This window comes from Pseudorca crassidens, chromosome 2 (genome assembly GCF_039906515.1).
Source record: "Pseudorca crassidens isolate mPseCra1 chromosome 2, mPseCra1.hap1, whole genome shotgun sequence".
NCBI classification, from domain to species: domain Eukaryota; kingdom Metazoa; phylum Chordata; class Mammalia; order Artiodactyla; family Delphinidae; genus Pseudorca; species Pseudorca crassidens.
This window is the reverse complement of record NC_090297.1, coordinates 25,058,178-25,202,356: the sequence shown is the minus strand read 5'-3', so window position 1 is coordinate 25,202,356 and position 144,179 is coordinate 25,058,178. Positions and strand designations below refer to the sequence as shown.

At 42.9% G+C, this 144,179-nt stretch overlaps 1 protein-coding gene and 2 long non-coding RNA genes across 5 annotated transcripts; all 3 read left to right on the top strand.

Annotated features, from left to right (window-relative positions):
• Positions 1-45,224: 45,224 nt before the first annotated feature.
• On the top strand, positions 45,225-50,411 carry LOC137218432 (uncharacterized). Its single transcript, XR_010940697.1, has 3 exons — positions 45,225-45,411; positions 46,386-46,457; positions 50,070-50,411. It is a non-coding gene; the product is annotated as an uncharacterized lncRNA (long non-coding RNA).
• A 5,119-nt stretch (positions 50,412-55,530) lies between these two features.
• Positions 55,531-82,721, top strand: PTP4A2 (protein tyrosine phosphatase 4A2). Its single transcript, XM_067725248.1, has 6 exons — positions 55,531-55,681; positions 71,105-71,798; positions 73,880-73,972; positions 77,425-77,555; positions 78,841-78,915; positions 80,159-82,721. Exons 2-6 carry the CDS (start codon positions 71,703-71,705, stop codon positions 80,265-80,267), a joined length of 504 nt encoding a protein of 167 aa, XP_067581349.1. The 5' UTR covers positions 55,531-55,681; positions 71,105-71,702; the 3' UTR covers positions 80,268-82,721.
• A 1,719-nt stretch (positions 82,722-84,440) lies between these two features.
• On the top strand, positions 84,441-107,547 carry LOC137218433 (uncharacterized). Of its 3 annotated transcripts, XR_010940700.1 has the most exons (4): positions 87,797-87,992; positions 99,466-99,553; positions 99,811-100,001; positions 106,499-107,547. It is a non-coding gene; the product is annotated as an uncharacterized lncRNA (long non-coding RNA). The 3 variants fall into 3 exon arrangements; XR_010940699.1 differs by lacking the exons at positions 87,797-87,992; positions 106,499-107,547 and adding an exon at positions 84,441-87,780 and having other exon boundaries at positions 99,811-100,689; XR_010940698.1 differs by lacking the exon at positions 106,499-107,547 and having other exon boundaries at positions 99,811-100,689.
• Positions 107,548-144,179: the final 36,632 nt, after the last annotated feature.

Genomic DNA, 144,179 nt, shown 5'->3' with positions numbered 1-144,179 from the left:
GAGTACCTTATTGCATACTTTCACTTTCATGTGAGTCCCTAACTGAGGGGCTGGAGGATTTTTTTTTTTTTTGCCTGTAGCTGATTGACCTGTGCTTGACCCACCAATGGAGGATCTGTAGCCCCATCCGCCTCCCCTGCTTCACAGACGGTTTCCAAGAGAAGAAGGGCTCCAGCCCTGGGCAGTTTCTCTTCTCGGAAGGAAGTGCCAAATATGTGGAGGGTGTGGAAGGAGAAAGCAAGACTGAGAATATTTAATTTTTTTTCTAAGATTTTTTTATTATAAAAATGTATGCTCTGAGTATTTGACATCTCTGTGCTTCATTTCTTCTTCTATAAAATAGGGCTAAACTACTACCTGGGAATCCCCTGGTGGTCCAGTGGTTAGGACTCTGCACTTCCACTGCAGGGTGCACGGATTCGATCCCTGGTCGGGGAACTAAGATCTCGCATGCCGCATGTTGCGGCCAGAAACAGAAAATAAACAAACAAAAAACTACTACCTACTTCATAGGGCTCTTATGAGGGCTTAAAGAGTGCATTTATATAAAGTAATTAGAGTAATGCCCAGCAGACTATAAATATCAAATATTACATTTTATTATAAAAGATACATGCTTCTAGTTTTAAGAAAAATCTAACTATAAAAAAGGCATAAAGTGAAAAGTAAAATTCCCCTTAAATCCTGACCCATTCACTTGACTGTCCTTCTCTAAAGACACTATTCAGTGTTTGCTTGTGTAGCCTTCCAGACATTTTTGTTGCATCTATTGTATATGTAAGTCTATCTTTTTTTTTTTTTTTTTGTGGTATGCGGGCCTCTCACTGCGCTCTAGAGCCCGTGCTCCGCAACAAGAGAAGCCACTGCAATGAGAAGCCCGCGCACGGAAACGAAGAGTAGCCCCCGCTCACTGCAACTAGAGAAAGCCCCGGCGCAACAACGAAGACCCAACGCAGCCAAAAATAAATAAAAATTAAAACAATAAGTCAAATAGAGACATGGAAAATATATTTTTTAATTAATTTATTTATGCGTTGGGTTCTTGGCGCGCGGGCTTCAGTAGTTGTGGCACGTGGGCTCAGTAGTTATGGCTCGCAGGCTCTAGAGCGCAGGCTCAGTAGTTGAGGTGCATGGGCTTAGTTGCTCCACGGCATGTGGGCTCTTCCCTGACCAGGGCTTGAACCTGTGTCCACTGCATTGGCAGGGGGATCCTTAACCACTGCCCCACCAGAGAAGTCCCCTCTACTTCATTTTTCATGGTAGCATATTATTCCACCAAGTACTTCTCAATCCGTTCCCTTCTGATAGAAATATAGGTTGATTCCAGCTTTTCAGTATTGCAAATGATGCTGCAATGAGCCTCACCATCTTTGTGCATTAATATCAATATATCTATGGGATAAATTCCTAGAAATGACACAGAAAGACTGTGCCAAACAGCAGGATAAGCAGCATCCTCTTCTTGTACCTCCTCAATCAATTCTGGGTACTCTCTTCCCATAGTTTTATTTTTTTTTAACCTGATTTTATTTTATTTTTTCATGGAAAGGCATTTTATTTTAAATACAGCAGTGTGTGCATTGTCAATCCCAAGCTCCCAGTCTATCCCTCCCCCACCCCGGTAACTGGTAACCATAAGTTTGTTCTCTAAGTCTGTGAGTCTGTTTCTGTTTTGTAAATACGTTCATTTGTATCATTCCATTGTGTACGTGTACCACATCTTCTTTATTCCCTGCCCATAGTTTTAGTCTTTGCCAATGTGGTAGATGAAAATGGCATGAGGGTCAACACTGAGTAAGAGAGTTCATGCCCTCAAGGAGCTCACTGTAGAGTGAAGGGAACAAATATATAAATCAAGAGTTAGTAGTGTGAAAAGTGTTATCACAGAGGACTGTACAAAGAGCTGAAGGAATGCACCGGAAGGAGTGACTGGTCAACTGCCAACGTAAATGAGGAAAGTTGGATTTGGGGGGAAGATGCCAGGTGGAGTGGGGGCAGGGCATTTAAGTGTTGGCACTTCAGCAGAGCTTGGTCCCGTGACTGTTCTCCCTCCTCCATGATCTGGAATGTAGATCTCTAACCCAAACTTCTGAGTTCCAAATCCAGGTAGCCAATTGCAGCCCTGTTACATCCCCATTTCAATTTCTCAGAGAGCCATCAAACTCAACATGTCCCCAGTAGAACTCAAACTTCTGCCATGAGCAGTGCTGCTTCAGGGCTCAGATGACTTGAGAAATTAAATCCTTCAGTAAGACCCAGTCCTGCTCCAGCACCTCAGACCATCAGGGCCAGCAACACTTAAGGAGGCATCCACTTTCAGGGCCATCTCCTTGCTTGCCTCACTCTAGTCCAGGGGTGTTCTTAGCGTTCCCACAGAAGGCACCCTTGGTAGGGGCAGTGGGCAGGGACAAAGGGGGTCAGAGCAGGGCTGATGTGCCCAATGACTTGACCCCACTGCTTAGTCACACAGTCATGTGTGAAAAGTCCCTAGAAATGTCCCAGAAATACTTGAAGGGAACTTTGCAGGGGCAACAACGGGAACTTGGGATGATTAGTGCTCATGTAGCTTTGTTTGAGTCCACAGGGTTATGAGGCCTGCATGATATTTGGATTATAATAACTTTTTTTTCTGCCTGACCTGCCATCCAGAGCAGCTTGTGTGCCGGAACCACTTCTGTCTTTATATAGACAGAGGCTGGCACAAAGCAGGCCTTTGATAAATGTGTGTTGACCAAGTAAATACCTGCTAAATAATTAAACTCTCATTCTCCTCGTTGCCTTCACCTAACCTGCTTCTCCTCCACTGTTCCCTGTTTTAGGGAACAACACCCCCAACTTACCACACAGCCAGAAATCTGGGAGTCGTCCTTAACCTCTTTCTGCTGCCTCACCGCTCTATGCCTACCCTACACAATCCATGCCTGAATCCTATTGTTGTTTACTTCATAAATGGTGCCCGTCGGTGTTTCTCTGTCTCCACTACCTGTGCCTCCATCTGAGGTTTCATAGTGCCTCACCTGAACTTCTGCAACCTCTGAACTGGTCCCCAACTTCTTCTCCTGCTCCTGCCCCTCTTCTCTACTCTCCACCCAGAAGCCAGCATAATGTTTTCAAAGTGCAAATCTGATCATATTTGTGTGTGTGTCTCTCTCTCTCTCACACACACACACACATACCCTTAAACCTCTTCAGTGGCTTCATATTGCCCTTAGGATAAAAACCAAAACCTTTACAATGTCTGACCCAGCCCTGCCCGCATGGAGAGCGCTGCCTGGCTTTCCTGCCTCATCTCATGCCATTCTCCTCAGTTCCTTTGCTTGGCAACCCTGGCCTTTCTCAGTTCCTCAAACAAGCGAGACTCCTGCCTCCTCCGGACTGTCTGGTTTCTTTTCCAAAAACTCCAATCACACCTCCCCTCCCCCCACTCCAGTCCCTCCCTGCTCCACCTCTTTTCCTTAGATACTGTAATTCCTACACATCCTTCAGACTTCTAAAAATGTCATTTCTTCAGGGAAGCCTTCCCAGATCCCCAGGGCAAGTCAGCTTAGCTCTCGTTGTTATATGTTCTCAGGGCTCATTCCTAACACTTACCACATTTGAAGTTTACTTCTTCATGTGATTATTTGAGTAACATCTACCTCTGCCACTTGAATGTAAGCCCCATGGGGGCAGGAACTTTGCCTGCGGTGCTAATGGTTATGTCCCCAGCAACCAGCACATATTGGATTGGCTGGATTGGCTGATCAACAAAGAGTTGTTGGCTCAGTGACTAGAAATAGGAACAGCACATGCAGAGACATGAAAGCATTACAAAGCTTGGCATGGCGCCCTGGAATGGCAAGTCACATGGTATGATCTAGACTGGGGGTGGAGGGAGGTGCATGGAAAATGGCAGGAGAGTTTTCAGGCCCCAGAGGTAGTCCATGTCTTGATGTTCAAGTAAGGAGATAGAATGCCCAGGGGGAGCATCAAGATCACATGGTCAGAGATGTACAGCAGAGAAGGAAACGAGTGGCTCACAGCCCATATCTGGCCTGTGCATATGTTTTAATTGGCTTGCCTAATTAAAAAAAAAAATTGAAAGAGTTGTCAGTACTTATACATTGGGAGATTTCACATATTTTTTTTAATTCTGCATTTCTAGTTTTTCTCAAAACATCAGCTGTTCTAGAACACTGGGTTTGTACTCCTGCAAACAATAATTAGCTTCCACCTTTAGAAGGCACTGCCTCTAACTTCCCAGGCATTTTTTTTTCTACCAGTCTGACTCTCTAAGCATTTGAGTTAGTGACCCAGCTCTAGAGGGATCATTCTGGTGGGCAGAATGGAAGAAGAGACTGGAGAGGGTTGAGCGGGTGGGGGAAGGGCAATGGCAGCGGGAGGAACTCAGAGAACAAAGGGAGTTCATATTCAACTTGGAGACACCTAGGCCCAAGGGACCCTACATCTGGACTCAGTCAGCTGAGCTCAGGCTTGGGGTGGGGAAGGGGAATAATCTTCAGATCCTAGGACCCTTCTTCCACCATCAGAAGCTTTGTTTGGACCAAAGAGAAGATAAAAACAAAACAGGAAATCCACTGTGATCCTGGCTGGTCTGAGAGTAAATGAATGGAAACTTTAGAGGTTTAGCAAGATAAAAGCTACCTTCTTCTGGGCCCGCCCTTGTCCTCTCCAAGTCTCAGAGAGATATAAGATAGATAAGACCATGGTCCTTAGTACAGAGGAAATTGACAGTCTTGTTGTGGAGGAAGACATTTAAATAACTAAATAGTGCTATATAATAGAATAGGAAGCATTCATTCATTCCACAAATATATTTTGAGCCCCTACCATGTGCCAGATACTGTGTTAGGTGCTGGGAGTATAGTCATGAAGAAAACAGACATGGCCTCTGCCCTCATACAGTTTACACCTAGGTGGTTTGGGAGATCAGTGGATGATGGAATTAATTCTGAAGGATGGGAGCTCTTGAAGGGAAGCATTTGGGCTGGGCCTGGAAGGAATAATAAAATTTTACTAGGACTTGGGTTGGAGCATAGAAAGTCCATTCTAGTCAGAAGGAGGAACAGGAAGAACTGGTGAGAATGCATGAGATGTGTGAGGAATAGAGAAGTGTTGGGTTGGAATAATTTTTATAGAAGAGAAGAAAGCAAACTGTTTAGACCCCCAAGTTGTTTTTTAATCTAAATACCATTGGGTTGTTGTCTAGAAATTGAATTCTTTAAAATGGAACTATTTCAAAATAACTAAAACAAGAAACAAATCCAGAGGTGAAAACACCATTGTCCCACTGTATGAGGTTTCACCGTAAAATAAGGTAATCATTTAAAATTAGCATAACACTCCAGAAATTACATGTTGAAATCAGAGGTTTTGAGTTCCTCTTTTCAAATTGCCTTCAGAGCCTAAAGCTCATTCTTCTGACTATTATCAAAGCTGACAATTTGTTGTTGTTGTGTTCATGAATTTATAGTTGACTCTTTGAATTAACACATATGCAATTTATGCAGTAGCATGAATAGCATTTAACATTAAAGCTGACAAATTTTTATTCTTTTTTTTTTGAACTTTAAAAAAATTTATTTATTTATTTGGCTGTGTCGGGTCTTAGCTGCATCATGAGGGATCTTCACTGCAGCATGTGGGATCTTTCATTGCGGTGTGTGGGCTCTTCGTTGCGGCATGTGGGCTTCTCTCTAGTGGCGCGCAGGCTCCAGAGTGTGCGAGCTCAGTAGTTGTGGCGCATAGGCTTAGTTGCCTTGCAGCATGCAGGATCTTACTTCCTCGACCAGGGATCGAAACCGCGTCCCCTGCATTGGAAGGCAGATTCTTACTCACTGGACCACCAGGGAAGTCCCCAAATTTTTATTCTTGAGGGTGAATTTAATTTGGGGAAACAGGTAATTCAGAGCCAAAGTTAGTAAATAAGGTAGTAATCAAATTGGGAGAAAAATTTCAAGTAAAGAATTGAGTGTGACTATAGAGTAGTGAATCTGATTTATTTGTGTAAGTTTTAAAGTGATCCTCAAATACTTTTGACAGATGATGGCACTGTCAGAACACACCCACCCAAAGTGTCTACTTCAAGAACAGCACTTGTTTTATTCACGCATGCATGCATTCATTCAATAAGTATTCATTAAGTACCTACCTAACAGATGCCAAGTGTTGTTCTGAGTGTCGAGGTAAGTGGTGAGCAAGATAGACAGGGTCCCCGCTTTTGTGCCACTTTCGAAATAAGGGAGATGAGTAATCACCAAGCAAACTAACAGGGTTGAAAGAAGTTTCAGAAAGACAGTAAAGCAAGATACTGTGATAGAGTGACTGGGGGTTGTATACTTTAGGTGGAATAGTCCCGGAAGGTCTCTCTGAGGGGGTCCTGATGAGGGAGAAGGAGCCAGTCATGGCCCGTGCTGAAGGAACCTTGCTCTGGAAAGAAGGAACAGCAAGTGCAGGGGCCCTGAGGCAGGAACTGGCTGAGTGAATTCTAGGGCCAAATGGCTGGAGAATAAGTGAGCACAGGGGATAGATATAGGAGTGAAGTGGGTGAGGTAGGGAGGATCAGAATCCAGTATGGCCATGTAGGTTGCAGTAAGGAGTTTTCTCTAGCTTCTGTTCTCTGGAAGAACAGAAGCACAAAGACCAATGAAAAGGCTATTACAGTAAATACTCAACAAATATTTGTTTATTTAGTACAGAAATTAACCTGTGTTTTATTGTTGTTATTTTTTCTTCCAGTTTTATTGAGACAAAATTGACATATGGCACTGTATAAGTTTAAGGTATATAGCATAATGATTTGACTTATATACATCAGGAAGTGATTATCACAGAAGTTTAGTGAATGTCATCTCATATAGATACAAAATTAAAGAAATAGAAAAAAATTTTTCCTTGTGATGAGAACATTACATCCCTAGTACTTCTTTATCTTATAATTGGAAGTTTGTACCTTTTGACTGCCATCATTCAATTCCCTCTGCCCTCACTCCCCGCCTCTGGTAACCACAAATCTGATCTCTTTTTCCATGAGTTTGTTTGTTTGTTTGCTTGCTTTTGAAGTATAATTGACCTACAACAGTATGTCAGTTCCTGTTACACAACAGGATGATTGAGTTTTTCTTTTTTTAAAAAATAAATTTATTTATTTAATTTTTGGCTGCATTGGGTCTTCGCTGCTGCACGCGGGCTTTCTCTAGTTGCAGTGAGCAGGGGCTACTCTTTGTTGCGGGGTGCAGGCTTCTCATTGTGGTGGCTTCTCTTGTTGCAGAGCACAGGCTCTAGGCACGTGGGCTTCAGTAGTTGTGGCACACGGGCTTCAGTAGTTGTGGCTCATGGGCTCTAGAACGCAGGCTCAGTAGTTGTGGCGCACGGGCTTAGTTGCTCTGCAGCATGTGGTAACTTCCCGGAGCAGGGCTCGAACCCGTGTCCCCTGCATTGGCAGGCAGATTCTTAACCACTGCGCCACCAGGGAAGCCTTGAGTTTTTCTTTTTGGCTGCACCACGTGGCTTGCAGGATCCTAGTTCCCCAACCAGGCATTGAACCCAGGCCATGGCAGTGAACGTGCCGAGTCCTAACCACTGGACTGCCAGGGAACTGCCCTGATATTTCTATATACTTCAAAATGATCACCGTATGTCTAGTTATGATATGTCACCATGTAAAGATATTACATAGTTATTGACTATATTCCCCACACTATACATTTCATAACCATGACTCATTTATTTTGCAACTGGAAGTTTGTACTTCTTAATCTCCCTCACCTATGTCTTTCCTCCCTCTATCCCCCTTCCCCTCTGGCAACCACCCATTTGTACTCTGTGTCTCTTACTCTGTTTCTGTTTTGTTATGTTTGTTCATTTGTTTTGTTTTTTAGATTCCACATATATGTGAAAACATACAGTATTTGTCTTTCTCTGCCTGACTTATTTCACTTAGCATAATATCCTCTAGGTCCCTCCATGTTGTTGAAGTGGCAAGATTTCATTCTTTTTTTAAGGCTGAGTAATATTCCATTATATATATATATATATATATATATATATATATATATATATATGACACATCTTCTTTATCATTTCATTTATCCATTCACCTATTGATGGGCACCTAGGCTGCTTCCATATCTTGACTATTGTAAAGAATGCTGCAATGAACGTAGGGGTGCATATTTCTCTTTTAATTAGTGTTTTTGTATTCATCAGATAAATACCCAGTAGTGCAATTGCTGGATTATATGGTAGTTCTATTTTTAATATTTTGAGGAATCTCCAAACTGTTTCCATAGTGGCTGCACCAATTTACATTCCTACCAACAATGCATGAGGGTTCCCTTTCTTTCACATCCTCGCCAACACTTATTATGTGTTGTCTTTTTTTCTTTTTGGCTGCGCTGTGAGGATTGCTGGATCTTAGTTCCCCGACCAGCGATTGAACCTGGGCCCTGGCAGTGAAAGTGCCGAGTCCTAACCACTGGACAGCCAGGGAATTCCCTATATGTTGTCTTTTGGATAATAGCCATTGTGACAGGTGTGAGGTGATATCTCATTACGGTTTTGACTTGTATTTCCCTGATGATAAGTGATGTTGAGCATCTTTTCATATGCTTGTTGATCATCTGTATGTTTTCTTTGAAAACAGGTCTATTCAGATCCTCTGCCCATTTTTAAATTAGGTTATTTGTTTCTTTGATGTTGAGTTGTATGAATTATTTGTATATTTTGGATATTAACCCCTTATCAGATACATCATTTGCAAATATCTTTTACCATTCAGGAGGTGGCCTTGTCATTTTTTTTTTTTTTTTTTTTTTTGCGTTACGTGGGCCTCTCACTGTTGTGGCCTCTCCCGTTGCGGAGCACAGGCTCCAGACACGCAGGCTCGGTGGCCATGGCTCACGGGCCTAGCCGCTCCACGGCATGTGGGATCTTCCCGGACTGGGACACGAACCCGTGTCCCCTGCATCGGCAGACGGACTCTCAACCACTGCGCCACCAGGGAAGCCTGGCCTTTTCATTTTGTTGATAGTTTCCTTTGCTGTGCAAAAGCCTTTCAGTTTGATGTAGTCCCATTTGTTTATTTTTGCTGTTGTTTTCCTTGCCTGAGGAGATATATCCAAAAAAATATTACTAAGACTGATGTCAAACAACTTACTGCCTATGTTCTCTTCCAGAAGTTTTATGGTTTCATGTCTTACATTTAAGTCTTTAATCCATTTTGAATTTATTTTTGTGCATGGTATGAGACCACTTTGATTCTTTTGCATATAGCTGTCCAGTTTTCCCAACATCATTTATTGAAGAGGCTGTCTTTTCCCCATTGTATATTCTTGCTTCCTTTCTCATAAATTAATTGCCCATATAAGTGTGGGTTCATTTCTTGACTCTCTATTCTGTTCCACTGATCTATGTGTCTGTTTTTGTGCCAGTACCATACTGTTTTGATTACTGTAGCTTTGTAGTATAGTTTGAAGTCAGGGTCAATGAATAATTCTTGACCATCTCCTGTGTGCCAGGGACTGTGCATGTGACTAGGGATATAATAGTGAATAAGATGTGGGTTCCTGTTCTTGGGTTGCTGACAACAGTGGGAGATACAGACAAGTAAACTGGCAGTTGCTTATTGGTATAGTAAATGCTAGAATAGGAGTAAGGTACAAGGTGCTGTGAAAGTACAGAGGAGGGTCACCAATCTGAGGGCTTAAGGAATGCTTCCTGGAGGAGGTGCCATTTAAGCTGAACTTGAAGGGCCTCAGGAATTGGTCATGGGAAGGGCTGGAGAAGAGCATCCCAGGCCTTAAGGGGGTGTAGAGAGGAGCAAGAACTTGGTGAAATTGAGGACCCACAAAGAGTTCAGCATGGCTGGGTCTTAGAGGTATACATCCTGTAAAAAAAGAAATCAGCCTTAAGTTTTGTGTTTTTTAAATGTAAACCTTTTGAGTTTGCATAGGAAAGACTTTCAAAAGTTTTTCAGCAGCAGAAGGACATGGTTCAGGGGACTGCCCAACCCTCAATTGCTTCCCTTCCTGATATCGTCAGTCATAATAATAACGTGTTGAGCTGTAACTTTGAACCTGATACACTCAGTGTTGAAAAACACAAAGCATTCTTGTTGAACACCTCTGGTTATCCCTAACTAGATGAAAAGGAACAGAGGAGGGAAAAATCATTATTCTCTGAGTAATGGAAAAGACCTAGCCAGGAAACTGCCTGAGACCACTTAAATCCTATCATCTGTGAGGCCATAGCCTGGGGGTGTGCAGTGTGGCAAAGAGACTTAGGGCCTGCTTAAAGCTTTTTTAAGGACACTTGACAAATCCAGCTTATCAAAGGATGGGACCAGTCAGTGGATTCTGTGCTCCAATAAACTGACTCATTAGGTTTGTCCCTAACCTCTAGGGTAGTTGTGCATAAAATGATTCCTTATTGGCACAGTTGGTCTGTATTTCTTGGGATAACGGTTCACTGCCTGTATAATCAGACTTTTTTTCTGAGACAAGCTCACTAGGGCACTTTCAGATACCTTTTTTGATAGAATGGGCTGTTCTTTACTAGGACCTAGGAACTTGGAATCACAGAAATAATAATAGCCAACATCTACATGTGTTCAGTTTATTTCTCACAATAGTCCTATGACGCTGGTACTGTCATTCCTATTTTGTTGTTGAAAGAATAAAAGTGCAGGGAAGTTAAGTCACTTGCTCAAGGTCACCAGGGATTTGAACCCGGCAGTCTGACTCAAGAGCCCAAATTCTTTTAAAATGAATTAATCTGGGCTTCCTTGGTGGCGCAGTGGTTGAGAATCTGCCTGCCAATGCAGGAGACACGGGTTCGCGGTCCAGGAGGATCTCACATGCCGCGAAGCAACTAAGCCCATGCGCCACAACTACTGAGCCTGCACTCTAGAGACCATGAGTCACAACTACTGAGCCCACACACCACAACTACTGAAGCCCGCGGGCCTAGAGCCCGTGCTCTGCAACAAGAGAAGCAACTGCTCTGAGAAGCCTGTGCACTGCAACAAAGAGTAGCCCCTGCTCACCACAACTAGAGAAAGCCCATGCGCAGCAACAAAGACCCAACGCAACCAAAGATAAATAAATAAATTTATTTATTTTAAAAAATATATAAATAAATTTATTTTTAAAAAGAATTAAAAAATAAAATTAATCTATTTTTTATTGAAGTATAGTTGCTGTATAATATTATATGTTACAAGTGTACAATATAGTGATTCACAATTTTTATTATTTATTTATTTATTTTGGCCATGCCGTACGGCTTGTGGGATCTTAGTTCTCTGACCAGGAATTGAAGCCATGCCCTTGGCAGTGAAAGTGTGGAGTCCTAACCACTGGACCACCAGGGAATTCCCTACAATTTTTCTTTTTCTTTTGTTTTCTTTTTGGCCGCACAGAGCAGCTTGGACAATTTTTAAATGTTATACTCCATTTATAGTTATTATAAAATGTTGGCTAAGTTCCTTGTGTTGTACAATATATCCTCGTAGCTTATATTTTCTCTTTTTTAACATCTTTATTGGAGTATAATTGCTTTACAATGTTGTGTTAGTTTCTGCTGTATAACAAAGTGAATCAGCTATATGTATACATATATCCCCATATCACTTACCTCTTGCGTCTCCCTCCCACCCTCCCTATCCCACTCCTCTAGGTGGTCACAAAGCCCTGAGCTGATCTCCCTGTGCTATGCAGCTGCTTCCCACTAGCTATCTATTTTACATTTGGTAGTGTATATATGTCAGTGCTACTTTCTCACTTCGTCCCAACTCACCCTTCCCCTCCCTATATCCTCAAGTCCATTCTCTTATCCTTGTAGCTTATTTATTTTATACATAATAGTTTGTACCTCTTAATCCCCTACCCCTATCTTGCCCCTCCTCCTTTCCCTCTTCCCACTGGTAACCACTAGTTTATTCTCTACATCTGTGAGTCTGTTTCTGTTTTGTTATATTCATTTGTTTATTTTAAAATCCACATATGAGTGAAATATACAGTATTTGTCTTTCCCTGTCTGACTTATTTTACTAAGTATACTACCCTCAAGGTCCACCCATGTGGTTGAAAATGGCAAGATTTTACTTTTTTAAGGCAGAGTAATATTCCGTTTTGTATATCTATATATCTTCTTTATCCATTCATCTGTTGATGGACACTTAGATTACTTCCATATCTTGGCAATCGTAAATAATGCTGCTATGAACAGTGGGGTACATATATCTTTTTGAGTTAGTGTTTTTGTTTTTTACAGATATATACCCAGGAGTGGAATTCCTGAGTCATATGGTAGTTCTATTTTTAGTTTTTTGAGAAACCTCCATACTGTTTTCCACAGTGGCTACACCAATTTACATTCCTACCAACAGTGTGTGAGGGTTCCCTTTCTCCACACCCTCACCAACATTTTGTTATTTGTAGGCTTTTTGATGATAGGCCATTCTGACAGGTGTGAGATGACATGTCATTGTGGTTTTGATTTGCTTTTCCTTGATGATTAGCCATGTTAAGCATTTTTTCATGTGCCTGTTGGCCATCTGTATTACATCTTTGAAATAATGTCTACTCAGGTCTTCTGCCTATTTTTTAATCAGGTTGTTTTTTTTTTTTGATGTTGAGTTATGTGAGCTGTTTATATATGTTGGATATTAACCACTTATCAGTCATATCATTTGCAAATATTTTCTCCCATTTAGTAGGTTGTCTTTTTGTTTTGTTGATGGTTTCCTTTGCTATGCAAAAGCTTTTCACTTTAATTAGGTCCTATTTGTTTATTTTTGCTTCTATTTCCTTTGCTTTTAGGAGATAGATCAAAAAAATATTGCTATGATTTATGTCAAAGAGAGTTCTGCCTATGTTTTCCTCTAGGAGTTTTATGGTTTCCAGTCTTATATTTAGGTCTTTAATCCATTTTGAGTTTATTTTTGTATATGGTGTTAGAGAATGTTCTAATTTCATTCTTTTCATGTAGCTCTCCAGTTTTCCCAGCACCATTTATTGAAGAGACTGTCTTTTCTCCATTGTATATTCTTGCCTCCTTTGTCATAGATTAATTGACCATAAGTGCGTGGGTTTATTTCTGGGCTCTTTATTCTGTTCCACTGATCTATGTGTCTGTTTTTGTGCCAGTACCATACTGTTTTGATTACTGTAGATTTGTAGTATACGCTCAAGCTAGGGAGTGTGATTCCTCTAATTCTATTCTTCTGAGAGCCGAAATTTTTAAGCACTACACCATAGATGTGACCAATTTAGGAATTTAAAGAAAATGATACAACTATAAACTCCTAAAATTATGTAAATTGGTAAATTTTGGCCTCTAGTTCTATAAAACTAGGTGTAATTATACTGAATTTGGTGATTCTACAATGGCGTCAATACAATGCCTACGAAAAAACATTTACAACACATAAAAACAGAATTTCTTTGTACCATTAAGTTGACCTAAACGAATTAATTTGTTCTCAAACTATTATAATATTAAGTTGCTATAATAAAGCTCATGTTAAACAATTGCGTTTTCTTTCTTAAAGTTTTAAAAATATTTATTTATCTATCTATCTATTTTGGCTGCGCTGGGTCTTAGTTGTGGCACGTAGATCTTCCTTGCAGCATGCGAACTCTTAGTTGTGGCATGCATGTGGGATCTAGCTCCCCGACCAGGGATTGAACCTGGGTCCCCTGCATTGGGAGCACAGAGTCTTACCCACTGGACCACCAGGGAAGTCCCTAAGTCATTCTTTACTAAACATTTATTGAGTACTTACTATGTGCAAATTAGGTGTTGGGAATGTAAAAAAATTTTTTTTAATAAATAAATAAATTTATTTATTTATTTTTGGCTGTGTTGGGTCTTCATTGCTGCGTGTTGGCTTTCTCAGTTGCAGTGAGCGGGGGCTACTCTTTGTTGCGGTGCACGGGCTTCTCATCGCGGTGGCTTCTCTTGCTGTGGAGCACCAGCTCTAGGCGTGTGGGCTCAGTAGCTGTGGCACTCAGGCTCAGTAGTTGTGGCACACGGGCTTAGTTGCACCACGGCATGTGGGATCTCCCTGGACCAGGGCTCGAACCTGTGTCCCCTGCATTGGCAGGCGGATTCTTAACCACTCTACCACCAGGGACGTCCAGGGAATATCAAAATTAATGTCAGTTGCTGCTCTAGTATACAAGCTAGCTGGGAGGCAGAGGTGTTCACAAACTGCAGTGTGATAGGTACTCTCTAAGAGAGGTGTCAAAGTGCTATGGAACAGATTTGAAGTTTACTCATTTATTTCACAACTTGGATTTATTTTAATCCCCCTCCCCCGACCTAGAAAATGGCCATTTGGGGGCATGTAAAATCTCAGAGAAATACAATTAGTTTTTAAATTTTATTTTGTATTCTGTCATAGTATAGGGTATCAATTCCCAGTACAACAGAAAAACATCTGGAGGGATACCCACCAATTTCCAATTGTTACCTTTGAGAAGTGGAACAAAGAGAAAAAAATTTCATCATCACTTTACACCTTTCTATATCGTTTTCAGGTTTTTATTTTTTTTCTGGTCACGCCGCGTGGCTTGCGGGATCTTTGTTCCGTGACCATGGATTAAGCCTGGGTCATGGCAGTGAAAGCGCCGAGTCCTAACCACTGGACTGCCAGGGAACTCCAGTTTTTTCAATTTTTAATTAAAAAATTGGTTAAAACTCTATGCAGTTAAATAAGTAGTATAAGTGAAAGAAAGAAAGGAAATAATGTTTATGGCCTATCTCAGCAAGGAGGATATTGATTTGGGCTTAAAGAATGAGTAGGAGGGGGCTTCCCTGGTGGCGCAGTGGTTGAGAGTCCGCCTGCCGATGCAGGGGACACGGGTTCGTGCCCCGGGCCGGGAGGATCCCACATAACGCAGAGCAGCTAGGCCCATGGGCCATGGCCGCTGAGCCTGCGCGTCCGGAGCCTGTGCTCCGCAACGGGAGAGGCCACAGCAGTGAGAGGCCCGCGTACCGCAAAAAAAAAAAAAAAAAGAATGAGTAGGAGGAATTCATGGAGTAGAGAACAGGGAGAGAATAAAATATAATCACAGAATACCTGATCCTTTTTTCAGATTGGCGTAGTACCTCCTTCACACCTGCCCCTGTAAATTAATTTGTTGATAGCATCTTGTCAGAAAACAAATATATATTGAGTTCCTGCTCTATGCCAGGGTAATAGGTACCAAGGCAGTATAAGTCAGAGTTCCTGCTCTCAAAGCATTTACAGTCCCACTGGGGAATTAAGACAATCTCAGAACAATTAGGGACAGCCCATGGTTAAGTGCCAACGGGTTTGGCCCATGAAAGAGTAGGAAAAGCTGAGTACACTGCCAAGGTTTGAACCTGGGAGCATTGGAACAGTGGTGCCATTTATAAAAATGGAAAGTTGGAAAAGAGAGCTGTTTTGAAAGCAGATATACCTATAGTAAAATATCACAGTCTATGTAAATTACTATTTGACTATGCAAACGAGCAGGGATGCATAACTAATGCTTAAGCTGAAGGGTGCCAGGAAATATAATAATCTCTACCTTTTATTGAATTAGACTGGGTGCCAGGCACTGTGCAGGGTTGTTTGCATACATTATCATTTAATCTTCACAACAAATCTATGAGGTCATTATGACTGCTGTTTTTCAGATGAGGAAGTGAGACTGGGAGAGGTTGGTCTTGCAACCAGTGGGAAAGTGATGTGTTAGGATTTGAACACGCCTGTCCAACTCCAAATCGCTATGACACTATGCTGTGCCATCCAGGAGGATGTTCGAGATACCAACTCTGCCCTCCAGTGTAAGTTGAAGGCATAGACAGGTGTCTCAGTAGGCATCGACCAACTCCTCAGACAGGTAGCTCTCCATCACCACCACCACACCATCAGAGGAAACTCTGAGAAAATGATAACTGTGGAGAATGTGGAGACGAAAGGTCAGAAGAATAAGGAGTAAGCCAAGGAGGTTGAAGAGCTGGGAAGAAGGAGAGAGAGAGAGAGAGAGAGAGAGAGAGATCAGGGGATCAGAGTCAAGAAAACCATGGGGGACAGGGAGGCGGTCTCAAAAAATTCAGAAGTGATCACCAGGGTCAAATAGTATAGAGATGGCTAGAAGAATTAACAGGGAATTTCCCTGGTGGCGCAGTGCTTGGGAATCCACCTGACAATGCAGGGAACATGGGTTCGATCCCTGGTCCGGGAAGATCCCACATGCCATGGAGCAACTAAGCCTGTGCGCCACAACTACTGAGCCTGCGCTCTAGAGCCCACGTCCCACAACTACTGAAACCTGAGTGCCTAGAGCCCGTGCTCTACAATAAGAGAAGCCACCGCAACGAGAACCCCGTGCACCGCAATGAAGAGTAGCCTCTGCTTGCCGCCAACTAGAGAAAGCCCACACAGAGCAACGAAGACCTAACACAGGCAAAAAAAAAAAAAAAAAAAAAAAAAGAATCAACAGGAAAGAGACCACTGGCTTTGATAAAATCAATATGCTGCCACAAAGTAAGTCACTTTGAGCAGGCTTTTTTCTCTCAGTAAAAACTACTGAACAGACTATGTGGAGGATGCTGGAAAGAGGGTGATGATTCTGTACCCATGCAGCTAACATTCCCTAAGCACCTTCTAGGTGCTCAGGCTCAGTTGACGGCTGGGATCTATCCATCCCATTGACAAGGTCGGTATTATTAATGTTTTCTTGGAGAGGGAGACTGAAGTTCAAAGAAGTGAATTAACTCTCCCAAGGCCACACAATAGAAGTAATGGAACTAGGATCTCAAACCAGGTCTGCGTGGTCCTAAAGGCCTCCCCACTTTCCACCTCACCAATGTCTGTGCTGGAGTGTGCACTGATGGCTCCATGACAATAAGATGAACATCTACCATTTAGTGAGCACTTTTTGGGCGCTAAATAGTGTGCTAGATAGTTTATGTATATTATTTTGTGACACCCTTTGAAGTAGGTGTTATTAATTCTATTTTACAGGTGGGGAAATTGAAACTCAGAGAGGTTAAGTGGCATGACCAAAGTCACACAGCTAGAAAGCGGTTGAAGTGGCCTATATATGAAGCTGTGGGCTTCTATTGCCTCTCAAGAATTTCTTAAAGGAAATTTCTACTCGGGACCCAATAGGTGACCAGCTAGTTCGCTTAAGTTTTATGTCATTAATTGTATCACACACTCCCTGGGTGATTTTCAGTGGCTCGAATGCTGAACTTCTGGTGGCAGTTTCCCTGTATAGCATCCGTATAACTTCAAGACGGCTCTACTGAGTTGCAGTGCTTTCTCTTTATCACGTTCCTTGCTTCACCCCAGGGCTTGAGGACTGTGTGTGGCTTTTAAATTTGCTTTTCATCAGGGATGGAGAAAGCCTTGAGAGTTCATCCTTTGCTTTAATTGTTAGAAGTGTTCCAGCAGAATCAGGCATTTGTGGCTGGCCAGTGCCACTCCCTGGCTGTTGCATCAGCCGGCATCACTTTTCCTGTCTGAACTTGGTGGGAAGAGGCTGGCTGGGTCGATAGAGACGTCCACTCGGCAGTCAGGGCCTGTGAGACAGCTAATTCTCTCCCAGAACCTTCGCCCTGGCCTGGGCAAAACCTAGTGAAGGCACCATCTTAGTGACAGCAGCCTGCGGGGCGAGGAGGCAGACACGGAGATTTCCCTGTGGGGTTCTGGGCAGAAAGAAAGCTGGAGATGGGCTGACATGTGATTGGTGGGCCCGAGCAAGGAGGAAGCAGTAGGCCCAGTACATCTCTTCCCCTTAGTTGTTAGTGAGGGCCTCAGGGAAAATGTCAGCCTTCCTGATCTGATATCATCTCTAGCCCCTGCTGCATAACTTGAGCGATTCTCTCTCTGCACATGGTCAGCAGCAGATTTTTCTCAAGGTGAAAGCAATTAGGCCTTCGTCTCCTCCTCCCCCTGCTGCTGGAAAGGAAAGGAAGATGCAAGGGAAGCCGTCTCTGCCCCTGCCGAGGTCAGCCAGGCTGCCCCGGCTCGTTCTGGTAATTGGCTCCCGCAGTTGCTCACACCTCTCACAGGTTGTCCTGGTCTCAGGCATTTCGGTGTCCCTCAGGGCTGACACACTGAAGAGGGCAGAGCTGCTGCCTTTACGCTTCTCTCCAGAACAAGAAAGAGGGCAGCTCACCCCACCCAGGGCAGAGAATTAGCTGGAACACAGTGAGCCGGGCCTGAGCAGCACACACAGGTGGGGCTGCCTCTCTCTGGAAGATTCAAAGCCAGGCAGGAGAAAACTCTTTGGAAGGTGGAAGAATTTATTCATTTGGTTAACAGCTATGCCAAGCACTCTGCTAGGAGTTCCTCGTCCCTGTCATCTTGGAGCTGCGGAGAGCACAGTGGGTACAGGAGGTAGAGGGGTGGGAGAGGTAGGGAGCAGGAATTACAAAGGTCTGAATGTCACAACAGAGGAGGGCAGGATACCACGGGGACCTGATCTACTGTAGACATCAGGGAGGGCTGCTTGGAGGAAGAGACTTTTGAAAAAGGGATAAAATCTCATGATAAAATATTTAAAGGTAAAAAGGGGAAAAATTGAAAATAGAAGCTTCTGATTGTCCGTCCCTCCCCCCCTAGTAGTAACAGCTGTTAATACGGTACTTTTTCAGGAATCTTGCTTATGTAGCCAGGTATAAATACATATATATGGCACTCCTTTTAAAAAATGGGATTCTATTAAGCACCTACTCTGCTGGTTACTTTTCCTCACTTCACAATGTATCCTGTGCCTTTTTCCACGTCAGGACAAGCTTTTGCCTCATTCCTTTTGAAGGCTGTGTGTGGTATGGGGAAGTGATTTTTGAAAAGGCAAAACCTGAAGAACGAGTGATGTTAGGAAGGCAAAGGGGTGGTGCTCTAAGGAACAGAATGTCGGAAAACAAAAACAACATAGATCTCCCGAACCATACCTCCTAACATCTCCCCTCCTCAGGTTTTCAGACCTCCCTCCCTCTCCCTAGGGCCACATTTCCCCACTCTAATTTGCAAAGCTATTCAGCTCCTTTTGTCTTGCCTAGCCCTGGGGAGCTTCATTCTTCAAGCCAAAGCAACTTATTAAGTATTTTCCTAAACAAAGATCCCTATACCCAGAGAAAAATTATGCCACTCCCCTAACAGACAAAAGTAGCTGCAGGCAGTTGTGGTTTTAAATAGCAATTAAGGGGAAAAAATCTGTTACATAAAGCACCTGGCAGGTTTTAAATGGCGGCTGTTGGTTGCTATTATTATTTTACATGTGCTGATGGATGAATTCGCTGCTGCAAGAACCCTTCCTTCATCCTGGAGCACCCACCTCTTGGTTGGCAGCTTTTAAGGGCAGGGATGGTGTTTTATTTGTCTTCATACTCCTAGCTCTCAGCACAGGGCCTGGCACAGAGCAGACATGCCAGAAATAAGTGCTGAGTTGAACACTCAGAGGCTGGAGTGTGCTGCTCTGGGCAGACGCTGAGTCCTGGGTGCTGTGGGCCTGATGAGATCTGAACCCCAATATAGATGCTTTGGAACAATAGAGATCAGAATCCAAAAATGACTTCTGGCCCTGGGGGACTTCACTATCAAGCTGCGTCTGGGGAACTGTCATCTCATATCACAAACTGTAAAATATTGATAGTCCCTGGGTCAGTGCTATCATAATTTCTTTTGTCTTTTGGAGGAGGGACTAAGCTTCACTCCTGGCTTTTTAGGTATAAAATAGATACAGTAATGTGCACAATCTTTTTTTAACTCTTCTAAATACTTTATTTTTATTGAACTATAGTTGCTGTACAATATTCTATAAGTTACAAGTGTACAATATAGTGATTCACCATTTTTATAGGTTATACTCCATTTATAGTTATCATAGAATATTGGCTATATTCCCCGTGTTGTACAAATGCACAAATCTTAAATGAACAGCTGGATAAATTTTTATACTGTAAGCACCTTTATAATCACCATCCAGATCAAGATAGAAAACATTTTCAGCACCCCAGCAAGCCTCCTGTGGCTCCCTTTCAGGTGCATCTCCTCCCACAATAGAAACTACTGTTTCTGACCTCTATCACCATCAACTAGTTATACCTGTTTTTGAGCTTTTTATAAATGAAATCACCGTCTGGCTTCCTTCATTCAACATTGTAACTGTTAAGATTCATCCATGTCAGTACTTAGTTCCTTTTTATGTGTATGGTGTAGTATTGTATTGAATGAACATATAACAAAGGACATTTGGTTTGTTTGCAGCTTTTGGCTCTTTTTTTTGCGGTACGCGGGCCTCTCATTGTTGTGGCCTCTCCAGTTGCAGAGCACAGGCTCCGGACGCGCAGGCTCAGTGGCCATGGCTCACGGGCCCAGCCGCCCCGCGGTATGTGGGATCTTCCTAAACCGGGGCACGAACCCGTGTCCCCTGCATCGGCAGGCAGACTCTCAACCACTGTGCCACCAGGGAAGTCATGGCTCTTCTTTTTGTTTTTTTTAAATAAATTTATTTATTTTATTTATTTTTGGCTGCATTGGGTCTTTGTTGCTGCGCATGGGCTTTCTCTAGTTTCAGCGAGCAGGGGCTACTCTTCGTTGCAGTGCGTGGGCTTCTCATTGTGGTGGCTTCTCTTGTTGTGGAGCACAGGCTCTGGGTGCACGGGCTTCAGTAGCTGTGGCATGCAGGCTCAGTAGTTGTGGCTCATGGGCTCTAGAGTGCAGGCTCAGTAGTTGTGGTGCACAGGCTTAGTTGCTCCGTGGCATGTGGGATCTTCCCGGACCAGGGCTCGAACCTGTGTCCCCCGCATTGGCAGGCGGTTTCTCAATCACTGCACCACCAGGGAAGCCCCTTGGCTCTTCTGAATAATGCTGTTATGAACATTCTTTTACGCATCTTTTGGCGGACTTAAGCACTTATTTCTCTTGGCTATGTATATATGTGAGTAGAATTGCTAGGTCATAGTGGATACATATGTTTTGCTTTAATAAATACCGCCAGTTTTCCAAAGTGGTTATGCCAATTTACACTCCTATTAGTAGTGTATGGTAGTTCTGTTTGTTCGGCATCCTTGCTAATAACCGATATTTTCATTCCTTTTAATTTCAGCCATTCTGGTAGATGTGTAGTGGTATCTCATTGTTTTCATGTGTTTTCGCTCATGAGTAATGATGTTGTTTTCATATGCTTATTATTGGCCATTTGGTTGTTCTTTTCAGAGAACATTTGAACATTTGGTTGTTCTTTCCCCAAAGTCTGATCAGCCTTGATCCTCTCACCCAGAAGTGTCTCACCCACACTTCAATGACCATCCTTGTGCTGCTTCCAGAGGTTCTGCTCCTAAACTCTCCACCCACATATCCAGATGGCTCTTTGATATCTCTAACAGGATGACCCTCATGCTCCTCAAAAACACCCCAAATTGAAATTTTTTTTTTTACATATATCCACTCTTTGTTTTTAGATTCTTTTCCCATATAGGCCATTACAGAGTATTAAGTAGAATTCCCTGTGCTTATCAGTTATCCATTTTATATATAGTAGTGTGTATATGTCAATCCCAATCTCCCAGTTTATCCCTCCCACCCCATCCCCTGGTAACCATAAGTTTGTCTTCTACATCCGCAACTCTACCTCCAAACTGAAATCTTCATCTCCTCTTAACCCCAAATCCGTTTTCCTTCCTTTTTGCTCAGGCCCAGTTCATAATCTGGCCCATCGTCTTCATTCTCACTGTTCCTCTTAACGTTCAGGCCACGATCTCACATATCTCAAGAAACTTGCAAGACCTGTTTTCTCCTTTCCCCTGTCATGCCCCTCCTTGTCCTGAGACCTCCTCAAGTCTCAGTTTACAGTCACTTCCTCTGGGTTAGGTGCTGCCTATGCGCTCCCTTAGCCACTTCCTTCCCACCATGTCATTTATCACACTGTGTTGTAATGACCAGAATCATTGCCTGAATCCTTGGATCAACCGTCTGTTGTTTTTGCCTACTCAGCATTCATTCCCCTCTTCTTAGTTTGTACTGCAATTTTCCCTGGGAACAATCCCTCCACCCTCAATCTGTGTGGTCTAGGTAGAGCTGCACAGGAGGGTGTGCCTATCACTCAGGCCTGGTTAGTCAGCATATTCCATCCTTAAGCCCTACAACTGGGTCAGTGTTAAGCGTGGAATCAAGGTAATTGATCAGAGCCAATCTTAGGATTTTTACTGGAACAACTGGGAAAGAAACAATCTTTTTCAGGGGCGGGGGTGGAGGGATGGTACTGACAGGCTAAGAAGAAAACCTGGAGCGAGGGGCAGCCATCATGCCACCACAAGGAGAAAAGCTGCCTGAGAATGGAGGAAACCCAGAGGAGAGCAGAGTCAAGGTAGGAAGAGACTGACTCCCACTGACATTTTTGAGCCCCTGGATCAACCAGCCTGAAGCCCATCCTACCAACTGACTTTTCAATTAAGTGAGCCAATAAATTCCCCTTTGTTGAATCCAATTTGAATTGGTTCCTGTCACTTGCAACAGAAAATGTGCTAATATGTTCCCCCACTAGACTGTAAACTCCGTGAAGGCTGCAGTGCCTGGCATAGGATAGGAATTCAGCAAACAGGGGTTTAAGGAAGGAAAAGAAGGGGTCCTCTTCTTCACTTTGCTAGGTCCTTCCTCCCAACTTCCCCTGCCAGCTGATGCTCCAAGCACCATCCTCAAGTTTACCTTTGCTGGTCTGAGGGTTGCTCACTCATTCTCGGCCATGGATCTCTGTTCCCTGATTCCTCTTTTAGCTTACCTGCCTGTCCCACTAGACACTCGGATGGCTGTTCCTCAGCTCTCTGTTCTCCAGATTTTCTTTGCTGGTCATTCCAACCAGCCACACATTCTAGGTGGGAGATCTCTCCTCTGCATTACTGGAGCACATGGATTCTACAGAAAAAGCCTCCTCCAGAGCATGTTTTTCATTTTTAGTGCTTTGATGGGTCTTCTAATAATCTCACTTAGCTTTATTGTTAAACTACGGAGTAGCAGTTGTTAAATGCATAAGTTCAGGAGGCTGACTCAAAGGGTCAAATCCCAGCACTGTCACTTACCATCTGTGTGACTTTGAGGAAGTTACTTAACCTCTCTGTGCCTCAGATGCCTCATCTATATAAAATGGAGATGATAACAGTGCTTACTTTATAGTGTTTTTGTGAGAATTAAATGAACTGATTACTGTAAAAAGACTTGTTTACACTGCGGGAAAAATACCACATGAAACATTTCACAAAGGAAGTGAAAACAAGGCCAATTTTCCAAGTGGCTAAAGACAGTTTGTTGGCAGTGGAAAATGGGGCAGGGTGAGCGTCTTACCAGTAACTCCTAGTCGGTTCCTTTGCTTTCTCTATTCTGTCCTTAAATATGTTCTGACATCACTAATGAAATTTTCTTCAAGTGTTTGGCATCTCATTAGGGTTTGAGAGCCAGAGTGGTGACCAAGTGGATTTAACCACAAAGGGACGATCGTGGTGTCTGCTGCAAAAACTTGGGAGATAGCGTTACTTACAGTGTACAGAGTATGTGCATAACAAGTTAGGTTCCTCGACTGTGATGCCAGCACATGTATATACATGTTAGAGAGAAGATTCAGGAACTCCTCCAGCCGCTACCTAACTCTGGGACTGCACATAGCTGGGCTGTAATAAAACATTTCGGTTTTAGGAGCTTGGGCTTCATAGCTGGTCATTCCTCCTGTTGCTTGCTTGTGTGAATTTAAACTAGTAATTTAATCCTCTCTGAGCCTCAGTTTTCTCCTCTGTAGATACGGATAAAGTAACTGCTTCTAAGGTGCCAATCTGAAGGGTGCCAATGACAACATATTCTATATATGGATAGCACCTACTTTACAAGGTGGTCATGAGGATTAAATGAGATGGTTTCTACAAGGCAATTAGCTCAGTGGCGTGCGCATAGAAAGCACTCGGTAAATAGGAGTTGCTATCGTTAGTTATTTTACATGCAGAAGTACTTCAGGTAATAATCACCATAATAACAGGAGAGTGTAGGTCAGGCAAGTTAATGAGGAAGGTTTCTGAGGAGATCCTAAGGCTTAAACTGGATTTGAAAGGTAGGGAGGAAACTATTTTGGCAAAAAAAGAGTAGGGTGAGTTGTTTTGTAAAAGAAGAAGAGGGAACAGGTGTCTGTGTGGCCAAAATGAGATACTTGGATGCCGCTCAGCCCTGTCCTTAGGGCCCTGTTGGGCCGCTGCCAGTAGTGGGGAATCCCAGAAGCTTCTCTGGCTTGGCTGCAGAAGGAAAGAGACATCTCCTATGGAGAGAAAGGGAAGTCACAGAGCTGCTGCCTCGTGGTGCCCGAGACTGGGGCCAAACCGGCCAGCGGACAGATTTCCATGGAGGCAAGGGAGCTGGCAGGGTGAGGGCACTACCCGCAGGCTCCTTTGCCTTCTGGCTTCTTGCTGGGCATGTTCAATGGGGAGTCTGTGGATGAGAGGCAAGAGGAGAGAGAGGTATTAGTGCCCCCGGCTCCCTCCACGGCCGGCGGTGTGCTGTGATTGACAGTCACTGCTCTTCTTAAGGAGGTCTCTTCTCCCAAACTCCCTCCCTCTGGGTTCAGGTGACTATCTCTCCTCTGTCCCTTCAGGCCTAGGGGTGGTGACAACTCCTCAGCTGTTACTAGCCCTAGGTTACCACACTACCCCTTGTGGTTCTCCTACACCGTCTGTACCCTAGTAAATAAACCCTCTTCAAATAATTCTAATTTCAATGTGCCATCTGCTTCCAGTTGGGACCCTGACTGATGCCTTTGCCAAGTAAGGATTCTTTTGGTTGTCTTAAGGGAGAAAGAGAGAATGTGAATTCTTGTCTTGTTATTGCCTCACGTACCTGGAGCTCGAGGTACAGACTTTAGACGTATCTGCTCAAGTGTTTAGGCAAGAGCTCCAAGTCTGCAGGCTCGAGTCTTTTTCCATCCTTCAGCTCTATTTCCTTTGGATTTGCTTGGCACTCAGGCAACCCCCAGCGAATCCAAGCTTATCTCCTCCCAATGTCAAGTCCACAACCAGGTTCGTCTCTTTCCCAATGGATTCAACAAAGGTCCAGCATGCTCATTGACTCCGCATGGGTCACAAGTCCACTCTCAGATCAATTGCTGTGACCAGGGAGACGGGATAAGCAATTGGCCAGACGTGGGTCACATGCTCTCCCCTGGAGCTTGAAACAGAGGTGTCAACTCCACCCAAATCACAAGGCCTAAGAGTGGGGGAGGGTGGCTCCCCAAAGAGAGTGACGGTACTTTAACCAAAAGAGGAGTGTGCATGCTGAGCAGGGCAAAACCACGAGTCTATTCTACCTGGCTGTGTGAATTCAGATAAGTAACCTAACCTCTGGAACTTTTATGTCCTCTTCTGCAAGAGTACTAAGAATAGCTAGTGATTATTGAGCAGTTCATGTGCGCCAGGCCCTACACTAAGGGTTTTAGATGAATCTTTGTTTAGTAAGGACCATTTTTCCTCCTCTCTACAGAAAGGTAAAACAGCTTTCCCAGGGTCACAAAAGCCTAGATGTGGCAGAGATGGAATTTGAGCCCAGGTTTGTCTGACACAACAGCATATACCACTATACCAAACTGCCTGTTAGTTTAGAGCCCAGCTTGTAGGGTTGTTGTGAGGATTAAAAGAGATAAAAATACAGCCAACGTTTATTGTGCTCTTACTATGTGCCAGGCCCTGGACCCAATGCTCTAACATGGATTCATATTGAATTCTTGGAACAACTCTCTCAGTCCTGAAAACACCTAGCACAGCCCCGGGCCCAGTAGGAATTCAATGATACCTTCCCTCCCCTTATGCTCCTGATTTTCCCCTTCGTGTTGGTTCTAGCATCTATCTCCCCTGTGTTCTAGGTTCTTCAAAGTTGCACAGGGTCTCTGAGCTATTTACCCTCCTGCCTAGAAGCTGAGAAAAACCAGGCTCAGGACCCACAGAAGTTTGGAGAAGTCCTCATGGGGAGACAGGGCTCAATCAGAAGAGAGCAGGTGGGAAAATAGGCATGAGGGAAGTGATGTGACTAGCGTCACAGCATCTGTGTTTTTCCCCGGAGCAACTTTGGTCACTTTTAAACATCTTGCGGGATTGGGGTTTACCCATTAGGGAAGTGAGAGAAGTAGATGTGAGGACCAGATATAAGTTCTGGTTTTCCCTCCAATCCCCCGGACTGCTTTCATTCTGAGGCTACTTGTCCATTATCTTTGACTCTTCCTTTCTTCTCTTTTTCCTGTTAGGTGCCAGGACCCGATGATTCTCCCAAATGATTGTTGTTACCTGAAAGATTGTTTGTTGAAAGCTTTGACCAAGTTTTCTCCATTGGGATTGAGGGCAGGGACTGTATCTTTCATTGTTTGTGCTTCCAGCAACTAGATGCATGTTTAATTGAACTTCATATTAGTGATAATTTATTCAGAGCCTCCTGTGAGCCAGGTATTTTACTGATTATCACATTTTATCCTCACAACAACCTTGTGTTATAGCTACTGTTTTTATCCCTATTTTACAGAAGAGGAAAATGTAGCTCTGAGAAGATAGGTGACTTGTCTAAGATCATGAGGCTAGCAAATGGCTAAACGGTAAGCCAATGAGTAGCTTGGACCTCTCTTTTGAACTCCAGACTCGCATGTCCAACTGCTTATTTAACGTAACTTCTTGAGTGTCCAATGGGATCTGAAAATTAACATGTCCAGGATTGAGTTCCTGGTGTCCACTCTCCCCAGCCCCCAATCAGTTAATTGCAACTGCATCTTTTAGTTGCTCAGGACAGAAACCTTGAGTTATCCTTAACTTTTCTCTCTCATACACACTAGCTCCAGGCTATCAGCACACTTGGTCAGCTCTGCCTTCAAAATACCTCCAGATTTGACCCTTTCTCACTCTCTCTACTGCTCCCTTTCTTTCTTTTCTTTTCTTTTTTTTTTTTTTGGCGCCACAGGGATCAGGATCAAACCTGGGACCCTGCAGTGGAAGCGTGGAGTCCTAACCACTGGACCACCAGGGAATTCCCCTCTACTGCTCTCTTTCTGGTCTAAGCCATCATCATCAGTCACCTGGATTATTGTAATAGCCTCCTCGCTGGTTTTCTTGCTTCTGGCTTTGCCCTCTTTAATCTATTCTCAACAGATTCAGATGTCACCCCTCTGCTCGAAAGCTTCAACGGGTAAACTGATGAGTAAAAGCTAAAGTCCTTACTCTAAGCTACAAGGCATTATCTGAGCTGGCTTCCTGAGACTTCTCTGACCTCATGTTCTAGTTTCCTCCTCCCTATCACTTCAGAGCCTTTGCATATGCTGTTTACTCTGCCTGGAAATCTCTTCCCCCAGATACACACATGACTTGCTTCTGGATCTCTTTCAGGTCTTTGTTCCAATGTCATCTTCTCGTGAGGCTTTTCCTGGACATTCTACCCCAAATTTGACACCCTCCACTGATATTTCCTATTCTCCTTCCCTGTGCGATTTTTTTCTCCTTAGGACTTAGCTCCATCTAAGATAATATATACTCTGGTTTATTACCAGTCTTCTCACTAAAATGTACGCTCCTTTATAGCAGGGGTTTGGTCAGTTTTCTTCAAAGCTGACTCTCCAACTCCTTTAGCAATGCCTGACACATACTAGATGCTTGCTAAATATTTGTTGAATAAACTTATGAATGAATGAATTTAGGAGACATGAGGTCTGTTGAGTCATCCCATTGCTTCATGCTACCTCTCCAAACTCAATGTCTCTGTGATACACAAGTAGCTATTTGATGGTGCTCACACCAGGCCCGCAGTGCTGCTGGGGTTCTTGGGGATTAGTCAGTAAATAGCACCCTCCCTGCTTGAAAAAGTTCTGAATGATTTGATAAATAAGATGAAGAAATAAGATATATGGAGACTAAAATAGCAGCCTTATTATTGATAAAACTGATGTTGGAGGTAGTGGCTTATGTCTGTGGCTAGGTGTGCTTCCTAATATTGACCCCAGAATTAGACCAGCTAACCACCCTTCACTGGCAGTGCCTGCTGCTGTAGGGAAATAGACATAGAGAAATAGGCAGAACACCTGATGCTGTAGAGAAACAGACATAGAGAAATAGGCAGAACGCCACCTCCAGGAGGAAACGAGTGTGCAGAACTGCACATACCAGTCCTTTATCCCAAACTCAGATAGATTAAGTCACTTCTCTCCTTTAGGAGAGGAATGAGTTGGAGGCAGAGAGAAGCCAGGATTATTACGTCAATGGATGCTTTTCCCATGGAAGGGAAAGATCAGGAAGAAATTATGAGTGTTTCCCATTTAACGATCACCAACTCTTTTTTTTTTTAAGCAATAGCTTTTTTGACATATAATTCACATACAATAAAACTCACTTTTCAGTACAAAACTTAGTGATTTTTAGTATATTTACAGAGTCGTGCAATCATCACCACACTCTAATTCCAGAAGATTTTCATTGCTCCAATGTCCTTTGAAGCACAAAAGAGTTTTAATGTTTACAAAGCCCAGTTTATCTATTTTTTCCTTTTGTTGCTTGTCCTTTTGGTGTCATATCTAAGAAACTATTGCGTAATCCAATGTCATAAAGATTTGCTCCTATGTCTTCTTCTAAGAGTTTTGTGGTTTTAGCTTTTACATTTAGGTCTATGATATTTTGAATTAAATTGTTTATATGGTGTGAGTAGGGATCCAACTTTTTTCTCTTGCCTGTGGATATCCAGTTGTTTCCTTTGCACTCTTGTCTAAAATTAATTGAACAGGGACTTGCCTGGTGGTCCAGTGGTAAAGAATCTGCCTTCCAATGCAGGGGACACCGGTTCGATCCCTGGTCAGGGCACTAAGATCTCACATGCCCGCGGGGCAACTAAACCCATGCGCCACAACTACTGAGCTCGCACGCCTCAACTAGAGCCCGCGTGCTGCAAACTATAGAGTCTATGTGCTCTGGAACCCGTGCTCCACGCTACAGAGAGAAAACCCGCATGCCATAACTATAGAGAAGCCCGCGCCGCAACAAAAGAGCCCACGTGGCGCAACTAAGACCCGACGCAGCCAAAAATAAATAAATGGTAAATAAATCTTTAAAAAATAAAATAAAATTAATTGAACATAAATGTAAAGGTTTACTTCTAGACTCTCATTTCTATTTCATTAACCGTATTTTTATTCATATGCTGGTAGCACACACTGATTATTTTAGCTATGTAAGAATCTTGAAATCCCTCCCTGCCACACTTGTTTTGGCTATTCTGTGTCATTTGCACTTCCATATAAATTTTAGGATCAGCTTGTCAATTTCTGCACAAAAGCCAGCTGAGATTTTTTTTTTTTTTTTTTGCTGTACGCGGGCCTCTCACTGTTGGGGCCTCTCCCGTTGCAGAGCACAGGCTCCGGATGCTCAGGCTCAGCGGCCATGGCTCACGGGCCCAGTCGCTCCGCAGCATGTGGGATCTTCCCAGACCGGGGCACGAACCCGTGTCCTCTGCATTGGCAGGCGGACTCTCAACCACTGCGCCACCAGGGAAGCCCCCAGCTGAGATTTTGATAGGCATTGCATTGAAACTGTAGATCAGTTTGGGGACCATTGCCATCTTACTCCCCAGAATGCCATCTGTTCATTCCAATCCATGAATAAATTTCTTTCCATTTAGGTCTTAGATATGTTTTGGGTCTTCTTTTAATTTCTTCTTTAATTTTTTCAACAGCGTTTTATAGTTTTCAGTGCATGTCTTATACTCCTTTTGTTAAATTTGTCCCTAAGTGTACTATTCTTCTTGATGCCATTGCAAAGAAAATTATTTTCTCAATTTCGTTTTCAGATTGTTCATTGCTAGTTATTATGAACTGAATGTTTGTTTGTGTCCCCACAAAGTTCATTCATTGAAATCCTAATCTCCAATGTGATGGTATTAGGAGGTGGGGCCTTTGGGAAATGATACGGTCATGAGGGTGAGCCCAGTGAATGGGATTAGAGCCCTTATAAAAGGGACTCCAGAGAAAACAGCTGTCTGCAACCCGGAAGAGGGTCCTCACCAGAACCTGACCATGCTGACACCCTGGTCTCAGACTTCCAGCTTCCAGAACTGTGAAAAATAGATTTCTGTTTTTGTTTTTGTTTTTGCGGTATGCGGGCCTCTCACTGTTGTGGCCTCTCCCGTTGCAGAGCACAGGCTCCGGACGCGCAGGCTCAGCGGCCATGTCTCACGGGCCCAGCCGCTCCGCAGCGTGTGGGATTTTTCCCGCACCGGGGCACGAACCCGTGTCCCCTGCATCGGCAGGCGGACTCTCAACCACTGCGCTACCAGGGAAGCCCTCTGTTGTTTTAAAGTCACCCAATTTGTGGTATCCTATGATAGCAGCCTGAATGGACTAAGACACTAGTGTATAGAAATTCAACTGATTTTTGTGTATTGATCTTATATCCTGCAACCTCGCCGAACTCTACCAGTTCTAATAGTCCTTTTTTTGTGTGTGGATTCCTTAGGATGTCCTATATCATGTCATCTGCAAATAGAAATAGACTTCTTACTTTCCAATCTAGATGCCACAATCTCCAACTCTTACCCTGTCTTTCATTCTTCTCACACATAGCCTTTAGGCCAATCTGCCTAGTGTTTTGCTTTCAACTTAAAGTAGGAGTTGGAGACCCATGTTCCAAGCCAAGTTTTGCTGCTGATCTATTTCTGTTTCTTCAGGTACAAAATACTTTTGAAAAAATGACAAATTATAATGAGAAAATATATATGAAAATTGTAAATGTTTTTCCCTGCATCTATTTATGTACCAGGCCCTGTATTCAACAGGACCATCACAATGTTCATCCCCAGAGGGTGCCAATAATATAGAAAACAATGTAAATAATGCCATCTGGTAGTGTGCAATAAGATTTTCCCGATTCCAAATGCTTATCTTCAATCCTAACAATAATGTGATGAGATTGATGTTACTAGTTCCCTTTTAGAAATGAGAAAATCAGGGTTCAGAGTAGTTAAGTGACTTACTTAAGGTCATACAATTGGTTAAGTCTCCGAGTCTGGATTTGAACCCAAGTCTTTCTGATTCTATTATATGAAACTGTCTTTTGAAAAATATTATTTAAAAAATTTAAACAAATTTTATCTTAAAAAGTAATACCTACACATGGTAAATAACTTAACAGTACAAAAGGATATACAGTGAGAGTAGGTCTCTTTCTTATTGCTATCTCCAGAGACAGTCATTATTATTAATTTCTGGTATTTCCTTCCAATGTATTCTATACATATCTAAATAGAAATGTATACAGTTATACAGATCCTTATTTAAGACACACACGCTCACATTTATTGATGGTTACATATCTTGCTTTTTTTTTTAACTTAACAATGAATCTGGGAGATCATTCCACAGCAGCACATGAAGATCTACCTCATTCTTTTAAACAGCTGCATACTATTCCATTTTGTCCAAATGCTCCCATACTGAGGGATATTTAGATTATTTTCAGTTTTTTGCTGTTACCAACAATTCTTCAGCAATCATCCTTGTATGAATTTATTTGTACATGTCAAGCTGCCTTGGCAAATACTTGAAAACTAATTAGAACCATACAAGAACAAGAGCTTTTATAATTAGGATGATTGCATTTATCTTCTTGCAACCCTGTCTTCTACTTTCTCAAACCTCAAGTCCAGACCATCAGTGCTCTCTAGTGGGCAGGAAAGGTCTCCATCACTGGCTCAGCACCCCACCCTCAAACAGGCCATGACCTGGGCTTAGCCAGGCTGAGTCTAATGACTGCAAACCCATCTGGACAGTGCTGTCCATACCAAGCCAGAGACTCCCAGGAAACATTCTATTCCAACTGCTAGAGCAAGTGGTGGTGTGCAGCACACTGATGACTGCAGGGATAGCCAGAAGTCACGGCTCTGGGATGACCTTGGCCAGTCAGGATGCACTTGGTGTGCTGTTTAGCTAGATAAGGCTCTGACCTGTTCTGACCAGGAGAGGGAAGTAGTGAGCTGCCTAGCGTTTCTGCCAGACTCATGGAAGGCTATTCTCCCTGAACAAGGAGCTTCTGTCTGGAGCAGCTCCACAGAACAGGGCAGCCAGGTAAATCTCCCTGTGCTTGAAGAAGGAAGGTATGTTAGAGGTAACCTGGTAGAACGTGCGTTGAGGACAATATAGGAGAAAATAAAATCAAGGTAGCTCCCTCCCCTTATGAAAATAGTTTTTATTTTTTCTCATAAATATAATGTACACGCATTATACAAATTTCAAACAATACGTGAAAGTACAAAGAAGGAAAAAAAACGCCTGAAATCCCATGGCCTGAGATAACCATTGTTCACACTTTTGGCAATATTTTTGTAACCTGCTTTTTTTTTAAACTCGAAAAATGTTGTGAACACCCATCCTTGTCAATATCTTTAATGTCAGAGGCCTCAGGACTTGTACTTACATAAATGCTTCTTCAATTTTTCCATCCAAGTTACCCCAAAGGCAGAGAAGATGAATGCATGGCTGGGTGAGTGCTGGGTGAGACAGTGTGTGTGGTGCTGGAATGTAAGGGAGTAGGAGAAACTTCTTTGAAATATCGAGCTTTTACCTTAAAATTTCAGACAAATTTTGCATTATACTCTATAATATTTTGCATGCTACTCCATGTTTATTTTTATTTGAAAATATTGTGTCTTTTGTCCTCCTAATCTTTATAATACTCTGTTGTATGTTGGTACTATCATCTATTAACCAAAACAGTGTTGAACATTTCAGTCATTTCCAATTTTTTTCCAATGTAAACACTACTGCAATGAGCATTCTTATGCATATGTATTTTCTCTTGTCTGATTATATCATTAGAATAGAGTTCCAGAATGGGGATTTTTAAAAATAAAGATATTCTTTCCCTCCTCAATGCTTTTGAAAATTTGGTACAAATGATGAAAAGGGTGCTGATGGGGAGAGGGATTATCCCTTTAGCTTCCTTTTGTAGTCCTGGCTGGCACCTACTAGTGGCCTGGCTCTAGGTTTGGACCCAACCCCTCTTCTGCATTCAGCACAAAATGATTACGTGGCTTCTTGGTGTCCAGCACTGTGCTAAGCTCTTCTTTCCACCTTATCTCTTTCAGTCTTAACAACAACCTGGTAGGGTAAGCATTATTATTCTTATTTTACAGAGGAAGAAGCCAGTTCAGTGAATCCATGTGTTTTGGCCAAGGTTACACAGCTAATAATTGAATGTGTGTGTGTCTTGATTAGGAAGCCAGGGTCTTTGTCAGCCTAATAAACAGCCTTGGCTGTAGACTTGTTCCTAGGATGGTTGTCTAAAAATATTTTAGTCACAAGAAAAAACAAAACAAAACCCCCCAAAACACTAAAGCTATTGTAAATTTTAGAAAAGGCAGGGAGGGTAATGGTGGAGGAGACAATTATATGAACACAGAGAAATCTCTTGGAACCCAAAAGGAGAAGTAATTAGTCTCATGAGAGATCAGGGAGCATCTCTCTTTTCCGGTCTCTCTCTTCTGTTCTCTCTCTCTCTCTCCCTGAGAGGTCACAGCCTCTGCTTCCATGTGTGAGTCAACCTAATTCTTCTTCAGCAGATCAGTTTCTCTGCTTCCCCATGAATGTGACCTTCTCCCAGCTGCCAATTTACATCCCCTCAGTTTAAGCATGCAGCTCAGACTGGACTAGGATCTCTCGGTCCTAAACCCAAATCCCCAGGAGAGAGAATCTGATCTGATTATGCTGCAATACACGTCTACTTCTGGTCCAACCAGTTGTGTAGTTGGGGGGCAGGGTTCAGTACTAACATAGCTGTTAGTCTAGTCTGTCAGTAGGGGCCAGTTCGTAGAGAGAGGAGATCACTGTGGGATGGGCAGATTCCTATAAAGGTGTATGTTTATGTCTGCTATGATTCCCTAGCTATAGAATCCAAATATTAATCTGCTCTCTTTTGGATATGTGACAGGAACTCAACTCAAGATGACTTAAGCAAAAAAAGAGAATTTACTGTCTCTAAGAGAACAGTCAAGGGCTTGGATTTAGGCACAGCTAGATCTACTTGCTCAAAAGATGCCATTAAGAACCTACCTCTTTTGGAGATTGGTTCAAGATGGCGGAGTAGAAGGACGTGCGCTCACTCCCTCTTGCGAGAGCACCAGAATCACAACTAACTGCTGAACAATCATTGACAGGAAGACACTGGAACTCACCAAAAAAGATACCCCACATCTAAACACAAAGGAGAAGCTGCAATGAGATGGTAGGAGGGGTGCAATCACAATAAAATCAAATCCCATAACTGCTGGGTGGGTGATTCACAAACTGGAGAACACTTATACCACAGAAGTTCACCCACTGGAGTGAAGGTTCTGAGCCCCACGTCAGGCTTTCCAACCTGGGGGTCCAGCAACGAGAGGAGGAATTCCTAGAGAATCAGGCTTTGAAGGCTAGCGGGATTGACTGCAGGAGTTCAACAGGACTGGGGGAAACAGAGACTCCACTCCTGGAGGGCACACACAAAGTAGTGTGCACATCAGGACCCAGGGGGAGGGAGCAGTGACCCCATAGGAGACTGAACCAGACCTACCTGCTAGTGTTGAACGGTCTCCTGCAGAGGCTGGGGGTGGCTGTGGCTTACCACAGGGACAAGAACACTGGCAACAGAAGTTCTGGGAAGTACTCCTTGGCTTGAGCCCTCCCAGAGTCTGCCATTAGCCCAACCAAAGAGCCGGGTAGGCTCCAGTGCTCAGTTGCCTCAGGCCAAACAACCAACAGGGAGGGAACCCAGCCTGACCCATCAGCACACAAACGGATTAAAGTTTTATTGAGCCCTGCCCACCAGAGCAACACCCAGCTCTACCCACCACTAGTCCCTCCCATCAGGAAGCTTGCAAAAGCCTCACAGATAGCCTCAGCCACCAGAGGGCAGACAGCAGAAGCAAGAAGAACTACAATTCTGCAGCCTGTGGAAGGAAAACCACATTCACAGAAAGATAGACAAAATGAAAAGGCAGAGGACTTTGTACCAGATGAAGGAATGAGATAAACCCCCAGAGAAACAACTAAATGAGGTGGAGACAGGCAACCTTCCAGAAAAAGAATTCAGAATAATGATAGTGAAGATGATCCAGGACCTCGGAAAAAGAATGGAGGCAAAGATCGAGAAGATGCAAGAAATGTTTAACAAAGACCTAGAAGAATTAAAGAACAAACACCTAGAATAATGAAAGAACAAACAAACAGAAATGAACAATACAATAACTGAAATGAAAAATACACTAGAAGGAATCAGTAGCAGAATAACTGAGGCAGAAGAATGGATAAGTGATCTGGAAGACAGAATGGTGGAATTCACTGCCGCAGAACAGGATAAAGAAAAAAGAATGAAAAGAAATGAAGACAGCCTAAGAGACCTCTGGGACAACATTAAACGCAACAACATTCGCATTATAGGGGTCCCAGAAGGAGAAGAGAGAGAGAAAGTACCCGAAAAAGTATTTGAAGCGACTATAGTTGAAAACTTCCCTAACATGGGAAAGGAAATAGCCACCCAAGTCCAGGAGTGCAGAGAGTCCCAGGCAGGATAGACCCAAGGAGAAACATGCCAAGACATATAGTAATCAAATTGACAAAAATTAAAGACAAAGAAAAATTATTGAAAGCAACAAGGGAAAAACGACAAATAATATACAAGGGAACTCCCATAAGATTAACAGCTGATTTCTCAGCAGAAACTCTACAAGGCAGAAAGGATTGGCATGATATATTTAAAGTGATGAAAGGGAAGAACCTACAACCAAGATTACTCTACCTGGCAAGGGTCTTATTCAGATTCAACGGAGAAATCAAAAGCTTTACAGACAAGCAAAAGTTAAGAGAATTCAGCACCACCAAACCAGTTCTACAACAAATGCTAAAGGAACTTCTCTAAGTGGGAAACACAAGAGAAGAAAAGGACCTACACAAACAAACCCAAAACAATTAAGAAAATCGTAATAGGAACATACATATCGATAATTACCTTAAACGTGAGTGGATTAAATGCTCCAACAAAAAGACACAGGCTCGCTGAATGGATACAAAAACAATACCTATATATATGCTGTCTACAAGAGACCCACTTCAGACCTAGGGACACATACAGACTGAACGTGAGGGGATGAAAAAAGATATTCCAGACAAATGGAAATCAAAAGAAAGCTGGACGGCTTCCCTGGTGGCGCAGTGGTTGAGAGTCCGCCTGCCAATGCAGGGGACATGGGTTCAAGCCCTGGTCCGGGAGGATCCCACATGCCATGGAGCAACTAAGCCCGTGAGCCACAACTACTGAGCCCACATGCCACAACTACTGAAGCCCGCAAGCCACAACTACTGAAGCCCACGTGCCTAGAGCCTGTGTTCCGCAACAAGAGAGGCCACTGCAATGAGAAGCCTGCACACCACAACGAAGAGCAGCCTCTGCTCACTGCAATTAGAGAGGGCCCGTGTGCAGCAATAAAGACCCAACGCAGACAAAAATAAATACATAAAATAAACATTAAAAAAAAAAGAAAGCTGGAGTAGAAATACTCATATCAGATAAAATAGACTTTAAAATAAAGAATGTTACAAGAGACAAGGAAGGACACCACATAATGATCAAGGGATCAATCCAAGAAGATATGACAATTATAAATATATTTGCACCCAACATAGAAGCACCTCAATATATGAGGCAACTGCTAACAGCTATAAAAGAGGAAATCGACAGTAACACAATAATAGTGGGGGACTTTAACATCTCACTTACACCAATGGACAGATCATCCAGACAGAAAATTAATAAGGAAACACAAGCTTTCAATGACACATAGACCAGATACATTTAATTGATATTTATAGGACATTCCAATCAAAAACAGCAGATTACACTTTCTTCTCAAGTGCACACAGAACATTCTCCAAGATAGATCACATCTTGGGTCACAAATCAAGCCTCAGTAAATTTAAGAAAATTGAAATCATATCAAACATCTTTTCTGACCACAACACTATGAGATTAGAAATCAATTACAGGGAAAAAAACGTAAAAAACACAAACATGTGAGGCTAAACAATACTAAATAACCAAGAGATCATTGAAGAAATCAAAGAGGAAATCAAAAAATACCTAGAGACAAATTACAACGAAAACACAATGATCCAAAACCTATGAGATGCAGCAAAAGCAGTTCTAAGAGGGAAGTTTATAGCAATACAAGCCTACTTCAAGAAATAAGAAAAATCTCAAATAAACAATCTAACCTTACACCTAAAGGGACTAGAGAAAGAAGAACAAACAAAACCCAAATTTAGTAGAAGGAAAGAACTCATAAGGATCAGAGCAGAAATAAATGAAATAGAAACAAAACAATTGCAAAGATCAATAAAACTAGGAGCTGGTTCTTTGAGAAGATAAACAAAATTGATAAATCTTTAGCCAGACTCATCAAGAAAAAGAGGAAGAGGACTCAAATCAATAAAATTAGAAATGAAAAAGGAGAAGTTACAGCAGACACCTCAGAAATACAAAGCATCATAAGAGACTACTACAAGCAACTCTAAGCCAATAAAATGGACAAATTCTTAGAAAGGTATAACCTTCCAAGACTGAACCAGGAAGAAATAGAAAAAATGAACAGACCAATCACAAGTAATGAAATTGAAACTGTGATTAAAAATCTTCCAACAAATGAAAGTTCAGGACCAGATGGCTTCACAGGTCAATTCTAACAAATATTTAGAGAAGAGCTAACACCCATCCTTCTCAAACTCTTCCAAAAAATTGCAGAGGAAGGAACACTCCCAAACTCATTCTATGAGGTCACCATCACCCTGATACCAAAACCAGACAAAGATACTACAAAAAAAGAAAATTACAGACCAATATCACTGATGAATACAGATGCAAAAATCCTCAACAAAATACTAGCAAACTGAAACCAACAACATATTAAAAGGATCATACACCATGATCAAGTGGGATTTATCCCAGGGATGCAAGGATTCTTCAATATACACAAATCAATCAATGTGATACACCATATTAACAAATTGAAGAAGAAAAACCATATGATCATCTCAAAAGATGCAGAAAAAACTTTTTTTTTTTTTTGCAGTACACAGGCCTCTCACTGTTGTGGCCTCTCCCGTTGCGGAGCACAGGCTCTGGATGCGCAGGCTCAGCGGCCATGGCTCACGGGCCCAGCCGCTCCGCGGCATGTGGGATCTTCTTAAACCGGGGCACGAACCCGTGTCCCCTGCATCGGCAGGCGGACTCTCAACCACTGCGCCACCAGGGAAGGCCCAGAAAAAACTTTTGACAAAATTCAACACCCATTTATGATAAAAACTCTCCAGAAAGCGGGCATAGAGGGAACCTACCTCAACGTAATAAAGGCCATATATGACAAATCCACAGCAAACATCATTCTCAATGGTGAAAAACTGAAAGCATTTCCTCTAAGAACAGGAACAAGACAAGGATGTCCACTCTCACCACTATTATTCAACATAGTTTTGGAAGTCCTAGCTATGGAAATCAAAGAAGAAATAGAAATAAAAGGAATACAAATTGGAAAAGAAGAAGTAAAATTGTCACTGTTTGCAGATGACATGATACTGTACATAGAGAATCCTAAAGATGCTACCAGAAAACTACTAGAGCTAGTCAATGAATCTGGTAAAGTTACAGGATACAAAATTAATGCACAGAAATCTCTTGCATTCCTATACACTAACAACAAAAGAACAGAAAGAGAAATTAAGGAAACAATCCCATTTACCATTGCAACAAAAAGAATAAAATGCCTAAGAATAAACCTACCTAAGGAGGTAGAAACCTGTACTCAGAAAACTGTAAGACACTGATGAAAGAAATTAAAGATGATACAAACAGATGGAGAGATATACCATGTCCTTGGATTGGAAGAAGCAACATTGTGAAAATGACTATACTACCCAAAGCAATCTACAGATTCAATGCAATCCCTATCAAATTACCAGTGGCATTTTGTACAGAACTAGAACAAAAAATCTTAAAATTTGTATGGAGACACAAAAGACCCCAAATAGCCAAAGCAGTCTTGAGGGAAAAAAACGGAGCTGGAGGAATCAGACTCCCTGACTTCAGACTATACTGCAAAGCTACAGTAATCAAGACAATATGGTACTGGTACAAGAACAGAAATATAGATCAATGGAACAGGATAGAAAGCCCAGAGATAAAGCCACGCACCTATGGTCAACTAATCTATGACAAAGGAGACAAGGATATACAATGGAGAAAAGACAGTCTCTGCAATAAGTGGTGCTGGGAAAACTGGACAGCTACATGTAAAAGAATGAAATTAGAACACTCCCTAACACCGTATACAAAAATAAACTCAAAATGGATTAGAGACCTAAATGTAAGACTGGACATTATAAAACTCTTAGAGGAAAACATAGGAAGAACACTCTTTGCCATAAATCACAGCAAGATCTTTTTTTTTTTTTTTTTGGCTGTGTTGGGTCTTCGTTTCTGTGCGAGGGCTTTCTCTAGTTGCTGCGAGCAGGTGCCACTCTTCATCGCGATGCGCGGGCCTCTCACTGTCGCGGCCTCTCTTGTTGCGGAGCACAGGCTCCAGACGCGCGGGCTCAGTAGTTGTGGCTCACGGGCCTAGTAGCTCCGCGGCATGTGGGATCTTCCCAGACTAGGGCTCGAACCCGTGTCCCCTGCATTAGCAGGCAGATTCTCAACCACTGCGCCACCAGGGAAGCCCAGCAAGATCTTTTTTGATCCACCTCCTAGAGTAATGGAATTAAAAACAAAAATAAATAAATGGGACCAATGAAACTTAAAAGCTTTTGCATAGCAAAGGAAACTACAAACGAAACGAAAAGACAACCCTCAGAATGGGAGAAAATATTTGCAAATGAATCAATGGACAAAGGATTAATCTCCAAAATATATAAACAGCTCATGCAGCTCAATATTAAAAAAACAAACAACCCAATGAAAAAATGGGCAGAAGACCTAAATAGACATTTCTCCAAGGAAGACATACAGATGGTTAAGAAGCACGTGAAATGCTGCTCAACACCACTAATTATTAGAGAAATGCAAATCAAAACTACAATGAGGAATCACCTCACACCAGTTGGAATGGGTATCATCAGAAAATCTATAAACAACAAATGTTGGAGAGGGTGTGGAGAAAAGGGAACCCTCTTGCACTGTTGGTGGGAATGTAAACTGATACAGCCACTATGGAGAACAGTATGGAGGTTCCTTGAAAAACTCAAAATAGAATTACCATATGACCCAGCAATCCCACTACTGGGCATTTACCCAGAGAAAACCATAATTCATAAAGACACATGCACCCCAATGTTCATTACAGCATTATTTACAATAGCGAGGTCATGGAAGCAACCTAAATGCCCATTTACAGACGAATGGATAAAGAAGTTGTGGTACATATATACAATGGAGTATTACTCAACCATAAAAAGGAATGAAATTGGGTCATTTGTAGAGGTGTGGATGGATCTAGAGACTGTTGTACAGAGTGAAGTAAGTCAGAAAGAGAAAACCAAATATCGTATATTAATGCATATATGTGGAACCTAGAAAAATGGTACAGATGAACCGGTTTGCAGGGTAGAAATAGAGACACCTGTAGAGAACAAATGTATGGACCACAAGGGGGGAAAGTGGGCGGGAGTGGCGGTGGGATGAACTGGAAGATTGGGATTGACATGTATACACTAATATGTATAAAATAGATAACTAATAAGAACCTGCTGTATAAAAAATAAAATAAAATTTAAATGATTAAAAAAAAAGAAAAAAAAGAACCTATCTCTTTCAATTTCTCAGACCTTTTTCTGTGTTTGCTTCCTTCCTAGGTAAGCTTTCTCCTCTTGGTAGCAATATGGCCACTAGCAGCTCTATACTGCAAATACCCCGCCTGTATTCTCATGACTTAGCTTCCTCTGAGAAAAGCAGATTTCTCCTTTCCAATCCTTTCAACTCTTATTGGCTTTGATTGAGTTATAAGCCCATCTTGAACCAATCACTGTGGCCAGGGGTTAGTTTCCTCTAATTGGCTAGCCCTGGGTCACATGACCATTCCTAGCGCTCAGGTGGGGCAGCCACATTGAGTGGGGGAAGGACAGTTTCCCAAAGGAAAAATGGGGAGCTCTTAACAGAGATTCCAGAACCTACTCTTTTAAAACAGTGAATTGGATTTGCACCAATAACCTCCGACATATGTTAAAGAATCCTGGTGGAGGGACATCCTGGTGGTTAAGAATCTGCCTGCCAGTGCAGGGGACATGGGTTTGAGCCCTGGTCTGGGAAGATCCTACATGCCGCGGAGTAACTAAGCGCATAAGCCACAGCTACTGAGCCTGTGCTCTAGAGCCTGCGAACCACAACTACTGAGCCCGTGTGCCACTACTGAAGCCCGCGTGCCTACAGCCCGTGCTCTGTAACAAGAGAAGCCACCGCAGTGAGATGCCCGCACAGCACAACGAAAACTAGTCCCTGCTCGCTGCAACTAGGGAAAGCCTGCGTACAGGAACGAAGACCCAATACAGCCAAAATAAATAAATAAAATAAATTTATATATTAAAACAAGAATCCTGGTGGAGGATGAGGAGATGCCATTCATTTTTTTATTCAGTATATGTTTATTGAGGGTTCTATATGTGTGCAACAGTGTACTAGGCTCAGGGGATAAAATAGTGAATGAGATGGACAAGTCCTTGCTGTCATGGAGCTTAAATTCCAGTAGTGTACCAACAAATAAATGTTACTTGAGCACTTACTATGTACAAAACACTGTGTTCCAACTCTACTTCCTTTCCCCTCTCTTCCATATAAAGAGAGAGAAAATGTGGCCTTTCCCTCTAGCAGTCTACAATATACCAAGTCAGATAAAATAGTGATAAATAATAAGAACAAATGGTAAGTGCCCAGAGTTATACAAACAAGAAAATGCTCTGAGACGGGGCTGTGCTGAGGAGGAATACTACTGCTACTAATGGCAATAATAATAATAATGGCTAACACTCATTCAGTGCTTACTGGGTACCAGGCACTGTGCTAAGAGCTTTCTGACCAATATCTCCTTTAACGCCAATAACAACCCTATGAAGAAAGTACCCCATTTTACAGAGGAACGAACCAGGGCTCAGAAAGGTGAAGTCAACTGCCCGAGAGCACACAGCCAGGCGTCAGAGTCAGCGCTTGAACCCAGGTCTCTTTGACTTCAGAGTCCATAACTTTAACTCTCACATAGTTCTGGGCCTGGAGAGACGGGCAGGAGGTTTGGGGCCAGGACAGGTGGGCCTATAGTGTACCTGGCGTGGGGATGGGGGCGCAGAGGGCAAGGAGCCGGGAGGAACAGGCTTTGTTCTTCTGTCTACACAGAGGGCTTTCTCTGCTTCTCCATACACATGGCAGAAAGTGGCCGTCCCCAGCTTTGGGTCCAGTTCCTAACCCTCACTCCCTGGTGCCAGTTACAAACTGGCAGCCCTGTAGGTCAAATATGATGCACAAGATATTCTTAGCGTGTGGCATTAAAAAAAAGAATTAGAGCCCAATATTTGAAAATTGGGAAATTTCACATAAAAATATGGAAAATCAGAATATCTGACAAGCTTGGGCCTATATCCCCATGGCAACCATCTGCCAGAGCAGAGTAGCAGCTGCTGTCATGAGACAAGGGCCGAACTCTCCATTTGCCACCATCGCCTGCTCCCCATTGTCTCTCCTTGGGCTTTTCCGCTAATTGTCATTACTGATGTGACCCTGGGGGGCATTTGGACTACAGTCACTACGTCCCAATTTCAAAGTCCCAGAATACAGAGTTCAGCTCAGCTTGGGTCAAATGTACACCTCTGGTTCAAACACTGTGATGATCACAAGGCAGGCTTTGGTGAGGTCGACATGAGTCTAAGGGCACCTCTTCAGTGAGGTCTGTAGGCAACAGTGGGTCTCAGGAAAAGGGCTGCAGTTGGATAGACACTCCCAGACAAGTCTAGCACAAAGGGGGAAGAAATTAAGGCTGAGAGCCTACTTACAAGACATGTAATAATCTAGGCTTCAGGTCATGATGAAGGTCTGAACTGAACCAGAAACAGTGGGAATGGAGGAGAAAGGAGGAGATTTATAAGATGCCAAGAGCATGGTGATTTGTGGACAGGGCCGAGAGATGGCAAAGAAGACATCTGAGCCTCTGGGTAACAGGGTAAAATGTGGTGTCATTCATCAAGATGGGGAACCCAGGAGGAGGGGCAGGTTTGGGAGGAAGTAAAGAGTTGGGTTTGGGGCATGTTGAGCTGGCTGTGCCTGGGGGTCATGCAAATAGAGCTGCTTAGTGGCATTTGGGGGAAGATCTGTGCTGGAGATATGGTCTGGAAAGTGACCAGCAAAGAGGTGGAAGTTAAAGACCTGGGCACAGATTAAACCTGGGAAGGGGCAAGAAGATAGGAAGGGGAGAGAGCTAAGAGCAGAACCACGAGGAACAACGCTGAGCAGGGAGAGCAGCCAGCAACCAGTGCTGGTCACAGAGGGAGGAGGAGAACCAGGGGGCTGTGGCCTCACAGAAGGCCGGGAGGGAGAGTTTCAAGAAGGGAGTGGTCAGAGTGTTTAGAGAGGGCAAGAAGCAAAGGTCCAGAGACAGTATTTTGGATTTGGCAACTAAGAGGCCATTGATGAGTGTGATGGGAGTGGAGTGGCTGGGCGGAAGGCAAGGCACAGGGGCTGAGAAATGATTGGGCAGGGAGGATGGGAGGCAGGGTGTCAACTCTGCCTAGGACCGGGGTGCAGCGGGAAGGAGTTTGTCCACGGGCAAAGAGTTTGTGTCAGACAAGATTCCATGGGAAGGCCTGGCTACAGGCTAGAGACCCAGGTGTAGCTGATGTCTTATTCTGGGTACAGGAGGGCCTGGGAAGGACTCAGGTGCCGGGTGCTGTCGTGTTTGTGGAGCCTGAATGAAAGCGCACCCTAGGAGCCAGGAGAGAGAAATTGCCCTGAGAGTAGGCCCGGGCTTTGTGGCTGGGTTTTGCTGGGTTTTCCCCTCTGCATCTAGTTTCCTTGATCCACTGATTATCTCAGGCTGGCTTTGCTGAATGACTCAGGAGCTGAAGCAAGCTCTGCTTACTTGGTTTCACAGTTCTGGGGGAGGGGCAGTCGGATGCTTTCCTGATAACTGGGAAACAGTCATTAGATACTGAAAGAAGGACAATTAGGCCTCAGCTTCAGGAAAATAAGAGAGAGACAGGGGAGGGAGGGAGAGAGGGAGAGGGAGAGGGAAAAGAAGAAAGGAAAAAAAAAAAAAAAGAAGGCTCTCTAAGCAGGAAAGAATTTTAGTGCCTGGATCTGGAAGCAAACAGCTGATGCTGGGATCCTTTGCCTCTCTGCCTCCTGCTGTATCTTAATAAAAATAACAATATGTAGCAGTTACTGAGTGCTTTCACCCTAGCCAGGCACTGTTCTAAGGGCCTACAGGCTTTATCTCTGAAGTCTACTACTTTGACTATCCGGTTTGACATGAGGAAGTTGAGAGTTAAGAGAGGTGAAGTCACTTGCCTGGGGCATCCAGCCAGTAACGGGAAGTTCTGAGAAGTGATTGCCAGAAGCCTGTGTTCTTTGCCCTGTGCAGCTCTGCACTTCTGAGGATGTCTCTAGGTGACACAGCAAGGCTGTGGGATTGGCGAGGGGCCTCCCAAATGAAGATCCTCAGCAAATACCTGGAAAACAAGCTTCTCTCCAGCTTGGATTTCTACTGAGAAGGAAGGGACAGGATCCTCTCAGCTTGTTCTGAGGCTCCTTGTCACCTGAGACCCTCTTCCAGGGCTCCCTCCCCCGAGCTTCTAAGCTCAGGGATAAAGGGCCTATTCATCAGGCCTCCCAGAGCTGGTCTGGAAGTGGTCTGGCAGCAGCCAGTGGTTAGTCCCCCCTCCTCGAGCCTGTCTTCCCTGCCCCTCCCTCTGGACTTGACACCTGGTATCTCTTTCTCGTGTCCATGAGCCCAGGGCGCGTGAGGCCCAGGCGGGCATGGTATCTCTTTCTCCCTAAACTGTCCCCAAAGCAGGCACAATTTTGTGTGCTGCCCGCCCCCATTGTCAGTGCACTCTTCCAAGGGTTCCTGTGGAATCCAGGCTCCAGTAAACACCCAAAGAGGAGGAAGTGGGCCAAGCAATGAGCCTGCGATTGCATCAGGGCTGACGCACTCCCTGCCTTTTCCCCCACCTCAGTCTCCAGAGGAGCTCCTTGGCGCCAGGCCCAGCCCAGGAGAGAGGCTCAGGCCAAGGTGAAGAAGGGGATGCTGGGGAGGGATGCAGATTAAATTGCACTCTCCTTGGCTTGAGAAAGAAACAGCCAACAGATTTGAAAGCTGGAGATGATGCAAAGGTGAGTCATTGGAGGAGAGGGTCCGAAGAGGCTGGGAAAGTAACATTTACAGAGTGCCTACCAGGTGCCATGTGACAATAATAACAATACCATCTGACTTAGGGACACATCAGGCACTAGATCAGGAGATTCTGTAATAAGAAGTAACTAGCACTTTATTGTGTGCTGGTGCTATGTGGTTCACCTGTGTTAGCCCATCTAATTCTAGCAACACTTATGAGTTGCATGATTATGATGATTCTTTTACAGGTGAGGAAAGTGAGACTCAGAGGGGTTAAAGGCCAGAATTATCTCTCAGTTGATCATTGAAGAGTCAGGGTTTGGATCCAAGTCTATCTGTTCTTTGATTCATCATTCTATATTAATGAATGTAATTTTTCTCAACAGGAGTAGGGTAGTTATTATTAGCTTTGGTTTATAGATGGGGAAACTGAGGCTCAGGAAAGTGAGTTGACATGCCTGAGGTCACAGTGCAAATCTCAACTCTTGTCACCCTTAATTTGAGGCTCTCATGCTGAATTCTTTGGGCTCAAGAGGAAGGAACTCTTGCTAGAGTGCTGCTAAGAGTCCTTTTCAATGCAGTGTGAGTCACATATTGTTTCTCCCCTCCCTGCAAGGTCACCTCTCTGGGCAGTGATAGAATCGACACCTGCCTCTGTGAAGTCACTTGTCACACTGGCTTGTGGCTGCTGACCCAGCTTTCCCTCTGGACTGCCAGCTCTCTGACGGCCAACCCTGGCTATTCAGTCATCTCTCTGTACTGCTAGTGCCTGGCCCAGAGGAGGGCTTGTTGGAATGAATAAATGGATTGAGTTGAGGAGCTGGGATTTGAACCTAGGCCTTTTGGGCTCCCTCACCCTGATGCAGGCCCCTCTCACCAGTGAGGCCTAGTTACACAAGCTGCAAAGCAAATAGCCAAGGCAGGAGGTCAGCTGATTTGAATCCTTTCCCTCTCCTCCCCTTTCCTTTTCTAGAAGCCAAGGAGAAACATGAAAACTCAAATATGCCCTGAACCAGTCTCAACCCCCAAGTCAAGGAATGTAAAGGTGAGGAGTTGCCATGGTAACAGCAGAGCCAGGTGTGCTGGCGAATACTCAGTTTCTGCAGGGAGGTACTGCCTGGTGCCTGTCTGAGGGTTTACTGCTTCTGGCTACAGGGGAGCTGCATTTCATTTGTTCCTCTTGATGTAACCTTACAGGAGACTTTTGCTTTTCATTGCTTCCATTTTCTTCTAAGTGAAAGGGGAGGAAAAAAAATCCCTTCCCCACCTGCTCAGAGAAACGCTAGAAAAACACCAGCAGTCCCATCAGAGGCTCTGCTGCTGCTGGTCATGAAACCCCATCATCACTTAAATTGCTCTATTTTAAAGGTTTGTGAAAACTGCACCAAATTGATTTTTCCCATATCACTTCTATCTGTTACTTCTGTGGTTTCTCTTCTTCAGTGCTGCATTTTCTGGGAGCAAGAGAGCAAGTCTATATGGAAACTTGAGGTACTCTGATGTGGTTTGGGAACCAAAAAATAAAAGTGTTTAAGAGAGTACCAATTTTTTTTCTTTCTTTTACTTACTCACATACTTATGTTTTTTTTTTTTTTTTTTACCCTGGGTCTGTTGAAAAAGATTTGGCTCACAGAGTAAAAACTTAATTTAGCTTCAGGTCATGATCACTGTTGAGCAGAGAATCTTATAATCACAAGGATGGAAAGAGCCTTAGAAGTCACCTGGCTCAGAGGTCCCAGAAGTTTAAAAAGTAAGGAGGAAAATCCAGACATGGTTGCTAGCTTTTAGTTTGGCCAAACAAAAACATTAAAGAAAAACAACTATCATTTACTACAACCACTGCTTCATGAAAGGAAGGACATTTTAATACCAAAAAAGATAGGAAGGGTATACTTTCAGAATGAAAACCTGTCCCTTAAACTGAATAGATTTAGCATAGGAAATTTACCTTTTTATCCTTAATTTTCTGCTATCCCCATCCACTAGCACCAGTCTGAGTGTGGACATTTGAGAAACCACTGATTTAGTTTACTGTTCCTACCAGTAGTTCTTGGAGATGGTGTCTTGGCCTCTGCTCAGATACCTCTGACGGCTGGGGCGCTCATTACCTTCCCTCTTTGGATAATTCAAGCTGTCACTTCTTTTTGATCTCCCCTCTCTTGCCTGCCCTTCTTCAGGTTGGTTATTGTCCCTCATGTATGCTCCCTTATCTCCCCTACAGTTACCACTTTTGCAGCATTTATCTCACAGTGTTGTAATCACTGGTTGATACATCCATCAACAACTAGACTGTCACCTTCCTGAGGGCAGGGTCTACATCTGTTTACTGCTGGACCCTCTGGCCCATCACCCGGCAGAAGCTCATCAATAATTGTTAACTGAAGGAATGAACTTCTACCCACCAGACTAATGATATCATGAAATAATAGTAATATAATCATGAAAATAACACATTATTTAATGTGTACTATAGCCTGAGCACTTTGTGTGATTTTGATCAGGGTCAGGCTTTTATGTCAGGGCATTTGGAATAAGATGAAAATGATAATCTATGAGGCATGTTGCTTTAAAAGGAACAGTTTCTCTGGGAATTTATCCTACAGAATTCCTCTAAAAGGGCTAAAAAATGTATGTGCAGAAATGTCGATTGTAGTACTGCTTGTATTAGCAAAAAAAGGAAACAATCCAAGTATCTATCATTAGGGAATCTGTTAAATAAATTACAGATCAGCCATACTATGTACACAGCCTTTAAAAGAATGAGGTAGATCTAAATGTATTGACATGGAAAACCGTCCAAGACATATTGTTAAGAGAAACAATCCCAACCCTATTATAAACACGCACACATGTATATGCATATATGAATACACAGAAAAAATATGAATGTACAGAGAAAAATTGGGAGGAACAATATAATACAAATTGTTAATAGTGGTTCTTTCTTTGGGTATGATTATGGGGGACTTTTACTTTATTAAGCATTCATCTCTGTAATTAAAAATTTTTTTTATAGGAAGCATGTCTTAGTTTTTAACAGCGTTATTATTATTATTATTTTTGGCCACACCACGTGGCCTGTGGGATCTTAGTTCCCTGACTAGGGATCGAACCCGGGCCCCGGCAGTGAAAGCACTGACTCCTAAACGCTGGACCGCCAGGGAATTCCCTTAACAGTCTTATTAAAGTATAATTTATATACTATAAAATGCACATATAATTTTTAAGGCTGGGGCTGAGGGTTAGAACACAACTAGAAGGAAAAGCTGCTGACATTGAGGCTAACCTAATCTTTTGTCCTTTTGCCTGCCCTTCTGTTCCCTTCCCCACAATGGGTCCTCCCACCCTCCTCAGGCCCTCAATATCTCTGAGTGGCCTGGGAAACTCCTTTTCTTTATCTGGGCCTATGAAAGGAGAGGCTACACTAGATGACTTCCGAAGTTCTTTCACACATTAATTCCGGTGAATTTGTAGTCCTTCTGCTCTCTCCTACTGAAATTCATTTTTAGAGAGGAGTTGATAAATCTCATTCTCATTACATGAAAATGGCTGGAAAGGCCCAGCTTTTCACTCTTGTGATGTTTGCATTTTAACAAATGAAGAACTGTCATTTTGGCTTTAAGCCAAGAAAGAAACCTTCAATTGTGCAGTTTATGTGTACACAAGTTGAGGATAGGGTAGGGGATATGTTGAGGGTAGCAGGGCAGGGAGCCACTGTGCGGGGGGAAAAGTCAGGATTCTGGCCATAGCACCTGACAGAATTAAGACAACTGTGCACCATCAGCGAAGGAATCCTCTCAATTTCACAATGTGACCTTGATTGCCCCATTTAACCTGGTGCTTTGAAGTCTCAGTGTGTAGAAACATTATCACGGTCAGAGAGCATATATTAAACATTTATACACAAGCAGATAATCTATGTCACTCCAAAAGAAGTTGCCATAATGAAAAGAGCTTACACGGTTAAACCAACACCTGTAAGGTAGGTAGATCGTAACCACATTCTCATTCGGGAAGCAGACTGCATAGAGGTTGAGGGTGTGAGGCTCAGGACAAATACTCTCTGGGTTCAAATCCTGCCTCTATCACATACTAGCTGGGTGACCTTGGTCAAGTGGCTTCTCTGTTATTCACCTCAGTTTCCCCGTATGTAAAATGGGTATAATAATTTCCGCCTCCTAGGATTGTTGTGAAATTAAACTCGTTAATAGCTATAAAGGGCTTACAACAACAGTGCCTAGCACATAGTAAGTGCTCAATAAGTGTTAGCTCTGAGCATCATTACCTCCTAATCACTTTGTTCATTGTGTAGGGAAGTTCGCTGCTTCACTTCCAACAGCGCTTGTTTCACTTATTAATAAATTCTTTGGTATTTTCCAACTGTCAAACGGGGAAACTAAGTCTCGAGGTGTCAGGGAAAGCTGTGAACTGAAAGGAGTAGTCAGGGCAGCGCCAGAGGTTAAAGTACTGGCCTGGAGTCCGCTGCTGTTTCTCAGCACCGCCTTGAGCTGATCCCCGCCCTCTGGGGGCCTCAGTTGCCCCATCTTTAGTAAGATAAAATAAGGAGTTGCACCATGTTTCTAAACTTTCGCTCGCTCGCTCGCTCTTTGTCAGTTCCTTAAGTCGTTTTCCTTTTGCCTCTCTGGCTGAAATCCAGTAACACCTGACAGCGGTGGAGAGGGGTATCCTAATAGCTGATTGGCCGAGGGAAGGATCCAGAAGGAGGCCGCGGCCTTCCAGTGCACCCAGGCCCAGGCTTGATTCAGCAGCAGTTTTCCAGCTCCTACCGGCACCAGAGGAGGGAACTCCTGACCCGCGGACCCACCCGCGAAGCAAGCCTTGACGTCTCCCGGAATTTACAGCTCCTCTCCCTCCCCGCTGGGCTTCCCCAGGCAGCACGCACCCAGGCTCTTCTTTTGCAGGCTGCCGCCTAGGGCAAACTACAGGGGTCTGCACAACTCCCCGGGGCTTCCCGCAGAAGCTGATTGACAAGCACGGGGGCGGGGGTGGGGGGTGGGGGGTGGAAGGTTCCTGCAGCCCTTAATGACCGGCGCCCTGCCCCCTCGGCCTCCGCCCCTGTAAAGAGGGCTGTAAAATTCCGGAAGAGAGATTAGAGGCAGGGGATGGGTGGGGCGGTGAATCAGTACATTCCTTCCTCCCCCTGCCTCCCCCTCCCCGGTTATCACTTTGGGGGGGTTGAGTCCTCTCTTGGCCTTCTCCTGACCGGTCCACTGCCAGGGTCCAGACAAGCTAAGCAGTGCTGGGCGGGAACCTCCCAGGGTCAGCTGAACTTTCTGGAGCCCAGATCGCTCATTTTGCAGCTCATGACCCCGTTTGGTTTCGGGTTGGGGAATTTTGGTCGTTGCTGCCAACTGGGTCCTTTGCATATAGAGTAGTTCACAGGCCTGCCTGTGCATTTGTCAGTAGCTCCCATTTATTGGGCAAGCCCTGGCTCTGTCTTTTCTTCCTAAAACTTTGCAGCGTAGGCATACCTTATCTCGCGTTAGCTAGGAAATCGGAAAGCTCAGAGAGGTTAGGTAACTTGCCCAAGGTCAAACAGTGGCAGAGCCAGGAATAATCCCAGCTCTATCAGTTCCATAGATTTCCCATCACACCCTGCAGCTTCCTTTACTTTAGGACTCTGAAAGGCAACACTTATTAGGGGGTACGGAAGTAACATGTATGGACTACCTCCTACCGTGCTGCGTAGTTTAAATATATTGTCTTTTATGATTTATTTTTTCACAACAACCCCCTGAGATAGATGTGATCATCACCGCCATATTACACACTAGGCAACTTTAATAAATTTATTTATTTGGCTGCGTTGGGTCTTTGTTGATGCGCGCGGGCTTTTCTCTAGTTGCGGCAAGTGTCGTTAAGGTACAGGGTCTTCTTATTTGCAGTGGCTTCTCTTGTTGTGGAGCATGGGCTGTAGGCACGTGGGCTTCAGTAGTTGTGGCATGCGGTCTCAGTAGTTGTGGCTCGTGGGCTCTAGAGCGCAGGCTCAGTAGTTGTGGTGCACGGGCTTAGTGGCTCCGCGGCATGTGGGATCTTCCCGGCCCAGGGCTCGAACCCGTGTCCCCTGCATTGGCAGGCAGACTCTTAACCACTGTGCCACCAGGGAAGTCCCACCAGGCAACTTTAGAAGTTGGGAATTTGAGGGGCAGAGCTGGGGTTCCTGTAGAGTCATAGTACAAAACCACAGTTAATGTCCGTGTAGTGCTTGACAGTTTACAAAATACGTTCAAGATCTTCATTTCAGGAACTTCCCTGGTGGCGCAGTGGTTAAGAATCCGCCTGCCAATGCAGGGGACACAGGTTCGAGCCCTGGTCCGGGAAGATCCCACATGCCACGGAGAAACTAAGCCGGTGCACCACAACTACTGAGCCTGTGCTCTAGAGCCTGCAAGCCACAACTACTGAGCCTGAGTGCTGCAACTACTGAAGCCCGTGTGCCTAGAGCCCATGCTCCACAAGAGAAGCCACTACAATGAGAATCCACAGCAAGAGAAGCCACCGCAATGAGAAGCCCGCGCACTGCAACGAAAAGTAGCCCGCGCTCTCTGCAACTAGAGAAAGCCCACGCACAGCAACGAAGACCCAACGCAGCCAAAAATAAATAAGATTTAATAAATAAATAAATAAATAAATCCTTTTTTTTTTTTATTTAAAAATCTTCATTTCAGAGCTACCCCATTTCACAGATGAGGATAGAGGTTCAGTCCTGAAGTTAAGCCGTCTGTCCAAGGTCACAAAGCTAACAGTGATAACAAGAGCCTGCAGTTTTGAAATAAACTCTGTAGAGCCAGTAGTAGCAAAGCTCATTCCATTTACTCATTCCACAGTGCCAAGTACTGTTCTAATAATTGTAATAATAGCTAACATTTATTGAACACTTACTATGTGTCCTGTATGGTGCTACCTGAGTTATGTACACTAACTCCTGTAATGCTCAAAACCATGTCATGAGGTAAGTACTGTTTCCTTTTCCATCTTACGGATAGAAAAATTAATACTAGATGAAATAACTTCCCGAAGTTACACAACAATATAATGGCAATGCAAGGATGCCTGATGAAACAGTCTAGGGTCCCAGGGTAGCAACAAGGCACCTTGGTTGTGTCCCCACTTCTGTCTAAAACCATTTCCCTGAGGGTCTCGGTTTCTTTGCCACACCACCGTTACTTCTTTCTCTAACCCCTGTGTGTGGCAGGCCCACACAGCTCCCGCTCTCAAGGAGCTAATGCTCCATAAAACCAGTCAAGAAGGCCGCCAGCTTTGCCTCACAGGGGCGCTGGAAGGATTAATAAGCTAATGGCACTTGGAATGCTTCAGCAAAGGCGCTGGATAAACTCAGGGCACTTATGTGTAAAACTCACTGCCAAGGGTGGTTCACGCTGTAATAAGGTGCCTGCGGCCCAGTTCCTGATCTGTTTGAGGTGTGCAGTTTTCCTTGGGAAACCATTTGGATGAGGTCATTCACGTCAGGGGTTAGAGCATTTCCCTGCTGTCCTGGGAGTGCGGGGAGTTAGTGGTGCCATGGTCTCAGGGCTTTTGCTCCCAGAGGGGGGCGTTTCCAATATCTCAGAAGGGATTCCAGCTTACTATGATGTACACCAGTTATTGATTGGAGTCAGAGACTAACCTCATGCTTATGTGGGCTTCAGAGGCAGACACCTGGGCTGAATCCTGCTTCTGTCACTTCGTCTCTCTGAGCCTCCAGTCCCTTTTATTTTAATGTTTTTGGCCGCACCATGCAGCTTGCAGGATCTTAGTTCCTGACCAGGGATTGAACCCAGGCCCTTGGCAGTGAAGGCACAGAGTCCTAACCACTGGACTGCCAGGGAGTTCCCTCCAACCCTCTTAAAATGAGGATGGTAACAACTTCCTCACAGGGTTATTTTGAAGCATAAACTTGATAATATATTTAAAAACATCTGCCCAGGGCTTAGAATAGATGCTTAATAAATGGTACCTGTTATGATAGCTATTTTTGTTATCCTTACGTTGTGTGTGTGTGTGTGTGTGTGTGTGTGCGCGTGTGTTTTCAGCCATGCCGCAGGGCATGTGGGATCTTAGTTCCCCAACCAGGGATCGAATCCGTGGCCCCTGCAGTGAAAGCACGGACTCCTATCCACTGGACTGCCAGTGAAGTCCCATGTTGTTATTATACTATTTACTGACATTTTAGGGCTGGGCTAAATCCATTTCTCAACAATCTACTACACTGCCCCAAGTAAGACAGTCTAAATAGGGGAGAACGTGAAATAGGCATTTATAATACACGTGATACATGCTATGATAGGGGATTGCATAAGGTGTTTTGAAACTTTAGCAGACGAATCAATAACCAGGAGACTCAACCAAAGTTTTGCAGAGCAGGTAGTTCTCTGTCTCAAGCCTGTGCTTCGAGGAAGTGGAAAACGCTGCCTGCTGGAGGCAGGTAGAACGTAAGAGCAGCAGCTGAGCCTGTGCTCCTCACCCAAAGGGCCTTGATTCTGATCTGCAGCCCCTCTTGCTTCAAGGCCTCTCAGCTCCTACACAGCTCTGCCACCCAGCCTTGCCCTGGAATAACTACCCCCTCCCGGGCCACCTGCTAGAGGTGAACATCCTGGGTTCTGTGCTGTGGCGTGATGTGGCTGAGTCATAAGACCTTTCTTTTCACCGCTAAGCTCTAATGGAGGCCTTCTGGTCAGGAGCAAAGCTCCAGGTCTACCTTGTGGGGAAGGCTTAATGATGACTACTGACCATTGCTTCTCCCCACAGGGCCAAGCGAACATGTGTGTGGTGGTGCTGGGGGGCAGGTGAAAGGCAGCCCAAGGGGCAGGAGTCCCTTCTAGATAGGTGCCAAATCTGAGCAGGTGAGGCTTCCCAGAGTGGCGAGGGAGGACAGAGCCCCTGCCCCCCTCCTCCAACTCTCATGGGTAAGCCTCCCTCCTTCCTCTCAAGCCAGCCCCTAGTGTCTTTCCTGCTGCCATCTGGCAGTGGCCCAGACCAATCTCCCAACTCACCTGTGACCACATTTTCCAAACCAAAACTCAGAACGCATGGTCTGACAAAGAAAGAATTTCTGGCCACCTTCTAAATACAAGAGAGAACACTGAGATCTCTTGGATAATCCCTGTCGTTAAATTCAGGGTCTCCTTTTTATCAGGAATTTTTCATACGTAATGAAAACAGCCCCATGAGGTAGCGGATAACTATTTCCATTTAATAGTTGAAAATACGCAGAGAGAGGAAATAACTTGCCCAAGATACTACATCCCGGAAGTTTGAATTTTGATCTGCTGCTCGCTGTTCCTAGGTCTGGGTGTGTGTGTGTGTGTGTGGCGCGCGGTCGGGGAGTAAGGGTAGGGGGACACAGAAATATCCTTCGCTATTGCAGACGCACACGCCATTTATCTGGGGCCTCGGGAAAGGGCAGCCAAGAACTGAGCTGCCCGGGTTCTCACTTCTGGGCTGGAAATCCCCGAGCAAAGGGCTCGGTCGCCGCCTTGTCCCATCAGGATCTGGCCTCAGGCCTCACGGCCCGGCCGCGGGAAAAGGCCCTTCGACCTTGACGGTCACCCCACGGCCTCGGGCTCTGGCCCAGTCCAGGTGCGGATGGGCGGGCCGCGGCGTGGGTGAAGGACACCCAGGCCAGGTTCTGCCCCCCCCCTCCCTGGTCACATGGACGCGCCTTCCGCAGCCAGGAGTGCTGAGCGGAACGAACCACGAGGAGGAGCGGGGGAGGCGCCGAGGGCAGTGGGTCAGCGCCCCGCGGGGCAGGTGGGCGGGCCCCACCGCCCCGAGCCGGCCCGCCAGCCAGTCAGCGGGCGCGGGGGGCGGGCCGGAGGGCGCGCGCGCCGCGCCCCGCAGCGCCCCCTGAGGGGCGGCGGCGGGAGCTGGTTCCGGCTGCGCGCGCAGCGGTGGTGGCGGCGGCGCGATCGGCCGGGCTGTAACCGTCGTCCGTCCGGTAGCGGCTGGAGCGGCAGCGGCGGCCGGGCACGGCGCGAGGCGACGCCACAGGGCAGCGGCGGCAGCGGGGACAGCGGCGGCAGCCGGAGACGCAGCGGCGGCCGCAGCAGCAGCAGCAGCAGCAAGACGGACTCGTGGACACGCGCCGCCGCCGCCGGGCCGGGCCGGGTGTCGCGCGCCGAGGCTGGGGGGGAGCCGTCGCCGCCACCGCTACCGCCGCCGCCGCCGCCGCCGAGGTGACTGAGGAGAGAGGCGCCTCCTCGCTCCCGCCGCCGCCGGACTTCAATGCCCAGTCCCCAGCTCGCCAGCGTGAGTGCGCTGCTCCCGGGCGGCCCCCGCTCTGGCTCCCGGGGCCTCGGGGCAGGGGAGGGCGGGAGGCGCCGCAGCCATTAGTGCAGGCCCGAGACACGTCCCCGGAAGGAGGGCCGGGCCGGGGCCGGGGGCGGGGGGAGCGCCGCCGGGAAGCGTGGAGAGCGAGGGTGGGTGAGCAGGGTGGGGGGATCGCGCGTGTGGGAGGGGGAGGGACTAGTGTTGTGTGCAAGAATGTTGAGTGGGGGGGGGCGATGTGCGTGCGTGAGGGCGAGAGTGTGAGTTGGGGACAGGGCTAGTGTGCATGTGGGGGGAGAGAGAGCATGGGGGGAGAAAGTGTGGATGGGGGAGTTGGGGGCAGTCTGTGTGTGTGTGTGTGTGTGTGTGTGTAGAGGAGAGTGAGGGGGAGTGAGAGTGGGGGGCGGTAGGGGGGACAGTGTCAGGAGGGTGGGAGGAGAGCGAGTGTGGCCGAGTGTAGGGGAGAGTGAGGGGGAGCGTGTGGGAACGAGTGAGTGTGGGGAGTAGGAGTGTGCATGGGAGAGTGGGGTAAATGGGGAGTGTAAGTGGGGGAGGGAGAGTTTCTCGTGCCCGAGGTAGAGTGGTGGGGGGGAGAACCTGAGTGCAGAGTGAGAGAGGTTGGGGAGAAGGTGAACGGCAGATGAGGGAGTGTGGAAGTGTGTGTGCCTGCGACTGTTCAGTCTGTGAGCCGGCTTCCTGGAGGCTCTCCCTGATTGTTCTCTACGGCCATAGTGAACCCGGGTGTCCTGGGTTAGGGAGTTCTTTCCTGGAGCATCTTGTCCCTGGGTCCTTGGGTTCAAGTATGAGGAGAGGGTACAGAAGTCTGTTCCAGTGGCACTACCATCTTCTGGCTCTGTGACCCCCCCCCATTATTTCATGACATGGACATGCATTTCCAAATTTTTCAAGCATATGATTGGCATTCCACCCTAGTCTGGGGTTCTGAGAGCTAACTAAAACAAATTTGTGTATTGCACAGACTCTTGTAAAGTATTGCTAGTTTTTCAGGTGAGAGGTATTCTATTGTTAGGTAAATTTAAGAAATGTTTTTTAGGTTTTAGCTCTTTCCTACCCTTCTGGAGAGAAGATTTTAAGAAGTAGTAATAATGATAATAATAATGGTGTAATATGTTGATGATAAAGAAGAACCATAGGCTAGCTTATTATTTTCTGGAATTTTTCAAGAAATGTATAAAGTATCTAGCAGTTCTAGCATCATTGTAGGCATTCAGCAAATGCTTGTCTTTATGGAGTCACCAAACTGTAGCCATTGCTGGATTAAATATGGTGGTTACTGGCTCCCTTCCTCTGTATTACAGAGTAGTTTCAGACAGGAAGTGAGTGAAATTATGCCTTATTCAAGGTGCAAAAGGAAATTAAGGCTTCAGAATGACACATTATTTTTTTTAATACATTTATTTATTTTTGGCTGCATTCTTCGTTGCTGCACGCGGGCTTTTCTCTAGTTGCGGGGTGTGGGCTACTCTTTGTTGCGGTGCGTGGGCTTCTCATTGCAGTGGTTTCTCTTGTTGTGGAGCATGGGCTCTAGGTGCGTGGGCTTCAGTAGTTGCAGCACGCGGGCTCAGTAGTTGTGGCTCGTGGTCTCTAGAGCGCAGGCTCAGTAGTTGTGGCGCATGGACTTAGTTGCTCTGAGGCGTGTGGAATCTTCCTAGACCAGGGCTCGAACTTATGGTCCCTGCATTGGGAGGCGGATTCTTAACCACTGCGCCACCAGGGAAGCCCAAAGTAGAGGTTCTTGATGAAGAGTACCTTGATACGGATTTTATACTGTAATGGTGGGAAGTCTCTTAGAAGTTGGGAGTCTTTTCAATACAAGCAAAGAGTAGCGTGGTCCTTTTGGTACTAGACGCGATAGAATTACAAGCAAAAACATTGGTGTGTAATTAGAAGTCAGAAATTATATTTTTCTTACAGTGTCCTTTTCTGCATCACTAGCATGCTCTCTGCTTTCAGAAACAGTAAATAGTATTGATACTGTTTGGTGGGGGACCAGATTAATTAGTATTAAGTTCCTCCTATGTACCAGGTGTTTTTATACTCTCATTCAGTTCTCACAGCTACTATTAAAAGGTGGTAGGTGTCCTCATTTGCATTCATTTGGCACACGTTGAGTGGTTTCTATTTGCCAGACGTTAGGGATACAGTGATGAGCCCTCATTGACTTACAGTGATGAGATGAGAAGATATAGAGACTCAAAGAGGTGAAGTAACTTGTCCCAGCTGGATTAAAAACCCAGGTCAGTCTGACTCCAAAGTCTTTGATTTTTCCACTATACCGTCAACTACCCTCGCTAGGTTGTCTCTCTTTGAGGTTTCTCATCCACACAGTGACCTAGCAGCTTGTACAGATGAGAGATGTTGAAGGTAATTCAGAAGACTGAATGGCTGGAGGCAAGGAGATCATTTAGGAGATGCTGACTTGAGGCTCTTTGGGGCCTAAGTTAGGCTAGGCTTTTATGTGGGTGGAGATTCTGCCTTGGAACTCTCTTGGGGCCTTAGGGTGCTTTGAGACAAGAGTCTTATGAGGCACCTGGGATATGTCTGGGAGAGGAAAGTCTGATTAAAGAAACCCAGCAGCCTTTTAAATGTTTTTTTTTTTTTATTTTGGGGGAAAGAAGAAGAGTGTATTAATGGGGATAAGAGTCAACCAGAAGTTGTCATTTCTTTGTGAAAGTCTTTCTCTTCAGCTTTGTGGGATTTTTACCTCAGGAGATTTTGAAGATCAAGTGAGAAAATATATATGAAAGCACTTTGTTAATTATAAATTGAACTACAGACTCAAAGTATTATTATCACTAAGACTTCTACTAATGCAACAGTTTCTTATATTTAGTAGCTGGAAAAGGCTACTAGCATTTTAGACCACCTATATAAATGAAAAATTTTTTAGAACTGCTGAACCTGGTATATTCTGACTCAGAACAGCAAAAGTCAGACCACTCCCTCCATGAGTCAGGCAAGTGATATTTAATTTGAACGAACCAAATTTATAGGCAGAAACCATTTACAACATCATTGAACTTTGGTGGCGCTAGGGAAGAGTAAATGTTTGAATGTTTTTGCACGTAGTTTCTTAAAAAGTCTGAAAGCCCCATATTTATGTTTTACTTGAAAAGACATTTGTGTGAACAAGGAAAAACATTTATTTTTCTTAAGATGCAACTTTTTATTCACTTTGTCTTTTAAAGATGACATTTCTATATGAGGTAGTTACTGAACACTTTATGGTTTTGAGACCTGAAGTTGAAATTGAATGGAGATTTATTTTATAGGGTTTGACTGTACTGTTCCTTTTTTGTTGGAATGTCGGATTGGTAATCAGTGAAGCCTCTAGAAAAAGCATTTACAAATAAGATGCAGATGAGCAGTACATAAATTTTTAGCTGTTGCTCTTGGAAGAGTGAAACAAGTTAGAGGGAAGCCTAAGTTAGGTTGATTTCTTTAAGTGATATCTCATTAGCTATACTACTTGTAGAAGTTGGTGATCTTTACAAATTTTGAGCAACTGGAAATCAGGACCCATAGTTTTAACATAGAAGACTTAGTTATGTTTATTGAATTAGGGTAGTAGTTAGAGATTTTGAGGTCTTGGAGTACTTATGAAGTCCAACATTATGCTTTAGGATTCAACATTACCATCTTAAGAATCTTCTGTGTGCTAAATCACGAATCATATCATTTTAAATTCATAATAACCCTGGGAGTGAGTAAGTGGCATTCTTCCAATTTTACAGATAAGAAAATTGGTTTAGGGATCAGTTGCTGAATCCTAGTTAAAGAGTATCAGTAAATAGATGGCAGTGGATTAAAAAAATTTTTTCCCTTTGGGGCTTAAAGTACTTAAGTCTCTAGCCATTTTTTTTTTTCCTCCCCAGTTAACTGTAGTCATTTTACAGGGGATTATGTAGGAATTAGTAGATGTTAAAGAAATCGCCTTTTTTTTGCTTGAAATTTAGTTTTTAGTTAGTTTTCTTTTTTTTTTTTTAAAGGATACCTCAGTTACTTTTTTTGCTCTTTGGGGGATGTTGCTGCTTTGAGATTTTTTTCAAGATACTAGTTGGGTTAGATAGAAACTGATGATTATTCTCGAAGTTTGTAAAGCAAGAGTCCTTGATGTTACAGTTTCAATAATTTTGTATCTTGCGTTTGTTAAATGAACAGTGGATGCCACCGATTAAAATTACTTGGGAAATGGTGATTTGAATCTGCTAATCTGGAGTATTAGAAGAGTCTTCTATCCATTTTCAACTTCAGAACTAGTGTATATATACAGAGGTGTCTGATAGCTTTCTCTGGTTATTCTTCATTGTACTGACTGAACCACATTCTCTAGCTCCTTTGACTTCCTGGCCACTCTGTTGAGACTTGAAACCTTACAGGATTGCTTGGCGTAGAGCTCAAGTGGATATTGTATCTGAATCTTTTGCTCCATGGAGTTGTAGGGGTCTAGGCTAAACCAGAAACTGTCACTACTCTGACACCTCCATGAGAGAAGCTGCACAGTACTGCAGGCTCTGTCCACTTTCCACAGTTACCCTGTGGAGTTACTAGGACCCAGATGAGAAAATAACCTTTCTCCTGCACGTGTTGAGGTGGTTTTCCCCGATCAATCAGTATAGACTTACAGGGCATAAACTCTGCCAGAAAAATGGCTACAAGGGGTTGACAGATTATACCAACAGTTTTTATGTGATTTGAATACAAATGTTTTTTGTTTGCCTACACTGATTTCTTACCTGCGGATTCTGTAACACAGCATCCACTCCATTTTAAGTGATCTAGAAACTAAATTTCATCATTTAAATATAAATTTACATTTTACAACATTCTTTTTTAAACTGTAGAGAATTTTTAGATTAAGCTTTTCTGTGACCCTTTCTTTGCTAGTTGAGCCTGTTTTGAAAAAATATTTTGACCGTTAGAACCCTCTTTCCTTTTAGAGAATTTAATTCCTTTCATGTATTTTTGGGTTGAAATTTCATTCTTCTCAGAAAATGTTAATTCTTTTGGCATAAAATGCGCACATGATATATTTGCTTTAGCAGATCAGATAAATTACTTTATATTTTTATTTCCCCAGTGGTCAAAAATGTTGGCTCTTAACTAATGTATTGTTTGACAAGAATTCAAATTCACAATCAAGTCTGCCTTTTTCTAGTCTTTTCGTTTTGAGATTCACTAGGTTGTACCACCACAGTCTTTGTAGATTGGATTTATATACATATGTTGATATTTACTATTTTTAATAGCAAAACAAATTGGTGTGTTTCCTTCTTTCCATTATTGGTGAAAAGCCTGTCATGAGGGAACAGAGTGACTGGTTAGTACAGAAGGATATGAGTCATCAGCAGGATTTGTCAGCAAATTGAGAAGGATATGATGGAGAAACAATAGATTGTAGTGACATTCTTCATTCTGCATGTGTGGTTACAAACAAGTTTCCTTTTGGTGATTGGTTTAAATTATTCAAATAATTTAGATCTTTCTGGATGAAGAGCACATCAAATTTAAGTCATAGCCTAAACTCTGAATTGTTTTTCAGGTGAGATGAGATATTCATTTGGAGGTCATCACCAAGCAGAATTTAGTTAAACTTGTATCTATTTACTAGGAAAAAGAATTCAGCAATCAGGTAGGTTTTAGTAAGCTGAGAGGCTATTTTTGTGAAGCTTGCTGGTAATTATGGAGCAGCTCAGTAGATCAGAAGATGCTCACCAATATGGCAATACTTGTTTTCTCTCAGTGAGCAAAGAGTTACTACTACTCTACTTTTAAAATTCCTAAGAGCTTTTATTGCATTTGAATTGGTCTAAAATTCTCAGCATGGTCAAGGCCTCCTCAGAGCTATCTAACCGAAGACTTAGCTCCTTTCTCGAGTCATGCTACCATGGCCTGTCTCTATTTCTATTAGTCTTGTCATAAAAATTTTACCTTTCCTCAGAAGTCTTAATTAATCCTACTCCATTCTACTCATGCTTATTTTGTGTCTTCAAAGTATGTAGCATTAATAATGAAATTTTAATGCTCATCATCAAATATTTTTCACCCATATTGATTCTTTTAGGTTCTTGATCCTGGATGGTGATTATATGGTATGCAAAGAGAGCTCCACAAATGCTTGTTTTAAGATTAGATGGGCTGAGTTTTAGTATCATTCAGAGCTGGTATATTGTCCTGCATCTCAGTAAGCATTTTGAGGAAGAGGACATGAAAGATTAAAGTTTGTATTCTTTTTTCCCCCACTTATTTATTTATTTATTGCTGTGTTGGGTCTTCGTTTCTGTGCGAGGGCTTTCTCTGGTTGCGGCAAGCGGGGGCCAGTCTTCATCGCGGTGCGCGGGCCTCTCACTATGGCGGCATCTCTTGTTGCGGAGCACAGGCTCCAGACGTGCAGGCTCAGTAGTTGTGGCTCACGGACCTAGTTGCTCCGCGGCATGTGGGATCTTTCCAGACCAGGGCTCGAACCCTTGTCCCCTGCGTTGGCAGGCAGATTCTCAACCACTGCGCCACCAGGGAAGCCCCTAAATTTTGCATTCTTTAAGTGAGAAGAGAAGGAAAGTGAATCCATGTTGAACTAAGCTGGTGACCAAAGAATAATCACCCCTTGACATGGAATTATAGAGGTATTTCACCATTTTTACTTCACATTCATATGTAATGTGAAACAACTGCTTTCACTGTATGGTTTCTAAAGACTTTTGAATGTTGTATTTTATGAGAATAAACATCAAGTCATTACTGGGCAATTCAGTTAGTGGGTAGACAGCATATTTTAAAAGGCCACCAGCCTCTCCAAATTGAATTATTTGGGTTCTTGTCTGTTTATCTTGTACTAATACTCAGTGCACAGAGAGATGGCTGTGAAGTATAATGTGATTTTTAAGAAACAAGTTTAGGAGAGGAAGTGAAGTGTAACTTACTTAGGGGAAACTTGGACCAAAATGCCCTAACAGCAGAAAAATTTCTGGGGCTCAAACAAAAGAATTTATGCTGACAAGGTGTAATTTGGAATGTTTTTATTCCATATCCTGTACATAGAGAGCTTCCTTCCCCTCTTTTGGTGGTGGATACTTGAACAGGACCTTTAAATATGCTCAATATGTTAGACAAAATGGGGAAATGAAAGAGTTAAGCTGACCCATAAACTGCTAAGTTCTGAAACATACATTTTAAATAATGCTAACAATAGCTTGGAAGTTTTTGCTTTGCATGCTGCTCCTGTGCTGTAGGTTATTTTGAAAGGTGATTCAAATAACCTTTTCCCAAGTATCTATTTTGCAACCTCAGGGAACTTGCAGCTGTTACAGTCATTCTAACTGTCCTGATATAGCTCACAAAACATTTCAAAGTGGTTTTGACAGGGTGAATTCGGGTGTCCTTTTGGATTTTTACTACTGAGTTTGCTTTATTACAATTGAAATTCAGAATCTCAAATACATTTCCTTATTAATGAAATAATTCAGTGGTTCTTGAGTTAGTGTACGTATAGTGATGTTGGAAACTAAAGTAAAATGATTGAGACTGAAATTGTTCTCCAGGAAAATTATTTATCCTTTTGAGATTAAAGAAAGAAGGATGGAGGGAAAGAAGAAAACAAATATTAGGATTTAATTTTATGGGAATGCAGCTGAATTTGAGATAGTTCTCTATAGTATGAAGGAGGTTACCACAGTTTTTTAGGAAAAGAAGGTGCTTAAACTTTATAATAAAGAGGCTTGGGAGTCTTGAAATGTACATAAACTGAAGTCTTTAAACAAAAAGCACGTGGAGAGGGTAGTCCTGATGATACCTTTCCTTGGAAATGGAAATATGAATGAATAGAATCAATTTAATAGAGCTATTTAACTTAATTTTTAAAAGATTCACTGAAAACAATAATATAATGTTCCATACTAGAATGGTGTTAGGATTTTTAATGTTTTTACTGGTATTGAAATAATTTTTTAGAAAAAGTGAAAATTGGCCATAGTGCTGTTATCTTCATTTAAATTTTATTTCTGAAAGGAAAAATAACATTTGGACAAAGAGTTTCAGCTGGAGAGTTGCTAATCTTTAGAGGAACAATGGAGTACAAAATTGAAAAGTAAATATTTTGAAGTATGGCGTGAAAATATTTAATGCAATTTTTGTCTTACAGTTATTTGAAGAGGTAGGAATTACCAGAAAATGACAACTACTTCTAATTGCCAGGGTACATACAAATTTGAAAACCACTCCCTTTTCATTTGAGTGGGAACAGAGCCCACGGGACTTCAGAAAATAACTGTCACTGTTCTCAGAAGCAGGTGTGATCTGTTGGTTAATTGCTTTCCTTTCCTTTCTGAGTGGCAGGCCATGTATGTCCTGTTGGTTCTGAAGTGTTCAGATATTTTCCCACTATCAAGGTCATGCTTTCTTTTTATAGAACTGATTATTGATTTGTGTACTGGAACTTGATTCTCAAGTTCCCTCCTTAAATGAGGAAGTAGAAAAGTGGGAATAACCAAGGGAGTAACTCTGAAACTTTTTTTAGCAGTAAGAAGTGTGTTGCTATTTTTAGCTTGTTTACAGATATTTTGGATCATAATTTCTGTAGAATTTAATGTTACCTCTTTCCTTATCAATTCCCCGGGACTGTAGTCAGTAGGGGACGGGAACTAACATTAATTTGAATGGTCTAAGTTCAAGGAGCCAGGTGTATTCACTTTTAGTTTGATAAATGCAACAATAGAGAGGATGAACAAAGATAAGTAGTACAGAGAGTAGAGCTCTTATTTCGACAGGGCTCTGATGAGTTGGGAGTAGGTATGAAAGTGAAAATTTCCAATTTAAGATCAGTTAACCAGGAGATGAGGTTTTTTTTTTTAATTGAAATTTAGTTGGTGCAATATGTTAGTTTCAGGTGTACAACATAGTGATTAGGCATTTAAGTACATTGTGAAATGATCATGTCTATAAGTCTAGTAACCATCTGTCACCGTAAAAACTTATTACAATATTATCAACTATATACCTTATGCTGTATATTACATCCCTATGACTTATTTTATAATGGGAAGTTTGTACCTTTCAATCCCCTTCACCTGCTTCGCCCAGTCCCTCACCCAGAAGATGAATGGCTTTTTGTTTTTTTAAAAATAAATTTATTTATTTATTTATTTATGGCTGCCTTGGGTCTTCGTTGCTGCCTGTCGATATTCTCTAGTTGTGGCGAGCGGAGGCTACTCTTCGTTGTGGTGCGGGGGCTTCTCATTGCGGTGGCTTCTCGTTGTGGAGCAGGGCCTCTAGGCGCGCGGGCTTCAGCAGTTGTGGCACATTGGCTCAGTAGTTGTGGCTCACGGGCTCTAGAGCGCAGGCTCAGCAGTTGTGGTGCACGGGCTTAGTTGCTCCGCGGCATGTGGGATCTTCCCGGCTTGAACCCGTGTCCCCTGCACTGGCAGGCGGACTCTTTTTTTTTTTCTTTTTTTAAAAAATAAATTTATTTATTTATTTATTTTTGGCTGTGTTGGGTCTTCGTTTCTGTGCGAGGGCTTTCTCTAGTTGTGGCAAGCGGGGGCCAGTCTTCATCGCGGTGCGCGGGCCTCTATCGCGGCCTCTGTTGTTGAGGAGCACAGGCTCCAGACGCGCAGGCTCAGTAGTTGTGGCTCACGGGCCTAGTTGCTCCGTGGCATGTGGGATCTTCCCAGACCAAGGCTCGAACCCATGTCCCCAGCATTAGCAGGCAGATTCTCAACCACTGCGCCACCAGGGAAGCCCCAGCAGGCGGACTCTTAACCACTGTGCCACCATAGAAGCCCCAGAAGATGAGTGTTTAATTAGCAATGTTGAGTTTTCTTTAGTTTACAAGTCTTAATCTCAAATGGTCAAAATGCAGTAGATACAGTAGTACTTTAAAGAGGAATTTCCTTGCTTTTCTTTCTTGATGGTTGTGAAGATTTTATGGTCTGTTGTCTGAATAGTCTGTGAATATTCGGTCAGCCTTCTGTGAGTTATTAACAGTTACTCAGGGCCTTGAGTTTTTTTCCCCCACAGACCCCATATCCAGTCTGTGGACAAATCTTTTTGGGTTCCACCTCAAGGTACATCTTGAAACTGATTCATATCCTCTCTACTGCTACTGCTTTGGCCCAAGCTACCATTATCTGTCTCCTAGATTATAGTATCAAGTTCCTACCGGATTTCCCTGCTTCCACCCTTACTACTCATAATCTGTCTCCATATAGCATCTAGAGTGATCCTTTTAAACATTGGTTGTCACTCTTGCTTGAAACCTCTTATTTTTCTCTGAGTAAAAGCCAAATACTTCTGTTGGCCTGTAAGCCTCTCTTTTTATTTCTCTGACCCTATTCATTCCCTTGCCTTATCTGCTCCAGTAGCACTGGCCCCCTTGCTGTTCCTAGAACACTCCAAGCATGGCCCCACCTCATAACCTTTGCAAGAGCTAATCCCTCTGCCTAGAATGCTTCCTCAAATATCTATTTGGCTCAAAACCCCAGGACTAGGATAAAAGGTCACTTTTTTCATTGAGGCGTTTCCTGCTAGCCTTATTTAAAAGTGGAATCCCCTCTCCCTTCTGACACTGCAGATTCCCCTGCTTTGCATTTTTCTCCATAGCAGTTGCATGTTTTATTTGTCTTTTTCTTCCTGCTAAAATATAAGATCCATCCTGACAGGAATTTTTGTTTGTTTACTGCTCTTGCTGCCCATATAAGAATATATGGTATATATTATGTATCCAATAAATATTTGCATTTATACATTCTTAACTGGCCAAATTGCAGTGTCTAGTCCTTCATGAGAATGAATTCTTTACTGTTGACAGATTATTCATACTTAAGGGAAATGCAGGTGTCTTCAATGAGGTGAAATTAATTTGTCTTAGGAAAAAATTGTTGCAAGGTGTTAGTCTTGTATACCATATTATGCTTTCATGTTGTCTGCTTGTAGAAACCACGCTGACTCAAATTTGCATGACTTCCTGTAGAATTTCTGGCAAGAAAAGTAAACAGTAAATGTATACTTACTTGTTCCTCAGACCTTTGCTTTTAGATTTTATTTTCTAAGATCTAGAGTTCTTTTGTACATTTACTTATAATGTACTGTTTTTAATTTGGTGAATACTGGCATAACCTATCAAATTAGAGGGTTTTTGCATCATCACTTTAATTTGTAAATAGAAGTGATTTCAGTGGAAAGCTTGTTGTGAGTGGCTTGACAGGATTTTTAAAAGGATGCCCAGTAAGTGTGGGTTACATTAAATGGGGCTGATTTTGTAAAGTTCGTTCATGCCCTTGAATTCTCTATATTTATATTTGAACTTAGAATTACAGTTGCCAAAGCAGGATCTGAATTTTACTCCATAATTTAGTATCTTTAACAAAGAAGAAAGCTGTCTTTCTGGAAATGTGTAGGTACAGGCTTGCCAGGGACAGAAGGACTAGCCCTTTTGAGGCTCTTTGTAATCCAGTGGTTATAGCACTGTTAAGGATGTAATTAAATTGTAAATCATTGTAGGTTCTTTATCACCCTAGAATTAAAAATTAAGGGGACTTCTCTGGCTGTCCAGTGGTTAAGACTCTGCATTTCCAATGCCGGGGGTGTGGGTTCGATCCCTGGTTGGGGAACTAAGATCCTGCATGCCACATGGTGCAGCCAAAAAAAAAAAAAAAAAGATTAAAAAAAATTAAAGAAATTAAGGTAATAAGTGTACATGGGAAAAAAACAGTAACTGTTTAGAAGGTATATATTGTAAATCATGCTCCTGGCCTGAGTGAAAACATACTAAGTACTCACAAATATTTCTATATATACTGTTTATATTATCATGTACCTTGCTTTTTTCACTTATTAGTATCTCTTAGCCATCTTCCTGTATCAGTTTATATAGGTGTTTTATTCTTTTTAACCTCTCCATGGTTTTCCGTTTTAACATTGTGCCATGATTAAGTGATGGGTATTGTATTATTACATGCATTTTGGCTTTTGGTTCTCATCTAGGTAGATGTTAGCAGTTGAGCATTGACAGTGGATATTTAAACTTGTAACATACCCCTCTTCAGAGTTTTAAGTAGTCTCTGTTGTGTTATTGACTTAGTCTTACTGGCAGTGAGTGCACTGTCTTAGCTTGGTAGACCTCTGCTTGCTTGTTCTTCTTCCAGCCCCCTTTCTTTATTCTTCTTTATCTTTTCCTCTTCCCTCTTTAATTTAAAAGGATTTCTCTGTCACAGACCATCGTTTTCTAATTCTTCAGTGAAGTCATATTCTTTTGTTAAAAATGGAAATGTTGCCTAGGAAATGGAAATTCCCCAATTCAACATTTTAAAAGTTAGATTCTATAAAAGATAAAGGGTGGAGAGAATATTTGGATGCGTATTTGAATTTGATCACTGTTATGTGTCAAGTACCAGCCTCTTCCATCATCTGGTAAATTAAAGTAAAAATCAATTTTTACTTGAGTAGGTAGAGCAGAATCAATGCCAGAGAGAAAACTTCAGAAAAAAGTTTTCCAGTAAGGTATACAGGTGCTGAGTTTATGCTAAAATGTATGGCTCTGTAACTGTTGAGTACTTTCCAGCTGTGGTAGGTTGTTTATGATTTTTTTATACAGACTGTTTGCTTTGCATTCTTATGGGTGTCACAGAAACTAACATTAGTTTATCTGAATTGACAGGTGCAAGAACATTTAACTGTTAATGTGTAGTTGAACTCCTGGGGGAGGGGGAAGGAACAGAAGCTTGCTTTTATCATGCATCTGTTAACACTGATAGAACATAGTGTTTCATTTGGCAGAAATTCCTTTGCTGGAGATCTCAGTATGGTATTAAGAATTGAAAATCTGGGAATTCCCTGGTGGTCCAGTGGTTAGGACTCTGTGCTTTCACTGCCGGGGTCTGTGTTCGATCCGTGGTCAGGGAACTAAGATACTGTAAGCTGTGCAGCCAAAAAAAAAAAAAGGAATTGAAAATTTAATAATAAGTTATCCTTCTCCCTGGTAGTGGTCCTTCCAAACTGAGCTTGGAGGAATAAGATGGGATAAAGGTTGTTCTGTTTTCTGAGAAGACAAACACTGATGACTGGGTAGAAAACTTAATGCTAGAGCTGTAACCTTTTAAGCCTGGCTGTCACTACAATGCTGGTCTTTCAGTGCCTTTCTCAGCTGACACACATATTAGCTGCCATAACAGCATTAAACCGAAGGGATTCAAACAGGTTAGAATTTCCTTGTGTTTTGCTCTGCATTGCACGCAAACCATTGTTCTTTGAGTAGTTATTTTAATAGTCTTTTCTCCCCTTATTATAAGGTCACAGAGTTGCAAATGAACATCCAACCAAATATTTGAAGAAAAGTTACACTGTCATGAATAAGATTATGACTTGAAAAATATGTGGATACCTCCATTAGTCAAAATTGGAGGGAAAATAAGACCTGGGTTCTTGTCCTTGATCTGCTGCTAATTAGCAGTGTGGTCTTAAGTTTTTGTAATCTCTCTGGATCCCAAACAGCAACTTTTTTTTTTAAAGGTCAGTGTATTTGATCTCTTAAGTTTCTGCCAGCTTTAAAATTCCTTGACTGTACAAGGAGTACTCTGTGAAATGTGTGATCTAAAGTGGCTGCGTTTTAGGGTTACAGTTAGAATTATGAGTTAGATTATGAGTTAGGAAGGGTGATGGTGTGTATTATGTTTTTGTTAGTTTGAATGTAGAAGTTTTGTGTGTTTACTGTAGTGGATAACTCATTATGCTGAGGTATTGGAGTTCTTACAATGCCATTTTGAATTTCTTGTGTCTCATATTTTAGGAATGTTTTAGTTTTGAGCTTGTGTCTATGGTAATATAATCAGAAGTATATAATTTACAAAATAAAATGCCATTAAGAATATCATAAAAAGAAGACTTGAAGATAGAAGATTAGGCTTGAAAGTTTGAGGCTTAGGTTTGTTCTTACCTCTTGCAGTTTCTTCCTGCAGGTGCCTCTGCAGTCATTATCTTTCATTTGTCTGGTTACAGTCATCTTTTTTAGAGTTCTAAATAAGCATTTATTGGTGGCTTAGGGAAGAGGCAAGTAGAAGAACTTAGACCTCGTCCCTATTTCCAGAGGAACTTATGATTATGTTGACACTCTGACTGAGCCAGCTATACAGATTACTGTGTTTCAAAAATTCTGCCACTTCTCTTCTTGCCTTGTTTTGGTAGGAATAATATTTGCGCAGGAGACTGCTGTGTGAATCATTAACCTTTGGATGCTTTTGTACTCTTGAGGTAGTGATGTGAGAAATAATAAAAAGATAAATTGGACTAGAAATGAGAGAATGGGATTTATATATTAGCTGAGTCAGCTGGAATTGTGGTACCTTGGGGAAAAATACAGGACTTTTCAGAAGAGTCTGAATTTGGGCCTAGCTAATTCATTCACCTTAGACAAGTCACTTTTCTGATCCTCTTTCCTCATTCATCATAGGTAGTTAAAAACTACTTAGAGTTGTGAGGAAAAGAAGATAACTGGTATCATATGAACTTTATGAACTGATATCATAAATGGGGCCAATGCATATATTTTGGATTGAAAGAATTAAATCCTCAAAGTGGAATTTTGGTAAATAGCCTTCATTTACAGATATAATTTTAACCAAAGATAGTTAACATCAAAGCAGACAAATAAGGAGATCATTTGATGTGAACTTTATAAAAGAGTCCATGGAGTGAAGTTTTAAGTATCTTTTAATCATTTAAAAATGATTTAAAATGATTTTAAAAATTCATTTTAAAATGACGAGTTAGAAATAATCTTATTAGTATAGAACTTTATTGAGCCTCGTTTTGAAAAAAGGAAGACATATTTAACTCTTTTTTTTGGCTGCACCATGCGGCATGTGGGATCTTAATTTCCTTACCAGGGATCAAACCTGCCCCCCCGGCAGTGGGAGCACGGTGTCTTTTATTTATTTTTTTTAGTATTTATTTTATTTTATTTATTTATTGGGTTGCGCTGGGTCTTAGTTGTGGCAGGCAGTCTCCTTTGTTGCGGCACATGGGCTCCTTCGTTGCGGCAGGCAGGCTCCTTAGCTGTGGCTTGAGGGCTCCTTAGTCGTGGCATGTACACTCTTAGTTGCAGCATGCTTGTGGGATCTAGTTCCCTGACCAGGGATGGAACCCAGGCCCCCTGCATTGAGAGCTCGGAGTCGTAACCACTGGATAGCCAGGGAAGTCCCAAGACATACTTAACTTAAATCTCTGACTTTTAATACTCTTGGTATGTACTTCTGTCCTATTCTTGGTAGATGGCAGTAGTTTAGAAGTGGCGCCATTTCAGATGTCTTTGGGCTCATAAAGAATGTATTCTTGACTTTTGGGCATTGTGTTTGCTGTCAACCTCCAGTTCATTTTCTTTATGATTGTCTCCTCCAGGTTTTTCGTTGGAATATACGTTGCACATTTATGGCGATTCTGAGCGTGAGGGCAGACTTCTGCCAGGCTCAGCACAGCGTTTCCGCTGACAAGTGAGCTTGGAGGTTCTATGTGCCATAATTAACATTGCCTTGAAGACTCTGGACACCGAGACTGGCCTCAGAAATAGTTGGCTTTTTTTTTTTTTTTATTGCAAGCATATATCTTTTAATGACTCCAGTAAAATTAAGCATCAAGTAAACAAAAGTGAAAAGCGACCTACTCTTTTAACTTGTCTCACTAGTGCCTAAATGTAGTAAAGGCTGCTTAAGTTTCGTATGTAGTTGGATTTTTTTGGAGTCCGAAGGTATCCATCAGCAGACATTGAGGCCCAAATTGAATTTGGATTCAAGTGGATTCTAAATACTTCTGCTTATCTTGAAGGGAGAAGCTTCTTAAAGAATAAACAAGTTGAATAGAGAAAACACTGATCGATAATAGGCATTTTAGTGGTCTTTTTAATGTTTTCTGCTGTGAAACATTTCAAGATTTATTGATTTTTTTTTTCATTTTCCCCATCACACTCACACACGCACGCTCACACTTTTTATTTGCCATAATGAACCGTCCAGCCCCTGTGGAGATCTCCTATGAGAACATGCGTTTTCTGATAACCCACAACCCTACCAACGCTACCCTCAACAAGTTCACAGAGGTAAGATTGTAGCATGGTCTACGTTTTGGATTGATTTATAGGTAAAATCCTGTTAAAAATTAACACCACTCTAAAGAAATCTTATACCACAAAGCCATTTATTTCTGTGATTGGAGTATGGATGATACTGATCCTGTGGATCTTACCAGTCTTTGTTTGAATTAGTTAAAACAGATTTTTAAAAGAACATTTATGGAATTTGAGGAGATCTTAGAGATTGTCTAGTACTGTGTTTTTTCCTTTGAACATTATTAGCAGTTCTTTTGTTACAGTTTCAATAATAAAGCTAATTAACATTTATTGAATACTTAGTACGTACCCAGCATTACAATAAGCAGTTTTATGCATTATATCATTTACTCCTCACAATAACCCTATGAGGTATAGGTACCATTATTTCCCTTACAGATGAGGAAACTGAGGTTCAGAGTGGTTTAGTAATTTGCCTGAAGGCAAATTACACAGTATGTGGTAGAACTATCTCTGACACTAAAACCCATTTCTTCCTAAAATGCCCTAACCACTTTTGATGAAAAGCTACCCTAGAACTACTTAGCAGTAGGAACCACATTATTCAAGGGTCCAGAAATTTAGGGGAAGGAAAGGTATTATAGGTAGCATTTTTATGTCAAATCCTGCATTTTTTCTATTGGTAGTAGTAGAGAAACATTTTGTACTTTATTCAACAGGCATTTGAATGTAAGCTTTTTAATCATTCTCAGATTGTTCAGTCTCAATGATTTCTGTTGATGTATTTGTGGAGTAGACTTAGAGAGCTAGATGAACTCCTAGGGATTCTAAATCTACCTCTCTCACTTTACAAATGGCAAAACTGAGTTCAGAAGAGGTTTTGACTTGCTGAAGGTCACAAATATTTACCATAAAAAATTTCTACTGGAAACTTTCAATGAACAGCTACTGTGGAGTTCACTTTAATGGGATTTTATTTGTATTTTGAAATTTTTAAAAATTTCTGACTCATTATATAACATTAGCAACTCTCCTGAGTCTGTTTTATGAGAAGGCGTTTCTGTGAATAATAAAGTCCTTTAGCAATTAAAATAACTTTCTCTTTAGATAACCAGATGATGGACACTTCTTGTAGGATATCACTGTTCTGCTTATTTATATTTTTAATTCTCTGAGCTTCTTAACTTTGTGTACACAGTGTACAAGTTAATTCCAGGCCGGTATGCCCTCAGGTTGTTCAGTCACCTTTAAGCCTGGCTGAATTACATGATACTATTTTCAGCCTGTGGATTCCTTGGTCATAGACTCCTGCAGCTATAAAAAGATGTCGGTGGCCTCTTGAAGTTAGTTAGTGACTGGATTAGGCATTACTGTAGGAAAACTTCTAAAGGAGCAAGACTTCTGGCTGTAATTGTGTGTTACTTGACTTTGTAATATAATACCACTATTTAATCTGAATTTCAAAATTGCTTTTGTTTCTTTAAATTATAAAAAGCAATATGTACTTAATACATAAAAATGAGAAGTTACAGATAAGCAAAAGACAATTTAAAAATACTGTTAATACCTGGTGTCTAGATGTTTTTTCTGTATTTATGTATATATTTATAAATATACATATAGATAGGATCACACTGTGTATTTTAGAAAAATTTCCCCCAACCTCCTTAGTATTATTTTTATAGCTGTCATAGTATTCTGTATGGATGTGCTATACTTTTTTAACCATTCACCTGTTTTTGGACCATTAATGTTTCTGTCTTTATACCATCCCAAACAACCTGTGCTAAACATGCTGGTACCTAAATCTTTGTGTATATCTTTAATTATTTCTTTAGTATAAATTCCCAGAAGTAGAATTTCTAGGTCAAATTGTGTGTGTGTTTTTAAAGTTTTTGCATTAATGCTACCAAATTGCCCCTTACAAAGGTGGGCCTTATTGATGCTTCCACTTTGAATGCAAGAATGTCTGTTGTATATGTTGTTACAACGAGAATGATTTTGATCTTTGTCTGAGAATGAGGTCTCGTTTCAGTTTATAAGAGTATATTTTTAAAGCTTTCATTGCAGATTCTAAAAACAAGTTTCCTTATATTTGTTTTTCTTTAAAGGAACTTAAGAAGTATGGAGTGACAACTTTGGTTCGAGTTTGTGATGCTACATATGATAAAGCACCAGTTGAAAAAGAAGGAATCCACGTTCTAGTGAGTGTGTAGTATTTTAATTTTTCACTACAAACAACTTGTACCTTTCAAACATAGATATTTTTAAAACTTGGCACTCATAGTTTGCTTTTTAAACTTACAGGAGATACAGTAATCATAGCAATCTGTTAAAATTTCTTTGGATTGGCAGTTTTGTTCATTTATGCCCTTGAAGTCCACAGATGCAGAGTATTTTCAACAAAAAAGGCAAAATTTAGTGCACACTTATTTCAAGAAAATGGAAATTTCATTTTTTTTCTCTAGGAAATTACTGTGACATTTAGCTTTTGTTTCAAGGCTACTGGTTTGAATCTAACTGAAAGTAGTTTCCATCAGACATTCTTTTTTTTTTTTTTTTCGTGGTACGTGGGCCTCTCACTGTTGTGGCCTCTCCCATTGCGGAGCACAGGCTCCGGACGCGCAGGCTCAGCAGCCATGGCTCACGGGCCCAGCCGCTCCACGGCATGTGGGATCTTCCTGGACTGGGGCACGAACCCGTGTCCCCTGCATTGGCAGGCGGACTGTCAACCACTGCGCCACCAGGGAAGCCCCTATGTGCCTATTTTTTATTGAGAGTTAGTTCTGTAGTCTTTACTGCATTGGTTGGTAGTTGAGAAGGCAGTTGATGCAAAGAAAATAAATGTCCTGTTGGTAAGGCAGTTGTCTCACATCTGATACATAAAGTTTCCTCACTTCCACATTGGTGAAAACACAAAAATCAAATAGCCAAACATTATGTTTTTTAAAATGTATTTTAATAGTATGGCATGGTAATAATACTTTGCTTGCATTCCTATTTCTAAATGACTTTAACATCCCCTGGCTGGAAATCACTGGGGATAAGTATAAACGTGTATAAAATGTAGCCCTGTGTTTAAAAAAATAAAAACAGAATTTTAAGTTCTGAAATTAAACCAAATACAAGTTCCTTTTCCTGTATTGTATGTTCTTTAGAGAGTAGATGAGAAATCAGTTTGTCTTGACAGTTGGCAGGGTGAGAAAATGAACTGCAGATTGACCGTAGTCTGTTTGAATCAGTAATGTTGGTAAACACCTTTATGAAATAGAAATGAACTAAAGAACTTGAAGTAGTTTGTAGAAGATAGTGGTAGATCTGGGATTTATTCCAGGCCTTTAAATCTAGGCTTTTGTTTTGTTTTAAAGAGCTGTGATCAGATAAAATTAAAGGTCTAACTAAAGCTGGAAAAAAACCAAGGATATTTAGAATTAAGCTTGGAATTTCTTTTTTTTCCTAGGCAGAATTTTTTTTTAAATTTTTTAAATAAACTTTATTTTTTAGAGCAATTTTAGGTTCACAGCACAACTGAACAGAAGGTACAGAGATTTCCCATATATGCCCTGATCCTACCCATGCATAGCTTCCCCCATAATCAACATCCCCCGCCAGAGTGGTACACTTGTTACAACTGATGAACCTACACTGATACATCATCATCACCCAAAGTCTATAATTTACATTAGAGTTTGCTCTTGTATGTTCTAGGGGTTTTGACTAATACATAATGACATGTATCCAGCACTATAGTATCATACAGAGTCGTTTCATGACCCTAGAAATCTTCTGTGCTCCACCTATTCATCCCTCCCTTCTCCCTAATGCCTAGGCAGAAATTTTAGTTTAAGTTGGATTGCTAATTTACTTTTGCTAGGTGAAGAGGGTTTGGAACACCTTATAAGAGGATATTCCCAAAGTGAGACCTTTCAACCCTTTGACCAATGTTCTTGTAAATCAGAAGCACATTGGAAAAGACTAATGGTGGTTTCAGCCATGTCAGTTTGAAGTTCAGATGCTTCTAAATTACTGCTTTAGTGATTTTTTTGGATAGAAACTGCTTGTATGAGTAAGTAAAGCATGTTTCATATTATTGTTTCTTAACTAGATGCATTTTAGGGAGTCTTAGAGGAAGTAAGCTCTTGACTAAGGTACTTACTAGTTTTACTGCTATTTACAGTTAAACTTTGTAGTGACATTTATAATGATAACATTGACAGCCCTTTAATTATGGGGCGTAGTTGACAAACATAATGTGCTGTCATGGCTAATGGGCTCCATGAAGTGTTCTAGTGGTGCCAGTAATGAGTGCACAATCAATTTAGTGCTCTGTCACTTTTCCCTTTTTCCTTCTCTAATATTTTAAAGTGTCCTTATCCAGTCTCATTAGAATAGTATTGTTAAAAAAAAAATTCCCAGTGTCTTTGCATTTCTGTCCTTGAAGTTAGATGGGACAGAGGGTATGATGCAATATGTGAATGTCCCTTCCCCCCTTTCTTCAAAATGACTTGTGTTGGTTTCTCAGGACCTTGTGCGAGGTAACAAGGAAGATAAATCCCTGCCTGTATTGTGAATGCACATGGGGTTGGTCTTAATTGAAAAACAACCCAAATCAATGAATATAAAAAGAGAAGGGAATACTTGAGAAAATGGTTTTCATTTCCTCAGGATCATATCCTGTGGCACTATACTTGTAAAATGGGGTGTGTATAATTTAGGCTGAGCTTTAAAAATATTTGCTGCTTGACTTTAAAAAAAATACGTATGTAAGCACAAAGATAGTAGTATGTTTCTATTATGATCTGTTGGAAATTACTTATCAGAGTCTTTAAAGAAAAGACATCATAACTTAGAGCTATTTGGGGATAATCCTCAAAAATATTTATATTCGTAGAGACCAATGAGATACCAGTTGGTATACTTTGCCAAAATGGACTTCTAAATCTTATTGACAGGTGGTGTGTCCTCTCTTACTTTGTCTTGGTTTTAATTTTAGTTTTCTCTATTATGTCTAATTACTGTTCTATTCAGATAAAATATTTGAAGAATGCTAACCTCTTATCACTCTCGTGATAAGACATATTTCCAAAGAAAAAGTTTGATGCTTATGTTGCTGGTTATGTATGCTTCATTGAGAAGGCTAAGTTGGCACACTTGAATTTTGATCTTGGATCATTTTTCAGAAGTGATCAGAATTGTGTGGTTAAGTATAGGTACATGGGGCTTCCCTGGTGGTACAGTGGTTGAGAATCTGCCTGCCAGTGCAGGGGACACAGATTCGAGCCCTGGTCTGGGAAGATCCCACATGCCGTGGAGCAACTAAGCCCGTGTGCCACAACTACTGAGCCTGCGCACCACAGCTACTTAAGCCCGTGAGCCTAGAGCCCATGCACTGCAACGGGGGAGGCCACGGCAACGAGAAGCCCACGCACTGCAACAAAGAGTAGCTCCCCCTTGCCGCACCTAGAGAGAGCCCGTGCGCAGCAACAAAGACCCAATGCAGCAATACATACATACATACATACATTTATTAAAAAAAAATCGGTACATGTAGAACGGTTAGTGCAATTAAGCCTGCCCTGTGTATGCAGCTGTTGTGCATTAGGATGTTAATTCTGGAGAAAATATCAATTTAATGTAAAAGACCTTTTCCTCCCAGGATTGGCCTTTTGACGATGGAGCGCCACCCCCTAATCAGATAGTTGACGATTGGCTAAACCTACTAAAAACCAAATTTCGTGAAGAGCCAGGTTGCTGTGTTGCAGTGCATTGTGTTGCAGGACTGGGAAGGTAAGTTCTTCCCCTTTTGTCTGTGAATTCATTATCAAAAATTTCACTTTGATAGAAACTGCATTTATTACGCTAAATATTAAGTTGCCTGAAAGGAAAGGAAACGAGAGCAAAAGCTGGTGTAATGATTTCTCAGAATAACTTTTTATGTTTCATTGTCTGAGTCTGGGTTTAGTGGGTGGTGGTTCATAAGTTGTTTTGGAACTGGTTTAATGTAATTATCTTTGAGCCAAAAATACAGTCTTAATTCAGTTTCTCCATTTCCAGTAATCAAAGTTTTAGGTGTTTGAAATGGGCAACAAAGTTAAAATAATTTTAGATTTGAAGAATCTGTACATGATTAATTTTAGATTGAGATGAATGGAAGTTAATAGATGAAGAGCAGATGGTTGAACCTTAAATTCTTGAAAGGAAATGTATGGAGAATGAAAGTTGACTTTGATTTTAAAATCTTTTTCCTTGAGCACTGCATGGAATGGTGTTGCAACACTCATCAACAGTAGATTAAATGTCAATTTATAATGTGCACTTTGACTCCAAACATTAATGCAAGCTGCTGTTGCCTCAAGGTGGTGGTGACTCAGGCTGTTACCTCTGCTCAACCCTTTCGTTCGCTATTTTCCTTTTTTGCAGTTTAGTGTTGTACAGTTCTTCAGGGTCAGACGTCTCTAGTCCTTATCCTGATTTGGGGCAGTTTTTTAAACTAATAGCTATCCTAGTTAGGTAGTCAGTCCAAAGTTAGTGCCTTATAATGGGCTTATTAAAAACATCATTTCCTTTGTTATATTAATATATATATAGAAAGCAACTCCTAATTACGAATTCTCTGCCACTCTCCCAGCTCATGGAAAGGATTTTGTTGAGGAAGTCTAGCACCTCTTTAGTACTTGATGAAGAGATGATATTAAAATTGATTTGTAACAAAAATTTTGAGACACTCAAGATAATCCATTTGGTCATTTACTATGATAATGGTTAAAGATCAGTGGATTTTTGGTGACATAAAATGATGTGAAAATTTGAGATATAATGTGATGATGTTTTAAAGAGTAAAGATCTTGTAATAAAGGTTTAGAATTTTGTACTTTACTAAAAATAGAAAATACCATAGAAGCTGTAATGATTTAGATATTTTTACTATGTAGAAAAATATCAGATATTTTAGTGTACAGGAACAATGAAAGCTCAAGCTTTACATAATTTTGGTAATAAGTAATCCTGGGTTTTAAAAAATCCTTTAATTCCAAAGACCTGTGGTTATTTACAAATGAGTTTATCTCTGCAGGGCACCTGTGCTGGTCGCACTTGCTTTGATTGAATGTGGAATGAAGTACGAAGATGCAGTTCAGTTTATAAGACAGTGAGTATGAAGTTTTATGTTCAGAAACACATAAAGCAGGACTTCCCTGGTGGTCCAGTGGCTAAGACTCTGAGCTCCCAATGCAGGGGGCCCGGGTTTGATCCCTGGTCAGGGAACTAGATCCCACATTGCCATAACTAAGAGTTCTCATGCCTCAACTAAAGATCCTGCATGCCTCAGCAAAGATCCTGCGTGCCACAACTAAGACCCGGCACAGCCAAATAAATAACTAATTAATTTTAAAAAAACACACAAAGCAAAATCATACAAGAGAAAGAAATTATAAAAAGTACCCATTCATAGTACAGGGTAATTTGCTGTCTTTGGCTTAAAATATTATTTGAAGATATCAAAAATGGCAAGTGATAAAGAGACTCACAATAACACTACTGGCTCCCAGATTTAAAGATTTTCTAATTTAGGTGGCAAATTTGGGCATTGTAGAATATGTCCAGTATATGACTTGAACATCTAGGAGTCTTTAAAATGAATAGCTAGGTAGCTGAGTCTCAGTGATGTGGTGCCTCTTTTAATGGCTGTCCAAAATGCCTTCCAAATGTAACTCTCTGTGACAAAGAGGAAAGGAAGAAACTATAGAGGAGCAGTTAATCACCTAGGATTCTTAAGTGACCTGTTCAGTCACAGAATCAGGATGGTAGTGCCCAGACAGAATCTTGACAGCAGTCTGGAATAACAGGCCATGCTATTTTTTTTGTCCAGAATTCTTTGGCAGTTATTGTCTTGCCCTTTCCCTTTCTAACCTTTTCTTAAAAAGAAAAGAGAAAGAAAGAAATAAAAAAATGACTTTGTGACAAAGGGCATGAAATGTATGGTAGCTCTAGGAAGATAACATGTTTCAAGGAATGCCATCTGTGTCTGCTGCTTCCAATAAATACTTCCTCATTTATCCTAAATACTTGCTGCCATTTCTAATATGAAGAATATATTAATTGGGAAGAGTATAGTCAGATGTCTCTGGATTAACCATTCTGATCTTTATTAAACGATTAATAGACTCTAATGAGAGTTAGCAAAGAAAATTTGTCTATTTCTTCTTTTAGGAAGGCACACAGAAAGTTCATGTTTCAGTTCAGCCCTTTCACTTAAGAAGTGATGTTGTATGGGAAATATGCTGGTTTTCAGCTGTGTAGAGTTAGAAAGGCCATAGGCCATAAATACACTTTTCAGTGAATCAGGCAGCTCTTTTTTTACATGATAAAGTGTGCCATTCTTGTATTTTCAGAAAAAGAAGGGGAGCATTCAATTCCAAACAGCTGCTTTACCTGGAGAAATACCGACCTAAGATGCGATTACGCTTCAGAGATACCAATGGGCATTGCTGCGTTCAGTAGAAAGAAATGTATACGAAGGCTGACTTGATCGTGGCATTTAGAGGGAACTCTTGGTACCTGGAAATGTGAATCTGGAATCTTAACTGTGTCATCAAAGTAGTGATGGATTCAGTACTCCTCAACCACTCTCCTAATGATTGGAAAAAAACAAACAAACAAGAATATATCCCTCTATAACGTGAATAAAATGTTTAAGAAAAGAAAAAGAGAAAGAAAAAAAAGGATTAATTTAGTGAAGGATGATTTTGCTCCTAGTGTTGGAGTTTGAATTTCTGCCAGGATTGAATTATTTCAAAATCTCCTGTCTTTTTAAACTTTCTCAAAATAGGTCTCTAAGGAAAACCAGCAGAACATTAGCCTCTGCAGAACCATCTGTTTGGGGAGCACACTCTTCCATTATGCTTGGCACATAGATCTCCCTTTTGTGGATTTCTTTCTTTCTTGGGGGGGGGGGGGAGGCACGGTGTATTTTTCCCTTCTTCTCACTTTCGTCTATCCCTCTTTTTTCCCCTGATACAAGTTGTAGGTGAAATAGGAGAAGCCCATGTTGCTGTAGATGTGCGTGCAGTCTGGCAGCCTTAAGCCCACCTGGGCACTTTTAGGAAAAAAAACAAAACAAAAAAACACCAAAAAAAAGAAAAAACAAAAAAAGGCAGTGGCGTATATAGTATATGATCCAGGTGTTTTTTAGTCTTTACTGATGATGGGGTATTCATGTTAGTTTCTTTTCTTGAAAACCCTATTCAACATTAGGCAAAGTAGCCAGGAGCCTTTTTTGTTTTGATAAATTTGTGGGGAAATGGCATTTTAAGAGGAGTCTCTCAAAGAACTTAGCTGAGAGTCGAATTCATCTCTTTTCCAACCAATGAAGCTAAGTGGATGTCCCAGAGATTGTTGTTTTCGGAAGGGGAGTACTCCAGGCCGTCACTAAAGATATGTCCAGGCAGAGCATTAGCACACTTTCTACACCTTGTAGAATTGTGGGCTGTAGCATTACTCTGATTTTCTGTCTAATGATGTCAGAGAATGCTGTTAGTGTAAAGTTTTTATTTTAGGACTTATTTGTACTCTGAATTTTCAGGAACAGTCAAAGGAGTAGCAGCAAAGACACAATATTTTAGACTTGAGAAATGCCTGTAATGGGTATTTCCCAAACTGCCCCCTATATGTACAGTTAAGTTTAACCACTGATTGCCTTGTTATTTTCTTACTAGGTTCTTTGTGAGATTAAAAAAAATTTTTTTTGCTGGTTCAAAACCAACAATGCCTAGTGAGTATGTGTCCACAGGCCATAATAGGGTAGAAGAGAGACATAGAGCAGCTCATTGTGTAGCAAAGGGACTGTGTGGCTAGTGCAGTGGTGTAGTATCATTTCTGCAGATTCTTTGCTGGGTTCAATGTACTGATCTAGAAAAGCTATTTTGCTGCTCCTTTGCAGTTGTGACCAGGCTGCATTGACAAAGCAAGTTGGAGGATACCATCAGGGGCTCTTGTACTCTCCAGCTGAATATTACATAATTAATAGTGCTCTGCTTCTAAGGATTTGAATAAAGTCTTACGGTCATCTTGTCCTGTTGGAATTTGCTGTGCAGAGCCATAAACTTCCCATTTTGTTAGGATCAGCTAGGCCAGTAGGAATGGACCAGGACCTTGTTTCACACTGATGATACCTCAGATGTTGGCTGGCTATGTGAACTGCCTATTTCCTATGCCGAGTTGTTTTGATTTTTAAATAAATAAAAATCTGTAGATTCTCTTCTCCCCCATCCCAGAAAACAAAACAAAATAATGCTTTTTGAAATTGTTTCTAGGATTTTAAAGTGAAAAATGATGGTACTATCCAAAATTCTTTATTTCAGAACCTGACAGTAGATTCCTTTAACATAGGCTCAAGATCAAAACAGCATACCCTCTAAGCTCAGATAGACAGTTGACTCCAAGGGTTTTGATCAATACCAGAACAAACCTTTTTCCTTTGACATGCTCTGAGTTTTGTTGTTTGGAGGGAGGGAAGGAGGGAGGGGGAGAGAGAGAGAAAGGGAGAGTGAGCGTGTGAGAGTGTGTGTGTGTGTGTGTGTGTGAGAGAGAGAGAGAGAGAGAGAGAGAGCGCGCGAGAGAGCGAGAGAGAGAGAGAGAGCAGTATCCACCAGTAACAGTGCCTGCCTGAGTTGGGAAAATTACATTCCTGGTTCTGTATGAGGAGAAGGGTTTATAAAACAACATGAAACATTAGCCCTCATTTTGTTTTAAATTACAGACTAATGTTAATTGTTCTCAGAACTGGATTTTCTTCAAAATTAAACATTTTTTTCTTTTGGATTTAATGAAGTATTGCTAGCTGAAGCCAGTTTGACATTGGTGAGGGAGATGTCAGACTGATGAAAGGTGTGCAGCCTGATTTAAAACCAAACCCTGAGCCCTTTTAAAGAACAATAAAACATATTTTACATGCTCTTTGTCTGTGCATTTGTTCTCCACCCTCAGGTTGAGTTGTCTCCTTAGAAAACTTGGTATTCTCAAGGCCTGTTTTGGATCCCGCTAATAATTACTTCGGAGGTGAAATAATTAGAGGTTGGGAAGTTCGAAGATTTCATGCCTCCCAGGTGTTCAGTAAGGGCAGACTTAACAGTAGTTGGGATACATCTGGTTCATTTTCTGGTTCAGTTCTTGGACACAACACTGCAGGAATTCAGCATCTTGTCTCTTTTCAAAGGTTGTGTTTATACCATAGGGTTTTTTTTTTTTAAATTATTTTATTTTTGGCTGCGTTGGGTCTTCGTTGCTGCGCGCGGGCTTTCTCTAGTTGTGTCGAGCAGGTTCTGCTCTTCGTTGCGGTGCGTGGGCTTCTCATTGCAGTGTCTTCTCTTGTTGCAGAGCACGGGCTCTAGGTGTGCAGGCTTTGGTAGTTGTGGCATGCGGGCTCTAGAGTGCAGGCTCAGTAGATGTGGCACATGGTCTTAGTTGCTCTGCAGCACATGGGATCTTCCCAGAACAGCGCTCGAACCCGTGTCGCCTGCATTGGCAGGCGGATTCTTAACCACTGTGCCACCACGGAAGTCCTATACCATAGGGTTATTTATTTATTTATTTACAGCTGTGTTGGGTCTTCGTTGCTGTGCATGGGCTTTCTCTAGTTGCGGCGAGCGGGGGCTACTCTTCATTGCGGTGCGGGGGCTTCTCGTTGCAGTGGCTTCTCATTGTGGAGCAGGGGTTCTAGGCATGTGGGCTTCAGTAGTTGCGGTGGGCGGGCTTAGTAGTTGCGGCTCGTGGGTTCTAGAGCGCAGGATCAGTAGTTGTGGCTCGTGGGTTCTAGAGCACAGGCTCAGTAGTTGTGGCACACAGGCTTAGTTGCTCCGCGGCATGTGGGATCTTCTCGGACCAGGGCTCAAACCCGTGTCCCCTGCATTGGCAGTTGGATTCTTAACCACTGTGCCACCAGGAAAGTCCTACCGTAGGTTTTTTGTTTTTTTTTTTGCGGTACGTGGGCCTCTCACTGTTGTGGCCTTTCCTGTCGCGGAGCGCAGGCTCAGCAGCCATGGCTCACAGGCCCAGCCGCTCTGCGGCACGTGGGATTTTCCCGGGCCAGGGCACGAACCCGTGTCCCCTGCATCGGCATGCGGACTCCCAACCACTGCGCCACCAGGGAAGCCCACCATAGGGTTTTGATGAAGCACTGAAACTTTACTTGAACACTTTGAAGAACAGTGAGAAAGGAGGAAGTTTATATATCGGATTTGGGGGTGGGAAATTTCCCTTTAAGCCATGGGTAAAACATCATCCAGATAACACATTCATGTGGTGAGGTACGAAGAATGAAAAGGTAAGACACAGATCCCACTTTGGAGGAAGGACCTCAGTCCAGAAGAGGAGCCAGATATGTAGACTTAAACAGAGTGAGTGGTTACAGAACTATGTGACTTATAATTCACTGATACTCTCACCTCATGTCCTTCATTATGCAGCTTAGATTCTGTGGTCCAGTGTTAGAGTTACTATTGGCTACATAGTAAATTGCTTTGCCCCAACTGTTGCTTCATTATACTTGTCTGGTTGAACTCCATTTTAGGTTAAGTTCAGTATGCCGCCTTCTCTGCACTTACGCAACTGAACTTGCTGGAACAGTTTCTGTGTTTTTTTTTTTTTTTTTTTTTTTTTGCGGTACGTGGGCCTCTCACTGTTGTGGCCTCTCCCGTTGCGGCTCCGGACGCGCAGGCTCAGCGGCCATGGCTCATGGGCCTAGCCGCTACGGGGCATGTGGGATCTTCCCGGACTGGGGCACGAACCCGTGTCCCCTGCATCGGCAGGCGGACTCTCAACCACTGCGCTAGCAGGGAAGCCCAGTTTCTGTGTTTAAAGTCATGATCTCAAGTAGACCTTAGTACCATCTGACAATCCTACTGTGTTTCTCTATCCCATTTACTCTTTTTGTCCCCTTGAAAACCCTTACATTTTAACATCTTTCTCATCCTCACTCTCCGCTTAAGACTTTAAAAAAAAAACCTTAGAAAATAGAAACAAGGAAATTCCACAGGCTTCTACCATCACATCTTTGTTAGAAGTACTTTGAGTCACTTTTTAAAATTTATTTTTGGCTGAGTTGGGTCTTCATTGCTGCTCGCTGGCGTTCTCTAGTTGAGGGGAACGGGGGCTACTCTTTGTTGTGGTGTGCAGGCTTCTCATTGGATGGCTTCTCGTTGCGGAGCACGGGCTCTAGGCACGTGGGCTTCAGTAGTTGTGGCACACGGGCTCAGTAGTTGTGGCACATGGGCTTGGTTGCTCTGTGGCATGTGGGATCTTCCCAGACCAGGGCTCGAATCTATGTCCCCTGCATTGGCAGGTGGATTCTTAACCACTGCGCCACCAGGGAAGTCCCTGAATCAGTTTCTTAATAACCAGTAGGGCCTTGACTAGAAGGGATTATACAAATATCATGTTAAGTGCTGTGATTATAGCACCTATAGGAGGAGTGATGACTTACTTGGTATTTGAGCACCTGCCACATACTACACACTGTTCTAAGCACTTAGGATATGGTGGCAAATAAGACAGATGTTGCCCTTACAGGGTTTAAATTCTAGTGGAGAAGATAGAGAATAAATAGGTACACATAAGTAATACACTTTCAGATAGTGGTTCGTACTGTGAAGCTAGGAAGAAAGTAAAATAGGTAAGGGGCTAGTGACTGGGGTTATGTGTGGAGTTAGGTGGGATGGTCAGGGAAGATCTCTGAGGAAGGTGAAGGAGGCTACTATGTGCAAATGCTATGTGAAGGCAGTGGAAGTACTTTCCAAGCAGTGTAGGTGAAATCTATATTTTGGCTGAGCCGCGCAGCATGCGGGATCTTAGTTCTACTAGGGAGCGAACCCTCTCCCCCTGCAGTGGAAGCGTGGAGTTTTAACCACTGGACCGCCAGGGAGGTCCCATGAAGGTGAAATTCAGGCAGAGACCAAATTGTGTGGACTTTGGGAGGCTGGGAAGATGGGAGTCATATCGTAGAGGGTATTGCATATCATAACAAGAAATTTGAAAGTTTATTTACTGTTTTTAATCAGGAGGAAACATCAGACTCAACTATGTGGTTTATTCAAAGTGTCCATGTCCAGGCATCACTAAGGTCATTCTGAATCAGTCTTGAGTTGGGAATCTATTCTGGGCAATGGGGAGCCTCTGGAGGTTGGTAAACAAAGAATTGCATGGTCAGATCTATACTTAAAAAGCTTATTCAAGAAATCCTTAAATTAGAGACCATACCTTTTACGTAAACTCAGTGGCTGATTTATACTATGCATGCAATAAATAACAGTTGAATGAATGAGAATGTATTGAAGAGAGTAGAAGCTGAGAGACCATTTATGTGTAGTAGGTTGATGGCTTGCAATAGGCCAGGAGAGGTGTTTTTAGTGTTGGGGCATCCGTCTCCTTTGCTAATTTGGTGTTGGGGCAGTCAGGAAGTTGGAGGCACAAGGAGATATTACTAGCCAATTTCTGCTGAGTATGACTGGACTCAGAATTTCACTTGCATTATCTCATTTAATCTTCATAGGCTTCTGCTCTTTGCTAACTGCTTGACTGTACTGCTAGAGTAGAACGGCGAGATGTTTATGTTCAGCATGTTGCTGTGGGTTTTTGTACTCAGTACCTATTAATTGAGCTGCATCTTTATGTTAAATGTTGGGGGCGGGGGAGAGAGGAGCACATGTGTCTGTGTACAGCAGTTCTGTCTAGCCACTGGCTTCAACTTGTGCAAACTGTGTGTAATGGGCCCCACCACTAACAAACCAGGACATTTGAGCAGAGTGGTTTATAGTTTATAATTGGCTTCCTATTACTGTTGGCTGATTCTCCTGCACAGAGAGTATTACTCCAGGATTGGTATTTGATTTAAGAAATTTTCAAATTGATTTTATCTTCAGTGCATTAATGCGTGGCCTAAATTCTTGCAGAGCCATTAGATAACCAGCCTGGACATGCTTTAGCAATTATAACTGGATCTGAGCTGGCAGTGCTACAGCTTTTATTCAGCATAGATAAATCACTTTTCTGAAAACTCTTTTCTGCTTAAGCCCTGTGACTTATTTTTTAGGACACCTCAAGTTTAGGCCCCTTGAAATTGGAATATATTCCCCAAATCATGCTAAGACACACAAACAGGAATTTGTTAACACAAGTAGAGTTAATCTCTATCTTCCTGTCAGAACAGAACACAAATATTCAAGGAATGGTGTGGAAATCAGCGTAATTTTCAAGCGTGCACAATAGTAATGCCTTTTAAAATCTGGAAATATGAAATGTGACTCCAGTAATGAAAATGCTATAAACGTAACTGAGTACATGGAAAACTGGAGGATGTTCTGCAATTTCATGAGGATTAGCATAGGTAAATGTTTTTCGTGAAACATTTTTTTTCAGCTCTAGAAGTGCAGAATAGATCACAGCTGCATGAAAATACCAATCATCTTCTAATGCTTTTATGCAAATGATTATATTTGACTTTCACTTAGAGTTGCCATTAACACCTGGAACCCTAAGATTGATAACAGGTAAAATTTTAATGAATACATAAATTAGAGATTTGAATCATGTTTAGATTAATTTATAGCACCTTTATTCATTACTGCAAATCCTCTTGAAATCTAAAAATCACAGGATGAGACAGAAAATAGAGAAGAGGAGACAGCCTTTGAACTTATCAATTTTTTTTAGTGGTGAAAAAGGATGACTTGGAAATACTAAACCCTGCAAGTGTTTTGTTCTGCCCTTTGCAATAATTTGCCCAGATGCTAGGCCTGCGTATCCTGCAGAAGACTTTTATTTTCTCATGCCCTGAGATAACACTGGTCTTCTTTTTTTTTTTTTAATGATTTTTCTTCCTATGCACACTCCTTGCTTTAAAAAATATTAAAAAAAAAATGAAAGTCAAAATTGTCTTGTTTTAGACGTTTTGGGAAATACAGAGGATGTGAAGAAAAAAAACCTCATTGTCCTGACATCCAGGGACAACCATTATTATATGGTATGTCTTTTCCCCTCCTTACCCCCATGTATAATTGTATTTATATAATTATGTATCTTCCTTTTCCACTTACAAAGCCAAAATAGTATTTACATTTATTGAAAGTTTACCATGTGCCAGGCACTGTGCTTAGTGTTTTAAGTGTATTATCTATTGAGTGGTAGATAATATTACCTTCATTTTACAGGTTAGGACATGGAAGCTCAGAAAGGGTAAGTACCTTGCCCAGTATCACACATTTAGTAAGTGGCAGAGCTAGAATTCTAACCTGAAATGTCTAACTCAGAAACCCTGATTGTATCACTGCGCTATACTCCCCTTGCATTCAGTAAGTGGAAGCTGTTACTATTAACTGAAACCAAGTTGTCCCCTGAGGGCACTGTTTTCTCTGCAACTTCAAGGAACAAAAACTGCTCATTCTCCCATGACCCATGTACTACAAAGGCCAGTGGGAGATGAGGGGTCGGCTCTCTGTGGCCACGTCCAGACCATTGTTCTTCTGCCCTTGGGTAATACCAGCTTGAGACAGTTATCTTCAAGCTGTTACAACCACTACCCCTCATTGTTGCTCTCCTCTGCTGCTCTCCCCATCACTCAATGCATGGAGTTCCTTGGACCTTGAAGGCCCACCCTTGTCATTCTCTCGTCCTTGGCAGATTCAGTGCCTCCTCCAGCCGCTCGGCATCGAAGGCCTTTACTGCCTTAAATCCAATGGCCCATTCCCATAGGAGTGAGACTGTTGCCTCTGATGTAGTCAGGAGGTTAAACAATGTCTGGGGGGAAATCAATTGTGTGTACATGTGTGTATATCTACACATGTACATATATACATATACACATATGTTTACTATACATTTTACTGTATAAAGGATGTGTAACGTACAATTTTAAAGTAATAAAATATGCATTACTCTTTATTGTAAATTCCATATAGCCAAGTAATTCTCACAGAATGCTTTTGTTGATTTTTGCCAAACTGTTATATCCTAGCCAAACTATGGTTGCAATTGACAAACCCACCATAAATGATGGTCGATATTTTCCCTTTTGTTAAAGACACAAAAGTAGAACAGTGAAGACTTATGTTAGAACTTCACTCATTCATCAATGATGTGACTTCTTTGTGGAATTGGAAAATAGTTTCTGAATGCTGGAGGACTATTTCTTCAATTTTTTTGGTGCTGCTTACAATGTAATGGCTACAGACAGGATGCACTTTTAAGTTTAATATGCATTCCTAACATTTTCTCCATTAATTTCTTTTTTAAAAATTTATTTACTTATTTATTTTTATTTTTGGTTGCATTGGGTCTTCATTGCTGTGCACGGGCTTTCTCTAGTTGCCGCGAGAGGGGGCCGTTCTTCCTTGCGGTGCGTAGGTTTCTCATTGTGGTGGCCTCTCCTGTTGCAGAGCACGGGCTCTAGGCGCGTGGGCTTCAGCAGTTGTGGCACGTGGGCTCAGTAGTTGCAGCTTGCAGGCTCTAGAGCGCAGGCTCAGTAGTTGTTGTGCACAGGCTTAGTTGCTCCACGGCATGTGGGATCTTCCCGGACCAGGGCGTGAACCTGTGTCCCCTGCATTTGCAGGCAGATTCTTAACCACTGTGCCACCAGTGAAGCCCTCCATTAATTTCTTTTTTTTTTTTTTTTCTACGGTACGCGAGCCTCTCCCTGCTGTGGTCTCTCCCGTTGCGGAGCACAGGCTCCGGCCGCACAGGCCCAGCGGCCATGGCTCACGGGCCCAGCCGCTCCGTGGCACGTGGGATCCTCCCGGACGGGGGCATGAACCCGTGTCCCCTGCATCGGCAGGCGGACTCTCAACCACTGCACCACCAGGGAAGCCCTAGGGGACTGCTCTTCGTTGTGGTGCATGGGCTTCTCATTGCAGTGGCTTCTCTTGTGGAGCATGGGCTCTAGGCGCACAGGCTTCAGTAGTTGTGGCACGCGGGCTCAGTAGTTGCGGCTCGCGGGCTTTACAGCACAGGCTCAGTAGTTGTGGCGCATGGGCTTAGTTGCTCTGTGGCATTTAGGATCTTCCCGGGCCAGAGCTCAAACCCGTGTCCCCTGCATTGGCAGGCAGATTCTTAACTACTGCGCCACCAGGGAAGCCCTATATATATTCTTAGGATTACAATTTCCTACCCATAAAAAAAAAAGAAATAAAAGAAAGTAATGCACAATAAAATGTATTTAAAATTTTTAAACACTTAGGCGTGATTACCCTAGAAGTGACTGCAATAGATGTTTGCATCTACACGTAGAATCACCCTGGAGGCCACGGCTATAAATGTAGACTGATGGCTATGTGTTGCACTTCAAAAACTATGAGCATTGCTATTGGTGACAAGCTCTTTCAAAAGCAATTCTCTATACAGATCAAATCCCTTGATTTTCATTTGAGTTGCACTCCTGGGAAGTATTTTTAAAAACCATGCTTGTATGTAAAATGGATATAGATTCTAGGCTCAGATATTTTTATAGGTTTTTCATCTTTATAAATGTGCAGTGGGGCATTTGAAAGTGGATCACGGGACCATTCTGTATTATGTGGGATATCCTAAATTTTCCAGATGTCTAGAACCCCTGGCCCCTTCCTCTAAACGTCATCATTCTGTAATGGGTATTTCCTCACTGAGAACCACTGAAGCTATTCCAACCATCTCCTTTTCCAGACCAGTTTACTGGGGCTTAGAGAGGGAATTTAAAATAGACATGTATTACTTTGACTGCTTGTTCACCCCATCCACACCTTCAGCCATGTGATCACGGTGGGAGGTGTCTTGCCTAGTAAGCAGGATTCCACCTCGGCCACGTTTATCCACTTTATTCTTTTCTTTGCCTATACACCATCTTTTTTCCCTAACCTTCTCCCTCCTTCCCTAACACCCAACCCGTTAGCAAGTCCTGCTGGTGTGCCTTCAATATGTGCCTTCTACTGGTGCCCTGCTACAACCTATTCTCATAGCAGCCAAAGGAGCTTTTGAACAAAACTCACATCAAGCCAGTCCTCTGCTTCAACTGCCCCAGAGGCTTCCCAAGACACTGGGAATAAAATGTAACTTCCTCTCCCTGCCCTGCAAGGCCCTACATGGTCTGGCCTCATCTCCTTCCATTATCCTGACTATGCTCCAGCCACCTGGCCTCACAGACCTGCCCCAGGGTCTTTACACATACTGTTCCCTCTAACTTCTCTTCTGCCAGATCTTTGGAGAGCTGACCCCTTATCCTTCATGTCTATTCAAATATCACCACCTTAGAAACCATCCTTGGCCACCTTATCTAAGATAACCCCATGCCCCATCACTCCCTATCCCCTTTCTCTCAGTTTTGCTCTTTGAAGCACTTACCACGATTTGAAGTGGGAGTGTTTATTTGTTGGCTCGTTTATTGCCTGCCTCCTCACTAGATTGTAAGCTCCACTGGGGCAGAGACTTCATTAGTCTCATTCTCTGAGGGATCCTGGGGCCTAGCACAGTGTCTGCAAGTGCTGATCAATATTTTTTTTTTTTTTTTTTGCGGTACGCGGGCCTCTCACTGTTGTGGCCTCTCCCGTTGTGGAGCACAGGCTCCGGACATGCAGGCTCAGCGGCCATGGCTCACAGGCCCAGCCGCTCCGCGGCATGTGGGATCTTCCCGTACCAGGGCACGAACCGGTGTCTCCCGCATCGGCAGGCGGACTCTCAACCACTGCGCCACCAGGGAAGCCCTGATCAGTAATTTTTGAATAAGTGAACAAAGGCCTAACACACAACTCAGAACGGACCAATCAGAATCCTTCTCCATGAATTTTGCAACTTGACTCAGAGAGAAGTTCCTTTTTGTTTGTTTTTTTTGATACCTGGGCCTTAGAATATAAAGCTCAGAGAGTACTGGCTGCTGAATGTTCTGCCTTTCAGGCCAAAGAACTGGAGAGAGAGAAGAATGATGTAGGCATATGGAGAGCCAGAGAAAAGAGAGAGAGAAAGATGAAGAGAGTATATTTGCAGCAGTGGCTGGTGGGCATCAGATGTCCCTGGGGTCCAGTTGCTAACCTGGTCTCTGTGTGTTTGTGGATGTGCCCACGTGTATGTCCTGTTTGTAAAAATCAATTTCATTGAGGCGTAATTTACATGCAGCAAAAATCACTGATTTTAAGTATGCAATTTGATGAACTTTAATGCTGTGTACAGTCGTGTAATTACCACCACAATCAAGATATAGAACATTTCCTTCAACCCAAAAAGCATAACCTCGAACTTGAGTTCCACATGATACTCCATGATTCTTTTTGTAAAAAACAGTTTTGTTGAGGTTTTATATACAATAAGCTGCACATATTTAAAGTGTGTAATTTGATAAGTTTTGACATATGTATACACCCGTGAAACCATCAGTATAATCAAGATAGTGAACATCTCCATCACCCCTGAAAGTTTCCTCCTGCTTCTTTGTAATCCTTCCCTCTCATCCCCCTTTACCCCAACCCGAGCAACCACTAATCTGCTTTGTGTCACTATAGATCAGCCTGCATTTTCTAGAGATTTTTATAAATGAAATCATGCACTCCTTTTTGGTCTGGCTTTTTTCATTCAGCAATTTGTTTTTTAGATTCATCCATGTTGTTGCAAGTATCAGTAGTTAATTCATTTTTATTGCTGAGTAGTATTCCGTTGGATTGATATGCCACAATTTGTTGGATATTTGGGTTGTTGCCAGTTTGGGATTATTACAAATAAAGTTGCTATGAACATTCCTGTACAGGTCTTCATATGGACATAATATTTCTTTTTCTCTTGGACAAATACCTAGGAGTGGAATGGCTGGATCCTGTTACCCTTACGTTATTCTTTTTTTTTTTCTTAAACTTGGATGCATTTGCGAAGTGTCCATTAACAGCATTTTAATTTTTTTAAATTTTTTAATTTTTAATTTTATTTTTTGGCCACGCGTCTTGCGGATCTTAGCTCCCCAACCAGGGATCGAACCCGGGCCCCCAGCAGTGGAAGCGCAGAGTGCTAACCAATGGACCGCCAGGGAATTCCCTCCCTTGTGTTATTCTTAATAATATGTTTCACTTTTTGGCTGAAACTAATCAATTTAGGATTGGTCAAGGCCCCTCATCAGGATGGGGACTCAGTTCCCTCCCTCTCAAGGGTCTCAAGGCTGCCTCTGGTCCTATGTGAGCCGTGGTGCAGTGGCAGGCTGAGGGGCACCTTATCTTCCTGAGCACGTCTCGATGGAGAAGCGATGCTGGCTTACATAAGCACACTGACCTCTTGCCTCTTGCCAGAATCTAAAATCATGAAATCTTTTGCAAGTGTGCTGCCTCCGGACTGGAATGTTAAGTGCCAGTGGAGTTGTCTGGCTTAACAGTCTGGTCAAAATATGTCTGCGGATGGACAAGGTCAGTGATTGACTCCGTGGAAGGAGAGCCTTAGATGAAAAGACAGTCTGAAGAACAGGGAGCCATAGAGATGAGCTGAGAATGAGGCTTATGCATGTAGAGCAACTTAGAGACGGCGTCACGCGGGCAGCATGCTTTCACATTTGAGTTTATTTCTGAAAAAGGAATGCATTCAGATGGTTTAAAATTCAAGAGCTAGGGTAGGTACACAGCACTGTGAAAAGTCTTTCTCTTACCCATATCTCCACTTCCTCTTCCTGGAGGCAACCACAACTCCTCCCACCCCAGTTCCTTGTTTTTCCTTCCAGAGATTTGCATACACTAAAATTTGCATATACCAGTACATATGTGTATATCTTGTGTGTGTAGCACTTTTATACAGTGCTAGCAGGCTAAGCACATCGTTGTACCTTTGATTTTTTTCACTTTACACATCTTAGAGCTTGTCTGCAATATAGTGGAAAGAGCCTGCTCATTTTTTAAAAAATATATTTACGTAGAATACCATTATGCTGATTTAACCCGTTGAGGCAGCATTTGACCACTGATGTTGGTATGACAACGGATGACAGGGTGAATAATTTTAGTTTGCACAGTAAATAATGTCAAAGTTACAGGCGGGTTCTCTTGGCCTGCTGGACTGTGATATCATCTCAGTGAAAGCAGACTGAGGGGAAAGTAACATTTCTAAGCACTTGATATGCCAAAGGGTTCATAAAGCAGTGGTTCTTTAACTTTGGTGTCTTGGAGAATTACCAGGGGAGCTAATTAAAAGTGAGGCTAAGCTGGCTTCTCCCTCCTCCACTGCCCCAGAAATTCTGATTCATTGGAACCAGTGGAGGGGGCGGGGGGAGCACAGGTTCCCATAAAGGTGGTCCTCAGACTCAGCTTTGAGGAGAACCGAGTTCTGCGGAGGGAAAAGAGCTTTCCACTGAAGGAGTCACTAAAGAGTTCATTAATTCAAATTATTAAAATAATTTCATTCCCATATTTTTAAGCCTGAGAAGAATTCATGAACAAGAAAATGATTTTTTCAAACATTTCAGAAGGCTATGCAGTCTCCCCACCCCTGCCTCCCTGTTCTGTCTTCTTAGAGACAACAGTTTCTTGCCAGTCATTATTTTGCAGGGACATAAAGTCCCTACCACACTGCAGGGAGCACCATTGTGACTGAGGAATTACGCCTTGCTCCTAGTTAGAGGCAGTGCAATGGGCTGAGAAGAGCAACAAACTTGGATTTGGGAGTCCTGGGTCAAATGTCTTAAGTATCAGCGACTTGGGCTTCCCTGGTGGCGCAGTGGTTAAGAATCAGCCTGCCAATGCAGGGGACACAGGTTCAAGCCCTGGTCCAGGAAGATCCCACATGCCGCGAAGCAACTAAGCCCGTGCACCACAACTACTGAACCTACGCTCTAGAGCCTGTGAGCCACAACTACTGAGCCCAAGTGCCGCAACTACTGAAGCCTGCGTGCCTAGAGCCCATACTCTGCAACAAGAGAAGCCACTGCAATGAGAAGCCCGCGCACCACAACGAAGAGTAGTCCCCACTCACCGCAACTAGAGAAAGCCCACGCGCAGCAACGAAAACCCAACACAATTAAAAAAAAAAAAACAGCAGCTCCCTGTGGACCAGGCACCGAGCTCAGGATTTTACATGCATTATCTCAGTTAATCTTACAATGACCCATTTTACAGAGAGCAAAACTGAAGCCGAGAGGTTTCATTATTGCCTGGGGTGGGAGTGGGGGTCTCACAGAGCTAAGGTAATGAAACCAGAAGTTTGAATTCAGGTCTAAAACCCTTGCTCTGAAACACTCTGTCTGGAGGACCAACCTCTTGGTCACTGGGCATTTGGGGAAAAGCTCTTCGCCACCCTCACTTATCCAGCCTCCATAACGCTTGATGGAAACCACAGATTCATTGTCTTTCCCACCTTGGGAGCTCTGTGAGGACGTGTCTGCATCTTGTTTTTCACTGTAGACGCAACACCTGCCATCTGGGCAGACAGCAGGCACCCAAAAAAGGACTGCTGTGATGGGGTTTGGGTAGAAAATCCAGGAAGGGTGAATTCCCATAACTGTTGCAATTCTTCAGCCCACTAATTTGTTTTAGAATTGTTTTAATTTTCAATAAGTGTTTCCCAATTATAGACTGATATGTGCTCAATACAGATCAGAAAATAATTTTTAAAAATCTAAATATACATAATTACACCACTAGGAAAAAACCCTTTTTTTTATACAGCAGGTTCTTATTAGTCATCAATTTTATACACATCAGTGTATACATGTCAATCCCAATCTCCCAATTCATCACACCACCACCACCCCCCCACCCCCCAGCGGCTTTCCCCCTTTGGTGTCCATACGTTTGTTCTCTACATCTGTGTCTCAATTTCTGCCCTGCAAACCAGTTCATCTGTACCATTTTTCTAGGTTCCACATATATGCATTAATATATGTGTTTTTCTCTCTCTGATTTACTTCACTCTGTATGAGTCTCTAGATCCATCCATGTCTCAAAAAATGACCCAATTTCGTTCCTTTTTATGGCTGAGTAATATTCCATTGTATGTATGTACCACATCTTCTTTATCCATTCATCTGTCGATGGGCATTTAGGTTGCTTCCATGACCTGGCTATTGTAAATAGTGCTGTAATGAACATTGGGGTGCATGTGTCTTTTTGAATTATGGTTTTCTCTGGGTACATGCCCAGTAGTGGGATTGCTGGATCATATGGTAATTCTATTTCTAGTTTTTTAAGGAACCTCTGTACTGTTCTCTATAGTGGCTGTATCAATTTACATTCCCACCAACAGTGCAAGAGGGTTCCCTTTTCTCCACACCCTCTCCAGCATTTGTTGTTTGTAGATTTTCTGATGATGCCCATTGTAACTGGTGTGAGGTGATACCTCATTGTAGTTTTGATTTGCATTTCTCTAATAATTAGTGATGTTGACCAGCTTTTCATGTGCTTCTTGGCCATCTGTATGTCTTCTTTGGAGAAATGTCTACTTAGGTCTTCTGCCCATTTTTGGATTTTTTTCTGCCCATTTTTGACCTTTCTCTCATCTTGTCTGCCTACTATACACACACACACACATATATAATATATTATGTATAACATATATATATTATGTATATATATAAAATGTAGGCAGGCAAGATCATTACATATAATATATGATATAATGTACCCATATAAAATGTGTGTATTGATGTATATATATCCCTGTCCATCTCGCTCCCATTTCCCCCTGTTAAACAGGCTGAATAATCTCCACTTACAGGGCTCCAAGGAGGTCCTTGGGGAATTTTTGCTAGCACAGTGCCAGGCACACACTGACTGACTTTTTCTACATGAAAGTAAAAAGATGGCAGTATTTCAGGGAATTAGGGGGGCTGGACCTGTCTTGTGTTTTACCACAGGAGCCTCCAGCCCTACCTGTTACTCTGCAGTGCTGACTGCAGGGTCACCAACAGCCTCCTGGTTACAGCAGGATCCTCAGGAGCCCTCACTCCGGGAAAGACACTGTTTCCAAAGGACCCACGTGTCCGATCCCTGCGGCCTTTGCAATTCTCACTGTAGACAAACGTCTTGACCTCCTGTTTGTCTATAGTCTCCCTTGCGTTTGGTTGATGTGGGTCAGTCCTCTGGAGATAGAACACTTCTGGGGCGCGGATTTACTGTCATTTCTCTCAGCTCCAGGAGCATCCCCAGCTGTGGAGCTGCAGTAGATTACATTTCTGTTTAAACCATTCACTGTCCATCCTGGGGGAGGGTTATACTACATCTCTGCCCTATTGAATTCAGGAGTGGCCATAAGATTTGATTTGGTCAATAAAACGTGGGTGTCAATGGCCGTGTCACTTCTAAGCAGATGTTTTCAGCTAGCTTGTGGTCTGCTATCTTTTTCTTTTCTCTCTACCATGAATCCAGCAATGTCCCTGAGAGGGGCTGTTCCTTCAGCCTGGAGTGACAATAATACAGAGTAGGGACAAGCTGACCTATGATGACATGTAACATGAGTGAGAAATAATTATTTGTCAGAGAAAAAACCACCTGTCTCTGAGATCTTGAGATCATTTGCTACTATAGCATAATCTAGCCCATCCTGCATCTCTGTTACAGTGGCCTTGGGCATCTTACTTGACTTCTTAGAGCTTGAGTAGCCTCATCTGTAAAATTGGGATAATTGTGCTTACTTCACTTACAGGGTTTTTTTGGGGGGATTTTCATAAACAATGGATTAAAAGCGCTTAGCCTAGTTCCTGGATCTCAGTAGCTGCCTGTGGAATGCTAGGTGAATCTCAACCTGATTGGCAGTTGGAGAGAGGCCAGACACAGACGACTGACGAAGGGAGGCCTTCCATTAAAAAGCCGGATAAACACTGATGTCCACAGTAGCACTATTCACAATCTCCAAAAGGTGAAAACAAGCCAAATGTCCATCAGTGGATGAATGGATAAACAAAATGTGGTGTAGACATACAATAGAATATTATCTGGCCCGAAAAAAGAAGGACATTCTGACACATGCCGCAACATGGATGAACCTTGAAGACATTATTCTAAGTGAAGTAAGCCAGACACAAAAGGACAAATAATATAGGATTCTCCTCATATGAGGTGCCTCGAGTAGTCAAATTCATAGAGACGGAAAGTAAAGTGGAGGTTGCCAAGGGTTGGTTGGAGTGGGGATGGGCAGATTTAATGGGTATAGAGTTTGAGTTTGGGAAGATGGAAGTTCTGGAGATGGAAGGTGGTGGTGATAGCTGCACACAGTGTGAATGTACTTAATGCCACTTACCTGTACGCTTAAAAATGGTTAAAACGATAAACTCTATGTTGTGTATATTTTATCACAATTTTATTTATTTTTAAAAATTGGATCATTTGTCTTTTTATTATTGAGTTGTAGAGTTCCTTATATATTCTACTACAAGTCCCTTATCAGATATATGATTTGCAAATACCTTCTCCCATTCTGTGTACTATCTTTTCTACCTGAACTCTTTTTTTCAGTCAATTTTTTTTTAATTGAAGTATAGTTGATTTACAATGTTGCGTTAATTTCTGCTGTATCGCAGAGTGATTCAGTTACACATATATATACATTCTTTTTAAAATATTCTTTTCCATTGTGGTTTATCACAGGATATTGAATATAGTTCCCTGTGCTATACAGTAGGACCTTGTTGTTTATTCATTCTATAAATAAAAGCTTACATCTGCTAACCCCAACTTCCTACTCCATCCCTCCCCCACACCCCTCCCCCTTGGCAACCACCAGTCTGTTCTCTATGTCTCTGATTCTGTTTCATATTTTAGATTCCACATATAAGTATTTTACTACAATTTTTAAAAGCTGGATGAAGCTTCCTTTTCCTTTAAAATAAACCGCCCTTCAGGCGTCCCTGGTGGCGCAGTGGTTGAGAGTCTGCCTGCCGATGCAGGGGACACGGGTTCGTGCCCTGGTATGGGAAGATTCCACATGCCGCGGAGCGGCTGGGCCCGTGAGCCATGGCCGCTGAACCTGCGCATCCGGAGCATGTGCTCCGCAATGGGAGAGGACACAACAGTGAGAGGCCCGCGTACTGCAAAAAATAAACAAACAAAAAAACCCCTTCATTCCTTTTTTTACTCTGCTTTATGTTGGGCCGACCTCATTTGGAGTCCTTTCTTGTTCTAGACCACAAATTTTTATCTTTTCCTTTATTATTCTTTTTATTACACACATCACACATGGTCATTATTAAAACAATTAAAATGCAGATAAGCAGAAAGAAAAGAAATGTACCCGTGTACTCACCCTGCAGTAATAACCACTGTTTATGGTTTGGTATATCTCATTCCAAACATTTTTCTAAGCACTTATACATATAATTATACATACATCTATATACCTTTATACAAACTTCATTTAAACATAAAATCAGGTCATATTATATATACTGATATAAAATCCTGTTTTTTTCCCTACAAAATAATAAATAACATGAACAGTTTTCCACATTAACAAGTATAGATCTGCATTGTAATTTTAAAGGGCCTCACAGACACCACCTGTATATATGGAAGTAACATCTTTATTTAACCAACTCCCCATTGATCGACATTTAGGTTGTTTCCATTTTTTGGTTGTTGTTGTTATTATAAGCAAACTTGTGGCAAATATAATAATAATGGTACAACTTTTTTCCTATGTACCAGGTTCTATGCTAAACTCTTCACAAGCATTATTTAATTTAATCCTCACAAGAATGCTATAAAGTAATACAGTTATAATCTCTGTTTTATAGGTGAGGAAACTGCAATTCACAAAGGTTATTTGTCAACATCATCCAGCAAGTGACTGACAACACTGGGATTTGAATGGAGCTCTGCCTGGTACTACAGCCCATCCTCTCTCCTTTAAATTGCGCTGTGTCCCAACTCCTGAAATAGGGCTCCTTAAATTCCCTTTCCTGCAGCCACAGAGTGGGAGGGATTTGTGGGCAAGGGGCCTGGAAGGTCCCTCATATAACCCTTTTGAAACCTAAATACCAAGTCTTCCCTGGGGAATGTCCAGGAGGTCTGAGATCTGGGTCATCTCTGTAAGGGAGTAGGCCCAGCACTATCTGATGTCACGTGCTCTCGACCTGCAGGTTTGCCTGTTGTCGGCTCAGCCCCAAGAGAAGCACACTGGGCCCACAAAGCTTTCTTTCCAGCTGAGGCTTAGAGGTTGCCAATCCAACCTGGAGTCTTGTGCTTCTTTGCCAAACAACGCAGGTGCTCCGTGGGTCCAGGCCCATGGCTTCGTTGAGTACACATCCCTGGGAGCAGCAGCCACTAAGAGGTGATTCTTTGTCCACTACACAGTTGGGGAACTGCTCGTCTCAGTACAGAACCTGCTTCGCCCTGCTTATACCTTTTAAAAAGCATGTTGTTAGGTTCATACAAATTTAGAATTGTTATACCTTCCTGGTAAATTGGATTTTTATCATTATGAAATGACTACCCCTCTCCATTATGAGATGTTTTGGGCTTTAAAGTCTATTTTATTCTGTAACGAATCTAGCCATGTCAGCTTTCTTTTGTTTAGTATTTGTATAACATGCTTTTTCTACCTTTCCACTGTCAACCTTTTTTGTATATTTATTCTTTAGGTATATTTCTTATAGACAATATATAGTTGGATTTTTATTATCTACTCTGGCAATCTTTGCCTTTCAAATGAAATATTTATTTTTTAAACCTCAAGATAATCTTACCATTATTTACAGTCAATATTCATTTAGACGTTTTACTTGGGATCATTTTTTGTCTGCCTGTAACAAAACATTTAGAATGTCTTTAGTGTATTTGATCTTCTAGTGGCAAACTGTTTCAGTTTTGTTTGTCTGAAAATGTCACCTTTATGATTGGTTTTCTCCTCAATGCCTAACATGTTGGAAGAAAACAAATGTCAATTCAGAATTCTACACCCAGCAAAAATATCCTTCAGGAATGAAGACAAAATAAAGACATATCATCATTCCACTGAACTCTTAGTTCTTTCCACCTGCTCTTCCCTACCAATCCCAAGAATTTGGGCAGAGACCACAAAGATATTGAGCTTCTCTAAGACTCATCTTCTTTTTACTTCATCTCATATCTTGATTTCCCGTTAAGTCCTGTAAACTGTATTACAATCTAACCACTTCTTACTTCCTCCACTTCTACTTCCTTAGCTTAAACTACTGTCATCTCTCACCCAAACTGTAGCAATAGCTTCCTAATTGGTCTCTCTGCTTCCTCTCTTACCACCCACATGATGTTGACACAACATCCTTTTATAATGCAAAGGAGATATTGTTATTTTCTGCTCAGAACCCTCCGATGTCTTCCCATCACATTTAGCATCAAATGCAAACTCTGTGCATAGTGTCCATGATGTAGCTTCTCCCTACCTCTCTCACTTCATTTCCTACCACACTCCTCCTTGTTCACTGAGCTCCAGCCACACTGGACTCCTGCTGTTCCTCACTCATGCCCAGTTTGCTTCTATCTCAGGATCCTCCCAGGTGCTCCTGCTTCTGCCTGGAGTGTTCCCCCCAGAGGGAGCCCGCCTCCCTCCCTCACTTCATTCCCACCTCTGCTCAAATGTTAACTCATCAGCGAGGGTTTCCCTGAACTCCCTAAAATAAAATTCTCTCATTCTCTATCCTCTACTCTGCTTTAATTTTCTTCCTAACAATGATAACTTCCTGACCTTATGTCATATGCACTAGAGTATAAACTCAAGGAGGACAATAACTTTATTTTATTCATTGTATTCGTCCCTCGTGTCTCAAATAGTCCCTGGCAGGGAGGAGGTTTTCAATAAATATCTGCTGAATAAATGGATCTGCACAGTTGTCTATGTTATAATGAGAATGCATATTAAAATATTTTAATGCAAATATAGCCCAAGTATCTAACCTCATCAGCTTGTTACTACAAAGTTGGGTTTAATTGCCTGATTGCCTTTTCATATTCAACCTGTAATGACTTCAGTCCCGTTCATGGGATGGCAAATCCTCAGTCTTTCCTCAAAGGTCCCTGCAGTTATTTCTGGGGGTCCCCGCAGAAGGGCTCACAGGAGTGATGTACTAGAGTTGGCATGTATAGCCTCCCAAGAGTTGATTGTTAAATATTCAGGAATTCTGTAAGTTGATTGTCATACCATGGTAGCTTGAAATTGGTCAGAGTGGAAGTACTTACACACTGGCAATCAGAGAATGCTATAAATCATGGTGGTGTTTTAAATAAAAAAAAAATTGTAGAGCCAGTTTACCAGTACGAGGTTCTACAAACTAATTAGTAAACTATTGTCTCCAAGTGGTATCAGCTGTCCTCCAGCTGAGGCCCTCCCCCCACCCGCCCCCATGGAAGGCTCTTGGAGAGCCCTGCCTAGTGCCTCGGCCCATCCAGACAAGGCCAACGCACCTGCTAAGGCTATATCATATACTCTCAGGGAGCCAAGAGTCAAATTTAGGACTGCTTATCCAGTAGATACAGAAATGGAGGGGAGCTTTGAAGATACAGGGTTTCTCCAAAGCCTCCCTCAGTGTCTCCTCTCACCAGCTGACTTTGAAAGCTCTTAGACTTTGTGTTTTCTTTTAATCAAAGCTCCATAGTGGTGGTGACAAGGCATGGCTTGATGACTTTATCTCCACCCCCCACGCACCCACCCCCTGCCCCCTTGGAAGACTCTGCTAGTTGTGTTTTCCAAACCCATTCCTCATTCTTCCTTACTGTAGCTGTGATGACAGAGCAGCAGAATGACAGAGCAGGAGACAGAAGAAGCCACCGTAAGGTCACTGGAGACAAAATAAAATCCCTTGACTCGCTTAAGCCACTGTTAGCTGGCTTACCTACTACCTGACCAATTCCTAACTGAAACACTTCTCTATAATATCCATCACCTTCCCCAAGCCAGCTAAGTAAAAACATATTTTCCATGCAAGTACAAGAGCCCTAGGCATCCTCCCCACAACTTGATGACTGCCTCCAGGCCTCTATGTAGACTCTGGACCTGCCCTCGTGGTTCCATATATGTCCCTTCTGCCACGTGCTGCACTACCCCTCCCCACTGACCCACCCAAGCAGGAGGTACGCAGAAGATATTTCTCCTGAACCTGCTCCCTCCATAGGTCAAGGCCTTCACGTTGAGGAAATAGCAGAGTGTGGGCTTTTAGGCTTGTGTTTGAGCCCTGATACTTACAACTGTCCTGAGGAAAGTTATTCATTTTATTCTCAGTTTTCTCATCTGTGTAAGGAGGTCAATACTCCCAGCCTCCTAGGGTTGATTGCTGTAAGGATTAAATGAGAAAATGCCCAGAGTAAGTGCTCAGTGGGTATTAGCTCTTACAGACAGGGCTGTAATGAACTTTATGGTCCACACATATCACACCTAATAATTTCCTTAGGATAAATTCCTAGAAGAGGAATTTCTGGGTTACGGTTTCTGCTCATTTTGGATTTTGACCATACTGAAAATTGTTCTCCAAAAGGGTTTATACCAATCTGAGAATCTCCCATTTCTCCAGATCTTCATTAGTACAATGTATTATCATTTTCCTTACCTTTGCTGATTTTGTAAGGCAAAAAGAGCGTCTCACTTTTTTCTTATTAATTTTTAAGTTGGATGTATTTTTTTTTTGTGGTACACGGGCCTCTCACTGTTGTGGCCTCTCCCATTGCGCAGCACAGGCTCCGGACGCGCAGGCTCAGCGGCCATGGCTCACGGGCCCAGCCGCTCCGCGGCATGTGGGATCTTCCCGGACTGGGGCACGAACCCGTGTCCCCTGCATCGGCAGGTGGACTCTCAACCACTGCGCCACCAGGGAAGCCCTGGATGTATTTTTTTTTTTTTTTTTTTGCAGTACGCGGGCCTCTCACCGTTGTGGCCTCTGCCATTGCGGAGCACAGGCTCCAGATGGGCAGGCTCAGCGGCAGTGGCTCACGGGCCCAGCCACTCCGTGGCATGTGGGATCTTCCCGGACCGGGGCACGAACCCGTGTCCCCGGCATCGGCAGGTGGACTCTCAACCACTGCGCCACCAGGGAAGCCCTGGATGTATTTTTAATGGCTCACAGTGTTGATCACTTTCTCATGTTTGTTGGTCATTTGAATTTCTTTTGCAAATGTCCGGTTCTCACACTTTGCCTGCTTTTCTGTTGGGTCATAGGAGGTGAGGGAGATGGAGGGAGGAGCTGAAGTTGGTTTGGGTGATGCGGTGGCAGAGGAAATTACAATTAGTAGATGGACATGAGAGAAGTTTAAGTGGTTTGAGTTTACATGGTGGTTTTGGTGATGGTCTGGATGTGGGTAGAGCAGGAGAGGAGAGAAGGCAGTTAACAATGACATCCAGGTTTCTGGTTTCAACTATTGGTTAGGTGGTGGTGGCTTTTTCTGCGATGGGGAAGATTGGGGGTGAAGATGATGTTTTTCCTTTTGGTCATTTGAGTTTGAGGTGCCCTGTGGAACATCAAAGGCTAGGAAACAGTTGGATTTGTAGGTCTGGAGCTCTGAAGACAGATGTGAGTGGGAGAGTCCTTGCTCTGCTCCTGGAGACCGTGAGGCAAGAGGACCTGCTAGAGAAACAGGAGACGTGCCAACACTGAAGAGATGGACAGAGAAAGATGACTGGGAAGGAGGGATGGGAAAATAAGTGGAAAACCAGGGGTATGAGGGGCCATGGAAGCCAAGGGAAGAGGATGCTTCAAGAAGGAGAAGGTGGTGAACAGTGTCAAAGAAGTTGAATAAGACAAACTGAGACAGGCCTGTTCAGCTTTCCAGACGAGCAAGAGCAGTTTAATGGCGTGACAGTGGCAGAAGTTGGGCTACAGTGGGTTGAGGGATGGAGGGTGAGGAAGCAGATGCCGAGTGCCAAGTGTCTGTGGGTTTGGAACCACTAAGGAAGCAAGAGTAAAAGTGCTGGCTAGAGTGGCCCTGCCTATTTCCCCGCACCTTCACCAATACTGGATTTGACCATTTTCTACTCTTCACTTACCTGATAAGGTAAAACTTCCTTCTCATTATTTTTATTTTCATTTATTTCATTGTCAGTGCAGTTGATTGGTTGTTTTCCTGAGAAAAGTCTCCTCTCCCCAGGTTGCTAGACTCAACAAATAAAAATACGGGATGCCCCGTTAAACATGAATTCCAGATAAACAAGAAATACTTTTTAAGTATGTCCCAAAGACTGTGTGGGGGCATACTTACCCTGTAATTTTGACTGGCAAAGTTCCCCCCACCCCAAGGTTATAAAAAATAATCACCTGCCCATGTTGCTAGCACATTATCATTTCATTTAGATTTTTTAAGCCATCTCACGTTTATTTTATGAGATAGTATTCTAACAACTTTTCCTCAAGTGGTTAGGAAATTGTTCCAGCACTACTTATTGAACAAACTCTCATTGATTTAGAAAACCATCTTTGTCATATCAATTTTTTCTTTCCTTTTTTTTTTTTTTTTTTTTTTTGCCTGCGAGGCACGCAAGATCTTAGCTCCCCGACCAGGGATCAAACCCATGCCCCCTGCAGTGGAAGCGCAGAGTCCTAACCACTGGACCACCAGGGAAGTCCCTCATATCAAATTCTTTTACGCACTTTGGTCTCATCTTTCTATTCTGTTTCATTGTCATTTGTCCGCTGTGTTGTACTAATCATTTAAAAAACTTTTCTTCTGTATTTCAGGATGCTTTGACATCCTGGGGTCTTACTAATCCTGAAGAGACTGCCCCTCCCAGGGCTAGCTAATTCCTAGAGATGGTAAACAAGTTGTCTCCAAGTATGCATACACAAGGCAGCCAATCCCAAACCCATAGCTATTGATCCAACCACCTTCTCTATCTCCCTCTCAAACACCAGGCCAACATTCCCCTGCCCTAAATCACCCCAGGGCAACACACAACTAGGGACCACTCTCAGAGCTGCTGAAATTACTCAAACTATTCAATCCTAAACCTGTTTAGCGGTTTACCCTGCCTCACCCATTTCTTCCTGTGAAAATCGCAGTAAACCTCTGGCTGGTGGTTTCCCCTTACTCCTTCCTCCTGACCTACACTGATTGTTTCCTTACCTGGCCCAGCATGGCAGGGCATGCCCGTTCCTCTTGGGAACTGTAAATAGCAAACTCTTCTTTCAAAGGCAGCTGTGTTTGCGTCTGTCACCTTACCATACCCAATTAATACAAAATCCCAGGCACGTTTTAAAACCTCTGTGCCAGTGCCATATTTTTTTTAATTTCTAAAACGTTGTAATATTTTAATGGATGGGCAAAAGTGTCTCTTATTTTTCAGACTTTTCCTGAATATTATTATTATTTAAAATTTATTTATTTATTTTTGGCTGCATTGGGTCTTCATTGCTGCGCACGGGCTTTCTTTAGTTGCGGTAAGCGGGGACTACTCTTCATTGCGGTGCATGGGCTTCTCATTGCGGTGGCTTCTCTTGTTGCGGAGCACGGGCTCCAGGCACGCGGGCTTCAGTAGTTGTGGCGCGCGGGCTCAGTAGTTGTGGCTTGTGGGCTCTAGAGTGCAGGCTCAGTAGTTGTGGCTCACGGGCTTAGTTGCTCCGCAGCATGTGGGATCTTCCCGGACCAGGGCTCAAACCTGTGTCCCCTGCATTGGCGGGTGGATTCTTAACCAATGCGCCACCAGGGAAACCCCTGAATATTATTATAGCTTTATTCTTCAAATTACCTTTAGAACTGTTCTGTTAAATTCTAAGATAAGGCATTTGGGGATTTTGAGTTGGAATGTGTGAATTTTTACATTAATTTGAGAAAAATAGGTGGATTTTAAACCTTGTGTTTCTATTTAAGACAAGGTAGACGTGTGCCACAACTACTGAAGCCTGTGCGCCTAGAGCCCGTGCTCCGCAACAAGAGAAGCCACTGCAATGAGAAGCCCGCGCACTGCAACGAAGAGTAGCCCCTGCTCGCCACAACTAGAGAAAGCCTGCACGCAACAACAGAGACCCAATGCAGCTAAAAAAAAAAAAAAAAAAAAGACAAGGTAGAGGTTTCCAAGTTCTCTTCCATGCCCCTCAATAGACTTTTTCCCCGGTAAAATTTATTTCTAGTTGTTTTCTGAAGGTTTATTTCTAGTTATTTTCTATCTTTACTGATATTATGAATGGAACTCTTCCCTATTATAATTTCTAACTGCTTTTTATTGTTTGATGGGAATGCTGTTGATTCTTGTATATTTGTTTTGTAATTGGCCATGTTGCTGGACTCAATAGTTTAAAATTTATTTTATTGAAGTGTAGTTTTTTAAAAATTTTATTGATGTATAGTTGATTTACTATGTTGTTTTGTGTTAATTTCTGCTGTATAGCGAAGTGTTTCAGTTATACATATGTATATTCTTATTCATATTCTTTTCCATTATGGTTTATCACAGGATATTGAATATTGTTCCCCTCGCTATACAGTAGGACCTTGTTGCTTATCCGTACTATATATAATAGTTTGCATCTGCTAATCCCAAACTCCCAATCCTAACCCCCTTCTACCTTGGCAACCACAAGTCTGTTCTCTGTATCTGTGAGTCTGCTTTTGTTTCGTAGATATGTTCATTTGAATCGTATTTTAGATTCCACATGTAAGCGATATCATATGGCATTTGTCTTTCTCTTTCTGACTTCTCTAGGCTGGACTCAATTTTTATAAATTTATTTATTTTTGGCTACATTGGGTCTTCATTGCTTCGTGTGGGCTTTCTCTAGTTGTGGCGAGCGGGGGCTACTCTTCATTGCGGTGCACGGGCTTCTCATTGCGGTGGCTTCTCTTGTGTGGAGCACGGGCTCTAATCACGCGGGCTCAGTAGTTGTGGCTCTCTAGGCTGGACTCAATATTTTTAATGGATTTTGGCCGGAATTCCAGATATATAATCATATTAACTTTAAATAATGATTATTTTTCCTCCTCCTTTTTAATATTTATACCTCTTTTCATGTGTTTCCCTAATCAAATTGACTAGGACTTTCAGAACTCTGTTAATTAAGAGTTGTGGTAGGGATCTTTGATTTTTCTTTACCTAATGGAATTATTTCTAGAGTTTCATTGTGAAGCACGATGCTTAAAGTTGGTTTGAGACATTTGAAAAAATAATCATTTCAAGGTATCATTTCCATTTTACTAAGACTTAAAATAGTTATGGATACAAAATTTATCAAATGCATTTTCATTATCTTTTAATAATATATCATTTTCTTTTTCTACTTATTAATAAGCTAAATTATATTAATAGATTTTCTAATATTGATCTTTTTATTTTTGTAAAGAATAGCTGGAGGGCTTCCCTGGTGGCGCAGTGGTTGAGAGTCCACCTGCCGATGCAGGGGACACGGGTTCGTGCCCCGGTGCGGGAGGATCCCACATGCCGCGGAGCGGCTGGGCCCGTGAGCCATGGCCGCTGAGCCTGCGCGTCCGGAGCCTGTGCTCCACAACGCGAGAGGCCACAACAGTGAGAGGCCCGTGTACAGCAAAAAAAAAAAAAAAAAAAAGAATACCCAAAAGAAGTCATGATATATTTTTCTTTTAAACCAATATTTTAGTCTATTTTCTAGAATAAATTATATTAATAGACTTATTAATATTGAACTATCTTAACGTTCCTATAGTAAATACCTCTTGATCATGGCATATTTCTATCCTAATATACTATTAGGTCCTCTTTGCTAATATTTTTAAAAGAGTATAAACTCAATCTATAAACTCAGTTACACAAGAAACATCACATTTCTCATTCTGCCACAATTTTATTCAGAAGTGTTGCATCAATATGTGTAAGTGAAGTTGGTCTATTCTGCTCCTTTTCTGCACTGTCCTTAAGTTTAGAGCACAGGGTTTTTGTAAAGAAAACCAGGAATATTTCCTTCTTTCTCTCTGGCCTGGTACAGTTGTCCCTATTAATTGACAAAACTGCCTGATTTGTAGGCTGTATTATTCCCACGTGATACCTGAGGAGACTGAGGTTCAGACTTGCCATCATTAAGCCTGGTGTCAAGGTCTCTGAGAGGCAAACCATATCAATGAAAGACAATGTAGCATGGTGGATAAGAGTGGGCTGGAGGGCTAGGCTAACTAGTCAGGTGACCTTGGGCATCCTGCCCCCAACTCCCCACCCCTGAGTTCTTAAGAGAATTTAACAAGATGATTGCGTATAGAACTGAGGACAATGCCTGGTGCATGGTAAATACTAAACAGATAAGAGTTGGAAAACAGAATGGAACAAAACAAAACCCAGAAGGCTATTTGATGAACCAGGAATCAGGCCCTGGTTCAAGGGAGAAGAACTGTCCCAAGGATGACTCCTGCCGAGCTGAGGAAAACCCTCAGAAACTATCTCTGCTCATAGCAGCACCCCCTCTCTGGTACGCACATCCCACATGCCTTCCAAATTCAGCACCCCTTGCCAGCAAGGAGCTGCAGGGACCATTGCAACAGTCAGCCTGGAGACCCCAGATTCTCCAAAACCAGGGCCCTACGTGTAGGTCCATCGTCGCCCGGGATTGCATTCAAACGAAGACTGTTGAGTCAATTGCCATTTTTACTGATGTGTCCTGAATAATGTAAAAGGGGTTCGATGAAGAAATCTCATACCTGAAGTGGCCTTCTCTCGCTCACAACTCCCAGTTGCCTTGAAGATTCAGCCCTTCACTCTCAACTCCCACCCTAGCTGGGTGAGCATCTTCTTTCTCCTTCCAGTCCTCCCACCCCCATTCCCTTCCTTCTCCACCCTGTGCCCACTCATGGCGCCCAGCCCCCTACAGGACCTTCGCCAGCAAGGTATTTTGTCTTGGGCTCTGATCGCTCCTCCCACAAGAAGCAGCTGTCCCTGGAATTTGTTGATGCTATTCTTTGGTGCCCTTGAGGATGATTTTTGTCTGCAGAGAAGACTATTAAGAAGGTTTATTTTTGGTTTTAAAAATGGAGTCAGTTGGGCTTCCCTGGTGGCGCAATGGTTGAGAGTCCGCCTGCCGATGCAGGGGACGCAGGTTCCTGCCCCGGTCTGGGAAGATCCCACATACCGCGGAGCGGCTGGGTCCGTGAGCCACGGCCGCTGGGCCTGCGCATCCGGCGCCTGTGCTCCGCAACGGGAGAGGCCACAACAGTGAGAGGCCCGCGTACCGCAAAAAAAAAAAAAAAAAAAAAAAATGGAGTCAGTTTATTAAAGTTACAAATTCACAAACTTTGGTTCTTAGGCTTATAAATCTTATTATTCTATTTATAAGCCTAATACATTTTAAGAATAAGTTTTAAGGAGACTGAATGATGTTTGGTCCCATTTACAAGCTCAGTTAATTGAACACCTTCACCACTGTAAAACTGCACTGATAAATTTAAATAGATTTGACTTTTTTTTAAGTATTTAAATTTTCTCACTTAACAAACAAAACCTTCCTAAGTGCAAAATAATTCTTATCAATCTAGCAAACTAAACTAATAAATATGGTGAGCCTAAAACTCACTTAGGTATTCCAATGTCATGCATTACATTAGTAAGATTTCTACTGACAACCATACGTCTTAATCAATTACTCCATTACACATTTATGTGAGAGTTACACAGTTAATTGTCATTCTAATAGACCAGATACTCTTAAACATTACAAATACGTAAAATACCAAATATGAATAGATTTCTTCTTATCACAGCATTATTAATGCTATGGTTTTAGTTCTCTTAGACCTTTCTACACTTAATTTTAAATAATAATAGCTAACGCTTACATAGCATTTTCTGTGTGCCAGATTCTGTTCTAAGGGCTTTTCATATATTATGTATTAGCTCGTTTAATTCTCACAATTCTTGACCACAAACTTCAAGTGGGCCCTGAAGGCTGCCTGGCAGTCACACTATATGGCAATGAATCCTTCACTCTCACATGCTTTCAAGTGACAATTTCATACATTCTTTCCAACCTCCCAACACCTCCTCCCCATCTCAGTCTCAGCCAGTGGCCTGTCTCACAATGATTCGCTGGATTATTCCCATCAGCAACAGACATACTGTGATTTCTCCCACCTTATAAAGTAAGATGAAATAAACCTTGTTTTTTTTTTTTTTAACCGTATTTTCCCTGCCAGCTATCAAGCCATTTAAAAAAAACTCACTTTTGCGGCCAAAATCCTCGAAAGCGTTCTTGTCCTTGCTCTCCATTCCTCTCCCCTCGTCTCCTCTAAACCTGCTCCAATGAGTCCTCCTCTCCCACCGCTTCACCAAAACTGCCTTTGTTCATCTTGCCTGACCCATCAGCAGCAACTGACACAGCTGATCACCCTCTCTTCCTGGAGACACCACTTCCAGGACCTCCCTCCCTCTGGGTTTTCCTCCTTCCTCACTGCTCTCTGTCTCCTTTGTGATTCTTCCTCTTTTCTCTTCTCTCTCGTTGGACGCCCCAGTCTTGGGCTTTGCTGCTCCACTCTTTCCTGTGTACTTTCATTCCCTCGGTGTGCCTATCCAGGTCCATGGTCCTCAGTATATTTATTTACACGCCTATGTTTCCCAAATTATATTGTCCACCCAGAGCTCTTTTCAACTCCATGCTCACGTATCCAACCACCTACTTACTCAACATCTGTACTTGGATGTCTAAGAGACATCTCAAACTGAACATGTTCAAAACTGAATTCCTGATCTTCCTCCCATTCCCAAAGCCTGTTCCACCCAAAGTTCCCCCCACCTCAGCTGATGAGGCTCCTTCCAGTTGCTCAGATCAAAAACCATGGATTCCTCTCTGACTCTCACATCCCATATTCCAAACGGGAAATGCGTTGGTTCTGCCTTCAAAATATACCCAGAATTTGGCCATTGCTTACCACCTCCACTGCCATCACCCTGGTCTGAACCATGGTCTTTCGCTTGAATTGCTGCAATAGCTTCCTAGTTGGTCTCCCTGCTGCTACCTTGTCCACTCACATTCTGTTCTCCACATAGTACTAGAGGGATCCTTTACAATGTGAAGCGGATAATGTCAGTCCTCTGCTCAAAACCTCCAGTGGCTCCCCATGGCATTCAGAGTAAAAGGCAAAGTACTTGCAATGGCCTCTAGGGCCCTCCGTGGTCCGGTTCCTTGTCCTGCTCCTTTTCGCCTACTCAGCTCCAGCCACACTGGCCTCTGGTTGTTTCTCCTGCATCCCAAGCACGCTCATGCCACCACCATATGGGCTTCACACCAGCTGTTTCCTGGGCCTGGAAAGCGCTTTCCCCCAACACCTGCTTCCACTCATTCCTTCATCTCCTTCAGGTCCTCACTCAAATCTCACCATTTCCACGAGGCCAAATCCAAGCACCTTATTAATACAGCAACCTGCCCGCCCAGCCCTTGCTGCCTCTTACCCTGCTCTGCTTTTGTTCCCACAGCATTTGTCATCTCCAAAAAGACATATAGCTTACTTACTGATTGTGCTCACTGTTTGCCCTGCTAGAGGCCAAGATCTTTGTTTTGTTCCCCAGTGTCTGCTAAATGCCCAGAATGATGCCTGACATTTGGTAGGCACTCCTCAGTAAATAGTTTTATATGAACAATTCCATTAGAGAAGTAAAATTTTAATTTGCATTTTATAGATGAGGAAGCTGAGGCACAGAGAATATAAGGAATTTGTCCCAGGTCACCCAGCCAATGAGTGGTGGAGTAGGACTTGAATGGACAAATCCACGTGCCTAAAAACTACCCTAAACCACCTCTTTGAAACTTAAGAAATGGGAAATTCCATGTAGGCTACTCCCTGGATTCAAGTTACTTATATTATCTAATTCTTTTTACTCAAAGAAGAGGGCACTCCTGGGAATTCCCTGGTGGTCCAGTGGTTAGGACTCCATGCTTTCACTGGTGTGCCCCCCAACTCGCCCAAAAAAAGTGCACTCCCACTCAGGTTGGGACTGAATTTTGCTTTTTTTTCTCTTAAGATGTGTAAGCATGATTTTCTGTTTTACAGTAAAGACCTTTGAACTTGATGAGATCGCTCATTCTGTCATGTTCTTATGGTCACATAACTCTAGGCACCAAACATAAGCTCCATGAAGACAGATATTCTTGGATACTCTGTATCTTCTGTTCCTTACTGATTCTCCAGTACCTAAAACAGTGCCTGGAGCAAGGTAGGCACTCCATAATTGTTTGTCAAATGTCGAATGGATGATATTTGAGATGATAGCCAGTTAAATTTTAGCTATATTATATGGCTTTGTCTGACTCACAGTCACCATTCATCATGCCATACTCCAATTTATTGCACGCACTACTTGTTCCTTCCGCTTTTCGTTGTCTGAAAGTGCTAGAGTGCCTACTGTGGACTGTGATCCTCCACTGGTTTTACTTCCCTGGGTAACTCCTACCAACTCCATGTGATCTGGGTGGAGTTATCAGTCATGGTGCCCAAACCATTAAGCCATGGAGGGGTGAAGCATGGCCCAGCCCAGCCCAATCCTATGATTGATTGACCCTGTTACTGAAGCAATCAGCTGGGAGTTTTTATTATTGTTGTTATTATTACTATTATAATTAACAAGACGTTAAGGTACTCTTTCTTTTTTTAAAAAAAATTATTTATTTATTTTTGGCTGCGTTGGGTCTTCGTTGCTGTGTGCAGGCTTTCTCTAGTTGCGGTGAGCAGGGGCTACTCTTCGCTGCGCAGGCTTCTCGTTGCGGTGGCTTCTCTTGTTGCGGAACATGGGCTCTAGGCACGCGGGCTTTAGTAGTTGTGTCTCGTGGGCTCAGTAGTTGTGGCACGTAGGCTGTAGAGTGCAGGCTCAGTAGTTGTGTCGCACAGGCATAGTTGCTCTGTGGCATGTGGGATCTTCCCAGACCAAGGCTCGAACCCGTGTCCCCTGCATTGGCAGGCGGGTTCTTAACCACTGGGCCACGAGGGAAGCCCAAGTTACTCTTTCTTATGTTTCACAAGGGAATGAGGTGTAGGCTGTCAGTGAGGTTGCCCCTGAGGATGCCAGTGGATCTCTTTCTGCTCACATAGAGACTGTGTGGCATGAGGGCATGGAGCCAACGTACAAATAAACGTAGAGAGACGGAGAGAGAAAGAGAAAGTGAGGGAGGGAGGGAGACAGAGACACCTATGCCATGCTTTTTGGTTTTTAATATTTATTTATTTAGGCTGTGCAGGGTCTTAGTTGCGGCACACGAGATCTTTAGTGACAGCATGCGTGTGGGCTTCTTAGTTGCGGCATCCATGTGGCATCTAATTCCCCAACCAGGGATCGATCCCGGGCCCCCTGCATTGGGAGCACGGAGTCTTACCCACTGGAACACCAGGGAAGTCCCCTCTGCCATGTTTTAATGGTAGTTCTTCAATAGTCTTTAAAATCTTTTCTTTGATTATTGGTCTGTTCAGCTTTTCTACTTCTACTTGAGACAATTTTGGTAATTTGTTTTGATAGATTATCATCTTCTTGTGGGTTTACACATTTGTTGCCATGGTGTTATCTTTTAATTCCTTTAGCTACTTCTGTATCTATCTATCTATCTATCTATATATATATATATGTTTTTATACTTAATTAGGCTTGCTAGTGGTTTTGTACTTTAAAAAAATGTTTTCAAAGAACCAACTTTAATTTATCCTTTTAACTGCTTTTTAAAAAATATATACATTTATTTATTTATTTTTAAAATTTTTGGCCGCATTGGGTCTTCATTGCTGCATGCAGGCTTTCTCTAGTTTCGGCGAGTGGGGGCCACTCTTCGTTGTGGTGTGTGGGCTTCTCATTGTGGGGGCTTCTCTTGTTGCAGAGCATGGGCTCTAGGCATGCGGGCTCAGTAGTTATGGCACGTGGGCTCAGTAGTTGTGGTCCACTGGCTTAGTTGCTTCGTGGCATGTGGGATCTCCCCAGGCCAGGGCTCGAACCCGTGTCCCCTGCATTGGCAGGTGGATTCTTACCCACTGAGCCACCAGGGAAGTCCCTTAACCACTTTTTATTTCTTTCTTTTCTACTTCCTTAATTTCTTATTTTATTTTTATTAATCTTCTTCTACCTTTCTTCATTTTGTTATTTCTCTAGGTCTTAGGTTGCATATTCAGTTCATTTGCTTTCAGCATTTTTTTAACAGTAAAATAATTTGAAGTTATAAATTCTCTTCTGAATAAAGATCATTATACCCCATATGTTTTGCTATAAAGTTTTCTCTTTTCCTTAATTTTATTATTATAATTTCTGTTTTTATTTCCTCTTTACTCAGGTTTCTCTTCCATGCACTTTTCCTGGCTAATTCTTACTTGTTCATCAGATTTCAGCTTAGACGTTATTCCCCAGGGAAGTCTTCCTGACCCTGCAAATCAGGTTAGAGCATCTTGTTATAAACTCTTACAGAATTGATACTTCTTCTTAATACACATCAAGAATGATTATTGGTGTGATCATCTGTTTACTCTCTCTTACCTACTAGGCTGAAAGCTCCTGGGTGCAAGGACCAGTTTATCTTGTTCTGTGTTTCAATATGTATTTATTGAATGAATGACCGAAAAATAGTTATTAGGGAGAATGTGAACAGTACAACTCTTTGGGTGGGAACTTGAAAATACTTTTTAAAAATACACGATTGCTTATACAATTACCCTTTGTCCCAGAAATCCCACTTCCAGTATTCTGACCTAAAAATATGCTGGGAAAAAAAATGCTGCAATGATTTATGCGCAAGTTTATTCATTGTGGCATTATCTGAGATAACAAAAGGTTGGAACCAATCCAAATGCCCATCACTAAGACTGGCTGAATCAGCTGTGGTCCATTCACACAGTGGAATACTCTCCAGCTGTAAAAAGAAACGTGGAAGGTCACTGCAATGGAGTGATCTCCAGATATATTGTTAAGCAAAAAACACAAGGTGTAGAACGGAATATCTAGGATTCTATCTTCTGTGTAACAATGGGGAAGAAAGGGATATAAATATGTATACAAATTGTTTATATTTGCAAAAAGAAACAGAAGAATAAACCAAAATAATAAAAATGAAAATGATACCTTATGTGGGAAAGGACAGGGTAGAGGGACAGCAATAGAAAGGAAAATTTCCACCCATAGACTGTTATGTGGTTTTGACTTTGGAATCAGATAAATATTTTACACATTCAAAAATAACGTTAAATCAGAAAGAGAGGAGTAAAAAGCAATCTCTAGAATTTGAAAACAATCTGAAATGAAGAACCTTGAATGTGTATCAAGTTAGTGATATAACCAGTCAGTAAAAATGATTGTTTCAAGTGGCTTTACAGCACAGCATATCCACTACATCTTTTTTTTTTAATAGATCTTTATTGGAGTATAATTGCTTCACAATATTGTGTTAGTTTCTGTTGTACAACAAAGTGAATCAGCCATATGCATACATATATCCCCATATCTCCTCCCTCTTGAACCTCCCTCCACCTTCCCTATCCCACGTCTCTAAGTCACCGCAAATCACCTAGCTGATCTCCCTGTGCTTTGCTGCTGCTTCCCACTAACTATTTTATATTCGGTAGTATATATATGTCGAGGCTACTCTCACTTCGCCCCAGCTTCCCCCTCCCCGACCGTGTGCTCAAGTCCATTCTCGATGTCTACGTCTTTATTCCTGCCCTGCCACTAAGTTCATCAGTACCTTTTCTTTTTTTCAGATTCCATATATATGTGTTAGTATACGGTATTTGTTTTTCTCTTTCTGACTTACTTCACTCTGTATGACAGACTCTAGGTCCATCTACGTCACTACAAATAACTCAATTTAGTTTCTTTTTATGGCTAATATTCCATTGTATATATGTACCACATCTTCTTTATCTATTCATCTGTTGATGGACATTTAGGTTGGTTCCATGTCCTGGCTATTGTAAATAGTGCTGCAGTGAACATTGTGGTACATGTCTGTTTTTGAATTATGGTTTTCTCAGGGTATATGCTCAATAGTGGGATTGCTGGGTCATATGGTAGGTCTATTTTTAGTTTTTTAAGGAACCTCCATACTGTTCTCCATAGTGGTTGTATCAATTTACGTTCCCACCAACAGTGCAGGAGGGTTCCTTTTTCACCACACCCTTTCCAGCAGTTACTGTTTGTAGATTTTTTGATAATGGCCTTTCTGACTGGTGTGAGGTGGTGATACCTCATTGTAGTTTTTTGTTTGTTTGTTTTATAAATTTGTTTATTTAATTTTGGCTGTGTTGGGTCTTCGTTGCTGCACGTGGGCTTTCTCTAGTTGTGGCGAGCGCGGGTACTCTTTGTTGCGGTGCATGGGCTTCTCATTGTGGTGGCTTCTCTTATTGTGGAGCACAGGCTCTAGGCGTGCGGGCTTCAGTAGTTGTGGCACATGGGCTCAGTAGTTGTGGCTCATGGGCTCTAGAGCGCAGGCTCAGAAGTTGTGGCGCACTGGCTTAGTTGCTCCACAGCATGTGGGATCTTCCCGGACCAGGGCTCAAACCTGTGTCCCCTGCATTGGCAGGTGGATTCTTAACCACTGTGCCACTAGGGAAGCCTCTCATTGTAGCTTTAATTTGCATTTCTCTAATAATTAGTGATGTTGAGCATCTTCTCATGTGCCTCTTGGCCATCTGTATGTCTTCTTTGGTGAAATGTCTATTTAGGTCTTCCACCCATTTTTTAACTGAATTGTTTGTTTTTTTGATATTGAGCTCCATGAGCTGTTTATATATTTTGGAGTTAATCCTTTGTCTGTTGTTTCATTTGCAAATATTTTCTCCCATTCTGAGGGTTGTCTTTTCATCTTGTTTATGGTTTTCTTTGCTGTGCAAAGCTTTGAAGTTTAATTAGTTCCCATTTGTTTATTTTTGTTTTTATTTCCATTACTCTAGGAGGTGGGTCAAAAAAATCTTGCTGTGGTTTATGTCAAAGAGTGTTTTTCCTATGCTTTCCTCTAAGAGTTTTTATAGTGTCTGGTCTTACATTTAGGTCTTTAATCCATTTGGAGTTTATTTTTGTGTATGGCATTATGTAGTGTTCTAATTTCATTCTTTTACATGTAGCTGTCCAGTTACATGTAGTGGTGCCCATTTATTGAAGAGGCCTTCTTTTCTCCATTGTATGTTCTTGCCTCCTTTGTTGTAAATTATGTGACCATATGTGCGTGGGTTTATCTCTGGGCTTTCTATCCTGTACCATTGATCTATATTTCTGTTTTTGTGCCAGTACCATACTGTCTTGATTACTGTAACTTTGTAGTATACTTTGAAGTTGGGGAGCCTCATTCCTCCAGCTCCATTTTTCTTTCTCAAGATTGCTTTGGTTATTCGGTGTCTTTTGTGTTTCCATATGAATTGTAAAATTTTTTGTTTTAATTCTGTGAAGAATGCCATTGGTAGTTTGATAGGGATTCCATTGAATTTGTAATTGCTTTGGGTAGTGTAGTCATTTTCACAACATTGATTCGTCCAATTCAAGAACATGGTATATTTCTCCATCTATTTTATATCATCTTTGATTTCTTTCACCAGTGTTTTATGGCTTTCTGAGTACAAGTCTTTCGCCTCCTTAAGTAGGTTTATTCCTAGGTATTTTATTCTTTTTGTTGTGATGGTAAATGAGATTGTTTCTTTAATTTCTCTTTGTGATTTTTCATTTTTAGTGTATAGGAATGCCAGGGATTTCTGTGCATTAATTTTGTATCCTGCAACCTTACCAAACTCATTAATTAGTTCTAGTAGTTTTCTGGTGGCATCTTTAGGATTTTCTATGTATAGTATCATGTCATTGGCAAACAATGACAGTTTTACTTCTTCTTTTCCAATTTGTATTCCTTTTATTTCTTTTTCTTCTTTGATTTCCATGGCTAGGACTTCCAAAACTATGTTGAATAAGAGTGGCTAGAGTGGACATCCTTGTCTTGTTCCTGATCTTAGTGGAAATGCTTTCAGTTTTTCACCTTGATGCTTGCTGTGGGTTTGTCATTTATGGCCTCTATTATGTTGAGGTAGGTTCGCTCTATGCCCATTTTCTGGAGAGTTTTTATCATAAATGGGTGTTGAATTTTGGCAAAAGCTTTTTCTGCATCTACTGAGATGATCATATGGTTTTTATTCCTTAATTTGTTAATATGGTGTATCACATTGATTGATTTGTGTATATTGAAGAATCCTTGCATCCCTGGGATAAATCCCACTTGATCATGGTGTATGATCCTTTTAATATGTTGTTGGATTCTGTTTGGTAGTATTTTGTTCAGGACTTTTACATCTATGTTCATCAGTGATATTGGTCTATAATTTTCTTTTTTTGTGATATCTTTGTCTGGTTTTGGTATCAGGGTGGTGGTAGCTTTGTAGAATGAATTTGGGAGTGTTCCTCCATCTGCAAATTTTTGGAAGAGTTTGAGAAGGATCGTGTTATCTCTTCTCTAAATGTTTGATAGAATTTGCCTGTGAAGCCATCTGATCCTGGACTTTTGTTTGTTGGAAGATTTTTAATTACAGTTTCAACTTCATTACTTTTGGTAGGTCTGTTTGTATATTCTAATTCTTCCTGGTTCAGTCTTGGAAAATTGTACCTTTCCAAGAATTTGTCCATTTCTTCGTGCTTGTCCATTTTATTGGCATATAGTTGTTTGTAGTAGTCTTTTATAATCATTTGTATTTCTGCAGGGTCAGTTGTGATTTCTCCTTTTTCATTTCTAATTTTATTGATTTGTGTTCTCTCCCTTTTTTTCTTGATGAGTCAGGCTAAGGGTTTATCAATTTTGTTTATCTTCTCAAAGAATAAGCTTTTAGTTTTATTGATCTTTGCTATTGTTTTCTTTGTTTCTATTTCATTTATTTCTGCTCTGATCTTTATGGTTTCTTTCCTTCTACTGACTTTGGATTTTCTTTCTCTAGTTGCTTTAAGTGTAGGGTTAGATTGTTTATTTGAGATTTTTCTTGTTTCTTTAGGTGAGATTGAATTGCTATAAACTTCCCTCTTAGAACTGCTTTTGCTGTGTCCCATAGGTTTTGGGTTGTTGTGTTTTCATTGTCATTTGTTTCTATGTATTTTTTTATTTCTTCTTTGATTTCTTCAGTGATCTCTTGGTTATTTAGTAGCACACTATTTAGCCTCCATGTATTTGTGATTTTTACAGGTTTTTTCCCCCTGTGATTGATTTCCAGTCTCATAGTGTTGTGGTCAGAAAAGATGCTTGATACAATTTCAATTTTCTTAAATTTACTGAGGCTTGATGTATGACCCAAGATGTTATCTATCCTGGAGAATATTCCGTGTGCACTTGAGAAAAATTTGTATTATGCCACTTTCGGGTGGAATGTTATAAATATCAATTAAATCTATCTGGTCTATTGTGTCATTTAAAGCTTGTGTTTCCTTATTTATTTTCTGTTTGGATGATTTGTCCATTGGTGTAAGTGGGGTGTTAAAGTCCCCCACTATTATTGTGTTACTGTCGATTTCCCCTTTCATGGTTGTTAGCATTTGCCTTATGTATTGAGGTGCTCCTGTGTGGGGTGCATAAATATTTATAATTGTTATATCTTCTTTGATTGATCCCTTGATCATTAGGTAGTGTCCTTCCTTATCTCTTGTAACAGTCTTTATTTTAAAGTCTATTTTATCTGATACGAGTATTGCTATTCCAGCTTTCTTTTGATTTCCATTTGCATGGAATATCTTTTTCCATCCCTTCACTTTCAGTTTGTATGTGCCCCTAGGTCTGAAATGGGTCTCTAGTAGACAGCATATGTATGGGTCTTGTTTTTGTATCCATTAACCAGTCTTTGTCTTTCGCTTGGGGCATTTAATCCATTTACATTCAAGGTTATTATTAATATGTATGTTCCTATTACCATTTTCTTAATTGTTTTGGGTTTGTTTTTGTGGGTCTTTTTCTTCCCTTGTGTTTCCCACCTAGAGAAGTTTCTTTAGCATTTGTTGTAAAGCTGGACATCTTTTGTTTTTTTAAAAATTTTTTAAAAAATAAATTTATTTTATTCATTTATTTATTTGTTTTTGGCTGAATTGGGTCTTCGTTGCTGCGCGCAGGCTCTTCTCTGATTGCAGCGAGCGAGGGCTGCTTTTCGTTGCGGTGCATGGGCTTCTCGTTGTGGTGGCTTCCCTTGTTGTGGAGCATGGGCTCTAGGCGTGCAGGCTTCCGTAGTTGTGCGGCACGCAGGCTTAGCTGCTCCGCGGCATGTGGGAGCTTCCTGGACCAGGGGTCGAACCCATGTCCCCTGCACTGGCAGGCGGATTCTTTTTTTTTTTTTTTTTTTTTTTGCGTTACGTGGGCCTCTCACTGTTGTGGCCTCTCTCGTTGCGGAGCACAGGCTCTGGACGCGCAAGCTCAGCGGCCATGGCTCACGGGCCCAGCTGCTCCGTGGCATGTGGGAGCTTCCTGGACCTGGGCACGAACCCGTGTCTCCTGCATCGGCAGGCGGACTCTCAACCACTGCGCCACCAGAGAAGCCCGGCAGGCAGATTCTTAACAACTGCGCTACCAGGGAAGCCCTAGCTGGACATCTTTAAAGAAACATTTTTCAGGGACAAAAGAACCGCAAAGAAATCTTAACACTTCATTTGGAAGTCGTATTGTTAGTAAAAATATTGGCATTATTTTTGAAACTATTTTATATAGATCACATGATAATGCAAATCAGTAATGATGTTAATACTGGAATCCAAGATCTTCAGTGTCTGAGAAAAGAGATATGAGGATAAGACCAAAGAAGTTAAGTAAAAGCCTTGAATGTTACATGTGAATTGGAAATATTAGCAGAAACTCATAATCCTTTTATTTTTCTGTTCAAAAGTATGTACTTCCCAGTTCTGTTCACTGAAAAATTTGGACGCAGTGATAGCCCACCATCAATGAGCATACCTAGTGCCCAGATGTCTTTTCCAGCTACCATGAACCACGGCTCCTTGGAGGATTGGCTAATTCCAGATCTGGGGCAGGAAATAGACAACGTGAGCCTGGGACATCTTGTTGGGTCAGAAAGCAAGGACATTGTCAAAGAGTAATGGGATCACGTCCAAAGGAAATATAGAAGCCAAAAAGAAGAGACACCCACTGGTTAAAGATGGAAGAATTTGAATAGCAGAAAGAACAGTGACTGATAATGCTTGAAACACACTGAATATACAAGCACTCATTTGTCCATATTGATGCTCAGAGAGAGAAAGCCGCAAATCAACCAAATATCATTAAATACCATTGAAGGTAACCAGGGCATAATTCCTCATCCTGAGGATTAGCAATGAAAAGGAAAGAATTAAGACTTTATCCTGTCATTCTTCTACTATTTCATCTCAACCAAAAAGCCCGAGTTTATGAGAGAAAGTTCCTTATAAAAAATTCCAGCTAATAAATGTGGAAGGATTGATAGGATTAGAAAATCATCTTTTTTACAGCCCCTAATAAAATAATGGGTTCAGGCAATAATCACCAACGGATGAAATTATTATATGAAAAGTTGTTGGGGAGTTTTATCATGGAAGGGTCAGGCTGTCACCGCCTGAGCTCACTGGTTAATCTTAGCACCGCTATGTGTGTCTCCTGATGTGGTGTCATGTGACAGCCCCGCCTATCAAGTGTCTGCCTGTGCTTGGATTCCCTCAGAAAAGCAGACCCTAGGAAGAGGATTTGGGTTCAGATAGTTTATTTGGGAGATGATCAGAGGAAGTACCTTTAAGGGAGTGGGGAGGTGAGGCAGGGAAGGTAGAAACCCAATAAAAATGAATTAATGAGTGGGATACCACTCAAACAGCTGGGACCCAGTTCTTCTGGGCACCCTCTGAAATGCTGTGCAGGACATATGTTAGAAACCTCCTCTGAGAGGCAAGGAAGCTGGAAGTGTTGAGCTACCCGCCCCCACCCTGCTCTGGTCAAAGATCGCTCCTGGGGTATTAATACCCCGGCTCCTCTCAGGACCAGAGAATGCCCTCAGGATGCAAGACTCAGAAGGGCACTGGGGGGACTCTGGGCTTCCACTGCAGGGGGCACTGGTTCGATCCCTTGTTGGGGAACTAAGATCCTGCAGGCAGCGTGGTGCGGCCAAAAAAAAAAAAAAAAGAAAAGAAAAGAAAAGAAAAAGAAAAAAAAATGAAGGGCTTTGGTACAGCCCGTCTGCAAGTGGCCTCCAGGATTGGCCAAGAGGAGCTGGCCAGGCACAAATGCCAGCTGCTCTGGTGCCTTGCCGGAAGAGTTGACTTCTAGTGACAGGAAATCCTGGGGATGGAGGGACGAGGTGAATGATACACACAGAAGCAGGTGGACAAACCCAGAATGGGGGACATCCTACAGGACAAATGATTTCTTCAACATGCTGTTCTCTGAGCTGGTTACCACTGGGGGCAATGGGCCGAATCCCACTGGAGCCCCTCTGAGGACCAGCGAGGAGGAGGCCTTGGAGTTGTGCCTCTTAAGGCCAGAAGCTGAGGCGTTTATCCAGGACTCCCGTCCCCCACGGTGGAAGGTAGCTCCAGTGACGTCAGCTTCCTACATTTCCAAACTATGCCTGTTGGAAGGCTGAGAGGCCTTCCCCAGCTAAAGAGAAGGCCGAGGCAGAAAAGCCCAGGGAAGCCACAAGACGCATTTGAAGTGGGGGTCAGGGTGCGGACAAGGTGCACAGAACCAGCCCCCTAGCTGCCAGGAGTCACTGGGCCAGTGGGATGTGGGGAGGGGCACCACCGTGGTCTGTAAGCGTCTTGGCAGATTCTCACGCGGGCTCAAAAACGAAGAGCCAATGGCTAATGTGGCTCTTCAGCCAAGGTGGCCCCTGGTGCCTACTTAAGTGGCCCCAGAGCCTCTACTGGTGACGGTCCAGTGCCCATAAAGCCCCCTGGTAGCGGTGATTGATGGAGAGGGCTCAGCAGTCTCTGGGCACTGACTCCCTTCCCTTCCCTGTGGTCCCACAGGTCCGGTTCCCTCATCCCAAGCCCCCCTGACCTCTTCCAAGGTCATGCCTCATCCTGATCCTTTTCCCTCTCCCAGCCCAGTGACCCCATTTACTTCCCAGGTGGCACATGGTGTGGGTCTTCTCTGTTCTCTTTTCAATCTGTAGTTAAGGCATAAACTCTTTCTTCTGCTTCCTTCAGGACCTTCCCTTTCGATTCTCAATAGCATTTTCTTCTCTCGGCAAAAGCAGCCTCTTGAAAATCAAAGGCTCTGCCTTTCAAAAGTGTGGTTTCTGATGTGAGCTTCAGCAGACTATCTGGGAAGTTAAAAAAACAATGACATCTGAACGTTGGCTGTTTCCCTCTTTTTACATTCCAGCTATAAAAGCACTAATTCTCCTGGAGGTAAAGTGGAACCTCTGATTGGCTGAGGAAGTGGGGAAAATAAAAGCGAAATAGTTGCTTTGAGCTGTGCTTGTGTTGCCTTCCTCCATGTCTATGGCAGGTTTGTTTCCCAGTCTGTTCCATGTCTTTTAACTTTGCTCCTATAGTCTCCTGTCATTCAGAGGTGAGATGTTTCTATGTAGTCAAATCTATTCACCTGTCCCGCTTTCCTTCTAATGGTTTATGAGGTTTTTAGCATTTAGTTCTTTAAATCAAAGGTACTTTGTGTGTGTGTCTGGTGTGAGGTAGAGTTCAAATTTTATATTTTTTCAAATTGGACAGTCATTTGTCCTCATGCCATTGATTAAACAGTCTATATTTCCCTTGTGGATTTGAAATGCTAGACTTATGATAGATAGATAATATAATTTCTCTTGTTTTATAAGTATTTTTATTTCTGGATTGGCAGTTGTCCCTTAATTTTACTTATTAAATTTTTTTTCATGTGGGGAAAGGGAGAGATGGTGAGTTACTGTTTAATAGGTACAGAGTTTCAGTTTGGGGTGATAAAATAGGTCTGGAGATGGATGGGGGTGATGGTCGCATAACAATGTGACTGTACTTAACGCCACTGAACTATATACTTTAAAATGGTTAAAATGGTAAATTTTATGTTATGTGTATTTTACTACAATAAAAAATTCTAAAATTGATTTCTACTTGGTGTGTTTTCTACGTATCTTTTCTTCTAGTATAACTTGAGAATCAGCTTGTCAAATTCCATAAAAAAAATACCTTCCAGGGCTTCCCTGGTGGTGCAGTGGTTAAGAATCCACCTGCCAATGCAGGGGGCACGGGTTCGAGTCCACCTGCCAATGCAGGGGGCACGGGGACCGGGAAAATCCCACGTGCCGCGGAGCAACTAAGCCCGTGCGCCACAACTACTGAGCCTGCGCTCTAGAGCCTGCAAGCCACAACTACCGTAGCCCGCGCGCCTAGAGCCCGTGCTCCGCAACGAGAGAAGCCACCGCAACGAAGAGTAGCCCCTGCTCGCTGCAACTAGAGAAAGCCCACATGCAGCTAAGAAGACCCAATGCAGCCAAAAATAAATAAATAAATTTATTTTAAAAATACCTTCGATATTTTGATTGAAATCACATGAAATTTATAGGTTACTTAGGGGAGAAGTGACATCTTTATAATACCGAGTCTTTCCGTCCAGGAACGTGGTGTGTCTCTCCATTTATTCAGATCTCCTTTTATGTCCTTCAGTAAAGTTTTATAATTTTACTCACATCAGCTTATTCCTAGATATATAGTGGCTTTAGTTGCCACTGTGAGTGTAGCACAGTGTTACACTGTGAGTGTAACTCAGTAGACCTGAGTGTAGCACAGGGCTGTCACTCAGGTCTGTCCCCAGCCCAGCCCCTGAGATGAATGACAGCGTCCAAAAGACACATGAGACAGGAAGAATTGCATGAGTCATTTCACCAAAAGCCCCTGCAATAGGCAGCAGAGAAACCTGAGTTTGTCATCAAAGGGGTCAGAGGGAGAAACGGAGGTGCTGGAGGTCGGGACCGAAGCTCAACATTAATGCTGATGTAGTTAAAAAGCCTCTTTCACTCTGCAGAGCAAATTGTGGCTTTGGAGCCAGGAGACCTGAGTTTGAACCCTGACTCTGTCACTCACTAGCTGTGTGGCCTTGGGCCAGTTGTTTAGCTTCTCAGAAGCTCAGTGTCCTCACGAGCAAAATAAGGGTGAATTCTAATTATATATTTAGTTGTTTAATTAATTGTCTGTCTCCCACCGGACTGTAACTCCACACGGGCAGGGTCCATATGGGTTTAATTCATCAATGTGCAGGGCTGCTGCTTGCCCATACGGTGCTTTCCAGGGAGTTCAAACAAGGCATCCTTCTGAACAGACACAGCTCTGTGAGCCCCCAACTTGGTGACTGGTTCATGCGCTGCAGCTCAGCCCCCACTTGTCCCATACTGGGTGCCCTTGTGCAGTGAGTGACCTGCCCTGTGTGTAGAGTCAGTGCTTAGCCTGGGCCTGGCACATGGGAGGCACTGAAGAAATTTATTGAATAAGTTGATGATTCGATGTGGGGTTTAGCGAGAAGGAGATGAGGAAGTCCCTGAGGGGTTCTCATTTGTGCTCAAAAAGAAGTTCTCTACAGGAGTTCTCTGGTGGTCTAGTGGTCAGGATTCAGCGCTTTCACTGCCATGGCCCGGGTTCAATCCCTGGTCAGGAAACTGAGATCCCACAAGCTGTGCAGCGCAGCCAAAAAAAAAAAAAAGCTCTCTACTTTCAGGCGCCAAAGAACATGGAATTGTCCAAGTGCTTTACTTCCTGTATTTCTGCAGGGGCTTGGGATGGCGTCTCCTGGCACCTAGACTGGGACCCCTACAGGAATGGACCGATCTGATGACCTGGTGAGGTGGACAGCCCAGGGCATTTTTGCATGAGGCCTAGGAAGCCTCCAAGAAACAGCCTCCCTCAGGGAGGAGGAAGCCTCACTTGGTAACAAAGCCTTGAGCAATCCAGGGAAGTAAAGATGAAGAGTAACTGGGGAAGCTCTCTGAGGAGGGGAATGAAGTGGTGACCTGAAGCATGAGGAGGTGCCAGGCGCATGAAGAGCAGAGAAGAACATTCTAGGCAAGAGGACAACATGTGCAAAAGTCCTGAGGCTGGAGAGAGGTTGCTTGTCTCCTTTGGGGAGTTGAATATTGGCCAGAGTAGCTGGCCTTCCATCCATCTTTTTACAGAATCTTCACTGATTAGGTGCCCTTTGGGATTTCCTGCAACCATCCTCCTCTTCGTGAACTTGGTGAAGATCAAATGACTGAGTCACACCCTCACTACACCACCATCTCCCCAGTATGTATTCCTTCTCTGCGTACAGCCAGCCTAGGAGTTGAGAGTCATCCCATCAAGATAGGTAAGACCTCAGCTCCACTGTGTATCGGCTGTGGACTTTGTCAACCCCCTCCTTCACCCTCTGTAAAATGCGGATAAGATTACTGACCTGACTGAGTTGTTGGGAAAATTCTCAATAATAAAGGCAAGAACAAAGGAAAGATAATTTAAAATGCCAGGAAAAACATAAAGATGCAGAAGTAAGGAAATATACAAGTTCACTCCTTGACTCAGCAATGAACAATATTTAGATGTTCACAGTAATCCTTACGTTTTTACTTTTTTTTTCTTCTTTCTGTGCTGGCTGGAACTTTCAATACAACATAGAACAAAAACAGTAATAGTGGGCAACGTTGCCTTGTTCCTGACTTTCAAAAGAATGGTTAGGGGCTTCCCTGGTGGCGCAGTGGTTGAGAGTCCGCCTGCCGATGCAGGGGACACGGGTTTGTGCCCAGGTCCGGGAAGATCCCACATGCCGCGGAGAGGCTGGGCCCGTGAGCCATGGCCGCTGAGCCTGTGCGTCCGGAGCCTGTGCTCCGCAACGGGAGAGGCCACAACGATGAGAGGCCCGCGTATCGCAAAAAAAAAAAAAAAAAAAAAAGAATAGTTAGAATGTGCGCCATCCGAGATGAATGCTAGCTTAAGAAAATGTGGGAATGGTAAAATCTGAGTCCTCACAGAACCTCTGATCCTTTTCTTCTTGCAACTAAACAATGGTTTTCATGCTTCAACCATTCCAGGACTCCACATTGCCTATGGGGTAAAGTTTAAGCATTAAAAAACAAAAACAAAAACCCAGCATTCAAGGCCTCTTACCCTTTCCCAATCCTGTGTCTTCAGGGTTCACCCACTCTTCTCATTCCAAATGTCTGTACATTATAGAACACACCCTTGATGGTATCTTGAATTATAATATTTGTCCTGTGCCTTTATGCCTGCCTGCCTTTGCGTAATGCTCTTCCTTTTGCCTGGGATACCCTTCCTTTCATGTACTCCCACTCATCTTTCAAAGGCCAGCTCACCTCTCCAAGGATGCTTTCCTCCTACCCTCTCTAGCATTTGGTATAAGACCCTTTTACAGTCTGGGGCACAGGCCCCAACACATACAAGGGTCTGTAAGTGTCTGTTGAACAAGCACATAAATGAACCCTAAGACTCCAGGTCACCAAAAGGAAAAAAAAGTCCCATTCTTCCAACAAATCTAGGCCTCAGCCTCTAAACTCCCACATGTGTTCAAAAATGTTGTCTTCTGCCTTTATAGTGGATCAACAGATTGACTGAAAATAAAATTCTTGAGTCACACTTTCTCTCCTTGGCTGACATTGTAGGTGGTGCTCTATTGAATTCTAATGCTGGATGCTGTCACGAAGAAGTCAGAGGCCAGCCTGGTGTCCCTGCCTTGTAAGTGACTTGTCCCCTTTCATGGAGTTGCCCAAAAGATTCTTTCTGAACTTTGAAATCTCATCACTTTATTAGAATATATTTGGTATGGATCATTTCAAGTCTGTTTCTCTGGGTCTCATTTACTTTTTAATGTCTCTTTTTTTTTTTTCCTAAAGTATTTTCTTGAATTATATCTTGTAATCATTGTTTGATGCCATTATTTTGGTTATTTCTTCTGTTAGGTACATACGGTTTCTCTTTGTCATTTTCTTTCATCAGTTCACTTAAAAAGAAAGCACACTTTTCAGTTCGTCTTTCTCGCTCTCCTTATCTTCCCCGCCTCTGCCCCTCATTGTGTCTCAGCAGAGTCTGTTTCTTCCGTGCTACTTTCACCTTGGCTTTCATTTCTGCGACATTGTGATTTCCCCGAACCCTGACAGCTTGTTTTATTTCCTTTTGTCATCTTGCTGTTATTTCCACGGGCTCTTAGATTTCTTCTCTGTACTCTTGTTTTGTAGAAATAAATGCTTCATAGAGGATTTTTGTTTTGGTTTGGTTTTATTCTGCTGAACGTTCTTTGGTTTTTGTTTATTTGGTTCTTCATCTGATGCCTTTGCTTGCTCTTGTCCTCTTGTTTTGTTTCTTGTATCTGTGTACCCCACTTGAGATGGTTCATTGTTGATTACTAATATTTGAGTGGTGCAAGTTTTCCCTGGACCAGCTGTTTGCAAGAGGTTTATGCTGGGGAGGGGCCAGAGCTGTTTCAGGAGAGCAGGAGTTATTCTTATGACTCAGGAGTGTGTATGAGTTCTTTGAGCCTTTACCTGGTTGCTGATCATGGTAGGGCGTTTCGCCGTTTAGAGTCCCTCCCCTCCCCCAAACCTCATTTGTCTGTGTGATTCTTAATTCAGCCTCAACTCCTCTGTTTCACGAAACCCAAGCAGGTCCAGGGAAGCTCCTGGCACGGGCCTCTACCCACCCCATCCATTCCATTTCCCTGGTGGCGTGCCCCTCACCATCTCACTCTGAAAGATGAATTCTCTGCTTCCTCCTGAGCCCCTTTCCGACCTGCCCTGCTGTTACCTGCTTTTCCACCGAATTGTGATTCCAGATTCAGATCTCTCCTGGTTTCCTCAAAGATGGCCTTTGCATCTTTTCCCCCCTTTGTGTTGCTTTCTGGGAAGAGAAGTGGGGAAGGACCAACTTGATCATTTTCAAATAAGACGTTCCAACTGCATCATGAATACTTCCACTTCTCTCCTCTACGGTGGCTGCCCGTCGAGTCTATGAGCGCTGCGGGATCAGCCTCTGTTGACCTCTCTGGTCTCGTTTTCATTGCCCTCCACTCTGTCCACAGTGCACTCTATCATTTCCTTGGAAGCCCAAGATCTTTCCTGCCTCAGGGCTTTTACTCATCCTTCTCCCCCTTCCTTCTGCTCTTTACCTGGCTGACTCCTACACATCCTCCGGATCTCAGCTGAGAGAGTCACCTCCCCAAGGGGCTCTCCCTGACTTCCCAGCTGGGGTTCCACAACCCTGTCAAATGCTCCAGTGCTCATCACCTTTCCTCCTGGTGCACAGTCAGGACACATCGTGATCCTTCCCCCCATGCTGCTCTAATTCCATCCAAGCAGTGAAACCGGGCACTTCAGTAGCCCACGAGGCTTTGTTCAGGGTGAAAGCACAATTGCCATTTGGCCTTTTGAAATCCTGACAATAGTATTGGGATCCTCATTGCAGGGGTAGCCAGAGTTCCTGGGACTCCCAGGGATGGAAGGAGGGTCTTTGTGAAGAAAGGCCAGGCGCCTCCCCAGGAGTGTTTAATCCAACGAAGAGGGACAGAAGATTCAGCAGGGTTGTTTCCTGGTATTGTTAGGGCGTCGGCCAGTGGCGGGGTGGGGCACTGGTCCACAGAACTCTCCGGAGGGAACAGGGCTAAGCTGCCTTCCTGAGACAGCTTCGGTTGTTCTTTTAATTGTGTTTTGATTGCACAAAGGACCTTTAAACAGCACTAAAGGCAATGTTTAAAAAGAAAGAAAAGCCACTGGACCCCATCCATCTTACACATCTGATGTGCTGGAAAGAGGCCTGGGCTTGGAGTCCAGCACACCAGGCTTGGCAGCCCTCTTTGCCGATTCCTGGCTATACCACCTCGGGCAGCCTGTTACCCCCCTCTCTCTGCCTTAGTTGCCTAACCTGTAAAGGGGAACAGTTTCTACCTCATGGGGATTTGGGGACAGTTGTGGAAGTAAGTGAGATCACATATGTGGAAGCCGTTTGGCATAGCGTCTGGTGTATGGTGGATACTTAGCAAAGCTTCTTTTTTTTTTAAATCAAGGCAACTGTTTTCATTTTCTTGAAATTTTCAGAAAGCTTCTGCCAAGCCTTCATCAAGTCCAGATGAACATTTTGCACTTGTGATCATGCTTTAAATTTAATTTTGCAGTCTGCTTGTACACTTACTGTATCCTAAGCACTTGTTTCAACATTTTCATGATTATTTCATAGTGGACGAGCCACTGAACCAATGTGTCATCATTTATGTCGCCATTCTTCTGCTATTGGACATTTTTCAGTGTTGTAAGTAATTCCGTATCGAATTCTGTAGTCTATATTATTGTTGCTTTCATTGGTATCTCATTTGTGTTTCTCCTACTAAAGGTTGAATATTCTTCTACGTTTACTTACTCCTGCTATTTCCTCACCTGACTTGCCTGCTCATGACCTTTGTCTGGACTTCTCTTAGCAACTCAGATATTTTTTATTGCTGTGTATGAAATCTTTACATAATATAGACATTAACCATTTGTCATTTTCCCCACTCCCTGGGGACAGTTTAATTTTAGTTGTTTTCTTAATAGACAAACTAAGTGTTTCATCTATCAGTCTTTGTGTTTGTGATTTCCTTGGTTGAGTTCATTGTTTAACCAACAAACACCATGTGTAGAAGAGGCATATGGAGAGGTGGGGGGAGGGAGTAAAGGACACCCCATCTCCTGATTTCCAGAAGGTCTCAAGTTGGGGATACAGACATGAACACAGTCACGATGTTGCCCCAGTAAGTGCCAGAACAGTAAGGGTTGCACCAGCACCAGCAGTGGACTGAGCTCTCTCTCTGCGCCAGGCCCCCTTCTAAGAATTTGCATACACTCTCTCATTTAAGCCGCACAACAACTCTGTGACTTAAATACTGTTATTATCCCCATTTGATAGATGAGGAGAACGACCCTCAGAATGATTACAAGACTTATCCAAGCTCCAACAGCTAGTAAGAGCTGAAGCCAGTATTTGAAATCAGCCAGTCAGGCTGTAGAGCTTGCCTTCCTAACCACCAGACTAAGCCAGCTCCCCAGGGCATCCCCAGAGTGGTGATGGTGGTGAGGACAGCAGTGGTAGGGATGGAGCTGTACATCAAGGAAGGCCTCCAGGAGGAGGTGTCGAAACTGAGAAATGAAAGATGAAGACAACTTCACCCTCAGGCAAGGGGCTGTGGAGGAACGGGCATGCCATAAAGAAGGAGCAGCTTTTCCAAAGGCATGAAGCGGTGACCCCCCTGAGAGACTGTGATTTGGCCAGTAGCCTCAAAGTACAGGTGGTTCTTTCATTATCCACATTTTATTTATCTGTGTATTCATCACAGGCTCCATGTTAGGTGCTAGGGATCCAGAGGTGAACAGGACATTCAAGATACCTGCCCCATGGAGCTTTCGCTCAAGGTGGGGGAAACAGACAAGAAAGATGTACTGAACATTTGTCATTCATCACTGCTTAACAGTTTAAAAAATTCCTTTCTATCTGTTGATGAGCCCTTATATCCTGAGTTTCTCCTTCCCGAAGCAGAAGGCAGCCGTCCTTGAAGCGTGCAGATGTGTGACCTACTTTCCTCCAATCACACTCACCCCCTGAGACCACCAACCAGGAGATGGCTATGTGTGGGAACAGCTACACGTGGGGCACACCTTTTGCTGGCCTGGGTGGTGGCCAAGGCAGTACTGGTTCCGGGGTCTGTGACAGCAGCTGCTCCCCCATCAGTCCAAGTTCTGCAATGTGCTTCTTGGAGATGCTCCTGAGCTGCATCTAGAGCTCAGTTCTCCATCATCCAATGAGCCTAACATCCCTAAGTAAATTCTCTTTCTACTTAAATTGGCCAGAGTGGACTCCACTGTCTGCAAGCAAGAATACTGTGAATATGTCGACAAACAAATAAATACGCACACCAGGGAAACCAGGGGTTTTTCCCAGGGTTCCCCAGTGGTGGAGTCGAGATCCAAACCCAGGAGAGTGAGAATCCAGAGCCAGCATCTCCTCCTAGATGCCCCTGGATCAGCGCCCCCTGCCTAGTGGGTTCAGTCCTACAGGGCTTGCTGGCCTCAGGTGACCATCCAGTCTTCCATCTTTCAGGTAGAAGAACATGATTTCCTCTCCCCTTGTCAGGTGCACCATTTGCAGGTGGCTGGGAAGGAAGCCTTTGCATGTGGCGCCCGGGTCCCAGGCTTTTGATCTCTTGCAGCGACTGCTGTACTGTCTTCCTGCCCTGAGGACTGCAAGGCGATGGGCTTGGGTATTTTTGTTAATGTTACTGTCACGCAATTCTGTATCCACCTCATGGTCAGAAATAAGGGAGGGCTACAGCCTGACAGGGCCTGTCGCAGGAAGGGAAGAAGGGGAGAAGCAACCCAGGTTGTGTGGCCTGGAGGTTGTGGGCCATCTGAGCCCCCCACGTCTGTGTCTTTGTGGGGAAGGAGGGCTCAGTGCCCCTGGAAGCCAGCTGTTTGCCCTTGACCTCACTGTTAAGACTACTACTGCAGAAGGGAAAATGGGGACTCCTGCCCGCAATTCAGGGTCTGCTTTAGTTAACTCAGCATCTTGTTCTGGGAGACAAGACAACTCGCCCAGACCACTGAACTGACAGCAAGGGAAGTCGATTGCACACAAGTGGTCTATCCACTGGCAGGGCCTGCCTGTTAGCAGCAAAAGACATGAGGTGTTTTTCTGCTGAATGCGTTTCTTTGCATTTTCCAAAGCTGGTGGATCAATAGCTACAGAATTTCTGTCTCAGCTCCTTACACCCTCAGGTGGGAAGATGCGCCATTAGATAACTCAGGTTCCCATCAGGTTCCACTGCTGTCAGCGACGGCTGGCCATGGCCTCTCTAGACCCTCATGACAGCCTTGTAGGGTCTGAACTACTGTGAGTATTTCAGAGATACGGAAACCGAAGCTCAGAGAGGGGAGTCATTACCCAAAGTCCTAGAGCTGGTCCTTGGCTTCAATGCCCCTGTGCATGTAATCTGTTTGTTATTACCATTGTCAGTTGCCCGGGCTAGGAGTAATAATGATCCTCAGAGAGGGAAAGTTGCCACTCCAAGGTCACAGAGCCAGTGAATGTCAGCTCTGGAGTTAGCAGCCAGCTCGTGGGATTGCAGAGCGCTCTGCTAGGAGAGCTCGTCAGCCTGGGCTTGTCCAGCCTCCACATGCCTGCCCTGGGAATAACGGAGAAAGGCCAGAGGCACTAAGATTTGTGTTTCTCTGAGCAGCCCCCAGAGGGAGAAGCTGGCTCCTTCCCCATCCACCATACCAAGGGCATCAATTCCTGGCTCCAGAAGGACCTACTCCCCAAGGCTGCAGTTCTATTTTTAGCCTTGAATCCATCAATAAACAGAGCCCGGCAAAGCAGGCAACTTCTGGCTGCCTGATATTAGTAAGAAGAAAGACAAGGACTGTTTATTAAGTATTTTCTGTGTGCTGGGCATTATGCGACATGCTCCACATGGATTATCTACTGAAATCTTCACAACATTCCTATGAAATGACTACTATTATCATCATCATTTTATGAGTAAGGAAAATGAGGCTTGAAGAGGTTGGAGAATTCGCTTGAGGTCACATGGCTGATAAGCTGCAGAGTCAGTGTCCAAATGCAGATTACACCCAGGTTTGTGGGACTCGAAGTCCATGCTCTTTCCAACCTGGGAGTCTCCAGATAAGAAAGCCTGGCAGAGGGAACAGCACAGGCAAAGGCAGGGAAGTGTGAAGTGCAAGGCCTCTTTGGGGAACAGTGAATAGTCCAGTGAGATTTGGGTTGAGAAGGAAGATGAAGCCAAGGCCTAGAGCAGGGCAAGATTCTGTAAGATCTTGAATCCCAGGGGGTTCTGGATTCTGGATTCTGGAAAGACTGTGAGTGGAAAAATGATATTGTCATGTATGAGCTTTAGAAGTAGAGGATGGATTTGAGGGAGAGACTGGGACTACTCCCACTACTAATAGCGGTAATAGCTTCCATTTATTGAGCATCTACTATGTGTGTTAGGAGTATTAGGTGCATCTCATAAGTTATCACCTAATAGACTTTGGGGGGCTCATTCAATGGTAGCTGTTTGGAGGCTATTATTATTTCTCTTTTACGATGAGAAAACTGAGGTATTGAGAGGTCAAGTAACTGCCCGGGGCCACTAGGATTGGAATCCGAGTCTGGTTGATTGCAGAGACCTTGATGCTACCCTGACCAGATGGGAGGGCGAGTAATAAAAACAGTTTTAGGCAAAAGGACATTTATCTAAAGTCCAGGAATGAAGAAGATAAGGTAGGTTGCAAAGATCATAGAGGCAGAATTTTTATTTTGTTTTGTTCTTTAAATAAGTTTATTCACACACACTGAGGACAGCAGTTACGTCACTACGGTTACAAAGTTTTCTGGGGCCGGAACTGGCAGACAGACTCAACCAGGGGAAAGGGCATTTTTTCTGCAGGGCAGTGGCTGGGGAGGGAGGAAAGGGCAGGGTCCAAAGTTCAGGTGTGTCCAGCAGCTTCGAGGTCCCCCATGGTCAGAGGTGCAGCCAGGGCTGGGGAAGTGGAAGCCCAGTAGCAAGGGGCAGGGGTGAGTGAAGGGGGATGGGTCAGTCTGAGTCTCAGCTTCATCTGATATCTGACATCAAAAGTCTCCAAGGAGATAGGAAATATACCCGTCCCCTGACACACATACAATAATGGGGGTACATCAAATGTCAAAGGGACATAGGAGCCAATTGAAAGAGCTCCCGGTGACCAAAGCTGGACCAGTTTGAGTGACAAAAGAAATAAAGTAGCATTGGATTACAACCCAAAGTGTACAATAAATATCCATGAGTCCTTATGATACAAATAAATGATTGAACAAATGATGTAAATAAATGTATTAAGAAGAGACAAATGCCCCATGTGGATTTCCAAATAATTTATGTAGACGTTCCGCCCTCAGGGAGGTGGAGAATAATGCCCCACTGCTTAAGTGTGTGTTGCACACAGTGACCGCCTTCCTGAGTACAAGGGTGGGGGGGAGGGGGACACAGAATAACCTTTTCAGTGGAGAAAACTGGCAAACGCAACCTCAGCCAGGTGATCAAGGTCGACAGTGCTAAGCAGTCATGTTGATATGACGTGTGTCCATCAGCAATCTTGGGCAGGGTGCCAGCAGCTTTGCATAAAAACAGGCATGAGGGCTTCCCTGGTGGCGCAGTGGTTGAGAGTCCGCCTGCCGGTGCAGGGGAACGCGGGTTCGTGTCCCGGTCCGGGAGGATTCCACATGCCGCGGAGCGGCTGGGCCCGTGGGCCATGGCCACTGAGCCTGCGCGTCCGGAGCCTGTGCTCCGCAGCGGGAGAGGTCACACCAGTGAGAGGCCCGCGTACCGCAAAAAAAAAAAAAAAAACAAAAAACAGGCATGCCCACCTGCAGCAGCCACAGCCCGGGGTTACTGCTGACTGCGTCTGTCCACGACCCTGTGGGATGGGGATCAGGAACCCTGGAGCATCTGGCCATTGATCGCCTCAGCTGCTAGGAGCTGAGAGGCACAGAAATCCAGTCCCCTCAACCATGGCCCAGGTCTTAGAGGGGGAGCCGGGCTCAAGCAGCATCTTGGGAGGGCTCTGTCAGAGGCCCAGCAGTGCCCAGCAACCTTGACTGGGATCCCTGGCTACAGAGTTCACAGTGTCCAGTGGCATGACCTTGAGTCAGAGGAACAAAAGTGCCTAGCGGAGGTCCCTGGGGCTGGGGTCCAGGCAGCTGGCAGCCTTAGCAGAGTCCTGAGATACAGTGGTGCATCTCCACCTTCAGACGAGACCAAGTCTCAGGATGAGGGGCTGCATCCTTGTGTTCCGGAGCCTCTTGCCTGAGGCCCAGAGGGTCTGCTTCTGGTTTTCCAGTTCATGAGTCAACCACCTGGAACATGTCCTTCAGCAAATCAGAGAACCTGGGAGGCGGAGCGATGTTGAGCCAGAGGCCCATACAGGCTGGTCTCGGTGGAGGGGACAGCGCTGTGACCTATGAGCGAGCAGCCCCACTGCCTTCCGCTGAAGATCTCTGGGGCTGGGGCGTGCAGTGCAGAGCAGTAGTGCTGTTGCTGGCTGGCAGGAGCTGGCCCGGAGCTGGCCGTGCAGAGGGTGCCTCCGGGGAAGCTTAGCTCCCAGTGACTTCTGTTCTCCCTCCAGGGGCTCGCCTCCTGGCTGCTCAGTGTGGTCCAGATCAGTCCCTTCATTCCCTGGGTTCCACAGCTTGTGAAGCCAGGTGGAAGAAAGTGCACAAAGGCATCCATGGAAAATGAACTTTGTCCTCTCTGGCCCTCCCCAGCGGCTGGAGAAGCCAATTTACAAAAATCAGCTCATCTCAGGGAGTGAAGACTGAGCTTCCCCCTAGATAAATCCATAGTGGAATCCAGTGTGGTAGCCAGAGGGAAAGAGCAGAGCCAAGGCCCAGCCCGTTGAGTAATTGACTGGAGGGAATCCTGCCAGATGAGAGCTGCCTGGTGCCCCAGGAAGGCCCCCAACCCTGGGAACTGCTGGGAAAAGCCGAGGGAGAGGTGGAATTGATAGACCTCACGGCTGATGACAGGTGAGTCTGGCTTCCAGGTTTCTGGCTGGGAGGACTCAGTGGATGGGCCCCAGGACACCGGGAGGGGGATGTAGGAGGAGGACCAGGTGGGGCAGGAACCCAGCGTCCCCGGCTAGAGGCTGGGAGCGGAGATGGCGCCTCTTGGACAGGGAGGACAAGGCCCTTTGTGTCAGGACTCCACATCTACTCACTCGGCTGGTGCCCAGCCAGGAAGACCCAGCCCCGGAGCCCTCAATCAGTGGCAACTTCTCTGCCATACGAGCAGCACCTCGGCCTCCTCCATCAGCACCCTGTCTCTCCCTGATTCTCAGGAGCCCCTTTGTTTCTTCCCATCTGGGCTCCAGGCCTCAGTTCTCCCCATCCCCTTCCCTTCCTCCGACGCATGGAATTTCCGGCCCTGCAGCCAAGTGTCACCTCCCAGCCTGCCAATCTAGACTGGGCCTCAGACACTTTGCAAGGGGGAGGGAGGGAAAGAACCACCAAGTGTTGAGTAGCTACTGGTCTAGGTGCTCCTCACGTCACTCTGCCAGGTGCATTGCCACCCTCTCACTAATGGCAGCCCTGAGATTTGAACCTACATCTGGCTGGCTCCAAAGTCAGTGCTCTTTGCGCAAGAGGAGAGAGCTGTACTGCCCACGTGCTCTAAACACAGGCAGCCCCTTGCTCCTTCATCTCCATCATCTCCTCTTCCCTGCTTCCTTCTCACTTGGCCGTAAACTCAATGCTCCCTTTTCTGGAAATCCTCTCCCCTTGACCTTGCAATCCTCTCCTTCCTTTTGCTATCAAACTGCCTGCTTGGCTTCCTCTGTCACCCCACCCCTTATCCCTCTGAGTTTTGATCAACTCAACCCTCACCCCTTCCCCACACACCCAGCGCAGCCACTCCTGCTGGAGTCACCAATACCCACCGGGCTTCACGATGGGCCCTTTCTTTCTTTTTTTTCTTTTCCCTATTATGGTTTATTACAGGATATTGAATATAGTTCCCTGTGCTATACAGTAGGGCCCTGTTGTTTATTTTATATATAGTAGATTATATCTGCTAATCCCAAACTCCTAATTTATCCCTCCCCCACCCCCTTTCCCCTTTGGTAACCATAAGTTTGTTTTCTATGTGTGTGGGAGTCTGTTTCTGTTTCATAAATAAGTTCATTTGTATCATACTTTCAATTCCACATACAAGTGATACGCTGGGCCTTTTCTTAGTCTTTATATTTCCAGGTTCTTCTGTAGCAATTGACACTCTCTTTTTTAAAAATTATTATTTATTTTGGGCTGCGCCGGGTCTTAGTTGCGGCATGCAGACTCTTAGTTGCAGCATGCATGCGGGATCTAGTTCCCTGACCAGGGATCAAACCCGGGCCCCTTGCTTTGGGAGCACAGAGTCTTACCCACTGGACCACCAGCGACGTCCCAGGCAATTGACACTCTCAACAGATAAACTACTCCTTGAAAAAATAAAAGATTTGTTTTTCCTTAAAAATGTAAAGGAAATATATGACCCCCCAAAAAATAGAAAGAAGAAAGAGAGAGAGAGAGAGAAAGAGAGAGAGGCAGGCTACTAAGAATTAGAAAGTGGTCATTAACCCAAATGAACTTATCTATGAAACAGAAACAGACTCACAGACATAGAGAACAGACTTGTGGTTGCCAAGGGGGAGGGGGTTGGGGGAGGGATGGATTGGGAGTTTGGGACTAGCAGATGCAAACTATTATATATAGAATGGATAAACAACAGGTTCTACTGTATAGCACAGGGAACTATATCCAATATCCCGTGATAAAATATAATGGAAAAGAATATGAAAAAGAATGTATATATATGTATAACTGAGTCACTTTGCTGTACAGCAGAAATAAACACAACATTGCAAATCAACTAAACTTCAATAAAATAAAAGAAAAGAAAGAAAAAGAAAAAGAAAGTGGTCATTAAGAAGCGAGAAAACGGCACTGTTAGGATGCAGAGTCATTGGGTTTCTCCCACGTTGGTGGTGGGAGTGCAAGTTGGCACAACTACTTAGGAACACAGTCGGGCATTAGGGTGTAAACTCCAACATTCACCCATCCTATCTAGTAGTCGCCTCTGGTGCCAGTGTCACATCCCCTTAGTTCACCTTTAAGCCACAGCTGTAAACCCCCTCCGCCCAGCTCAGGACTCACGTGTGCTGACAGCTCCCCACACAGCATAGGTACACATTTTTCTGTTTTCTGTCCAGGGTTTTCTCCACTGGGTGGCTGGGGGTGGCAGCACTCAGCCCATGCACAAGCACAGCCTAGAAACGTAGGGAAGTTAGCATCCCGGGGGCATCCCTTGATCAATGGGGCTCAGGAGCCTGCAGATAAATGCCCCTGCTGTCCATCCTTCAGGCCCACAATTCTGGGAACCAGCCCCCGGCAGTCACCTCAATATTTCTCCCTTATGTTGTATTTTCCTCCTTCCCTGTCTCACTCTCTCCTGCTTCCTGGCATGACTCCTCAAATAAATTATCAGCATCCCTTTTGTCTCAGGCTCTGCTTTAGGGGACCCAAATTAAGACAACTGTGACCCAGCAATTCCACTCCCAGCTCCATATTCAAGAGATAATCTTACCAGGCACATCAGGAGATACAAGAAAGTTCCTGTTGGCACAAAAGCACTGGCAGGAGAACAGACACAGAAATTCTCGAATAACATACAATGGAGTATTATACAGCAGTCAAAATGAATGCAGTAAGGTTAAGTGCAACAGTCTTCATGGAATTTAGCAACATAATTTTGAGTGATAAAAGTATATCACCAGGGCTTCCCTGGTGGCGCAGTGGTTGAGAGTCCGCCTGCTGATGCAGGGGACATGGGTTCGTGCCCCAGTCCGGGAGGATCCCACATGCCACAGAGTGGCTGGGCCTGTGAGCCATGGCCGCTGAGCCTGCGCATCCGGAGCCTGTGCTCCGCAACGGGAGAGGCCACAGCAGTGAGAGGCCCGCATACCGCAAAAAAAAAAAAAAAAAAAAAGTATATCACCAGGGGGACTTCCTTGGTGACACAGTGGTTAAGAATCTGCCTGCAAATGCAGGACCCTGATCAGGGAAGATCCCACACGCCACGGAGCAACTAAGCCCGCACGCCACAACTACTGAGCCTGAGCTCTAGAGCCCAAGAGCCACAACTACTGAGCCTGCATGCCACAACTACTGAAGCCCATGCGCCTAGAGCCCATGCTCCACAACAAAGGGAAGCCACCACATTAAGAAGCCCGAGCACCACAACGAAGAACAGCCCCCACTCACCGCAACTAGAGAAAGCCCGCGCATGGCAACGAAGACCCAACCCAGCCAAAAATAAATAAATAAATAAGTTAATTAGTTAATTAAAATAAAAGTATATCGCCAGATATCACACTCAACTGGTACCCTTTTTATAAAAATTGAATACTAGAAAAAAATATACTTTTGGGAAATAGATATAGATTTGATAAAACTACATAAAAAAGAAATCAAGAGAACACTGAACACAGGATTCAAATTCACTTTGGGTGGATTGAAGTGTGGAGGACCAGATTGTAGATGCAAGTTCTTATCAGTGTTTTATTTTTCATATTGGGCAGTGGCTCCATGGATTGTTTTATATTATTAAAATAAATACATAAATTCATAAGCAATTTAAGGGAGGCCTTGTATGGACCAGTGATGAGAATCTGTACTATATACCCAATGACTATGATAAAACTAATTATGTATTATATTATGTTTGTAACTTTTCTGGGAGCCTAAAATTATTCCAAGAGAAATGACTTATTAGCAGGGGGAAAAAAAACCTCACGGAAACCAAAATACTCTTTCCTTGGCGTTGGACTTGAGGTTGAACTACCAGCTCTACTTCTCTTCAGATCGTGCATGATCCTAGGGAAGTTACTTCACCTACTCGAACCTCAGCTTTCCTCTTCTGTAAAAAGTGAATAATGATGCCTTATAGTGCTGATGAGAATATTAAATGAGATAATATACAGAAAGTCCCGACCCATAGCAAATGTTCAATAGATATTTTCTAAAGAAACCATCTGACGCCTGCATCCTGTCTGCATCCTCCCATGTGGTTACTCCATCTCTAGTTTCACTTCTATGGGTTCAATGCAAGAAGCATCTGAGAGGGGAAAAAAAAAAAAGTAAATCCTGGTGATAAATTGAAGTAAGTATTGACTGTAAAAAAGTTAAAGAATAATTTTATATGCCTTAAAAGAAAGGGAAAAAAGGGTGAAATTAAAATAGCAAAGAAATGGAGATGTTTTAGGAGGGGTGAAATCATGTTAAAGGAAATTGTCTTACTCGGGAGAAGAACAAAAATGTCAATGTAGACTTTCTTGGATAAATATAAATGAAAGTTCATATGTTATAAATTTAAGGGTAACTGTTAAAGATTAGAAATAGGAAAATATAATTTCCAATCTGGTGGAGGAAAATAAAGGGGGTAAATATAATTTGACAAGTCCTAAAGAAGGCAAAAGGAATAAAAAGAAAGCAGAGAATTCGTGATAAGAAAGCATAAAGAGCAATGGTAGAAATAAGACCAAGTTTATCAGTCGTCCCAATCATGTGAATAGGTAAAACACACTAATGGGAGACAAGAGGCTCTGATTGGATTTCTAAAGCCTAACTATATGCCGTTTACAAGACGAATAGTGAAAAGCAAAACTACACGTAAAGGTTGAAAATAATAGAAAAATTACACCAGGTAAATACTGACTGAAAGGCAGAAATGTATTCATATTAATATCAGAAAAACTGAATTAAAGCAAAATAACATTAATAAGAAGAAAGAACATTTGGCACTGATGAAAGTTATAATGTACTAAAAAGATTTAAAATTATTTATGAATTTGTATGCACTTTAAAAAGTGTTTTGAGGTATATACAGCAGGAACATACTGAAGTAAAGGGAGAAATTGACAAGTCCACAATAATGGTGTGAGATTTAAAAACACACCTCTCAGAAATTGATAGATCAAGTAGATGAAAAATTACTATATTATAGAGGAAAATGTGGAAGGACTCACTCGGCATCTATTCCCACACCCTAGTGTGCAGAGGATGGAAAGCTAAAAACTGTTTCCCAGAGTCTCTTACCGCTAGTGTTCCAGATGTGGATTAGTTTCCACCACTTGGTGCCACAGTGCAAGATCTAGAAAGTGGATGAGAGGCAGAGATCATTGTCCTTTTCCTTGGGCTGTTATTGCTTACAAGAACAATCCTAGAGCCATCGAGTTTTTCTGTGTTAATGACTGGCCTCTGGTTTTGTGAATGTTAGGAAGCAGTGTCTGTGTTGGCAGTGCTGGTGTCCCACTCTTTGGCTTGTTACAACAGTGTATCATAAACGTGGTTCTAGCGATAGATAGCATCGCAGAGACCCAACCTCAAGTGCACTCCTACAGCCCTTCCAATGACTCTGTAAAAACTTAATGCTCATTTTGCTTAAAATACCTGGAGTGGTTTCTGTCTTGTGCACTGAACGCTGATTTCTACAGATTCAGATTACTATAGATTACTATGGATTTGAAAATGTGGTTATAAACCTTTAATATATAAAGAGGCAAGAAAAGCTTACACCATTAAACTGAGAATTTACATTATTTCAAGCACACAAATATTTTAAAAATTTATTTTATTTTATTTTTATTTATTTGTTTATTTTTGGTTGCGTTGGGCCTTTGTTTAGGTGTGCGGTCGTCTCATTGCGGTGGCTTCTCTTGCTTCGGAGCACAGGCTCTAGGTGTGTGGGCTTCAGTAGTTGTGGCACTCGGGCTCAGTAGTTGAAGCACACAACAAATATTAACGGCTCACAAAGGAAATCTTAAAACATTTCTCAAAGTCAACATTATATACCGTTTTCTCTCATCACAATGCAGTAAAATTACATTTATTTTCAATAATAACAGGTAGCTTTAATTTTTTCATTTATTTGAACCCTAAATGCACACATAAACTTCTAAATTATCCATGAATAAGAGAGTAAATTATAACAAATTATAAAATACTTATAGCTGAATGATGATAAAAGCATCACCATTACCTATGAGGGCTTGTAGGATGCAGCTAAAGAAGTACTTAGAGAAGAATGTATAGCATTAAATGAATTAATTATGAATAAAAATAGTTTTTAAAATGAGCTGAAGGTTCAGGTTAAGAAGGAATTAAAAGAACAATAGTAAACCAAAGGAAGTTGAAGAAATCGAGTAATGAAAGAAAGAGCAGAAGATAAGGAAGTAGAAAATATAATGACAATGGAAATTCCCTGGCGGTCCAGTGGTTAGGACTCCGCACTTTCACTGCTGGGGCCCAGGTTCAATCCCTGGTTGGGGAACTAAGATCCCACAAGCTGTGTGGTGCGGCATATATATATATATATATATATATATATATATGTATACACATACATATATATATGTATATATATAATGACAACAACAACAAAAAAAACAGATAACAAACAAAACAAAAGTCTAATTCTTTGAAAAACACCCTAGAAAGACTGATCAGGAGAGAGAGAAAGAGAACAAGCCCAAATAAACATTATTAGGAATGAAAAGGGGAATATAACTCTGATACAACAGAGATCTTTTGAATCATGGAATACTATGGACACCTTTGTGCCATTACATTTGAAAACCTTGAAAAAATGGACAAATTTTAGGAAAATATAAATTGCTAAAATTGTTTCAAAAACAAATAGAACTGAACAAACCAATAGTCATTTAATTAATCAACGTAGTAGTAAAATGTCTCATTCACCAAATGGCACCATATAATTTTCCAATGAATTTCACCAGATGTTATAAGGAGTAGAAAACCTAGGGACTTACCTGGTGGCGCAGTGGTTACGAATCCGCCTGCCAATGCAGGGGACACGGGTTCGAGCCCTGGTCCGGGAAGATCCCACATGCCGCAGAGCAACTGAGCCCATGCACAACTACTGAGCCTGCGCTCTAGAACCCGCGAACCACAACTACTGAAGCCCGCGCGCCTAGAGCCCGTGCTCCGCAACAAGAGAAGCCACTGCAATGAGAAGCCCGCGCACCGCAACGAAGAGTAGCCGCCGCTCGCTGCAACTAGAGAAAGCCCGTGCGCAGCAACAAAGACCCAACGCAG

What these genes read in the sequence shown, in the direction of transcription:
- PTP4A2 (XM_067725248.1), top strand. Translation starts at nt 71,703, where the DNA reads ATGAACCGTCCAGCCCCTGTGGAGATCTCCTATGAGAACATGCGTTTT. An exon ending in CCCTCAACAAGTTCACAGAG is followed by an intron (nt 71,799 to 73,879) that starts GTAAGATTGTAG and finishes TTTTCTTTAAAG; the next exon opens with GAACTTAAGAAGTATGGAGT. An exon ending in AAGAAGGAATCCACGTTCTA is followed by an intron (nt 73,973 to 77,424) that starts GTGAGTGTGTAG and finishes TTTTCCTCCCAG; the next exon opens with GATTGGCCTTTTGACGATGG.